Source organism: Ictidomys tridecemlineatus, chromosome 9, assembly GCF_052094955.1.
Source record: "Ictidomys tridecemlineatus isolate mIctTri1 chromosome 9, mIctTri1.hap1, whole genome shotgun sequence".
Classification (NCBI taxonomy): Eukaryota; Metazoa; Chordata; class Mammalia; order Rodentia; family Sciuridae; genus Ictidomys; species Ictidomys tridecemlineatus.
This window is the reverse complement of record NC_135485.1, coordinates 35,051,169-35,173,064: the sequence shown is the minus strand read 5'-3', so window position 1 is coordinate 35,173,064 and position 121,896 is coordinate 35,051,169. Positions and strand designations below refer to the sequence as shown.

At 32.9% G+C, this 121,896-nt stretch overlaps 1 protein-coding gene across 1 annotated transcript; it reads left to right on the top strand.

Annotated features, from left to right (window-relative positions):
* Positions 1-744: 744 nt before the first annotated feature.
* Gabrg1 (gamma-aminobutyric acid type A receptor subunit gamma1) lies at positions 745-84,187 on the top strand. Its single transcript, XM_005319963.4, has 9 exons — positions 745-1,176; positions 22,294-22,442; positions 36,987-37,054; positions 54,753-54,973; positions 55,970-56,052; positions 58,152-58,289; positions 58,416-58,568; positions 63,096-63,307; positions 81,655-84,187. Exons 1-9 carry the CDS (start codon positions 1,073-1,075, stop codon positions 81,922-81,924), a joined length of 1,398 nt encoding a protein of 465 aa, XP_005320020.1. The 5' UTR covers positions 745-1,072; the 3' UTR covers positions 81,925-84,187.
* Positions 84,188-121,896: the final 37,709 nt, after the last annotated feature.

Genomic DNA, 121,896 nt, shown 5'->3' with positions numbered 1-121,896 from the left:
ACCATCACCACCACCACCGTCTTCGCCTGTACAGTGGTTCCAGCTGCCAAAGGCTTTCTGGTTGCCGTGGCAACTCCGCGGCTCTGCTGGGAACTCAGAGCAGATCCTCTGAAGTTAGGTACCACACACCGGAGCTCAATAAACGCCCCGGCAACTGGGAGGGATGAGGAGAACAAGGACCACCCTCCTGAGGCTAAAGCTACCTTTCCACAATCAGAGTTTTGTTTTTGTTTTTGAAATGAGATCGTTTCTTGCCTGCCATTAGTGTCATCCTTTGGTGCCTGGCGGGAGGAGCTGACTGTAAATCCTGTGGCCGGGAGGGGAGAGGAAACGTTGTCACCGGGAATGTGACAAGCCCTCTCACTCATTCATTCAATTACAGATTCAGCATCTCCCGAGAGCTCTTTTGTGCAGAGCGCTGGGTCAGGTAGGAGGTGTGCAAAAAAAAAAAAAAAAGAAAAAAGAAAAAGAAAAAAAAAAGAGGCAACGCCCCACCTTCAAAATAAACAAATGATAATTAACCAAAATGAACAGAATTCTCCCTAGCCCGGGGGTGGGGGGTGGGAGGGACAGGCGCTGCCTGCTTCCCCCTGATCTCTCTTGGAAAACAGATTCCGAAGCCAAACCCAGGAGAGGGAAAGAGGCATTTTCTTTGAAACCCACAGGAGGGAAGGCTGGGGACTGGGCGGCGGGGGAGAGGGAGGCAGTCTTTCCTTAGGGAGGAGGTCTGTCAAGGCCACTCAAACGTTTCTCTGCGGCTGGGAGGAAGTAGAGGTTTATTTTCTTTTAGAAAAACGGAGCCCTTTTCCCTACTGGGCTCGGTTTCTAGTAGGGGAAGCTCCGCCCCTCTGGGCCACTGATTGGTCCAACTCTTTTTAAGATAATTTATGCCAGCATCCTCGGGATTTGATTGGCTTCCCGGCTGAGTTCCGCTGGGAGTCGCATCCTACCTGGTTAGGAGGTGTATGGCCATTCCACACTCTCCCAGCTCCTACTCACTGGGCTGCTGCTGAGGTGGGAGGCAAAGTCCTGGTTCGGAGATTGGGCAGTGTTAACAGAAAAAGAGATCCCGATGGGTTCTTGGAAAGCTTTTCTCTTCTCCCCTTTTCTTCTGTGGAGTCAAAGTAGAGGGGTGAGGTTGATGTTCTTATTATTGACCCTGCATTTGGGAAACTGGTAAGTAAATTCAAAACTTAAAACTATTTTTTTTTGACATCTAACTCTTTCCCTGTATTTCTCTTTCTTTAAAAGAAATCATTCTAAAGAAATTGCATTTCCTGGGGGAACATGTGTAATATTTACCATCATTTTATCTTCTGATTGTATCTGCTCACTCTCAGCATGAAATTAGCTTATTTCTGAAGCACTGAGATTAGTTCAGTTGCTGCTTTTTTTTACTTCAAGCACAGTACAAACTAGTAAAGGTTCAGTTACTGCGAAGGGGTGTGGAAGAGTAGAAATGACTTTGCTATTAAATTTAGTGAATGAATGCCATTGATGAACTTTCTGGATGATTCTGCATTTTAAAGACAGAGCTATCTCACAAACTTCTTAACAGCATGCATGGTTTGTTTGTTCATTTCTTTCCGGTATACTAATACTGATTTTCTTCCTTATTATTTAGTAACTTTCTGGAATAAACCAATGTTTTATAAGATTATAAATCTGGCTTAAATTTCTATCAAGGTTGAAAATGTGTAAATTTCAAGTCAGAAATGACCCTGTATATTTTATTGAAACCAGAGTTGAGTGGGTTTTATTTTATTTGGCTATCCACTAGCAATTACAAAATGTAAGGTGATATGAGTATCTTGGCTGTATGTGTGCATGACATTACCAATCACAAGGCTCCAGCCTAAGAGGAACAAGATTAGGCGGCAATAGCTTTCAATGAAACTTTGAAATTATTCTGGTAAGAAAATGAAATGCTCAGATGTCATATATGGATCATTTGAAAGAATAGAGGGTGAAAAGAATTAAAATGTATTCATTAAAAAATGTATAGGCACTATACATGTCTAGTCCACAACACTAAGATCATGCAACTTATTTTAAATAAGTGTATATATTTAAAGTTATATTATTGTATTATATAATTCCTCTTAGAACTTGACTAAGGAACTATGAAGATAGAAACATGTCTTTAAAACTGTAGCATCACTAAAATGAATTATTACTATAATTTTAGTGTATAGCTGGAGTATTTGCTTTTGCCATTACAAGCAGATAGAACAAATACATTTTCTTTCAGAAAATTGAGATTGGATTAAAGTATAAGAAATATCAGCTTTACCGGAAAATTTTTTTGTCATTTGGTATTTTCCTGATTTCACAGTTTCAGTTTATATATACATTTCCCTTAGACTGTCAAATGTTCTATATACCAAACATGTTCATCAATGAATCATTCCTTATATATGTTGCATCATGATGACTTATTTCTTTGACTATATTACAAAATTTTATAGAAGCTATTCAAATAGAACACACATCTTCATAGTATTACAAAAGTAAAGGCAAATTTACCTAGTGGTTTTCTGAAGTAACAACCTGTATACTCTTTCTGTTGTTGTAAGGACAACTTTCTCTTTCAATCTAACAGGCAAATCACTTAGGAAAAAAATCATGTTTTCCATTCAAGAAATCCTTTAAATAGTATACTTTGTTCTTAAGGATATTTATGTTAAAATAATTGCAACCGGCTCCTAAACTCCAGTTTCTCAGAGTTAAAGAACTCAGTGGTGTAGTGGACAAGGCACGGGCTTAGCAGTCTGAATACATAATGATGTGTGTCAAGCATCTATAACCTGTCTGGACTCAGTTGTTTAATCTAAGAAATGAGGGATAACAGTAGGCATTTATGTTTCCAGTGTTGGCATTCAATGCATGTAAGATTTGAACTGAAACATCAAATGACTCAAGGGCTGCTTCACTAGTTTATCTTAGTAGTTCTCAAAAGGGAAATTTGTAAATGTGAGTCCCATATACTTTTTTTTTACCATGTGCGTGAGTGGCTGTTATACAGTTTGATTGATAAACAATTCATTTTATCATAATACTAGAGATAAACTGCGTTATTCCATTCAATGAATATACATTAAAAAACAAATCTGTTGTTATAATTAGCTCTTAGAGACTCATGAAAGTTTATGCTTTCCATTTTTAAAGTAGATAAAGTTATGCTGAACTTTTCATGCTTTTAATACTTGGAGATACTTGATGTTAACATGCATTAACCACATACAATCATATTTATCTTTTTCTTTCTTGTTCTGAGGGATATTTTCAAAACTGACCACAGGTAGTTTTGTTTGTAAGTATTTTGATGTCATAGAAAAAATAAATGAGTCTTCACAATCATCTCAAATCATCTATTTTTGAATTTGCCAAATTGGAAGCTACTGTTTTCTAATTTGTGTGTGGTACTTGGGGGCTCTACCACTGAGGTCCATCCCCAACCCTTTTTGTTTGCTTTTTGAATTTTGAGACTGGATTTCACTAAGGTTCCCAGGCTAATCTTAAACTTTTGATCCTCTAGTCTCAGTCTCCCAAGTAGCTGAGATTACAGGGGAGCATCACTGTGCTTGGCTAATCTTTGTTGTTGTGTTTTGAGGGATCAAACCCATATTCTCCTGCATGTGCATGCAAGACAAGCACTCTATTACTAAACCACATTCCCAGTCCTTGTTTGTTTGTTTAATTTCAAGATGATATCTCACTAATTTGCCTTGGTTAACCTCAAACTTGGGATCCTCCTGCCTTAACCTCCCAAGTAGCTGTGATTATGGTCAGATACCACCATGCCTAGCTGACTTTTTTTTTTTTTCCTGCTTTCTTGTGTGGTGGTGCTGGAGGTAAAATCCAGAGCCTTCTCCCTGCTAGGCAAACATTCTACCACTGAACCATATCTCCAGTCCTTATTGTTTCTTATATCTAATCAGATGCAAAACCATCTCTCCTTAATAGTTTTCATTAACACCTTCATTAAAATGTTCCATTAATACTTTCTCTCTTTATTACTTTTCATTAAAAACATAAAGGAGAAACATTATATTGATTTTTATATTGGTAAACTGTGAACACTCATCCTTCTTTTATAGCTAAAACCTGTAGTCATGGATCCTGTGTTACATTCACCAGGAGACCCTATGGTTTCTGTTCAAGTTGGTTTAAATTTACTCAGCTTTCTTTGACTTCTTTGTAATGTTGAAAAAAAATCTAGCTATAAGCAGATTTTCAAAAAGAGTTTAAAAAGCGCCTTGAGGTTTTATGTGTTCGAAAATGTAAGCTATGATCAACTTTGATCAACAAGTTTTATTTTGAGACAATCTCAAGGAAAATACTTGTTCTTATATAAAAATTTTCCATGAATCAATAATCATACAGTGATACAGTGTAGCATTCAACCTCCCAGATGAAAATATTCAAATATAATTGCTTTTAAAATATACTTTAGCAATATTTCTGTGGGGGTGGTAGTGAATGAAAGATTTTTCTTTAGATGTCTAAATTTTTGGTTTAAATTTCTAATATACTAAAGATAACCAAGAAAACTTGAGAAGAAAACGCTGCTCCATGATAATTACATATTTAAAGAACTGTGAGACAACATAATTTTGAAAATAAAATACAAATGTCATAATTGACAAGTCCCTTGTTTGTAAAGTCTTTTAAATTATCCAAACAAGAAATACCTTTCTTCAAGTTCATTCCATTCTATACTATAAAATGTACATTTGACTAATTAATAAAAGGAAATGCTTGACATTTCATTCAAACACTAAATAGATTAATATAATATTTTATAGTTTCTTAAATGTGATTAAAATTGCCTTGGGATACAAGAATGAAGATGGAGGCCCAAAGAGGGTAGACAAGGATGGATACAAAGTTTAAAAGTGGCTTTTGAGATATTGAGAAAATGTGATTTTTCATAGTCAATGACTGCTAGGAGGCAAGCGGAGGAATGAACTCAAATGGAGTAGAGCAGGCCCCAAGTGGAAAGTCTGGATTTTACCATCAAATTTAAATTCTAGTTTCAGCTTTACCATTTCCTATTGGAATAATCTCAGACAAGTCTTGAGGCAGAGAATCATCTATATTTCCAGATTATTTCAAGACCAAATAGAAAATTTGTGCAAAGAGCCTATCAATGGGACTGGGGTTGTGGCTCAGCGGTAGAGCGCTCGCCTAGCTCGTGTGAGGCCCTGGGTTCGATCCTCAGCACCACATAAAAATAAAATAAAGATATTGTGTCCAACTACAACTAAAAAATAATAAATATTAAAAAAAAGAACCTATCACTTACTGCTTTGTCTGAAAAAGGCAGAATAGCATATATTGTGTAAACTCACAGTAGTATTGATCTTTGTTAAAGTAATTTTAAGTCCAGTAGAATGAAATCCTTAAATCCTTGTGTGCAATTTAATACCCTTAAGTTTGGGAGAGATCACTCATTCATGTATTCAACAAATGTTTATTGAATACCTGCTGTGTGTGGAACCTAGTGCAATATGCTAAGCTTACAGTGAAAAGAGTACACAGGAGCACTACCCATAGGGCGCCTATCTATCTGCTAAGATCTAGAAGTATGGTTTTAATCAAAAGAAAACAACTTTTAGTCAAAATATGTAGACATAGCTCGAGGATTTAAATTCTTGAGGCTAGAAGATGCTGAGAACAAATCATGGCTAAGAAAAGAGAATTGAAGAGCCATAAGATTTCTCATCAGCTGTACTAGAAGACTATTGGGAAAATGTCTCCCAAATTCTTATGACAAATATCCAGCCTAGATTATGACATTTAATCAAATTTCCAGTTAAACAGGAAGGGAGAATAAAGTCCAGATACTGTTACTTGCCCATTTTACACATGGAAAAACAGGCAGAGATTTTTTTGAAAACTTAATACTCATTTTGGTGATAAGTGTTGGATTCAAATCTCAAATACAAGTATTCGATGTCCAAAGCCTGAATTTTTAAAGGTCAAACCACTCAGATTACAAATACAATATAAATCAAAGCAAGTAGGCTGACTGTGGATGAAGGGGAAGGAAAAGGAAGAGAAGGAAAGAGAAAAGAAGAGACATAGGAGAGAAGGGTAAGGGAGAGGAGAACCATTCTGGGAAGGACTGGAAAAGGAAGGAAAGATAATGTAATTATCCTTTCATTGATAGAGGCAGAGTAGGTAGAAAAATCTACTCTACATATACATTTACTTTCTTGGATATCATGTACATTTCTAGAAAAATTATTTTAAGAAAAAAAAGTTGGATCAATAAAATAAGATTATAGTATAAAGAATTAAAAGCAAGAATTTTTTTATGTGTAAGTAAGTTTTGTTGAGGAATGGCTACTTTATTTTAAAGGATGTTACATAAAATCACAGTTGAATTTATTATGCATATTTGTACAGTCATACCATAACCAAGCAGTGAATGTTACTTGAAGGCAGATTTTCATGCCACATAGAGGTCCTTTAACAAGATAATGGATGCCTAATCACTAGGTTTATTCAAACAGAAGCCTGTTAGCGGTTTCTTGTACTCTGTAGGAGGCAGATAAATTTATGATTTTCTTTCTATTTTTAAACATCTGAGAATTGAATTGTCTCAGTATTAAAATAGTTTGGAAAATCAAGTCTTGTGTTTCAGAAAATAGTCTTAGCTGCTAATGAATTCTGTAAACATACATTTAAAATTTGCCATTTATTCAGCAACTATTTACCCAGCAGTTTTTATGTAATAAGGTTCTTAGGACCTGCAGATAAAATGTTAAGCAAGATAAAGTCCTCGCCCTTTGTGTTTCTGTAGTCCGAAGAGGATATATATACAACTTATGTGAGATGCACAGGACAGAGAAATCTGAGGCCTTGTTTCTGGTGAACTTAATTCTGGTAGTTTAGGTTGAGATGACTTATTAATAGAAATAAGAAAAGAGGTGAAATGTAAGTGCTACTGAGAATTCTAGATGAGGTGCCGTGAGAATACTAAGGAGGCTGCAATCAATGCAACTCTGAAAAAAGATTGTATGCTGTCAGTTGTCACATGCACAAGTTCAGGTCACTGTTAGTGAAGGGTGTAGAGAGACAGGTAATATAACTGTGACCCCTGGTCTGGTTTCAGAGTTTGATAGTTTTTTGAAAGCTTTGTTCTCTGGTCATCTATTCTGTGGCATTAAAATAGTGACATCTTACTAAAGGCTATATAATTTAGTGTAATCGTGAAATTCTGAACCATGGGAATCCTTTTCTCCCAGAAAACATTTAACTCTAAAATTTAACATTTCTCTTTATTTTTGGATAAGCATCAAATGACAAAGTAATGGAGACTATGCTAAGCCATAGAGATATGCAATTAAACTAGATAGTTCCTGCTCTTCAACCTATAGATAGAGTGGGAAGATTAGAAAATCTATTATTAGGATATATTTGGTTTAATACAAACATTTTAATGTTAGTGTGATTTGGTTCTCCAGATAACATTAAGACTGCTAGAATGGGATTTGTGCATGTAGCCCAGTGGTAAAGCACTTGCCTAGACCATGTAAGACCCTGTGTATGATACCCAGAATAGCAAAAACAAACAAACAATCAAACAAACTCTAGAATGGAAGATTCTGATCTCCAAGTTAATCTTTGAGTAGATTTCTAGGACTATCACTTATAATTATACAATATGTGAATTGCCTGAGTACAGAAACACATTCACCTCTCAGTCATCCTTGATGTATATGCTAGTATACAAATTATATATGTATATGCCAGTATAAAAATTATTTTCGAGCATATTTCACAATGTTTTGAGTAAGGAGTACCTATTACACAATTTGGCCTTCTGATTAGCAAAATAGTAGCCATATTGGCTGGATTGGATTTCAGTGCTACTCATATCTCTGTATTCTATAATCTATTTTTTTATTAGGTAAATGTGGCTTATGAATATATGTTTTCTTCTGGCATTTATTTACTAATTATTTTTTTAAAACCTTAAATTCATAACTCAAATAGATTAGAAGAAAAGGTTGGTTGTTTCTTTTGTCCTTATTTTTATTTTCTTGTTTTTAAAGTGGATGATTCAAGACTCTCTTATGTTTCAGTCTGATTTTAAGATTCTGAGAGAAGAAAAAATACATATGCTTCTATATTCAGAGGTATTAATTTCCATCTTTTTCACTTTTAAGGTTTTGTTATGTATTTTATAACTTAAAGTCTCAATATGATGATTTCATTTTGCAAAATTTTAGCAGATTTAAAACATTTATCCGATGAATAAATGCATCAGAGATTTACAAAATGTGAATATCATGAAAGGTTGAATCATTTCTTAATCTAATCTATGTGCTAGTAGGCTTTATGGATACAACCTAAAAAAAGAAAAGAAAAAAAAAGAAAAAAACCAGGAAACAGAGGATTTTAAAAATATACTATAATGATATTGTTTTCTTTCTCTTCTTTCAAAAAATATCCACATAGAAGTCATTCCAAAAGAACATTTATTATCTCTGGATATTTATCACATCTCTGAAGACTAGTCATGGAATATATGGTTTGTAGTTTTCTACACTCTATTTTAAATAGCACAGTTGACCTGCCAAACAAAGTAAATAAAACAAAAACAAAAGTTCAAAGGTTGGCAAAGAACATTGTTTTATTAGTAGTATTTGTTGTTATCCTAAGGATCAATCATTAAACTACAAAAGTTTCAACTGTATAACCAAAAACATTTAGAAAACATTTTAAAATTCTTTTTTACAATCTAAATATATGCTACTGTATCTACTAATTTAAAAACTACTTTGTTATTACACTCTCCCTTCTTATTAATGATTAGAATTTCATATTCTTGTGTGCAAATTGATAAACTATGTTCCATTAGGCTTAGGAATTGCCCCAAATCCTTTTGAAATTAATGAAACATTCTGTAATAAAATTATAGGTACCTATCTACCTTTCTAGATCAGTAAACCTATTTTATCTTGTTTTTAATGATAGTGCAGCATTCTGCATTTTAGAGGTATAATTTATGAAATCATTCCATAATAAATTATCTCACTTGCATTTTGTCTATTTTAAACATTTCATGTGTGTCTATCCATGCCTTTTATTTCAATATATGTATCAATATTGTCAAATTATTTATCATAATGCCAATCTCACATTCTGTTGATGGTTATAACATATGCCATTTATCCATATTATTATCACTACTTGATGTAATGAATTTATTAATAATTGTCCATATCGCTAAAATTTTACATTTTAAATTTACTTTCTCTTGCAGTGTTAGCAAATTTTAATATATTTTTTTGCTTTTTGCCCTCTGAATTATTGTATATTAGCTACATTGTAAATATATGTCAGCTGATGTTTTGTCTCTAGCATTGAATAAAGTGATCTATGCCATTCATGAATTCTTTTAATTTTTTATTCTGTTCCTAAGTTGGTTACCGATTACCACTAATGGTCCCCTCACCTCAAAGGTCAAAAAAGCATTTTCAATATCTTCTGTAATTGTTTTACACTTTATTATAGTTTGTTCTTAATTATACTATGTGAGTTAGGAACATTATTTTGATTTCTTCTGAATTAATCAGCATTTCCATACAACTTGATGAATAATTTAATTGTTTATTTATAAATCAACTAGTAACTTTGATCCTAAAATAGATTTCTATACATTAAAATGGATTAGTACTATTATCAGAAATTTAAAAAACATGTAAGATTAGCTATCATAATTCTCCTAATATGCCCAATAGATATAATTGAAAATGTTTTAAATTCACCTGAATTTTACCCTGAGTTCTCACATCCTTTCCATCCATTCACCTATACTGTAATTTTTAAAATAATTATTAGACCCTTAGAGTGTGTTGGACTTTGGGCCAGATGCCAGTGATGTCATATTGAATGCCCTAGGCCCTTTCTTATAGTTGCTTAGAGCTTATGGGGTTCATAAATAAATAAATAAATAAATAAATAGTTAACTAAGAGGCAATATGATCAATATTCTTAGTTTATACTACCTGTGCCAATGAACTAGAAGTAAGAATTTGGGCAAGTTACTTAAACCTCTCAGAAACTCAGTTATCTTCATTTATAAAATTTATAGGATACTTGTTTATTTACTCATTCATGCAACAAACAATTGTGTGCTCATTTTGCGCTAGACATTTTTCTAAGTACTGACATTGCATCAGAAAAAAAAAAAAGAAAGAGAAATTCCCATACTCATGGATCATGATGAGAACTAACACAATATGTTGAGAATGCTAGGAAAATGCTTACTTTTTAAGGTTATTGTGAAAGTGAATTTCTTTCATTTTAAACAAATTTTAGTATGAGCAAGGTCAGAAATTCCACATTTAGCTCCTACTTGATGAATGCATGCCTGGACCACATTAAGCAAGTTGAACTAGACAAAATTGTTTTCCAGTTCAATAGATTTAGCCAAACATCATCTTCACAGATGATTTAGTAATATATCTAAACTACTGAAATCTTACTGTACATTGACAGAGCGGAAAATTTTAAAAATTGACTTAACCCTGGTAGGATATATTATTTGTTTCTTTGTATAAGAAATTAATTTACAAATAGTTCATATTCTGAATAATCATTAAATTTAAAATATTGGCTATCCTGAGCTTAATTCAGTTGAACAAAGGAGGACCAACTTGGTTTTCTAGCTTAGGAGTCATATATGAAGAAACTATAAACTCATTTCTCCCTGTCAGCTACGTTTCCCCTGTATTATATAATTCTGACCATTTTTTTTCATTCCATGCTTATCATCATCTTCCACTAAGTATCTTCCCCAAGTATTTCAAATGGAATCAAAACAAAATTTTTCTAATGCTACTTCTGATAGATGTTTAAATATTTCATGAATGCTCAGAAGGCACTAGGAAACCTATTGGATTTCCATTATGTTGTTTAGAGTCTTATCTTTCCTACCATCAATATTTTTCTACCATACATCAATATTTTACCAAATATGGAATTAAATTTTCATTTTCTTTTTGGTATTTCTTATTAAAATTGAATTATATCACTACTTGTACAATAGATTCCAATGATAGTTCAATTAAGAAAATAATGATCATGATTACAAGTCATTTTGAAGGTCAAATCCTCTAGTAGAAATATTGCCCAATTGGAAAGTTTGTAAAACTTTTGTAGTTTTTAAAGTTATTTTTGTGGTTTTTGAAAACAAACTAATAAGATTACAGTATATCTAGACAACACAAAATAGGTTAGAGTTACTGATATTTAAAAAAAAATGCTAGTGAAACTGTCATTTCTACTCAATGGTCCCAAACTCTACAATTTGGGATCACAGTCATAATTGCTTATATGAGATACAGAGCAGAAGAGTCAAAGAGAGAATGAGAAGAAAGAAGGAAGTAGGGGAGGAAGAAGGAAAGATGGAAGAAAAGAATAGGAAGATAAGAAATAACTGACAATGAGAGGGTGTATGTGTGCATTTGTCTTTTTGTGTGTGTGAATGTGTGAAATTTAGAATCATTGCATTGAACTACTAAATAGTAACTTTTGCAATCGGTTTAAAACATTTCGCATTATACATATTGTTATGTATTATTAGGAGAACATCACAATCCTTTTATTCATACTACTTCGTAAAGAATATTTAAAATTTAGCTGAGAAATAATGAGCTATAATGAATTTATAATTAATGAAAAGTGAAAAGGCAACTATATTAAAGAATGCAAAGGGCAGCAGTAGATGGTTGCAAAATTATTCAAAATAATGACATCATGGTGGCTACACTGGAACTGAAAAGATGAACCAGGTGATCCTGTACCATCATTCTTCCTCTGTCATCATTTTCATATTCAGCCTCATCACAAACTTGGAAAATGATTGTTTAAAATAATGTCTAATTAATTTATTTGACTTACAAAATCTTAGTTAAAAATGTTTCCAAGTTCAGATAATAAGGAAAGGAGGTATGTGGTGTAATAAAATAAATTCAGATACCTAATAATTACTGCATTAAAAATATTGGCCATCCTGAGCTTAATTCAGTTGAGCATACTAAGACCAAGCATTCTTTCAGTGTTCAGCTATGACTTTATGAGCTTTTATGTAAATTGAAAATAGCAAAAGTGTTCTTGCTAGACTATATTTTCAGTTAATAAAACCTACTACTTTAAAATGTTGTTTGTTGGTAGACAAGGGTACTTTCTGCTAAGGAACACTGCATGTAATAAGCTTTACCTCTGGCTACCCCACCATATGTTAAATTTAGACAGTAAATGGAGAATAGGAGGCATACTCTTTCTCCTGGTCATCTTGCCTCTTCCCTATCAATATAAAACGAAGCAAAGAACATATATCTCCCTCTTTTTAAACTCTGTTTATCAAGATCTTTTGTAATAGAAGATTCTTTTTATCCTAAAATCAATTAAATATTTTTTTAAATGTGGTTTTATATATTAAAAAAAAACTGTGCTTAAGCAAGCTAACTAAACAAATACATGAATGACAGACTACAGGGTATCACCTGAGCTCCAGTGAAGAATTGATCAACCAAACATCAGAAAAATTGAGAACAGGAAAGTCCTGAGGTTCAGGTAGCAGAAATCCCTGCATTTTCCTTCTTGGGCTAAGCCTTTAACTGAACTGCACTACAAACTAGCAATTTCTGCAAACATTAGATAAAATTCCCCAAGGGCAGAAGTGAATGACTGCCTCACTTAGAGGGGTAATGTGTCTACCTTATTCTAAACAACTTAGCCTGAGATATAGATCCCTGGGCTACCAACAGGGCACATCCATGTGGGTTCTTTTTAGATGAATTCAAATTAAAGCAAAATAGGAAATTATACACACAAGTGTCTATAAAACTAGCCATTTGTGACAAGGGAACTGGAACCTGGAGAAGAAAATAATTTTGGCCCTTCTTTTGCTCAGAACATGATTTTATCTATTGGTTTCGTTTTAAATGATCATATAAGATTAACTTGGAGGTATTTTCAGCAATACTTTCTGAAACCAGAGATGTCTGTCTGAAGATAGACAATATGATACTGATCAAGCCATATTTGATGTTTACATTAATTATGGCTATATCCATATAGTCAGAGGTATAAGTTTGTGTAATGTAGGAAGTTAAGTTTTTAAATTTAAAATATTCTTTCAAGTTAACAATTGCCTTTTTAAAAAACATTTCACTTTGTTTATTAATTATCACACACTCACAAACTTTCCACATCACTATAATGTTCAGGCAGCCAAGATAGAGAGCCATAGGACTCTCTGAAATTGCAGAAACTCTATTCTCCTTCAATTTAAAAAAAACACATATATAGATGTATTATTCTGTGTTATTCCTCCTTCAGTCTCAGCAAATTGACCTAGGCTTTCATTTCACTTTGTTTTGTTTTTAGCAAGCCAGTTTTAGAAAAGGCCCACATCTGCAGAACATGCATCTTTTTTTTTTTAATTTGCTTTAAAAGTATGCCCCTAACTTCAGAAAGGACCATTCTTCTGGCCCCCTCAGATATCTAATAGCCATCTCTTTAATTTTACGATTTGGATTTTAGCATTTTTCTGGTTTATCATTAATGGTGGTTAAGACTTTATTTACTTCTCTCTTTGCTACTTTTGGTTGATTTCTGAGAAAGGAATGATAGCATGTCTACCATTTTCAGAATGAAGTCCTAAATTACCTGTTACAAAAGCTTTCTAATATTTGTTCACCATCTAAGGACTCACAAAGCTCTAACCTCTAAAAGTTGAATGATAAAACTGTCTCAAAGATATTTATAGAGTTATCACATGTTATCACACTATCATTAAATGATTATTATTAATACAAAATTTAAGCTTCCATCTTCTATCTATATGCTTTCTATCTTCTATCTATCTTCTATCTCTGGGGATTATTCACTTTTGTTTCCTCAATATCCAGGAAGATTCTTGGTACACAATAATCACCTACTAAATATTTTTCAAATGAAGTTGAATAAAATTTAATGAAATTTTTTTTTAAAACTAACTGGAATATAAATTTCACAAGGTCCAATGGCCAATACATACAAATTAGCATTATTCTACTGTACTCACAGATTATTATCTATATTCTATTTTACTAACAATCAAGAAAATATGATGAAATAAAAGTTAGGTACTATTTCACAGCCATTAAATAGGAAAAATGAATTATGTGACTATACTTTAATAATTTACTAGTTATTTGTATATTTGTGTCATTTAGGGATCCATATGTAAATAAAAAATATAGTAATTAGCTATTCATACTAATGATTAAATTTACTATAATACTATACTGCATTCATTACAACAGTTATAATCATTGGAAAGAGAGGTTTTACTCTTTGAACTGGGTGTTGGGTTCATAAATAGTTGATTATTGCATAATCTACTGTTTTGGAGTTCCTAAAATATTGCATAGTAACCTCTTTCTGCCACAACCTACCATCACATTTAACTAGAAGATATTCTTCTAAGTAACTAGTAAAGGACCTGATAAGTATGATCATTGATACACCTGAATTACTTAATTATACTCATTTTATATGTGATATGATAATTATTTGGAATTTATTTTGTCATTAAGTAGTTGTGAGATCTTAATGAAATCATTTATCTTTTCAGAATTCCAGTCTCCATTTTTTTCTTTTTTCATGTAAGCAGTAGTACACAACAGTTTCTAATCATGTGAGCACTTAGAACATTGTATGTTCCTAAAGATGCTTACTGGGAGGGTTAACAATTTAAAGCCTATAGAAAATATCAAATTTGAGATTGTATACATACTTTTTCCCCCAGTATAACCTCTTATGTGTGATTTTACTCAAGTGAGTAACAAACCCTAATGATGAAAACAAAGCATTCTAGTTAATTGTCTATTAATATTAAAGTGACAGTACAAGCAAAATGTCCTAGTTAACTAATTGTTTTCGATGGTATTAATATAAGAGTGATAGTGGTAATCATGATTTCTGTGTCTATATTTATTCATTTTCTAAGTGTAAAATGGCAAACCTCAGATTCCTTATTCAAGTGTATTTAGTTAGTATGCCAGTACTGAGTTAACTGATTAACTTGTTGTTAATATTTATTAATAGATTTTTTAGAGAATAAAACTAGGGTAACTTCAAAGAATAATAATGTTAAAAACAAATTTGATATTTTCTTTTTAATAGCATGGAAGAATTTTTCACCATGATGATTTAAGAATCAATTAATATAAAAATGTCAAAATGTGAGTAAAAATCACAAAGCCTTTATTATATTTTTCTCAATCCTTTTTAAAAACAATGTATCTACTTAGTAAAAGGAGCAGCAATTGTTTCTTTTTTCAAAGAAATATATAAATCATCCTCCAGTGCATTTAACTTGCAATTATAAGATGTTTGCTCAAACTTTGGAGGAAAAATTTTTATCAATATTCCTTCAGGCTTTAGTCATATTCCTTAGGCAATTCATTAAGCTACTCTTGGTTTCATCACTGCTTTATTACCAGATTAATGGAAGAGGCTCCCTCAAGTGTCAGAAACAGAATGTTTGCAGTTACTTTTATGTGAACTATATACAGGGTGACTGCATAATCTTTCATTCAAAGTAGGTCATTTTTGGTGAGAAGGTACTATTAAAAACTATTCCAGGACATCAGTTGTAAATTAGGACTGATTGGGCAAAACTTCAGTGAATATTTATCTTTTCATGAAAAATGGTCTATATGAATTGATTGACCTGCTTTAGACATATTTTCCCTCTAGTGGAAAAGATGGTTTCTATTCATGTATGTATGGCTTAGTCCTCTTCTTATTTTGTCTTTACTTAAATAGTCTCTTAGCTATTAATTAAAAAACTCTTATTTGTTACATAAAAGTTAAAACAGTCATTAAAGCACTTTTTATATCCCAGTGCCTCATCCCAGAGGCTGAGGCAGGAGGAGTGTAAGTTCAAGGTCAGCCTCAGCAACTTAGCAAGGGCCTAATAAATTTAGGGAGACCCTGTCTCAATAAACAAACAAACAAACAAATAAAAAGACAAAGGTTGTGGAAGTGGCTCAGTGGTTAAGCATCCCTGGTACCAACAACCCTCCCCCCCAAAAAAACAACTTTCACATGCAATAGTTTCTTATATCATCCGAATATATATATATACACACACACATATACATATATACAGTTTTAGAGTAAAATAAGTAAACAATTTATATGACTCAAAACTTTCTTTAATAAGTAGTTGCAAGTTATAATTGCAGAATGTACAAGCAGAGACCTTTAAGAAGCTGATGCCAATATGAAATTAGACATGCAAGAGAAATTTTTAAAAAATTGTCTAGGAATCATAGGAGGAAGAATTGTGAGTAGGCTTGAGAGAAGAGAAGTTTTGGTAATATGCATGTCTGACATCTATGAAAGTAGAGGGTGGAGAAGGAGTTTGAGTCAAAAGAGTCTCAGAGTGCAGCGAGCTTCTAAGAAAGTCTTGCCAGGCCAGTGGGGTTCCTCCAAGGCAAGTATCCTTTTAGAGTAACCCTTATTGAGGCAGGAATGGATCTGCCCTACTGCTCCCTCCACATTCAGTTATTGCCTGAAAGCAGCCTGGGGCAGCTTGGGTCTGCACAGACTGCCAATCCTGAGCCCTGGCAGCCAGGCTGGCAGGGCAGCTAATGTTCCCAGTCCAGAGAACTGAATGGCAAATTTTCAGGGCTGCCATGATAATTTTCTTGACAGAGAATAATGCCCTGCCTCTCTCCATTAAAGTCTCTATTTAATTATTTATTTTGTATGATTAGATATTTATTTCAGAGCACTTTCTGGTATACAAAAAGCAGCAATTCATTTTAAGGTAGGCATTCCTGACAAATTAACTCTTTTTTTGTGTATTTATATTACAAAATGTATCCAGGAAAATTGTTGGTTACTATTAACATACAGAAAAAAATAAATTTTTCATAATGCCACTCATGTAGAATATTAAGTGTGTACATTATAGTGTTTTCACATCAAGCATTTTAAATTATTTTACATAGATGAAGGAAAGAGATTATTTTTGTTATTTTCATGCAATATTGAATTATGAACATAATTTCATGTTTTTAGAGGCTTTTACCATCAATTGAGTGGATGGATGCATTCTATTATGTGAGTGTGTCATTTGTTGAAACCATACTCTTATTGTTTTAAAATTGTGCTATCACATTAAACTGTTATAAACATTATTGTATGTAATGTTTTCTCTATTATTTGAGTAATATTTTCCTTTAATAGAAAATATGATCATCTAAGTTAGGAATAAAGTGTTATTTGCCTTTGTATTCCCAGCACTTCATGCATTTTTAATACATGGTAATTCCTCCACAAGTGAATTAAAACACTGGGTCAGAGACTGAGCACATTAGAAAGTCATCTTCATCAGAAGTGTGATTCATTGAGAGGATTATTTAGCTTCCCAGAACACAACGGCTGAGAGACTAAGCATTCTAGCCACACACAATCCAAGTAATTCCCAATTACATACCATAACAATTTCTGTGTTCTTTTGAATTAGGAAATACAAAACCCAACCCCCTGTATTTTTCAATAAAGATAACATGAGATGATGCAGTGAAACTTCAAAGGGAAGAGAAACATGTCTTCAAATTAAAGCAATCTTGTTTTAAATCTTGATTGTATCATTAAATAACTGTGTGCCCTGAAGATTGTTATTTTTTTAATCTGTAAAATAAGTATAAGGGCCAGGGTTGTGGATCAGTGGTAGAGTGCTTGCCTGGCATGTGTGAGGCACTAGGTTCCATCCCGGGCATCAGATAAAAATAAACAAATGAAATAAAGGTATTAAAAAATAAGTACATAAATATTTATTTCATGAAATTATTGTGGATTAAATATCATAATGTGTGAAAAAATGTACACAGTTCTTAAAACATAATAGGTAACTAATGGTATATTATAGACACACAATTGCTCATAACAGTGAAGACATCAATCAATATAGGAAACAATTTTTAAATTTACATTACCAGGATTCTAAAAGTATTTCCATTTAAGTAGAAATAATACTAATTTATTTAAAATAAGTTGAAAATCATATTTATGAAACAAATAATTATCCAAATGAATAGTTATACAAAATTTGTAAAAGTTATAAAAACTTCCCAGCCCTGTAACAGAGATCAAGGTATCAGGTGTGCTATAACAACTGTTTTAAAATTTAAAAGTACTAGGCTGGGATTGTAGTTCAGTGGCAGAGCACTTGCCTAGCATGTGTGAGGCACTGGGTTCAATCTTCAGCATCACATAAAAATAAACAAATAAAATAAAGGCATCTATCCATCTATAACTTCAGAAAAAAATTAAAAGTACTATTTAACCACAATAATATCAATAATAATAATAATAATAAAGTAATTAAGAATTCTGAAGTTAATTTTGATAGCTTACAGGAAAATTGTGGACAAATTAATTGATAAAATTTTTTTCTGTTATTGGCAAAAATGAGAAAATGTGGCTTTGTGATATTATTAGTAATGGTTTTCATTACATCTGTGCTATCTGGGAAAGGAGAATATAAATCACTATGAACTTATGGTTTGTTATATTGCTACTGTACAAAATAGAAAAAAAATTTTCCCTTGAAATTTTCATTTTAATATAATGTTGTTTCAAGAAAAAAAAATCAACTTTTTATAAATTCCATGACCTCCCTATATCTATTAGATATTTCATTCTATAATATGATTCAGGGCTGAAGGGAAACCTAAAATTTGGGTTATTGCCAAAAAAGCTAACTAATTAAGAAAACACACCACCAGAGATTCTTAATAGTTCAGATTTTCACTGTTTTTGTTTAATATACTATAAATATATATGTATAAATATATGCATATATATAAATACATTTACTGCTTTATTTGTACATACATACATACATACATTGACTGTTTTTATGTAGGAAAAATAATGTGAAATTTTTGAAGAAGATATACTTCACCAAGCTAAATATATCAAAATAATTCCTGTAAGAGAAAACTTAAGAAAGTCTTAACTAAATATGAAATAAAAGTTGATCTTTATTCTGTTTGTAACAGTTAGTGCATCCTTAGAAGAGTGAGGTCAATGTCTTCAGGATCATTTATAAATATTCCTCATATTGAAATAGTAGCTGAATTCACAATAGCTACACTGTGGTACCAACTTAGATGCCTATCAACAGAGGAATGTATAAAGAAACTGTGGTATATATATATATACAATGGAATATTACTCAGCATTAAAAGAGAATAAAATTATGGCATTTGCAGATAAATGGATGGAATTGGAGACTATTATGCTAAGTGAAGCAAGACAATTCCCAAAAAAGTAAAGGCTGAATGTTTTCTCTGATTAGTGGATGCTGATTTATGATGGGAAGGGCATGGGAAAAATGGAGGAATTTTGGACTGGGCAAAGGGGAGAGTGGGGACGATTTTGGGGGGTAGAAAAGATGGTGGGATGAAATGGACACCATTACCCTAGTATATGCATGATTTTGTGAATCATGAGTCTCTATACTGTGTACAACCAGAGAATTGAAATATTGCCCTCCATCTGTGTACGATGAATTGAAATGCATTTTGCTGCCATGTACAACTGAGTAGAACCCACAACAACAAAAACAAAATAAATAGTATTCCATTGCCATTGTGTATGGCAGGTTTCAGAGTATTAGACCTGCTATATTAGCAAAGTTACTTTCTTTGTTCAAGTTGAATAATTTCTCATAGATTGTTTCCTTATCTGTAAAGCTATGAAATGTAATCATATGAAAGGCACATACCCTTGATAGTTAGCCTCAGGGGGTACCAGGGAGCTTTCCTGTGTTTGGATAATATGTACATCCTCTTTACTGGAATTATATCTTAGGAGAGGTTTTACAATTCATGTTCAATTCATGTAGCATTGGTCAGGGGAACTGATGAAATTTTGGTGTAGTTGAATAGAGGTATGTGTTAGTTAACATCTGTTGTTTGGTTTTCTCAATCACTAAATGAAAATACAAGGGACCATAAGAGAAGCTGTTAAGCTGTGGTAACAAACAAGTCTCAAGCCTCAGAGGCTTATAACCATCAATATTTATTTCTCATTCAGGCTATATGTCCACTGTGATTCACCTGTGGTCCTGTTCATGTCACCCTCACTCTAAAAGTAAAATAATTGAGTAAACTTTCAGCACTATTGGTCTTTTGGCAAAAAGACAAAAGAGACACCATCAACTGCAATAACACTAAACCTTCTGCTTGGTAGTGACATGTGTCACTTATTTTCCGGAAGCCAAAGTTTATCCCAGTAACAGCTGAATTCAACAGGTCAAGGATGTACAATCCTGCAGAAAAGAGCATTATAAGTATTATGACCAAGTTAGAATTTAGTGGTGTGAGAAGTGAGAAGTATAATTCCCGGACAGGAATGAGAGGACTGACATGGAGAAAAATTAGACATACCCTTATCTGTTGATAATAATTACAGAATTATTGCAAAGATGAAATGAGAGTAAATTCTTTAAAATTATGTTTTCATTATTTTGTTAATACCTGGGTTAGACAGCTTTTCAAACTTAACAAATATCTGAGATAATCAGCTTACACACAGAAAAGGTTGACTGGGCTCACAGTGTGGGAAGTTTCAGCCCAGGGTCAGCTGACCTCATTACTTTTGGACTAGTGGCACGGCAGCAAGCTACTTGCCCCGTGGCATCCTGGAAGCAAAGAGAGAGGAAGAAGGCAATGGAGTCCCACCATTCCCTTCAAGGGCATGTTTCCAGTATCCTAAATATTCTCCCACCAGGCCGTACCTTTTAAATTTTCCACCACCTGCCGCTAGTGCCACAGGCTGAGGACCAAACCTTAACACATAGACCTTTAGGGGACATTTAAGATCCAAACGATGGCAATACCTAGTAAGGATCAAAGGAGATGGGGCTGCATTTTCTAAGATGTGTAGGTCTAAATCAGAAGAGATCTGAATGGAGGGTGTAGAAGACCAACTAAACACATTAAGAAAAGGGTTGGATATCTACTCCTGGAATATTCTTGAATATATTTATGAAATATATGTAAACAACCTAGTGGAATACAGATTTATTTGATTCTCCCAATGTTCACATTTAGTCTTTTGGGCCCTTTTCACTGGAACACTAGAGATTTACTAAAAGAGGGTATATTCTAAGTCTAGGATAATATTTCTTAAATAAGGGCAAGGTTACTCCTGTGTAATAAAAAAAAATTGTTATATTTGATGACTCCTAGATAAATATCTACATGACTGCGTATTTGTACCACAAGTTGGAATAAGCTCAATCTTTACACTTGATAAGTACACAGGTGCGGCAGGGACTATTAGCTGGGGGATCAGTTTTTTTTTTTTTCTCAGTTTTAGATTTGTCCTTTCATCTTCAGTTTTCTCATATACAAAATAAAGGCAGGGGGTAATTGGATCTCTTGGTCCTTTCTTCTAATCTTATAATTTGATAAATATATTCTTCCTGTCCTTTAAAAGAATATGTGCAGAGGATGAGTCATTCACTCGTGATTTGATGATCATGTAATCTTTGACAAAATTCTTGGAATAAGATATTCTGTTTTTTTTCCCCATTTAAACTGAAAGAACAGGAACATGAGAGTGTATAATGCTTCTAGTTTTTTTTTTTCCTTCAAATATTTCTTCCTGTATCTTTCCTTAATATGTGTGTGTGTGTGTGTGTGTGTGTGTGTGTGTGTGTGTGTGTTTGTGTACCGGGGATTGAACTCAGAGGCATTCAACCAGTAAACCACATCCCAGTCCTATTTTATATTTTATTTGGAGACAGGATCTCACTGAGTTGCTTAGAACCTTACTTTTGCTGAGGCTGGCTTTGAACTCATGATCCTCCTGCCTCAGCCTCCTGAGTTGTTGGGATTACAGGCCACCGCACCCGGCCCCCTTATTCTTTTATATAAATGCATTTTTATATATTCTACTAGGCTATTATGACCTTTCCACTAATTTTTACTTTTTGTTTTAGGGTTTGGTAGTTTAAGGGTACTACACAAATCTAGGGGACACCATTCATATTTTTAGCCTGTAGTTTTTGTGACTTTTAATAGCAATGTGAGAGTAAAGATTCACTTTAACATTGAAATCAATATTGCACATTATATTTTTGGCACCAAATTCTTAATTTTCAAATATTATTATATCAGATACCTCATAAGATAAAGGCACTAGTTTTTTGATTAAAATTTCTATCACCTCAATTTTTTTTTAATTATTTAGTGTTGATAAAGCAGATGACGAAGATGATGAAGATTTAACAGTGAACAAAACATGGGTCTTGGCACCAAAAATTCATGAAGGAGATATCACACAGATTCTCAACTCATTGCTTCAGGGCTATGACAATAAACTTCGTCCAGACATAGGAGGTAAGTTTGAGTTTTCCTTCAGGGATTTTGATGAGTATGAAAAATATCTTCACTGATGCTATTTTAAATATTTATCTCATATTCTTTTGAGTATCTCCTGTATGTCAGAGGCCATGTTGAGTTTGAAGGTTATTGGTTGAAATAGTTACTGTTCAGAAGTTTACAGTCTGGGGTAAGACAAAAGACAAACAGTTACAACATAATTATTTTATAACTACTATCTTAAAAGTGCTACTTCACAGTTATGATAAAACTTTCTGAAATACTGAGCAGTATTTCATAAAAGAGTCAATGTTTGAAAATAATTGAGAATTCTGGTTTTATGCCAATTCTGTTTTTGTTGTGGGTTTGTTTGTTTGTTTGTTTTTGTTTTGTTGGTACTGACAATTGAACCCCAGAGTACTTTGCCACTGAGCTATTACCCCAAACCTTTTTAAGTTTTATGTTGACACAGGGCCTATTGAGTTCCTAGAATTACAAGAATGTGCCACCACACCCAGATTCCATGCCCTTTTGATTAACCTTGTCTTGAGGACACCTTAACTGGAAGTAGTCAACTAGTTATTCAAGAGACTAACTAGTTATTACTCTCATTTCATTGTGATTTTGTAAAAAATGTATAACATAATTAACTTGCAAGTTTTCCTCTATTATGGTTTAAGACAGACAAACATAAATGAACAAAGATTTTCTTGAATTGGATTAAATTTGTAGTCAACAAAATACAAATTGGAATCGTTGCCATATTGAACTTTTGCCATGCCAAATTCCTGAACATTCTATTTTTTTCTATTTATAGATTTTACTTTCTAAATTATTTTCTCATTAATAGTGTTAGCATTTTTGTTATATTTAATTGTATATAATTGGAGGTTGATGCAAGAATGAACAGGTTCTTTAAAAAAGGTCTATTCTAATTTTTAGTTTTTAGTATGTACCAACAGAGTAGACTATTTTCATATATACTCTGATCTCAAGCCTTGCTAAATTTATTAATTTTAATTACTTATTATTGGGTTCCTCTGGATTTTGTTTTTTCAATTGGGAATTGAACCTAGAAGTGTTCTTCTTCTGATTTACAACCCAGCTCTTTTTAAAATTTTATTTTGAGATAGGCTCTTGCTAAGTTTCCCAGGCTAGCCTTGAACTTGTGAACCTCTGCTTCAGGCTTCAGCCTCCAGGGTTCCTGAGATTATAGGCCTGTGCTACATTGCCTAGCGCATCCACTGAACTTTTTGTAAGGTAGAAAATAGTGGCTATTTTTGCAAGTAGTGAATGTTTTGCTTCTTTATTTCAAAAATCATACATTTTCATACCATACTGTTCTGAATAAGATTAAAGTACAAGGTTGAATATTTTTATTTCTTATATCAGAGAAAGCAATTCATATTTTACTAGTCAGTATGATGTTTGCTCTGGGCTTCTTTTTTAAACCATCCTCTGGTGATTACCTTCTGTTCTTATTTTGTTAGACATCCCCAACCCTCATGTTTCAAATACTTTCTGTGCAAGGATTGAAGTAATCATATTGGTCATATTTTGCTTTTTATTTCTATTTACTGTTCATGAAATAATTTTTCAATTTTTTAAAATTTTCATTCCTTTTGTAAATGACGTTTGATTCTGATATAGTAACTTTTAAAATTTATCAATAGGTTCAATTTGGTAATATTTTGCTTTGAAATTCTGTATGCTCCTGAGGAATATGATATTACTTTCTACAATGTATTTTTCCTTTTGGAAACAAATTGTACAAGCATCTACTAGTCTAGCTATGTGTTTCCTCCTTTTTTATCTCTGAGTTTATCTAAGATGGATGATATTTCTTCCTTAAATATTTAAAATAATTCTGGTTTTGTGCCAATTCTGGTTTTGTTGTGGGTTTCTTTGTTTGTTCTTGTTTTTTTGGTATTGAAAATTCTACTGAATTTGTCAGAGTCATGTTGGCTTAGAGGGATTTGGGGGGAAGATTTTTAACAGTTCATTATTTTAAATATATATAAAATGTGTGAGCTTAATATTTTTCTTTTCTCAGGTTCAACAAGTTAAACTTTATAAGGAATTTAACCTAAACTTTTCAAATTTACTAGTATTGAATTGAACATTATTTTGGGGACATATTTAATCTTATGATGAGTTTTTTCTTTTTTATTTGTTATTAGTAATCTGTTCCATCAATTGTGAATTAATCTTGATTTTTTTTTCTAATTTTATTAGTATTTTTCACAGAAACAAATTTAGACTTTTTCAATTTCCTGTGTTAAACAATTATCTTAAATTTCATTGTTTTATAATGTCTGGTTTATTATTCATTCGAATCTCTTTTCATTTAATTTTCTGTTCCACTAGATTGCTTAAATCATTTTATTTGAAAATAAATTTTACACTGAGTAATGTAGTATCTGTACATGAACTTTAATTTTCCTGGTTTTTTTTAATGACTATAATAATTTCAAAGAGTACTGGCCAGTTGAGTGGCTCTGAATTTGAGTTTTTCTGATGTTTTTATTATGAAGATGAGGTTAAAGCATTTTAACAAAAATACCACAGTGACATTTATTACTGTGTTGTTTGCCATCATTGTATTAATTGTACTTCTACCACAAGGAAGAGCTGTATTTTCTGTTCCATTTACTTATTTGCATCATTACAAACTCATGAACACTTGTTTTATTTTGTAATTTATACACCATTAATCTATTTATGTGGTTATATGTTATTAGAGATTTAGCCTCTGGAGCCTCCTACAATTTAGTTCCTAGGTCCTATTATTTGCTAAGCTCCTGCCGTCTTTCAGTACATCAGACCCTCCAGATTTATCTTGACCCATCAATATAGCTCACTATTTCTCCTAGAATACTTAGACTTCCCCTAACCCTGCCACCTTTTAAGAATGATATTTGGAATTCAAGATCTAAGAGTTTATTTCACTCATTAAAACTGATGTCATTGCTTTGTGACCCTCTCAGTGGACAGAATTGTGTGATAAAATGTGCTCTACACACTAAGAGGCATCTCTGTTTCTCTTTTCTTTGAATGTATACTATGAATCATGAATTTGAACTGGTAGCTCTGATTCCATTTCACACCACAGGATTCAGTCCAGCCTTTATCATTTCCATATTTGTAACTCCCCTTTTCAGCATGAGAACTTGACTCTCATGTATCCTATTTGCTCAATTCTAGTAAATACATAATGTTTTTTAGAACTTAATATATCCCTGCATATCATACATATTTATGAAAACAAGTTAACTAATGAATAAAATATTTATGTACAATTGTTTTATCTTTTGTTTTATAGAATATAGTCAGTATACTGTTCCCCAAATTTAATCAGGTTAGTCTTCCTTCAACCTTCCTTCCAGTGTTATTATGTTCTTCATTTTTAACACAGTTTGATCCGAGTGTTACTGGTGATATTTAATTTTCAGCTCATCCCACATTGTGGTTATTTTAAATTATTTTTGTATGCATGGGGAATTATCATGGTTTTTATAGTCAGAATCATAAGTGAATATATAATTTGTGCAATGTCTCTGTCCTAACTTACCTTCTACCTTGTTTCTATTTCTATAATGAGCTAACTAAGGTCATTAGTTTGCACTCTCTGTATTCATTTGCACAAACAAGTAAATACAGTTATATTTTCTTATATACCCTTTAGCTTACATGAAAGTCACTCTATTATTTTGAGCTCTGCTGGTTTTTACTTAGATCTTTATTTTCTTAGTATATGCATTGTAATCCCATGTGGAATTATGACTTATTCAAACATTCTTCTGTGAATGATTGTGTCCAATAGCTTGCAAATACCAAGAATGTGTGTATATAAGTTTTAATATTGTTGGACACTTAATTCATGGTGAATTCTAGACACTGGATGCGTGAAAATATATATTCATATTTAGATTTTCTCATAAGTTGACAAATTATTTTCCCAAAGACATATGCCATTTTTAATTTCTATCTGTAATATATGAGGATGCCTGTTTCCTAGCAGTCCCAACATCAGGACATATTATCTTAACCTTCAGTTTGGGCAATCCTAAGAGCTGAGAAGTGGTTTCTCATTGCTGTTTTAATTTGTGCTTTCTCTAATTGTAAGTGAGAGAGAATGCTCTATGTTTGAATTCCAATTTAATATCACTGTTGGAAATTTAATGTTCACTTTTATTTCCTATTTTTCAATGGATATTTGAGTTTTTATTCACACACACACACACACACACACACACACACACACACAAATGGAATGCAGTGTGTTCCATAAAAGATGTTCATGTCCTAATCCCCAAAACCTGTGCATGTAACTTTAGTTGGAAGGATGATCTTTGCAGATAAAATGGAATTAAAGACTTTGAGATTAGGAAATCTTTTGGAATTACCTAGAGGGTCCTAAATCCAACTACAAGAATCTTTATAGGATAGAATACATAAAGGGAGGAAACACATGCACAAAGACAGACATGTAGAGGAGGAAAAAGAGACATAAAAGTAGTCTGCAGAGAAATGAGGATTACTACAACTACCAGAAATTGGAATAGATTCTCCCCAAAAGTTTCCAGAGGGATTCCAAACCTTGATTTTTGGTTTGGTGTCCAGAACTATGAAATAACAAATCAGTGTAGTTTTAAGCTACCAATTTTTGATAATTCTCAACCATAGCCCTAGAAAACTAATTCAGTATTGCTTGCCCTTATTTTGTGATATATTATGCAAATATTTTCCATCAGTTTTTCAGTTGTCCTTTGGTTTTGTTTATAGAAGATTTTTGTTTATTTCTTCTTATTATATATTCAGACTTGTCAATCTTTTCTATACTATACTGAAGTAAAAGAGGAATTCATCCATTTCCTTTCTAGTGTTTGCATGCTTCTATTTTTTGTTCCATCAACTATTTGGAGTCTATAACTGTGCTCAGTGTGAAATCTAAATCTAATTTTATCCTTTCTAAATGACTGTTCTATTGACTCAGCATCATTTATTAAAAAGTCAATCTTAGCCTGTATTATTTGATATTTACTGAGTTATTTGTGCTACCATACTTTGTGAATGATAGAAATTCAATGGTTTATTTACTTTTTCAGTTTTATTCTGGCTATCCTTTTATATTTTTATAAATCAACTTTATTGCCAACAAGCTTAATTCCTCATAATAAAGTGGTATCTTTATTTGGATTGTATTATATTTTGAAAAATTGACTTTGGAATGACAGAAATCTTTATGGCATTCAGTGGTCTAATATAAGAACCAAGACTATCTCCATCTCCTCATATTTACTTTGTGTTTTACAGCCATGTTTAAAAGATTTTTTCACACAGATTCTTACATTTCTTAAACTTATTCCTAAGTATTAAATTTTATTTTTTTTCACTACAAGTAATGTTTTCTTGTCCATATATCAAGGACTATTGATTGATCAATGTTCATTTTATATTCTAGTGCTTACTTTTTATTGTTAATTATTAATTCCCTAAGTATTCAAAATATATTATTATACTCTGTTCCTTTTGTTGCTGTGACCAAAACACCTGACAAAAGCAACTTAAAGGAAGACATGTTTATTTTGGTTCTTTCAGAAATTGCAGTTCGTGGTCAGCTGGTTCCATTACTTTGCCTGAGATGAGGCAGAACATGGTGGAAGGGTGTGGTAGAAAGCTTCTTAAATCATGGTAACTGGGAAGAAAAAGACAAAGAAAAGAGATGGAGACAAATGATACCCTTCCAGAGAGTACCCCCAGTGACCTATTTCCTCAACTCTGCCCACCTTCTGAAGGTTTCAACACTTACCAAAAATGACATAAAATTACTAATCTATCAGTGGATTGATCTACTGATATGGTCATAGCCTTCATGATCGAATCACTTCCCCAAAGCCCCACCTTTGAAGATTGCTGCATTGGTGATCAAGTGTTCAACACTTCAGTCTTTGAGAGGACATCCCAGATTCAATCCATAATAATAGCATATATATACAAATGGATATTTTTAGTGCCAACTGGTAATATTTATTACAGTGTGTTCTATTGCATAATTTTTTATTCTCTCTCATAATACATATTTGCAAATTAGATTTACATCATTGTGCTATTCTTTTAGTCTTTAATCTGCATCAAACAAGTTAAAAATTTTCATCAATAGTCTTTTTTTCCTGAAGTTTTTTCAGTCATTTCTTCCTTGAGTAGATTTTTCATGTTTTTATATGTTGAAAATTATTTTTCTGTGAACTTGATCCTTGAAGGACAGATTGGCAGGATACAAAACCCTTGATTCATGATTTTTATCACTGAGTTTCTTTTTAATATGTTAGTTCACTGGTGACTTACTTTGTTGAGTTAGTTTTGAGAAGTCTCATATCCATCCAGTTGCTTAGTCCTGTTACCTTTGGCATTTTTCTTTTTATTTCAACTGAGTAGTTTTATAGTTATATGTCTCAAGTTGTTTAACTTGGGTAATCTTTTTTTCCAAATTTCTAATTCTTTTCAAAATGTAATTTCAGGATTTCTTTCTAGTCTAGGAAATATTTACTTATTGACATTGATTTATTTTGCATTTCATGGTTTAATATTAGTTGCAAGCTATTATATTGGTTTTCTTCATGGATTTAACTAAAAACTATTCATCACACTCTGATTTACTTGTGTTTACACCACATGTTCTCTGGTCTTCTGACTTATATTTTTCACATCTATGTGCTCTAGTTTTTTCCTGCCTATTACTACATCTTTTGTGTGTGTATTGATTGTCAGTCATCTTGTAATTTTATCTTTTTCTTCCATTTCTTTCTTTCCTACATTTAATCAATTCTTTATTCATTTCTGCATTTTTGTTTAAGGGGTCAGGAAAGTGTATTCTTCTTTGTTGCTTTCTAAAATTGATTTGAAGTCATTTTTTTTCTGTCCCTAAGTGCATGTTTAAATGCATTTAACCATTTAGAGCAGTTTTCTATAAGATGCTGACAAGAAAAGTGTTTGGGGGATTTTTTTCCATGCTTGATTTGTATTGAATCTTGTTTTCTTACTTTGCAATAATAGTTTTATCATTTATTTTGTGATTCATAGATGTTTTGTCAGATTATTAGTTGATTCATGCTCTTATGCCATAATAAGAAAGCCTGGATCCTTTAAATGGATATGTTGGTATGGTGGTGTGTGTTCTCTGATAGGTGCATATTATGTTTTTGCAGAGCATAAAATCCACCTCTATTTCTTTTTCCCATTACCATACCATTTCTAAAGTGGATTTTTTTTATATTTCTCTTTGCTCAGAAAAAAAATTTGTTATAAATACTAATGTATCAATTGTATATAATAGTGGGATTTGCTGTAATATTTTCATATGTGAATACATGTGCATTGATCATGTCCATCACTCTTTCTGTCTCTGCTGCCACTTTCATCTCTTCCCCCTTCTGCTGGCCCTCTGAAACCTAGGATTAGACTCTAGTAATCTCTTTTCTACTTTTACATAGTGGTTTGTGCTTAACATGATACTTTCCAGTTTCATCAATTTTCTGCATACCAAAACCTGTAGGATACACAAAAAACAACACCAAGAGGGAAATTTAGAGCAAGTAGTGCCAGCATCAAATAATAGAAGATTTCAAATAAATAACCTAATGAATATAGCTCAATACCTTAGAAAAGCAAGAATAAGTGAACCCTCCCCCAAAATAGAAGAAATAATAAAGAGCAAAGCAGAAATAAATGAAATCGAGACTAAAAGATCAATAAAAAGCATCAATGAAATAATAAGTTAGTTCTTTAAAAAGATAAACAAGTTGGGTGTGAAGATATGGCTCATTGGTAGAGCATTTTCCAGCCATGTCCAAGGTCCTGAGTTTGATGCCCAGCACTGGAAAAAAAAAATAAGATGAATTATTATCTAGACCAACCAAAAATAGAGAGAAGACTCAAATAAATAAAATTAGAGATGAAAAATGAGACATCATTACAACAAGAAGAATTTGAGAAATCATTAGAGATTATTTGGAAAAATTATATGCCCTAATTTGGAAAATCTAGAAGAAATGGACAAATTCCTGGATGAATAGGACCTACTAAAATTGAATGAATTAGATATAAACATACCCTAATAGATTAATAACAATCAAAGAAAATGAATAAGTAATAAAAGTCTCCTAACAACAACAAAAAACTCAGACTAGATGTCTTTACCACTGATTTTTTTCAAACTTTTAATGAAAAACTAATATAATTCTCTCCAAATAATTCATAGAAGTGAAAGGGAGGAAACTCTTACAAACCCACCCTACAAGGCCAACATTAACTGGTACCAAACCCTGAAAAGGACAAAACATTAAAAAAAAATATCTGTAGATCGATATCCCTAATCAGCACAGATACAAAAATCACCAACAAAATGTTGCATATTCAACAACACATTGAAAAGATCACACATCATCATCAAGTTGGTTTCATTCCAGGGATGTGAGGATAATCAGATACATGCAAAATCAATAAAAGTAGTATGTAACACAAATAAGATCAAGACTGAAAAGTCACATGATCGTCTCCATAGATACAGAAAAAGCATTCCATATAATTCAACATCCCTTCATGATAAAACTTCTGAACAAATTAGGTATAGAAGGACATACCTCAATATAATAACAGGTGTATGTAGCAAACTCAAAGTCAACATCATATTGAAACATTTTGTTTTGAAGACTATTCTTTCATAGCACACACATTTATATACTTCTTTTCTGTTAGTTCTTGTTCTGGTCTTGGAACACATTTTTAAATGTTTCCAAATTGACAATATGCTTCTTCTCTTTAGTGATCCTTTTAGATCTATCACAGGCCTATTGCTGACTCCTTTTTTCTCTCTTCTGCACACTTTATTCCAGTCTGCAGTGTTGATGAAAAAATTGTAATGTAGAGAGAGTTCTTATCAGAATTTGATTTTCTTTTTTTCACTTTTTCTTTTTTTATTTTTGGTAGTGCTGGGGATTGAATCCCAGGCCTTGTGCATGCAAGGCAAGCACTTTACTAACTGTGCTATATCTCCAGCACCTTTTTACATTTTTATAGATAGTCTTTTGGAAATTTGTATCTTCTGTCTTCAAGTCATGTTCAGGATATAACTTTTGTGCACTTTTATTTTTCCATTTTTTTGTTGTTCTGAGTGGTTTTGGAAGAATATTTGGAGATGAGGTTTAAGAAACTTATATGAATTTCCTTAAGTACTGCTTTAACCATTAATATTTTACTCCTTTGTAATGTCTTCTTGGGGACATGGATTAGTCAAATAAATATTCCTTAGCTTTGATAACTGGGATTTTATTTAGTTTTCTTTTATCAATGATACTTAATTTAATTCCATTGTGACTGGAGAACATACTCTTTTTATTTCTCTTTTTCCTAAGGAATAGTCATTTGAGTTGTCTCAACTGGGAGTTTAAGGTTGGTACCAGAAACCTCACACCTTGATTGTCCAGTTATCCCTGAAACAGTTGAATTTCCTCCACATTATTGTAAATGCTTAGACACCGTTTATATTTGGTTTGTCAGCATCACATCATACACATGAATACTGCAGGAATTAGCAAATATCCTCAGGGGAAGTTACATGTTGAATGTTGAACTAAATTCCTTATTGTTTCCTTCCAGCTCTTATCCAGTTTTTCTCTCATTCCAGTGAGATGATTGTAAACTGTGATGTTGGTCTGGATTTTCTTTGTTGGAAGATGTTTGGTTATAAATTCAATCTCCTTAATAAACACAGGTTTTTCTTTAAGCAAATAAAGATTTATTTTAATGTTTTTGAATTTTTTGGTCAATTTCACTAACTCATAAATTGGCTTTCATTCTTTCATATTTTGTGAAAAAAAATTCCTTAAATTTCTTTCTGTTTCATGGATTATTTTAAAATATTGCTTGATTTATAAATATTTGGGGGAATTTTCAAGATAGATTTTATTGTTATTGATTTCTATTTTAAATTTGTTTATTTTAACCTCATATAAGTGTGGTACAACCATCAAAACCAGAAAGATGATATTGATATATTTACTACCATTGAATACTCATGTTCAATTTTCACTTGTCCCAATAATGTATTTCAAGGCTAAGGATCCAGGTCAGAAATAGTCATTTTTTTTCTCTCCAGTAGTGAATTTTATCAGATATGTAAGAAAGAAGTAATATAAATCTTAATAAAATAACTTTTAGTAAATGGAAAAATAGAGATTCCCAACTAATTTTACTAAGCCAGTATAATTCACTCAATATAATTCTGATAACTAAATCAGACTGAGACGTTTTAAGAACTGAAAGATATTAATTAATCTCTGTCAATATATCAGTTAAATGAAATAACATACATTGAAGGAGTAACTATAATATCTATAATATCTAGATTAGTGGAGCTATTTATTTACTTATTTTTAATGACTATTCTTGGATGATAAGAAATAAAAACTGTAAAAGTGTTCCTTATGATTAGAAATTTTAATTGATCTTACTTATTTTAATAAGTAAACATTACCAAAAAGCTATATAACTGGCTGGAAATTTCTTAAAAAGGTCGTAGTAGGGTGACTAAGAAAACTTGCTTAAATTGATTCAGGAAAAAAAATAAAATATTGTATTTTTGTTTATATTTTCTTATTGATAAACCAATTATCCGCATGAAGGATTGGTTGTCCTCAGTTGTGCCTTAGTTACGGACTAACCAAATATGGAAATTTTATTGGTCTCACTGTTTTCTTCTTTAATATGTTAAAGTTTTTCTCTCTCTTCCTATTCTGTGGATGCTCAAGTTACTGTGACTCTATTCTTTCTATCTACTCACTCCCTCTGGGAGTTTATCTACTTACATTCTGCTGGTGTTCTTAAAGCAAAGTACTTAAATCACAGCACAGAAAGAGGTTTTGCAAAAATGATCTAATGTCATCTCTATCTGCCTTCTATATATTAAAAAAATGTAATTTGCTGTAGCAGTACATGGGTTTCTGACTCATTGTTACACTACTGCAAAGAAAGATCTTTGATCTTATTGTGTATTGATGAATTAAACATAGTCTGTGTCTACTTTCAAGACATCATTTAATAGTCCTAAAATCACAATTCCTTTTCAGTTGCGTTTTTCAAGTTTTGAATTAAAATATTGTGTTTTTTTCCTTTTTGAACATCATGAAGATCCTGCAGTTGAACAAACTTTATACTAAAAAAAAATCATAGCACTGAGAAAAGTTATCTTCTCACCTTTAAAGAAGCTTTAATTTTAGTTTTACCCACAGTATTATTCATACCCTTAGTTAATCAAAGTGAAAAGGACTCATTATTAAGGAGCAGTTACAAATTTCTTTTGGTTTTCTCTTAATTATATATTTTGTTGCATAAAATCACCAGCAATAGTTTCAAAATTAATCTGGGATATTTTGTTTTTCTTTCAACTTTATCCTTCCTCAACTTTTGGGCATGCAGATTAAAATATAGATCAAAGGCCAGCAGCATAAAATTATAAAATAGGTTACAAAATAACAACATAATTCATACTTTGCAAACATATATTTATTTAATGATTGCTAATTGAGTATCTTCTTTATTGATATCAGTGTTCGACCTTGAACTTACTGTCCCAGCCCAGGTGCAGTTTCTTCATGTTGATTATATCCCCATTGCTAAGTAGCTCATATATTAAGGCCAGAATTAAGGATTTTCTGATATATGTAGCTTCATCCTATAGTTGGCTGGGAGATTTTGATATCCAGAAAGTAGAGTAACTCTCCTATCAAACTTTCTGCACTATAAATATGACAAATATGTCCTTTAACTAAAAATTTCCTCAAGAATCATTTATTTCTCAATGTAAACAGTATTCAGCCCTGAGTATTGAGCAATAAAATCAGGAACTTAATATTGTTGATTCATCAGTATACTTGAAAAAAAATCTATGTAAGAATGGTATGCGCTTACATCAGTTATAATTGCTTTATGTAAGCGAAATTAAAATACCTATTTTAGTATTTTTAATTGGTTTTTAGAAAAACAAGTAGCTGAAATTAGCTTAATTACAGATATTAATTGGCCACAATGTATAACTTGTCAGAAAAAAAGTGGCAAACAATTAAAACAACTCATCTCAGAAAATATCATCAACCTAAGTTAAATTATAAAATCCTTTTATTTACATCATCTAAGGGTTGACTAACAGGGTGAGTTACCTTTTCATTTAGTGTAAAAGTATGAAAGCTTAGTTTCATATACTGAAACTGTTTTTAAAAAGATTTTTAAAAACATATTTCTAGTTAATAAAATATGTATAACATGTAAGTTTTTTTTGTCTGAGGAAAAAAAGTCATTATGTAATGTATGTTTTCCTAAAAGAAGTGGTTTTTTTTTTATTGCAAGGGGTAAAAATAAATATTGTTTTAAAGCCATGTAAGTACTATTTTGCAAAATGTCTCTTTACCATGGAGCTTTGGTAGCTTAGAAACTGTGCCAGATTAGAAAATAATCAATAGAGAGAATATGGCTGCAGAAACATTCAGACAGGCAGATTGGGCCATGTATTAAAGGTGGAGATATATCCTGACAGGTCATTCGCAACCTCTGAATTATGAGTGATAAATACTAGACCAAAAAGGGAATACAGACAATTCAGCAAGGGGAATTGAACAAATGTAATTAAAAATCTGCTGTAATACCAGAAAATTTGAACCTGCAAGGTAATTTTTTTTTGCTTTATCTCATTTACCTTTCTCTTTATAAAATTCTTTGTGAAATATGTGACAAATTATCTTCTTGAAATGCTTGTCTTCTTGTGGTTCACCTTGTAAATGCTTTATATCCTTCCTTAACAAGCATTTTCTGAATTAGAAAATGAATCCTTGGTATCTTATTGGGTGGTGATCCTCAAGGGAGTAATAGAAATTATGTGAAAATGTTTTTCATAGCAAATAGAAAAATATATGTATATAAATCACTATTACTCAGGTAAATTTCATTAAAGCAATCTGTTTTAGTCAGCTTTTTCAGTACTGTGAATAAAAGACCTAAAAAGAGCAATGTAAAGGAAGAAATGTTTATTTGGGGCTCATGGTTTCAGAGGTCTCAGTCGGTAGATGGTTAACTGCATTGCTCTGTGCTCAAGGTGGGGCAGAACATCAAGATCAAAGGGCATGGCAGAGGAAGATAGTTCTAGACGTGGCAACAAGAAAGGAGAGAGAGAGAGAGAGAGAGAGAGAGAGAGAGAGAGAGAGAGAGAGAGAGAGAGAGAGCACTCTGCTCACCAGAGACAAGACATATACCCCAAATGCAGGCCCCCAGTGACTTACTTCTTCCAACCACATTCTACCTATTATTACCACTCAGTTAATCCATTTCAATGGATTAATGCACTGATTAGGTTTAGAGTTTCATAACTCAATCATTTCATCTCTGAACTTTCTTGCATTGTCTCACATATGAATCTTTGGAGGACACCTCACGTGTAAACCAAAATAGAACCCAAAAATCTCATTGAAGGAAATCCCAAAAGGGATCAAGAAGTCTAGAGCACCATCAAATAAGGCACTGCTATGGATATTTGTTAATTATATCATTTGGTAAGTGTTCACAAAGCTGAAGAGTTGCACACATTTTGATATAATATAAACGTACTGAATGTACCTTTTAAAGACTAAGTGGAAAAATACTAATGGTTACATACAATGCACAATAGATAAGGTCAATAGGAATGCCTGTACAATAACTGAGAATTAAGTAAATAGGTGCCTTACATTGGAACCTTGGAATTTGCTATCACCAATCTAAAAGAATGTTGCTAATAAGGGAGGGAGGAAGGGGGTATGCATAAATATTTATTAAGATCATATGAGTTAGACCTGGAGGTGATTTTTTTACAGACATTATGTCCTTTAATTCTAATAGCTATATTACAAATTCCAGTGTGTGCTAGAACTGGTTCTTGCTGGTTCACAATAGACATGTAAGCATATATTATTCTAGCTCTGAATTCCATGATTTCATATTGATATCTTTAATCAGGCATTGATGGAGTATTTGCAACTTTGAAATCAGCAAAAACTACAAATTAGTGCTTTTTTTCACCTCTCTGTGAGCAAGTTTGTTAAACATTTAGCAGAATATTATAGGTAGGCAATAAGGAGAGTTATATACTATTTAGGTTCTAGCATACCTCCTAATTCAAAATTCTCCAAGTTAATTATCTAGCAAATATTTTAGTGAATTAGCTTTCTTATCTTAGGTAGCTCTAAATATATAATTATGTTTTACACTAGAAACTTTATCTTAGGTTATTGGTTTAGATATTTTATATTTAAATATTTTCATAGGGGAAATTTTTAGTTAAAACATACTTTTTTAGATAAATCATTAATTTTTCAACTGAAAAAATTTATGTTTTTGAAATAGAGAATGTGTCTACATTTCATCATGAGGAATATTTTATGATTGAAATAATAAAAACATGAGTTATTAAGATTGATTTAAAACTATGATTTCTTTAAGATAATTTCTGATAATATTCTCTTTATTGATGTTTTGCAGTGAGGCCCACAGTAATAGAAACTGATGTTTATGTAAACAGCATTGGACCAGTTGACCCCATAAACATGGTAAGTAATTTTAAAATATAGAAATCCAAAATATATGCCTTCATAATATAATGAATACATAATTTCTGATAACTGATACAGAATGAATTCAGATTGCCATGTACAAATACTTCATGGTCGGTATAGAGAATTTGAAATAAAATACCCCTTATCTAAAAACTAGCATGTTATTCCAATATACTGAATTTGGTAAGACTATTCTATGGCACATATGAATGTCACCTGATCCATCAAGAATGTGTCTCTGAAGAAATCTGGAAAAAGAAAATCAAAAGCCCTTATAGGAAAGCAGTTAGTCTCAGATGGACAAGGACTTCATGACAGAGAAAGCAGAGTGCCCAAAGTCAGAGAAATGAAACAGCCTCAAAAGATCAGGAGAACTTCCACACATTTAGTGTTAACTCAGGCTGAAGAAATATTTAAGGTCCTTCTTTAGTATGATCTTTTAAGCCATTATAATAGGAAGTGCATGCATTGTGTTATGTTTGTATGTGCTTGTATCTTTTGGGGTAAGAATGTCCAGAAGCTTTCAACAGAGGTATGTCGTGGTCATATTGATATTTTCATTATCTTACTCATAACAGTACAGAAGATGAATGTAAAAGACCAAGATAAGAATTAGAGAAACCAGTTAAGGGGTTGTTGCATTAGTCTGGGCAATAGATCTCCAAGACTTTCAAGAGTAGCAATTGAGCAAAAGCAAACAATACCACATTTAAGAATATTAGATGAATTTTTCAGGTTTTATGACTCAGTGGTTGTACGTGGGCTGACTGCAAGGTATTAAGCTGAATAATTTTGCAGATGGTAGTGGCTTCATTTAAGATACATGTATTAAAAGATACATGCCTATGTGCCCCAAATGCAACAGGCACATTCAGGAGGAGTTGTCCAGCAGAGATTTGTATTATAAGCCTGCTTTTCTGGGAAGATGGTAGAACTGTATATTGGCATAGATCAGGAAGGAAAAGGGGGCAAGCGGCATATGTTTATCTTAAAACTACAAGAATATGTTGGAAAATCCAAGGGGATAGTTAGATTAAGAAAAACACTGGTTTGAGGATCAGACTGTATGATAAGATCAATGTGTGTAAAATACAGGTGGAAGAAAATTCAGAAAGGGGGCATAATCGGGTAAGTCAGAGGGGTAGAAGAACCAAGAAAAGAAGACATATTATTCTCTAAGGGGTTGAAAAGAACAGCAAATGGAGGAATAGTAATGAATTGCCCATGTACCTTAAATTAAATGAGAAATAGATTAAATGAGGCCTACTGGCATTAACAATTAGGTGGTGTTTATCTCTGTTAGATGAAACTTGTTAAAATGGTGTATTAGTCATGGTTCTCTAGAGGAACAGAATCAACAGGAAGTATGATAATAAAAAGGGAATTTATTAGATTGGCTCACACAACCAGAAGCTGGTAGTCCGCAATGGCCATCTGTAGGCTGGAGAGCTGGAGGAAACAGTAGCAGCACAGTCCAAGATGCTGAAGCCTCAGAACCAGAGGGATCAATGTTGCTATCCTAGTCCAAGACTGAAGGCTTCTGGAGATTCCCTGGAGAATCACTGGCAGAGTCCACTTTGGAAGAGTGAAGGAGTGAGAGTCTGACATCCTCAGGCGATTGCAGCAACAATCCGGACCCCATTCAAGAAGCATCTAGCTTGCATCTGCTGCAGCTTCCCTGTTCTTTCAACTTTCATTTTCATCCAAGCCTCCAAGGTTATTGGATGGTGCTTCCCCCACTTAGGGAGGGTCTTCACTTCAATTCACTCTCCCACATGCCAATCATTCCTAGACACACTCTCACTGACACACCCAGAAGCCTCTTCAGCATCTCTTTATCCAATCAAGTTGACCATTTAAATCAACCATGACATATGGTGAAGGTAGGGAAAAGAAACCAGTTGAATTGAACATCATCCTCCATCCTCAGAACTGGTCCCATTATTGAATCTTAGTGCCCTGAGCACTGAAGATACAGATGGGTCCTGCTAGGACTGTTATGTAATCAGAAACTGGTTTGAGGGTGCTGAGGAGGGAGTAGGATTGTGGATTTAATTTTATGAACAAATTATTCAAGAAACTTGGCCTAGAAGAGGATCAGATAAGAGTACAGGGGTAGACAGGAGGAATAAGTTCTAGTGCTTTGCAGCATGGGATGACTAGAGTTTACAACAATTTATTATGTTTCATGAGGAACTAGGAGAGTTTAAATGTTCCCAGTACAAGAGAATTATAAATGTTTCAGGAGATGGAATTCCTAAGCATCTTGATTTGATCATTATAAATTATATATAAGTATCAAATCATCACACTGTAGCTCATAACTATGTAAAATTATCATGTATTATGTTAAAACTTAGAAAAACACTCTTAAGAATATGGGGCATGAGAGAATAAGAAAATATAGAGAGGGACATTTAAGAAGGAAACAATGAAGTGTGCTATTTATTTTTTATACATAGAGTTTCATTATTATTCGTGATACTATTTGAAGGACTAATTTAATATAAACAACAGAAATTATTAAAAATAGACTGCAGTGTTCTGCTTTAATTCCCATTACGCCCTTTCTGTGATTTAAACTACAGGGTCCTATGTAATGGACTCAATGTGTTGTACTGTTCATCTCCTTTGATTTTTCTATGGGTATTACTAGTCTGCTAGGGTTGCCTTAATAAAGTAGCAAAAAATGTGACATTGAAGCAACAGCTCAGAGTGATGGCTGGCCTGGTTTCTTCTTAGGCCTTTCTCTCTATTTGTAAATGGTCATTTTATTGCATCCTCACATGGCTTATCTTCTGGGATTGTTCATCCCTGGTATCTCTTTGTATCAAATTTTCAGTTCTTATTACAAGTCAAATTGGATTAGGACCCACCCTAAGGGCCTCATTTTAAAATAATCATTTCTTAAAAGGCTCTATCTCCAATTATAGTTGCATTTGGAGATACTAGATATGAGGGTTTCAGCATGTGAATTTTGGGGGTAACTCAGTTCAGCTCAAAGAAAATGATCTGACATCAAAGATAATTCTCTGACATTTTGCTGATGTTCTTCCTCACTTAATTTATTCACTTATTACTAGAGCCAAAATTATCTTTTTATTGCAGGCCTTAATCACTTTATACCTGGGGAACCATCCTAATATGCTAAACTCTGCCTGTGTTCCCTTATTCCTCTAGTATGATAGCCACACTCCGTTTTTTTCTCCTCGTAAATATGATGCTCACGTCCGTAACTGGCATTCACTTTCACAGCTGTTTGCGCTGATTTCTGTAGTGACAGCATGCGAGCCATGGCGTAACTGACATCTTTGTCACCATAATGTAAATGAATAAGAACTGGCTGTGGATAGATTGATTCTGAGAGGATGGAGGGATGTCCTGATAGTCTGGCCCAGAAGTTGCTCTTAAATTAGGAGCTCACACCATGGAAATATGCGGCTGAAGCCAATCTTTGTAAGAAATTTGCTAAACTTCTGCAAGAAAGGGGAAAGAAACTTAACAAAAAGGAAAGAGGACAAAAAAAAAAAAAAGGCAAGGGGGATGAATAGCAGACTTTAGGGACCCATCCTTTTAAGCTGAGGTAGTAAATGAAACAACAGATTTGGCAAGAAAATGAAGGTACAATAGTGCCAACAAGAAAGAAAGGGAATAGAAAGTTTCAATGAGATTTTAATGTGAGCTTTGCCTCAAATTCCTATACAATCTGTTGATTTTTATAAAGAGAAAACATGTTATGTACCTGTGTGTAATAATGTTAAATTTTTAACATCATGCAAAGAAGAGTTTCCTAAGGTAATACATTATTTAAATGTTAATTTTTCTTTTGAATCCTAAAATATTCCGTTTCTAGGTAACCAATACCTGGAGAAGATAAGCCTATTGAGCACATGATAAACTCTGCATTTTCCTGAATTAGGTATTTTTTTTGTTGTTGTGAGGTTTTGTTTTCAACTTTCCAAAATTCATTAAATAACAGCTGTAGTCATTAAAATAAAGAGACATAAGATTCAAAGCTCTATCAGTAATCTGGAAACTCTTTGACATGAATGGGTACCCAGAGGCTTCTATGATAATCTTCCTCTATAAAAGATTCATGCTAGTATAGGTTTTGTTTTTCCAGTAGGGCAAATTACACACTTGTAACCTTGGACAGTGATACTTTTTTAAAAAGCTAATTAAATGAAATTGCTATTGAAAATAGTGATAATAAAACAAGTTAGCAAAAACTCTATGGAACAGTTATAGTGTTTATTAAAGAAAAGCATTGTCATAGAAGGAATTAATAAGAAGCTCACATAGTAGACTATTTTAACTAAACAATGCAGGAAAATTAGAATTCACTTTTCATAAAATGAACAAAATTGTTTTGAATGTGAGTGTAATCAAGCAAGGAAACTTGAGCATAATTAAACAAGCAGAAAAGTAGTAATTTTTTTTTTTTTTAGTTTCTCTTCTTAACTACTCATACAATTTGAGTGGCTGGAAGGAACAAAATTAATATATTGGCTTAACTGTTTTCTTTCTTTTAAGTTAGCCACAATTTCCTTTGTTGCAAGGTGGATGTTTCTTTTGAAGCTTGGCTACATAAAATAACATTTCTTTAAATTACTGATAAACCTAAAACATCATTCTACAATAAGATTTTTTCTTTTCTGTTTCCAGGGTTACATTGATATTTTCAATCTTGCTGTCTCTGTCAAAAATATATTCAATAATTACATCTTAAATGATGAATGAATCGTCAATGAGTTGATCATTTCTTTAATTCTCTTTTTAAGAATTCACAGTCAAAAAGAAAAAAGCATTTACTGAAACAATGGAGTGACTCAGGGAGTTCAACTTTATGTTCCAATTAAATATATCTTACACACAAGTAGAAAAAAATAATCAAGTAGAACTGAAGGTGAGAGAGAGTTAATAGTATTAAATTAGACTAGAATTAAAGCATGTTTTAATCTCTTAGCTTTACAAGTTTAGAGGTATGTTCTAGTATTTTGAGTACATGTCTTAGCAACTTAACTTCTTATTAGCAAGTACTACATTCAAGGTTATAATGATTCTTCAAGACAAGTCAAGAAGAATGAGAGCTCTAGGAAGTTCTAGATGATATTACAGTTATCTAAAATAGTTTACAGCACAAGATTAGTAAGTACAAACATAGCTATAATGGAAAAGTAGAGATATGATTTGGACATGGGTTTACTCGTAGGGACTGGTAACCCTTATAACTATATTGGACTACCAGTTTGAAGAGGTGACTAACACAGGAACTTTGAAAATGAGAAACAAGAGAGAAACAGATTACAAAAATTGGTGAAAAATGATAACTCAGTTCATATATGAAGAGCTTAATACTTGCCATTCTAATTATAAAAGTGACATGTCATATAGTCCTAGAATTTGCTTCTGAAGCTGGATAGACTCTTCCTGCTAGAAATTCTAATTGGTCTTTGTAAGAGAGACAAATAGGACTGAGGAACAAAGGGACACCAGCTATGAAGAGGATAATTTAAAAAGATATGGGGTACCAGCTGGGCTCTACTCTAAAATAACTCCCTACCAAAAAGAGTGACAAAGGACCAGGAGTACAAAAACAATTGAGTAAATTTAGTAAATAAATGAAGTAAATTTATACTGGCCACAATATAAATATCTAACAAAAAAACCCCTTTCAGACCTCTTTTAAAGGAAATACAATTGCTCCCTGTAAAAGGCAAAAATAAGTATATGTAGAGCTACAAAACTCATAAACATTATTCATTATTGAATGGTAATAAAGGATTTTTCTCAATAATAATTTTTTTTTGTTTTGCATTCATTTAAATAGAATGGCCAAACAGCAAAAATTAATTTGTGTTGTGTGGGGGGTAAAGTTAAAGAAGCTATACTAACATTCAAGTATTTGTATTTTGTTGTTCTTTACCTGTCTCATTTTGATAATAAACCCAGACATGCAACTTTTGTTTAAACATTCTAAATATATTGAGAAAGATACGGTGCAGAGGGAAATTTTTCTTTATATTATTTTTCATTGCAAGTGCCACATTTCTCCATCGTGGTTCAGACAACTGGCTCTAATATTTCATAGGTTGATCTATCACTGTCTCTCTCTACTCTTTCACTCTAGGTTCTTTCTTCATTCCCTACCTCTCTTCCTCCAGAGCTCTCTCTGTTTTGCTTCTAGATTTAAGGAGACAAAGCCTTAGGCATAGCTTTTCTATATCAAAGAAAAAATTTTATTCCTTTTACTGTATTAATAAGCAATAGTCACTCCCTGCCAAGTACATTAACTTGAGGAATTAAGAACAGCAAGAGCTCCACGGAAACAAGATTTTTTTTATATATATATCTAAATAATTGACCTACATCTTCAGCAAAAGAGAAAGATTTAAGCCTTCTTGGAAGTGATGAATTGCAAAAATTGAAGAAATGCACTTATACTTTACCATTTTATGTTTATTTTCTTAGTTTGTATATTTTAATAATTTTAATTTCTTATTTCTAAGTGTTAATTCTTCTTTTGTCACTTGATGATGTAAAATCTATTGCTTGTGACAGTTCTTATTTTAAAACAACATGAAATTTGAGTCAACAGTAACAGAGATAAAATTTTAAAAAATAAGGAACATTAAAAAATTAAATTAAGCCAGGCATGGTGGTACATGCCTGTAATTCTAGTGACTGGGGAGGCTGAGGCAGGAGGATAGAGAGTTCAAAGCCAGTCTCAGCAAAAGTGAGACACTAAGGAACTCAGTGAGTCTCAGTCTCTAAATAAAATACAAAACAGGACTGGGAATGTGGCTCAGTGGTCAATACCACCAAGTTCAATCCCTGGTAACCCCCCCCCCCAAAAAAAAATACAAGAAAATAGGTATACCCTGTAAATATATAAATTGACCTCTATATATTCAAAAATTAAAAAAAATAATTTTATCTCTTGTTTTAAATTACATTTGTTTAAATTACATTCAAACATTTATTTTTATTTCATGGTGTTGTCATATTTATTTACCCTTCATATGTGGCAATTGGTGTGTTGGTTTTAAGTTAAAAAAGATAAGGCCTCCTTCTTTGAGATAAGCATGAAGTCTACCAAGGAAGATGAGAAAAAAAATTAGAGTATATAAAAGGGAAAGGCCAAGACAGTGTCTGTGTGTAATTCAATATAGATTTTAAATTATAAATGATGACTTAATGCTGTATTTTCTTTTTAGTTAATTAATTAATTAATTTAGGTACTGGGGTTTGAACCCAAAGGCATGTGACCATTTAGCTACATTCCCAACTCTTTTTATTTTGCATTTTGAGAGAGGGTCCCACTAGGTTGCTTAGGGTCTCACTAAATGGCTGAGATTGTCCTCAAATTTGCAATCCTCCTTTCATCAGGCTTCTGATTCACTGGGATTACAGACGTGTGCTATGATACCCTGAAATGCTGTATTTTCTAAAACAGAATTTCAGGGAAAAAAAAAAGGGTTTTCTTGAATCCAATGAAAATAGAAGAGAGGATCTATGGAGTAGAGAAAGGAAAGTGAGAGGGAAGGAGAAGGGATAGGAAAAGGGAAGAATGGTGGAATGAATCTGATCAAACATGTATGGATATACCTTGTGAATTCATCTTTATGTATACTTGTAATACACTAATTAAAAGAAAACTATAAATAAATAGAAGAAAACACCAGGAGAGATGTGAGGAGGAAAAGGGGAAGTACTGGGAACCAAATTGGAGTAAATTATATTCCCTGCTTGTAAAATTATGTCTAAATAAACCCAATAATAAAACAATTATGAAACAATTAAAAATTTAAAAAAACACATGCAATATAAGAAAATAGAAATTACATTTAGGTAAAGAAAAAAGTTAACTTATCCTAGAGTATCTAGTGGCTACTATTGTTACTACAGTTTTAACTAATTTATGTATATAGCTTTACCAAATGTTTCAATAACATACATATGGTTTTAAAACATTGCATCTTTCTATTTATTGTACTATGGGTATCATTTCACTTAATTACTTTTTGAGTTAAGCATATATCTTACATAATATTAGAGGTTGTATTTGTACCATAATGTATTTAATAATCTATTACTTAACATTTGGTGGTTTTTAATTTGTTTTGATTATGAGTGTTGTTTATTAAATTCTTTTGGCCACCCATAATTATTTCCTTAGGATAAAGTACACACTCCTGAAACCTAGAATGATGTTTGTCTATTTTGAATTATTTTCTAGTAACATTTTTCAAGATGGAGTCCCAATATAGTTACAATCTAAAGTCCTATGTCTTAGTACATGTACATATAGAATAGTTCTGCACAGCATGATAATTCTGGCCTCTGGCTACATTTCAGGGGGAAAGTGCTGGCATAATACGAGCCTTATTTATTTCAGTTTATGATTTTTTCATACAGGTAAATTAAAGCCTGCTTTTAGCCTTGCTTTCAACTTTACTCCGCCAAGCCCCTACTTCATGTCAAGTGTTATAGTTGATTGAAATATATACTATGATTCCTTATTTTTTAACCCTTGTGATTAAAATTGAATTACTTAAACTATTTGATAATTATCAAGGACTTTCAATGCTGAACTCAGTTATTATATAATCTGTTTTTTTCTTTTCTTAATATAAAATTTATTTATAGGAGGAGAGTGACAAGTTATCACTTTGTTAATAATATAAAGCACAGCAAAAATAATACACTTCTGGGAAAAAGGAGTAGTGGCATGGCCTTAGATACCTTCAGGCAGCTAATATTTTGCCCTAGAAGATTATAATCTGAAATTACTTACAGGTTCATATATTAGTTGAATATTGGAAACCAAATGTACTCTTAATTGTATGTACACAAACATTCTCATATAGCAGTTAATATGGAGAGCTGGTATATAAAAAAAGAAGGTAGCCCTCATGATTCAACTTGAAAAATAGTGACCATTTATGAATATTAACTATAAAATTAATTTAAAGTCTGAAAATTATGCAACTAGATTTCAGTTACTTAGAATTGAATTTTAATTGACTCAATTTCTTTTTTTACTATTCTTTCCTTCTTTCTCCACTTCCTCCTCCTCCTTTTCTATTTCTCACTTTTTATTAATTTATTTCTTCTTTGTCAGGAATCTAGTACATATAAAATCATTGAGAAATTGATGGAAACTTAAGACAAAGTTTCAAATCTTAATAATCCCAAATTATAGATAAGAAAAAGGTAAGTTGTTCTTTAAAAGAAAAATTCAAATTCTCAGACAGCTCTACTGTAGATTTTGGTTAAGTAATCTGGGGGCAAGTTAATGAATCTGCCTATGAAGAAATTTAATTAATTAAGCTTGTCAGCTGCTATTTTTTTTCTTGTTTTTTTTTTTTTTTTTGAGGCATGGTCTTGCTATATTGCTTAGGACCTAAATTGCTGAGATTGGCCTCCAACTTCTGATCCTCCTTCCTCTGCTTTCCAAATTGGAATTATAGGCATGTGCCACTGTGCCATGCCTGGCAGCCACTATTTTAAACCATCTTTCACTCCAAGCTAGAAGGGAATTAGGCAGGATTAATTGAATGTGACACTGATACATACAGATGGGAACTATTTTAGTGAGGAAGCATCACTGGGAAACACTAAATTCATCTTGGCTTTAAACCCCACTTATAGTTAGAACATTTTTAGCAAAATAATTTCCAACATTTTATAATGTTTCCATAATGAATCAGACTGGGAAAGAACATAGTGGTGATTTTCCCTGGTTCCCACATTCTACCAGGGTGACTGACATGGTCGGCAATATATTTTAGCAAATGGCTAAATGACTAACTCAGAACAGGGATGTGGTTTGCTCATTCCATTTAACCCCTAATCTTTGCACTGCACACAACTTCTCACTACTGCACACACATTTGATACACTCAGCCATTGTCTCATTGCTTATCTAAAAGTTATTTAAAAGTATGTACATAATTAAAAGGCAATGCCTAATCCTTAATTCAATGTGTTTTTTTTAAATCTATAACAACAAAGATTTTAAATAACTTGCCTAAGTTTTAAATCTTAGATTGGCAATGAATTTGAGACAACATTGGTTGTTCCACAGTTTAATTAAAATAGGAGAGATAGCTCATTTGAATATCTTGACTTTGGACATTATAATGGAAGTTGTGAAAAAATAGTTATAGAAATACATCATGTATTATTTATTATGTAATGTATAAATTATGAAAAGCCTGGGCATTTTTAGTGGAAACACGCAGCATTGTGGTATGCATAATGGGATCCAAACTATAAGACTTAGGTAAACAAAGGAAGGGAAGCCTTCTAACACCCATGCCAACAGTCCCTCCTGATGGCAACCTACTAGAAGTGTTGGAAAATTCTTCATTTTCTGCCTTGAGAATATGGAGAGTGGTAAGAAATCCATAAACTGGAAATAACATAAATAATTGATAACATGAGCTATGTTGGCTACTTCTAAATGTATCATTTCAAATATAGGGTTCTCTTTTGCTTAGAAAGTCGATTTCAGACAGCAGTGAATGTATGTTGACTAAGTACAATTATGGGAACATTTTCTATAGAATATAGAGCAATTGATGCAGTTATCTACCACTGAATCAAACTACCACAGATGTTGCACATGTGGATGCAAATCACAATTTCCAACTGGTGATGTGGCTTTTTCAGGAAGAAGAGTCTTAACCAAAATATCAAGTATCCACTGCAGAAAATCCTTTACTGTGCTTTTAATTGGTGGCAATCTAGTAAGCAAGGTAGTTTCTATTCATGTATGTATTTGCTGTCTGTTTTAGTCAGTTTTGTGTCACTGTGTCAAAATACCTGAAAAAACAACTTAGAGGAGGAAAGTTTATTTGGGGTTCAGGCTTTCAAAGGTCTCAATTCACAGACAACCAACTCATTATTCTGGGCCCAAGGTGAGGCAAAATGTCATGGAAGTGGGGTTGAGTGGCAGAGAAAGACAACTGAAGTTGCTCCCCTTGTATCAGCCAGGAAGCAGAGAGAGAGGAGAGGGGTAAGTGAGTGCAGGAAGAATGAGTCTTTCCAGGGCACACCCCCAGTGACCCACCTTTTTCAACCATTCCCCACCTTCCTACAGTTACCACTCAGTTAGTCCATTCCAACTGGGAGGACAGGATGGATTAGGTGGCATCTCACACAATCTGATTATTTCACCTCTGAATAGTCCTGCATCAACACAGGAGCTTTGGGGGGACAATTCATAGCCAAACAAGAATACTGTTATACTATATTTTGTACTTAGGAAGTTTGCTACGAGCAGATTAAGCATATTCATTCATTCAGATATTCCACAATGATAATAGGGATATAAATATCATTATAATAAAAATATGATAAAAGAGAGGACAGTATGAAGTAAGTAACCAGAACTAGTAACTGGGAAAATATGAATTTTATCTCTCTAGATTACAAATTTATGTATCATGTGGATAATGTGCGTTATAGTGAAGAGGTTAAAGTTGTGGGATATGTGATCAAAATTTCTTACTTGCTGTATGACCTTGGAAAGTTATTTCCTTATATCAGAGTGGGAAAATTCAGAATAGCATGAGAAGATAGAACTTGAAAATGTAATCATTTTGCAAACACAATTTGATCGACTCTAGAAAGCAAATGAGAATGCTGTGAGGAAAATTACTTTTAGCTTTATCTGCTTAAATGAAAGATTACCAAATGTACATTTGAATTTAATTAAAGTCTTATGAAAACATTTCTAATTTAGTAAAAGTAGTAGACTCAAAGTGAATTTCATGCTTTTGCTTAATTGTTTTATTTTTTTTATAGAAATGAAACACAGGGTAGTTTTTATTAAGGCCTTATGAATCCATGAATGTCCATTACTGCTGTTTTAGATCTGTGATGGTTAATTTTTAAGTGTTACCTTGGTGACTCTGGTACTCAGATATTTGGTCAAACACCAACCTAGATTTTTCTGTTAAGGTATTTTTTTATATGTGATTAACATTTTTCATTCAATCAGATGAAGGCTTAAAATACTGACATCCTAAGAGGAAGAAAGATATTTGGACTTGCCAGCCTCCGTCCTGTTATGTGAGCCAATTCTTTAAAATAGACCTAGCTACTCTCTCTTCCATCTGTCCCTCTATCTTATTGGTGAAGTTTCTCTGGAGAAGGTTGGCTAATATAAATTTCTAAAGGTAGTTCCCACTGCAGATTGCAGAGTACTTATTTTATATATCAGGAAGCGAAGCTTCTCCATTATGTTGTAAATTTCTTATTGATGTGAAGTTCATTTATTATTTCCCTCTATTTTTTGTAGAGCTTACTTGTTCTGTGATTATACTGTTTGATGTGTTCCCTTTGAAATTATACATGGAATATTGTAGGATATATATCCTGTAAAAAAATTATGACAAAATATGATGAAGGAAAGTAACACATAAGGTTTTAGAACTTTCAGTTTATAATCCTCATTTCAGTAGTACACGGGTTCAAACAATATCTAGTTTTCAGGTCAATTACTAGAAATTGGTAATTGTAAATAAAGTGGACAAAAACTCTTCCAGATGTTGAATATCCTGTATATTTGTGGAATGCACATTTCTTGACATACAAAAAAGGATGAACTACGTTTTTCATATGGTTTGCATTCTTCAGTTTCCCCATTATGCCTTGCATTTTTTGTTCTTTTTGTTCTTTCTGTTTTTCATTCTTTTTTTCCCCTTTGGTACCAGGGATTGAACATAGGGGTCCTTAACCACTGAGGCACATCCCCTTGTTTTTTTTTTTAATTGTTTATTTTGAAACAGGGTTTCACTAGTTGCTCACAGTTTGCTAAATTGCTGAGACTAGGTTTGAGCCTATGAAATTCCTGCCTCAGCCTCCCCAGCCGCTGGAAATATAGATATGCACTATCACTCAGCTATGCCCTGTATTGTGCTGTTTGTCCCTCTCCGTTTATTAATTAATCCTAGTATGCATTTGAATGTTCCTATGTCCTTCAAGGTTCTGGTCAAATACAATTTTCTTTTTTAATATTTATTTTTTAGCTCTAGTTGGACACAATACCTTTATTTTATATATTTATTTTTTTGTCGTGCTGAGGATCAAACTCAGGTCCTTGCACATGCTAGGCAAGTGCTCTACCATTGAGCCACATCCCCAGCCTAAATATAATTTGTATCATGAAATCTGTCTTAATTTCCCATAACTAAAGATAATCTCTACTTTGATTTCATTTTATATATACCTTTCTTAAGTTTTATGGATCCCCAATTTTTAATGTATAAATTCATATCAAGAGGTCCTATTGTTATCCATGCAAGACAAGTACAATGTAGAAGTAATTGGAACACCAGAAACAAAAACACAACACTTTATTAGCTGAATTCAGGGTTCATGGCTTTTTTTTTAACTTGAGAAAAATAGAGATGATATTTATAGACATTTGTAAAATTCCTTGTGCTGTGGATTAGCTGCATTCTCTCTACATGTCTCTAGCTTTAATATCTCATTTCCTGCTAACCATAATTTAGCCTACCATTCTGACTTTACCATGTGATTAGACAGTTTAGGGAGAGATTAATGCAAAGTGGAAAAATCAGATCAGGGTCCATCAAACTTTATGATGAAAGTATGCATCTATGTTAGTTGGCTAAGCAAATCTTGTATTTTGTATGAAGTTTCTCCCATTACTAAAAAGACTATAATATTGAGTTAACTAATATTTTAAAAATGTGAGATGTAGTGCATAGTTGCAAAGCTGACAATGTATTAATAAAATGACACCATACATTGTTCAATGCTTATAGTTTAAACTGGATAACTTAGAGATCAGGATGACCCACTTCTCACATTTTTTTCACTAATGCTATTTTGTCAGTTAACTTGCAAGGAGATAAGCAAATCATATAAAGTGCATTGGATCTCAAGTTTCAAATGCACTATTCCTTATTTCAAAACATTTAACCTGGGAGATATTGTACTTGTTCTGAGTGAATAAAAGTCCCATTTCATATTTCCTCTTCTTATTTGTTATGTAGATGATTATAACCTCAAAATAGGAAAATAACACACGAGAACATAGTTTGATCATTTTCTGAAAATTCCCCTTAACACAAATGATTAAATGAAGTTGGATTTTTTGATTACTTACAAAAAAGTTCAGACTTGATTGACCTTCTTATCTCAATAAGGCATTTATTCAGGATTAGCAAGTTAAAAGGGCTTGGGTATATTAGCCTCTGTGAGGCTTTAGGAAAGATGGATTATCAAGACATATGCTCTGCATCTTTCACTCTTTAATCTTACATTGAAGAAATTACTGTGGGCTGAAAACTTTACTTTTCTTCAAGATGCATTGCTAAGGAAAACTTGACTCCTTGGAAGTTATAACCTTTCCAACAGTGATGACTACTTTTAGAAGTCGGTGTTCTGAAGAAAGTCCTGGGATGGAAAAATAACCAAGTGAAAGAATGCTTACCTAGTATGTGCAGGCCCCAGGAGAGATTCCCAGCACAATATACATACATAAAAACAAATACATAAATTTAATAGCTTCTAAGCAGTATCCACAACTGCTAGTGAAAGTTCTACCTCTAGACAAATCAGTTTTCAGAAACCACATTAAATGTCCTGTTAGTCAGTTAAATATATTTAACTGCAGTTAAATATACCTACCAAGTAAAATGAGGTTCTCTCTATCACCCAATGTTGGGTAGTGGCCAAATCATAATCCTGACAGGTGTCTCAAGTGGTTTCTGCTGTTTCATCCCATCCAAAAATATGACACAATTCTGCCAAATACCATTAACTAATTGTTCTTTCCAGGATATTCAATAGAATGAATATTTTAGTCAGCTTTTTCTCTGCTGTGATTAAAAGACCTGACAAGCACAGTTTTAGGAGAGGAAACATTTCTTTGGGGTTCACAGTTCCAGAGGTCTATGTCTGCAGATGGCTGGCTCTCTTGCTGTGGCTGGAAGTAAGGCAGAATACCATAGCTCAACAGTGTGACAGAGAAAAACAGCTCAGGACATGACAATCAAGAATCAGAGAGAGCTGGGTGTGTGCAAGTCTGTAATCCCAGAGGCTTGGGGGACTGAGGCAGGAGGGTCAGCCTCAGCAATGGTGAGGCACTTGGCAACTCAGCAAGACTCTGTCTCTAAATACAATACAAAATAGGTCTGAGGATGTGGCTCAGTGGTTGAGGGCCCCTGAGTTCAATCCCTGGTACCTGCCCCCCCCCCAAAAAAAAAAGAATCAGAGAGAACTCCCCTCACCATGGAAAACATATAAACTCCAAAAACACATCCCCAGAAACCCACTTCTTCCAACCATACCCTACCTGTATAAAGTCACTGCCCAGTTAATACCTATTAGAGAATTAATGCACTGATAAGGTTAAGGCTCTCAAAACCAGATCATCTCACCTCTACATTTCATTGCATGGTCTCACACATGAGCTCTGGGGGGACACCTCATATCTAAACCATAACAATGAGGCTTCTTTCTATTCACATTTACAATTAAAACAAAAGTCATGTCATTAGCATGGTTTTGCTGTTAGACTCTGAAGAGTTAATCATTTCTTTCAGATGAAGTGGCTACCTGAATAAATCATGATTGACTAAAAAAATTTTAAATGACATCAAGCCTGAGAAGGGGGCCACAATAGGAATTATTGATAACATTAGTTACACCAGTGATACTGTATATAGTAATCCATTAGCCATACCGAATGACTGCACACATTATATACTGCTACATTAATATTACTCAGTAAGATAATTAAGCATCTCCTGGATAAATATGCTTCATTAGCATGTATTATGTCACATGTTTATGTCTCCACTCAAGTTATAAACAGTATATTAGCAAAATTTTGGCAATGGAAATCACAAAGCTTATCTGGTTACAAAAATACTTTCAACACAGTTGGATTCTGTGCCACACTGACATTAAAAAAAGTCAAAGTTTTAATTATCACATGACAACCAATAAAATGTGATGAGAGGGTCACAATGAAAATTTAATTTTGTGCACAGACTTCATGTCTTTACAGCCACACAAAACAATAATCAGCATGCAATAGATGCTAAATATATTGAATAATTGTACATTACATCATTATATAAAAAAATCATACATAATAGTTCATATACTTATAATACAGTTACTTATATTATACATATAAATTATTACATATTAATACATATAATACCATAATAAATAACATATCGCATTTAATTACGTAATATGTGGGCTGTTGTTCGATTTCAATATATATTTGCTTTCCAAATTGCAACATTGCTCATTTAAAATAGATGAAATACAGTTTCCCTCTCAATTTATCTCTATATTTCAGTTAAGCAAATTCCAAGTTCCATATTCATAAGTTGAGTCTTAGCCCTCACATATTAGTCTTCCTGACACTTTTAAAAAATGTTTTCATTCCTTAATCAAACTCCCAATTATACTTCCATTTGTTATATTAAATATTTCACAAATTGGCCACTGTTTGCAAATATCTTGTCAAGGGCAGGTAACTAGGCTCTCCCACAAGTAACTCATGTAATAGCTTATATTCTTCAGTTTATTTTTTGTTCTCTTAATTTCTAAGTTATGAACACACAGACACATACACATCTTTTTAATTCCCTATCTTCATAGCACTATTACTGCATACTTATTCATTAATTATTTTGAGTAACTTTTAGTGCTTATAATATAGCAGACATTTAGGATACAAAGGTAAATAATACCTAGTTACCTCCTCCTGTTCTCTAATAACTGAGTGACTTTTTATTTATAGTTACTTGCTGATTATGCCCAGTCTGTCTAGTCTTGGAATCATCAACCTCACTTTCGAAGCACCATAGCGTGTATGTGGTATGGAGTTTAACTTGGAATTCAGTCTTGCAATGGCTCAGTTTCAGTCTTGCAATGGCTCAGTTTCTCTATCAGCCAATTATTAACCCTGTGATGTGGGTAGAATTAATCTGCCTTTATTTTAATCAGCAAATGTTACTGAAAAATAAAGATGATAGTAGTGCAAATTTTCTAGGTATTGAGAAAGATTTAGTGACATGCATGAGACAAGGAAAACTCTTAACATAGTGTTTCATGTGTTATAATTGCTCAAAGACTTATATGTGGTAACTTGAAAACATTTGAAACCAGTGGGCCTAAATAATTGGAGTTAATTTTTCAGACTAAAAACTTAATTAGTAAATTAGCTTTTTAGAATAAGCCTTCTAGATAATTTAGTAGCCATTTTCCTCTTAAATTTGTACTTAATTGTGATTTTTTTGTGATGTAATCATTTATAAATACCACAAATTAGTAACATTGCTGAAAAGATAAATTTATTTTTTAAAGCAAATTTGTGAGTTTACTTTTAACTTTAATGGCTACATCATACATATGACAAAACTTTGAATAACAGGTATAAAATAGAAGGAAATAAAACAATACCAGGCAGTAGAAATTGCCAGAAGTCTTGACTTTTAGTTTATATAATCCACATACACAATTAAAGGAAAAGTTAAGAAAATGGCTATTTTTTTCCTCTAAAAATATTGAGCTTCAGTGCTATTAATTAGCAGGAACTTTATAATCTGAAATTTTAAACTTTTGAAAAAAAAAACACCTAAAATGGTGGCTTTACTAATATGTTATTATTATTCTTTTTATCCCTTAGGAGTACACAATTGACATAATTTTTGCCCAAACCTGGTTTGACAGCCGTTTGAAGTTCAACAGTACCATGAAAGTGCTCATGCTTAACAGTAATATGGTTGGAAAAATTTGGATTCCTGACACTTTTTTCAGAAATTCAAGAAAATCAGATGCACACTGGATAACAACTCCGAATCGCCTGCTGCGGATTTGGAATGATGGACGAGTTCTATATACTCTCAGGTAATATTGTTTGAAAAATTTGTAGTTGCTCTAATTTATTTTCAAAACTAATATTTAATTAGTGTCTGCATTTTCTCCTTCTTCCAACTTACAAATTTAGAAAATGTGTAGCTCTTTTTCTTCTGCTAAAATCTAAAATGGCGAAATGTTTTGGCAGTATTTAATCTCAGGGTTACTATTATGTGAAAAGTAACCTGTAGTGCAAATCACTGAGATTTTTCTCTAGCATCCTATCTTGCTATAAAATTGTATAATCTGAATTTCAAACAACCTCAATTAATAAAACATTCTTAAGAAAGTGCTAGAAATTCCTCAAGAAATGATTGACATATAAGTTCGCTGTGCAAAGTTCAAATATATTTAGTTCATTTCCTTGAAGATATCTACTTACTAAAAATCATTCTTGGGGTTGAGAATATAACTCAGTTGGTAGAGTGCTTGGCTTGAATAGCACAAGGCCCTGGATTCAGTCCCCAGCACCACAAACAAAACAAAACAAAACAAAAAAACATTCTTAATGGGAAAATATTCCTGATATATTAAGATGAAAAACATCAAAACACTTAACTATGTACAATTTGTTAATCTGGTGTATGTATGCCTGTATATGTGCATGTGTATTGGTGAAGATCCTGAACTATAAATTTTTTAGCCATTATTATTTTTGTATTGGTTCTTTTTGGTAATATGTGAAGTTGAATCTATTTTAATATAACTATACAAGTATGGTGAAGTATGACTTTTTAAGTACCAAGATTTTATTAAAATACATACAGAAGTGATCTGATTGGCTGGAAAAGAGAATGTTAGAATTTTCATTTTTAACTAGGAATGTTATAATATCCTTTTAAGACTTTGAGATTTTAAAATGATTATTACATTCTAATCCTACATACTTCATTATTGTGGTCTAAAATCATGTTTTAAAATTAGACAAGAGAGTTTAATGATGGAAAATTGTCTTCATTTAATATTTATCTTTTCATCTAAATATAGATTGACAATTAATGCAGAATGTTACCTTCAGCTTCATAACTTTCCTATGGATGAACATTCTTGTCCACTGGAATTTTCAAGCTGTAAGTCAGAAAATACTTGATAATTTCATACAGTTTAGTCTCAAATCTCATTTCTTTAAAAAATGTAAAGCAAAATGAGAAAAAAAGACAGTTTTTAGAAGAGTGGATTATATTCAACTCTCTTAGATAAAATAATTACGAATAGTACATGAATTCCTTGCTTTTAAACTAAAAAACAATAAATAGGTAGTGAATGTATATACGTTTTATTAAATCATTTATTAAATCATCTTTACAACTTTCAGTGTTTTCAAGTCTATTTTTCTTAGCTTGAATAAATAAGGGAATACTTAAGATAGGTTTGTTTTCACATATTTTTACAGAGTAAAGAAAAATTGATTCAAAGTATATTCATTTTGCTGGAGGCAGCATCTAAATTTATTGCCTTGGATTTTAAAATGTTTCAAAAATTACTTGGGTGAAGAGTATTTACTACATAAAAGTAAATATTTGAAAAGACTTTAATGAGTTGGAGATGAGCTTTTTTAATTAAAGGTAAAAAATGAACACAAGAGTGGTTAGAACTAACTAAATTGAACCTAAAATTTTATTCCAAAAAACAGTTATAATATTTTTATTGCAATATTAATTTTATTTTATGTTTACAAAAATATTTGTATTCTCATATATTCTTAGGAAAATTCTGATCTAAAAAATAATTAGACAATATATATGACTTTTAAAAATGCTATTGCCTATATCCACAAATCATTTAATGCTATTTTCCTTCCTTCACAGTTGGATTTTTTTTTCATGGTTCCGAATGTATTCTAGAACCTATTCTTAGTATATTGTGATACAGGTATTTACTCATAAGTATTTCCCCACCTCTTCACTTAGTAAATTCTAAATATCTCTGTTGCCCTTTATTAAAGATTTTATTGGATTATCTTCATAAATTTTATTTTATTATGTTAATGATCTTATATCTCACTCAATGTATAAAGACAGCTAAATCAGGGCAAAAGACTTGATAAATAGGAATTATCAAGGAAGAGTTGACATGTAAATATTGGATGACGTAACATTTAGTGCACTTTTCCCTATTTGACATTCTTAACATCTTGTGATTTGCTTTGACTTTACTTGCCATTACTAGAAATGAATAATCCATCCCTGTAAATGCAATTGGGTGTCAATGACACAATACCATCATCCTAACTTCCTTTGTCAGGTATTCTGTACAGGCTCACTAGAAAATTTAGCCTCTACCTCTAATATTTCACAACAAAGATTTGTAAAAGATTTTACTCTAGCCCCAATTTAAAGTCAATGTCTTAAGAGAGAGGTTAAGTATCTACACAACCATGTTTATTTGTACCCACATTCCTATATGTTATCACTTTTCACTCAACTACCTCTGTGATTATAATGAATAGGAACTATGGAAAAGCACTGTAACCACAGCCCTGGAGAGCAAAAAGGAAAACATTCTTAAATAGGTCAGCAGAGATGAAAGCAAATTTATTGTATTACCAATAGGAGATCCTGCAAAATAATATACTATTTTGGAAATATTAGAATATTTGTGAATTCTGATTTTGAAATATGGTACAGCACTCCTTGTGCTGAAACAATTAGAAACTTCATAGTATTACAATATTTCCAAACACAGATGAGCAATCAAAAATAGGAAGTAATGTTTGTCCACCAAAAAAAAAATCACATAAAAAATTGAAGTCAGAAGGATAAGTTTGCAGGCAATTGTGACCTAGAGACATTTCAAAACATGGGAATTCCATGCTTTGGTTTTGACAGTCTTGTGGGGTGAATTCTAATATAACAAAATCTTTACATAAATCTGAGATATAAAATGTTATATACTTTAGATCACTGAAGAAGTGTCCCCACTCCCAAATTCCAAGGACTAAAATATAAGTTGGCTGTGATATTAATATATAGGGTGAAATAACTTTTAAATATGATTATGCTTTAAACATGCATATTTCATTCAGTTTTTTCCTATATTTGGTATATCTTATAATAACACACAAGGGAAGAATCTCCAAGAGTTAGTTTTTGGATAATGTTGGTATTGCAATGTTAGCAGCTTTGGAACTTGCTTATCTATATATTTTTTATTTCAATTTTCCTTCCAGATGGGTATCCTAAAAATGAAATTGAATATAAGTGGAAAAAGCCCTCTGTGGAAGTGGCTGATCCTAAATACTGGAGATTATATCAGTTTGCATTTGTAGGGTTACGGAACACAACTGAAATCTCTCACACAATCTCTGGTAAGGAGAAAACACAAATTGGTGAATGATACTAGTAGAGAATGGCATTGGCATTTAACTATATGAATTGAAATATATATTTTTATGCATTTTCTAGCCAAAGTAAAACATGTATTTTTCTTCCAGGCGATTATATTATCATGACAATTTTTTTTGACCTGAGCAGACGAATGGGATATTTCACTATCCAGACCTACATCCCATGCATTCTTACAGTTGTTCTTTCTTGGGTGTCTTTTTGGATCAATAAAGATGCAGTACCTGCAAGAACATCACTGGGTATGGTATATAATATTATGCTATGTTATCAGAGGGTTTTAAAAAATATTCTAATAAAAGTCTACAGGAGAAAATACTAGAAATATTCCTCTAGACCATAATCAAGGGGAAAATGTACTGAAATTCTATTGGAATACCATTTGAAAGAACTGAATAAAGGACAAGTAGAAAACAAAGTAAATAACTTGAACTTTAGAAAATTCCTTATTTTTCATGCTGAAGGAAGTCAAAGGAAATATAGTTCACAATAAGAATTAATAAATGAAAATCTCTAAATAAATATCTAAACCTCATTTTGGTAAATATTTTCAATGACTTTGATCAGTTTTATTTTACCACTAATAATCAGCATGTATATAAAACTCCTTCCTCAAATGTTTCAAATGAATAGTCTGATGTTCCACAGGGCAGGTACCTGGAAGGATCAAGAAACTCCCTAGCTTATGCAATATATAAAATGTGCAATTAATCTGTGAATATTTGAAGGTTGCTGTTTAAAGAGTAATTTGTAATTCATACTGGATAAAATGGATTTTTTTCTCTTTTTATAGTAATCTATTGCAGCAACAAATCACTTGAGGAAATCAGGGTCTAACTACCATATATTTTTTAAATGAAAGTGATGATCTATATTCATGTATTCCTACACAAAGAAAATTTATTGATTTATTTTCAAGATCAGTCTAAAATATGAATCTTAACTGTGTGTGAATAATTATCCACTGATAATTATGTATTAAAAACATAAAGACATTTGAGACAATTGGTATTTTAATGGTAAAGAGTTTTCATGTGAATTCTCTGATAACTGGCAAATAACTCCATTTAATAAATAGTGAACTGCAATTCACATAAAAGTGGCAGCAATAAAACCTGAAACATGTAGCTCTAGAATTGCCTTTTCTTTGAGACTCTAAGTACTTATTCATAAGTGTTATTTCTTTCTATTATTTCAAATTATTTTGTTTTAAAGCACTTTCATTATTATAGTTTCTTTATATACTATTACAATTATAAGTTAACATAGTATATTTGCTTTTATTTTCATTTTGTTTTTCCAAAGAGAATTTGAGTGGATTGTTTCTACTATTGAATTTATATTTTAAAAAATCATATGCTATGGTGTCATAAAACAGCAGATCCAATTTTATGATTTTACATGAATTCATATATTTTTAATACTAGCATTTGTCAAGATAGGCATAGCTAGATCAAATTAAAGTATACTTCCTATAATTCTGAGCCCTATGAAGTTGTAATTAATTTTATAAGCATTCATACGTATGTTTACATCTTGTTGAGGGACAATTTATTGAAGTAATTTTTTCAACATTGCATTTTAACATTTATGAAATGTTTTCTGTGAAAATTACAAGACATGTGGGTGGACATGTTTGCTATACCATGATGTGGTGTCCAGAGAGTCCTCTGTGGAGGTGGCATTTGAGTAGTAACCTAATGGTGAAGTACTTGATCGATATTTGGTAGAAGAATAATCAAGGCAGGAAGAACCTGTCAGGGTAAGCTTGATTTCAGAAAGATGACAGGTGTGGCTAGAACTGACTGAATAGTGTCAGAAGATGAGATTGGAGAGTGGATAGTGCTTGGATCGTTAAAGTCTTTGTGAGCCACTTTTGGAACTTGGATTTTTTTCCACACTTGATGGGAGATTATCATAGGCTCTTGACCAGAGGAATCCATGGAGAAAATAACAATGATATCTGAATTGGTTTCTTCTTGTCCTGTTAATATTCCAAACATTTTTTATTAGCATAAATTCAGAGGTACTTTAATAGGAAATCCATCATGGTCTTCTCAGTTTAATCACTGTGATATTAATTGCTAAATTAGAGAAACACATTTCTGAAAGCTAAGCTGTACTGTGGTTTTCCTTGCTTTATTAAACAGAAATGTAATCGTGTTTTATTAAAGTAAAATTTAATATAATCATTGATAATAAAATACATGCACACATCGACTCTGTGACTTTTAAATAGAGATGGGACAGAGAAATCTTCTTTTGTTTGATTATGGGATCTTTGTAATTTACTACTCACCACCCCCAGCAAAAGGAAGTGTGGAAGTTGAAGAAAAAAGGATACTTGCATTCATTGAAAGTGTTTAGCATTACCATATACAAATCCTTTAGAATACAGTTTTGGTTTCAAAATAATTGAAGTAAAAATTCTCAGGAATAATGAGAGAAATGGACAACTTTGCAATTGTAATTGGACTACAGTCCCCTTCTCAATTAGTGAAGAAAAAAAAATCATTCAAGATGTAGAAGATCTTAATGAGATCACCAACTGCATGAACTGATTTATATTTACTAAACACAGCAACTAACTTCAGTACATAATGTATTTTCCAATGCATATGGAACATTAACCAAGATTTCAACACAATTCAAAAGATTCAAGTTTTCCTGAGCATATTTTCGAACAAAAATGGAAGTAAATTAAAAGTTAATAAACATAATGTAACTAACAATGTCCTCAAAGTTTTAAAATTTTAAAAAGAATGAACTTTTAGGTGACCTTTGGGTCCAGTAAGGAACAAAAGGAAGTTAGACAATATTTCAAACTGAATTTTAATAGAACATAGCATAAATTCAGGTGGGATATAGGTGGACATAATGTTTGCTATCATGCAGTGTGGTGTCTATATAAATCTATAAAAGTGGCATTAGAACCGTGATTAATGAAGTATGAGGCTGACACACTACTTAGATTAGAAATTATAGTTTTAAATATTAATATTAGAAATGAATAAAGATTTAAAATCAGTAACCTAAGTATCCATTTTAAGAATAAGTAAATTAATTACTTTTTATATATTGATTATTGGTATCAAGCAAGGTACTACTGTGCTAATGTTTTTGGGTGAGAGGCATAGGAGTAAGAAAATTTCCTTAAGATTACAAAGATAATAGGTGGGTCCGGGATTAATTCTGTATTTGCTTCCAACGCACTTTTGACATTTTCTGTTCCAATACTAAGAACTGTTAAAACTAGAAAGATGAACATGTCACAGGAATTCTTACACAGCAACATGATGGAAAATGATAGTTACTGCCTTCACCATAACAAAGAGGCTGTTGCTACAGCTTTATTGTTTTATTATGACAAATGTTGTCATTCTATAAATATTGGCCAAATTAAGAAGCATTTAGCATTATATGTAGTACTTTGAAGGGTAAACAGTGCCAACTATAGAGCCATATATAGTGTGCTAAAGAAGGGAAATTGTAGCAGTTTAGGCAAAGAGAGACCTAGCAAGTGCATCTGTGATTTAGGTGACCAAGGTGAGGCAGGACATGATGGTGGAAGGACCTGGTGGGGCAGCATTCATAGCATCCAGGAAGCAAAGAGAAAGAAGGGGCCATAGGGAATATGTACCCTCTGAGGGCTTCCTCCTAGTGACCAGCCTCCTCCAGTCATAAACCATCTGCCTACAATTCCCACTCAGCCCATTCAAACTAGGATGAGCTGATCAGGCTGCAGTTCCCACAATCCAGTGATTTTACCTCCAGACATTCAGTGATTAGCACAGGAGCTTTTGGAAGACACTTCATATGTAAACCATAACAGGACCTAAGATTAATGGCAGGAACCACAAGAAAGCCAATGGGTAAAGAGATGCAGTTATGTCCAAAGACAACACCCTGGGACACTGGGGTAGGGCTCTTGCACTTATTCCTATTCCACATGTTGAGTGCCTAAAAATGTAAATCTTTACCTCGTCCTTCTGAAGTATTCACTTTATATAATTATGCCTGGATACTTAAACTCTGAGGTTAAAAAGTAGGTTGAAGTCAATTTATCAAATAAGAAGGCTCTATGTTCATTTGGATTCATTTAACCACATATAGCAGGTAATAGCTGTTCTCCAATTAGGTAGAATGGTATTTGTTTCTCTTGTGCAAGTCCAGTCATAGGCAGTGCAAGGTGATATGGCACACTGCAGTAGGAGGAATTCAGGCTGTTAGCTTTCTTCTAAGTTATGGGGTGACCTGAATTCCAAGGATCATTTGCTGGTCTAAGATGACAACAGGCTCTCCATCCATTGCATTCTGGCAGAGCAGTTCCAGAGGGAGAGAGAAAGAAAGGCCTTTCCCAGTTCATTAAAACCGTTTTTTAGACTGTTTCCATTGACTCAGGTCTCCTTGGCTAGGTATTAGCCTGTGGTTACACCCTGTTGCTGAGAAGGTGGCAAATAAAGTTGTTCTTCCAGGCAACAACATCCTAGTTTAAAAATTGGTATTTTATTACTATGGAGAAAGAGAAGGATGGGTATCAGGCATTAATTTGCAGCCCACAGTAATTTAAATGACTAAAATTCACAGACACAAAAAGCGCATTGAACATAGCGTAGCCATGGTTACCAGTAATTCTTTCTGTAAATCCCTGGTAATCATATTCTTTTGTTTCCATTGTTTATTTAAGCTCAAAATATTGCCAGATCAGATGGAAAAGTAAAGTGGTGTGTTAAATTATTTTTAATCTATTTTTCCCCCTCTCTCTATAGGTATCACTACCGTTTTGACTATGACAACCCTGAGTACAATTGCCAGGAAGTCTTTACCTAAGGTTTCTTACGTGACTGCGATGGATCTCTTTGTTTCTGTGTGTTTCATTTTTGTTTTTGCAGCCTTGATGGAATATGGAACCTTGCACTATTTTACTAGCAACAAAAAAGGAAAGACTACTAGAGACAGGAAGCTAAAAAGCAAGGCCTCGGTATGTCACAAAAGATTTTTTCATAAAAGCCAGCTGACATGGAGATGCTGTTTCAAATACTTATGTGGTATTTATGGTGCTAGGGAGTATTTGAGGCACTGTGACAAAAGATAACGTAGAAAGATAAAAATGGAGAGCCCAACATTACCTGCCAATTTTTGTATCTATATTTCCTCAGTATTCCTATTGGATCTCCCATGCAGAGTAATTTCTAATACTGTAAAATCTTCCACAAGTGGTATGCTTTTTGCACCTAAAACAATTCTTAAGATTTGTCTTCGATTCTATTTTTGTGTTAGAATTTGGAATTCTAAAAAATTCAAATTGTTACATGTTTATACTCCGTTAGTCCCCCTTTCTTAGCATATCTACCTTAACTTATATTGTATCAGTTTATATATTAAAATTTATTTTACTGATCCTAATATACTTAAGTTTTGGATAATTGACCATAATTTCCTTTTATAATGACAATTATTGATCTGACATTTATATCTAACACTGAGTGTTTCCGGCACTCTTCAGAGCATTCTATATGCATGATTTCATTTATTCTCAGAGCAAGAATTAAAGAATAAGTTCATTGATTTGCAGAAGGACAGCATAGTAAATGAGAGATCAAAGACTCAAACACAGGTCTGTTTTGGTATGAGAGCTCAAACTTGTAACTCTTTCTTTGTATTTCCCTATTGTTAGGGAACTCAAAAAGGTAGACATTTATTTCTCCAGAATGAACAACAAAGATAATCATTGTTAATTTTAGTAAATATTTTTAAAACAGACTTGTTCCAAAATACTCAAATAAATTATAACTGTATACACCAGTTATGATAGATGTGAGCTTAAAAGCCTGCCATGTTATATATAGTGTGAGGCATGGAGTTAGTTTCAGGATTCAGTGATTTTTTTCTCCTTCTCATTTTTCACTCATTTTTTAAATGAATTTTTGCCCTACATTTAAATTTTTAAATATCTAATTTTTTTAGTTGTTGTTGAACACAATACCTTTATTTCACTTATTTATTCTTATGTGGTGCTGAGGATCGAACCCAGGGTCTCGCACATGCGATGCAAGTACTCTACTGCTGAGCCACAACTCTAGTCCCTTAAATTATAATTTACTTTTCAATTTATATTCCAATAAGCAAGCCCTGTTATATTTTGTTTTCTGACTCCCACAACATAAAAGCAAAGCATGTTGTTGGCAGTACAGATTTGAATATTTATGTTGTACAATGATCCTGTGACTCTCTCATGTTACATGACTTTAGCTTATACATGGGACATAGTGATGTTCCTGAATGAATACATCAGAGAACAAGAATGTCAGCTTTAATATTCAGTGCTATTTTTTATTCATCCTAATTAGTTCTACATGACATAGAATGCATTTTTAAAAATTTGTTCTAATTAGTTATACATGACAAATAGAATGCATTTATGCACTTTGTTGTACCATACATAAATGGGATATAATTTTTCATTTTTCTAATTTTACATGTTATGTAGGTTCGCATCAGTCATGTGGTCATATGTGTTCATAAGGGAATAATGTCTGTTTCATTCTACTGTCCTTTCTATCCCTATATCCCCTCCCTCCATTCACTCCCCTTTACCTAATCTAAAGTAACTCTATTCTTTCCTAGCACTGCCCCACTTATTGTGAATTAGCATCCATATATTAGAGAAAACATTCGGCCTTAGTTTTTCTGGGAGTGGCTTATTTCGCTTAGCATGATGGTCTCAAACTCCATCCACTTACCAGCAAATGTCATAATTTTATTCTTATTTAAAGCTGAATAATATTCCATTGAATATGAATATACACACACACACACACACCACATTTTCTTTATCCATTCCTCTATTGAAGGACACCTAGGATGGTCCCATAGTTTAGCTATTGTGAAGTGAGCTGCTATAAACATTGACCTGGTTGCAACACTGTACTCTGCTGATTTTAAGTCCTTCGGGTATAAACCAAAGAGTGGGTTAGCTAGGTCAAAGGTGATTGCATTCCAAGTTTTCTGAGAAATCTTTATACTGCTTTCCATAGTGGTTGCTCCAACTTCCAGTCTCACAGCAATGTATGATTCACAAGAGTCTCGAAATAAATAAATGGAATACTTGGGAATCAATCTAACAAAAGAGGTGAAAGACCTCTACAATGAAAATTACAAATCAATAAAAAAAAAAGTAATTTAAGAAGACCTTAGAAGATAGAATGCATTTTGAATACATCATACATACTTGGAGTATAACTTTTCATTCTTCGGGTCAAACATGATGTAAAGTTACACTTATCATGTAATCATACATGTACATAGGGTAATAAGGTCTGATCCATTCTACAATCATTCCTACTCCCATATCTCCTCTCCTCCCTTCACTCCCCTCTGTCTAATCCAGAGTACCTCTATTCTTCCCTAGCACCTCCCCTTATTGTGAATTAGCATCTACATATCAGAGAAACCAGAAAATTCGGTTCTTTGGGATTGGGTTATTTCACTTATTTTTAGATAAATAAAAATGAATGTTTTCTACTACATTCCTTTAATTAAAGCCAAACATCTTTGCTAGATTTTTTTAAAGTATGTTTGCTACTTTCAAAATTTTAGTTCTGGAAATTTTGATTGAAAATGTTTAGAATAAAAATAACTAATGTTAAAAGACAGATGATGTATAATTTTGAATGTATTTTCTAATATCACTCTAAGAATATATATAACAAGTTCTATTATTCTATTACCTAATGACATAAAACTGAGAAGTGGGTATTGTAGGGGAACAGTTGATCAGTTTGACTGCAGATCATGTACTCAACCACAGTTCTAGGTGGCACAAATACTCAAAAGAGCTGAAATATTGGAAGAAAAATATTAAAGTTATGGTGTTATTCAAACATAAGCTCACAAAATATGTATTAAAGTCTACCAGATCCTCTTCTACTCTAGTAATTTAAAGAAAAAAGTCTATCAAGTATTTAAAATTTAATCCAGGATGCAAAAATAGTAAAGGTGGAAAAACCACAAATAATAATTAAATGACAGCTCTGAACCACTAAATGATGACAGATGGCAACATTTCAATTGACATAATTGATTACCTGTGTGACAATATTTTTTTTCAGTCATCCAAACTTAAATTCTTTAGTCGTTCTTTCTTTGTTCAGTTATGTGCTTAATGAGCTCTTTCAGTTCTAAATTGTGCTTTGAAAGGCCAGGATCAGTAATCAAATTTGTTTTCCTGCCTGGTCCAGTGTTTAGCCATATGGTCTTCCTAATCAGGTAAATTAAAATGCACTTTATAAAGAATAGACTGCCTTTGATTCTTTGGAATTGGCTTATTTCAGTTAGCATGATAGTCTCTAGTCCCATTTCGTTTACCTGCAAATGTCATAATTTCATTCTTTATGTCTGAATAACATCCCTTTGTTTATATGTACAACATTTTCAGTATTAGTCCTTATGTTGAAGGGCACCCAGGTTGGTTCCATAGCTTAGCTATTGTGAATTCAGCTGCTATAGACATTGATGTGGCTGTGTTTGGTATCATGTATATCTCAAAAGAACAAATAAAAATATATTTACATTAAAACAAATAATAGACAGCTCTGTTTGCTTTTGTCTTAAATATCCTATTTAAGGGTTTTGTGGAAGCCACATGTTTCTTCTCTTTGAAGTAGGAAAATTAAATGTGCCCTGGACTCAGAGGTCCTATAGCGTCTTGTCCTTACACCCATTTGTGCTTTGGCCACCCCTTTTTACCTGCCTCTTTCTCTTTCATTTTATTTAATAGAATCAAAATTCTGAATAGTTTGAAATCCAGAACTTCCCCTTGTTCTTTTCTCCAATATTTGAAGCAATGGTCAGTCCACTAACGTCATGTGCCTGAGTCACTCTAAGGTCAACTTGTGGGTTGTTAAGTGGAACTGAAATCCCCTTCTTGACATCTCTTCAACTGCTTAACTAAGCATCCTAGAAAGCCCTGATTTATTTTCTTTAGGTAGAGATTATAGTTGAATACATAAAAATTTTAGATCTAGTGAAACCTTTAAGAAAAACATGAATTAATAAAGATGTTTTCTATTTTATTCTCAATATTAATGTTCTTTCTTTCTCTCTTCCTTCCTTTTTCTTTTGTCATTCTCGTTTTCATTTATTTTTTAATCTTTCTTTAATTTGTCCTTCTTTGCTTCCTTTTCTCTTATTTCTCTGTATTTTTCATCTTCCTTTTGTATTGTGCATATTAATGACATTTGATTTGGTTCCCATTACCATTCAATATATGTTTATTTTTTCTTTATTGCCACTCATTAAAAATGTGATTTAGGTATATTGTTATATCTCTGCCAGGAACTTAATATGCCCATTTGAGAGTAAAAAAAAAATATCTTTAGGGTCTCAACTTTATTAAGATGTAAAATGATAGAAATTTATTTCCTCAGGCATGGACAGAGCAATTTGTAGACAAAAAGAATGTGTTCTCTGAAGCTAGATGTGGTGGCACACAATTGTAATCTTAGCAACTTGCTAGACTGAGGCAGGAAGATTGCAAGTATGAGGCCAGTCTCAGCAACTCAGTGAGACTCTCAGGAACTTAGTGAGACCTTGTCTAAAAATATGAATTAAAAATAGGGAGGTAGCCTAGTAGTAAAGTGTGCCTGGGTCCAATCTAAAGTATTTACATTATTAAATAAATAAATTTAAAAAAAATATGTTCTCTGCGTTTGGGCATCTTTAAATCTTGTTGTGGAAAAATAGACTAGAAATTCAAAATAAGATGATAAAGTGAAATATATAGAATGGCATAACATAAAAATCCAAAATAAAGAAACAAGCTGTTAGAGAGTTAATGATGAGATGGGTAGTTTCTCATACGTTTTCAGAAGCAGAATTGTTTTCTCACAATGAGTATAAATAAGATATAGGGAATTATATATATATATTTTGAGGAGCTGTTTGTTGAAACAGATGCTGAAAGCTTGGCCTATGTAGCCAACACCTAACATCCAGGGCAGTCTTGAGATACCGTGTAATATGGTCTGTGAATCATTGATTTACCCGGCACACAGCGTTGAAAAGAGGCTTATGTCAATGTGGGTCACAGTGGAGTAGGAAGGCTTCCTTTAATTTCAAGTGTCAATAATTCATTCCCAAAGCATGCAAACCAATTCTTTCAAAGGATATTTGGTAGAGAAAATTTCAGAGAACATATGACATCACTGAAGCAATTATTTGAAAAATAAGAGTTTTCAGAAGAACCAATTAGGGATAACATTGAAGACAGAAGCATATGAACTGAGTGTAACTTACAAATGTGAATAAAAGGTAGACATTTATGTTCTAAGCTGTGATGGCTCATAGAGTACTTACTAGCTATATATGGCTAGGTTGATTCAAGTTAATTAAAGTAAAATTTTAATATTCAGTATCTTAGTGGCACTAGGCATGTTTCAAGTTCTCAGTAGTCACATATGTGGTGACTGCTGTCTTGGTCAAAGTAGATATGGGATTTTTCTATCATAGGACAGTGCTGGTGTAGAAAATGGAAAACGGAACATAAACAGAACATAAATTAACCCATGCTAAAGTTAATAAAAAATAGTTTATGGCCAGATTGTTTAGTCCCCAGTTCAATACTAAGCAGGTAGATTTTGTTTTATCACCACTGGTAAGTCATACACAATTTTTTTTAGCAGGATGGTATGTTTACATATGTTTTTGAAAAAAAAGTTCGAAGTAACATAGTATATTCTTGTATGGCAAATGAGTCAGGGAAATAGATTTGGAGACCATTACAATAGTAATATACGATTGAGAGCCAGAATAGAATTAGGATGGAGATGAAGAGAGATTTTCCTCTCCAACCCCACCTCACAAACTCTTCTCTGCAAAGAAGAGATATTCTTCTTTAGTTGATGCATATCTCTATGAACAAACATTTATCTACCTTTCAGAGTATGCATTGGAATCGCAAAAAAATACATCAATCGATAATTTTACAAATTTCATAGATTTTTTTTCCTGAAATGGCATTCGGCAAAGCTCCCAGGAGAGATTATGTGATATTGGTAAAATGTGAAATACAGCAAAATTATTGTGGATGGTGGAATGTTTTCAACAGACAGAATCACCATTTCATGTCAGTTGTGACAGTGGTCTTGTGAAGCTCCTCTGCAGGTGTCTAGATACAACCAATGGTTTTTTTTTTCCATTTGGCTTTCACATAAGATCCTTTCATGTTTTCCTTCCTACTTAAAGCACCATAGACTATTACAGCTGAAGGAAATCAGAATAATCATTGAGGGAAATTTATTGAAAAAAACAACAATTTTGAAACTAATACTAATATGAGTACATGGTTGAAGCAGATGGATAAATGGAACAATAATATAAAGTTAGGAATAAAATCCTTTATCTAGTAACCTTGGTCTGAACTCAGAATGGACCCTGTTTCCACATTCTTCTGATGATTACTTTCCTTGTGCTTTTAATACTTGGTATACCAAAACTCAAGGTATCAAACATAGAAAAACTATCAAAGAGTAATTAGCTCTTCTACTGTTTCCTTATTCTCTCTCTCAGTATTTTATGATTTATAGTTACTATATTAATTTTTAATTTTAAGCTTTAAATTGATGTTTGTGACTAAGTCTACTGCCAATCTGATTATTATTTGTAAGTAAAACTTTTTCTTAGCATTTCTCGTTATGTTTGTCATAGTGTAAAATATTTTTTATTTATTTTTTATTTTTTTATTTTTTTTATTGGTTGTTCACAACATTACAAAGTTCTTGACATATCATATTTTATACATTAGATTCAAGTGGGTTATGAATTCCCATTTTTACCCCAATTACAGATTGCAGAATCACATTGGTTACACATCCACAGTTTTACATGATACCATATTAGTGACTGTTGTATTCTGTTACCTTTCCTATCCTCTATTATCCCCCCTCCCCTCCCCTCCCATCTTCTCTCTCTACCCCATCTACTACAATTCATTTCTCTCCTTGTTTTTTTCCCCATTCCCCTCACAACCTCTTATATGTAATTTTGTGTAACAATGAGGGTCTCCTTCCATTTCCATGCAATTTCCCTTTTCTCTCCCTTTCCCTCCCACCTCATGTCTCTGTTTAATGTTAGTCTTTTCCTCCTGCTCTTCCTCCCTGCTCTGTTCTTAGTTGCTCTTATTATATCAAAGAAGACATTTGGCATTTGTTTTTTAGGGATCAGCTAGCTTCACTTAGCATAATCTGCTTTAATGCCATCCATTTCCCTGCAAATTCCATGATTTTGTCATTTTTTAGTGCTGCGTAATACTCCATTGTGTATAAATGCCACATTATTTTTATCCATTCATCTATTGAAGGGCATCTGGGTTGGTTCCACAGTCTAGCTATTGTGAATTGTGCTGCTATGAACATCCATGTGGCAGTATCCCTATAGTACGCTCTTTTAAGGTCTTCAGGGAATAGTCTGAGAAGGGCAATAGCTGGGTCAAATGGTGGTTCCATTCCCAGCTTTCTCAGGAATCTCCATACTGCTTTCCAAATTGGCGCACCAATTTCCACCAGCAGTGTATAAGAGTACCCTTTTCTCCACATCCTCACCAGCACTTGTTGTTGTTTGACTTCATAATGGCTGCCAATCTTACTGGAGTGAGATGGTATCTTAGGGTGGTTTTGATTTGCATTTCTCTGACTGCTAGAGATGGTGAGCATTTTTTCATGTACTTGTTGATTGATTGTATGTCCTCCTCTGAGAAGTGTCTGTTCAGGTCCTTGGCCCATTTGTTGATTGGGTTATTTGTTATCTTACTGTTTAATTTTTTGAGTTCTTTGTATACTCTGGATATTAGGGCTCTATCTGAAGTGTGAGGAGTAAAAATTTGTTCCCAGGATGTAGGCTCCCTATTTACCTCTCTTATTGTTTCTCTTGCTGAGAAAAAAACTTTTTAGTTTGATTAAGTCCCACTTGTTGATTCTAGTTATTAACTCTTGTGCTATGGGTGTCCTATTAAGGAATTTGGAGCCCGACCCCACAATCTGTAGGTTGGAGCCAACTTTTTCTTCTATGAGGTTCAGACTCTCTGATTTGATATCAAGCTCTTTGATCCATTTTGAGTTAACTTTTGTGCATGGCAAGAGAAAGGGATTCAGTTTCATTTTGTTGCATACGGATTTCCAGTTTTCCCAGCCCCACTTCTTGAAGATACTATCCTTCCTCCATTGCATGCTTTTAGCCCCTTTATCAAATATAAGAAAATTGTAATTTTGTGGATTGGTCTCTATGTCCTCTATTCTGTACCATTCTGTACAAAACAGGTCCACCTGCCTGTTTTGGTACCAGTACCATGCTGTCTTTGTTACTATTGCTCTGTAATATAGTTTGAAATCTGGTATCGCTATACCGCCTGATCACACTTCCTGCTTAGAATTTCTTTTGCTATTCTGGGTCTTTTATTTTTCCATATGAATTTCATAATTGCTTTATCTATTTCTACAAGAAATGCCTTTAGGATTTTGATTGGCATTGCATTAAACCTATAGAGAACTTTGGGTAATATCGCCATTTTGATGATGTTAGTTCTTCCTATCCATGAACAGGGTATATTTTTCCATCTTCTAAGGTCTTCTTCTATTTCTCTCTTTAGGGTTCTTTAGTTTTCATTGTATAAGTCTTTCACCTCTTTTGTTAGGTTGATTCCCAAGTATTTTTTTTTTTTGAGGATATTGTGAATGGGGTGGTTGTCCTCATTTCCATTTCAGAAGATTTGTCGCTGATATACAGGAATGCCTTTGATTTATGTGTGTTTATTTTATATCCTGCCACTTTGCTGAATTCATTTATTAACTCTAGTAGTTTCTTTGTAGACCCTTTTGGGTCTGTTAGATATAGGATCATATCATCCGCAAATAGTGATAATTTAAGTTCTTCTTTTCCTATTTTTATGCCTTTAATTTCTTTCATCTGTCTAATTGCTCTGGCCAGTGTTTCGAGAACTATATTGAATAGAAGTGGTGATAGAGGGCATCCCTGTCTTGTTCCAGATTTTAGAGGGAATGCCTTCAGTTTTTTTCCATTCAGAATAATGCTAGCCTAAGGCTTAGCATATATAGCTTTTAAGATGTTGAGATAAGATCCTGTTATCTCCAGTTTTTCTAGTATTTTGAACATAAAGGGATGTTGTACTTTGTCGAATGCTTTTTCTGCATCTATCGAGATGATCATGTGGTTCTTATCTTTACGTCTATTGATGTGGTGAATAACATTTATTGATTTCTGTATATTGAACCAGCCTTGCATCCCAGGGATGAATCCTACTTGATCGTGGTGCACTATTTTTTTGATATGCTTTTGTATTTGATTCGCCAGGATTTTATTGCTGTATATCCATTTGGTCCAGGACTTTTCTTGGTCTTTTGATGGCTTCTTCTATTTCCTCCTTTGTTATTGGTCTGTTTAAATTGTGCGTATTTTCCTGACTCAATCTGGGCAAATCATATGACTTAAGAAATTTATCAATATCTTCACTATCTTCTATTTTATTGGAATATAGGGTTTCAAAATAATTTCTAATTATCTTCTGTATTTCTGTAGTGTCCGTCCTGATATTGCCTTTTTCATCCCATATGTTGGTAATTTGAGTTCTCTCTCTTCTCTTTGTTAGCATAGCTAAGGGTCTGTCGATCTTAAATATTTTTTCAAAGAACCAACTTTTAGTTTTATCAATTTTTTCAATGTTTTTTTTTTTAATTTCAATTTCATTGATTTCCGCTCTGATTTTAATTATTTCTTGCCTTCTACTACATTTGCTGTTGTTTTGCTCTTTTTTTTCTAGGGTTTTGAGATGAAGTGTGAGTTCATTTATTTGTTGGTTTTTTCTTTTATTGAGGAATGAACTCCAGGCAATGAATTTCCCTAGTAAAACTGCTTTCATTGTGTCCCATAGATTCCGATATGTTGTGTCTGTATTTTCATTTATCTCTTAAGAATTTTTTGATTTCCTCCTTTATGTTTTCTGTAACCCATTGATCATTCTGTAATATATTATTCATTTTCCAGGTGATGCAGGATTTTTCCTTCCTTCTTTTATCATTGATTTCCAGTTTCATTCCATTATGATCAGATAAGATGCATGGTATTATCTCCACACCTTTATATTTACTAAGAGTTGCCCTATGGCATAATATATGGTCTATCTTTGAGAAGGATCCATGTGCTGCTAAGAAGAATGTGTATCCACTTGATGATGGTTGATATATTCTATATATGTCAGTTAAGTCTAGATTATTAATTGTGTTATTGAGTTCTATAGTTTCTTTATTCAGTTTTTGTCTGGTGGATCTGTCCATTGGAGAGAGCGATGTGTTGAAGTCACTGATAATTATTGTGTTGTGGTCTATTTGACTCTTGAACTTGAGGAGAGTTTGTTTTATGAACGTTGCAGCACCATTGTTTGGTGCATACATATTGATAATTGTTATGTCTTGTTGGTGGATGGTTCCTTTTAACAGTATATGGTGTCCTTCTTTATCCCTTTTGATTAACTTAGGTTTGAAGTTGATTTTATTCGATATGAGTATGGCCACTCCTGCTTGCTTCCGAGGACCGTGTGAGTGGTATGATTTTTCCCAGCTTTTCACTTTCCACCTGTGTATGTCTTTTCCTATCATATGAGTCTCCTGAAGGCAGCATATTGTTGGGTTTGTTTTTTTAATCCAGGTTACTAGCCTTTGTCTCTTGATTGGTGAATTTAAGCCATTAACGTTGTTTAAGTTTACTATTGATATATTGTTTGTACTTCCAGTCATGCTTATTTATTTATTTATTTTAATATGGCTTGTTTTTCCTTTTTGGTTATATTTTTTTGTTCTTCCCTTTACTGAGTTACCTCCTAATGTTAGTTTTGGGTGCTGTTTTTCAATTCGTCTTCTTGTAGTGTTTTGCTCAAAATGCCTTGCAGTGCTGGTTTTCTGGCTGCGAATTCTTTTAACTTTTGTTTATCGTGAAATATTTTAATTTCATTGTCAAATCTGAAGCTTAATTTGGTAGATACAGTATTCTTGGTTAGAATCCATTATTTTTCAGTGTTTGAAATACGTTTTTCCAGGATCTTCTTGCTTTCAACGTCTGTGATGAAAAATCAGCCCTTAACCTAATTGGTTTACCCCTGAATGTAATCTGCCTTCTTTCTCTCGTAGCTTTTAATATTCTTTCCTTGTTCTGTATGTTGGATATCTTCATCATTATGTGTCTTGGAGTTGGTCTATTATGGTTTTGTATGTTTGGGGTCCTGTAGACTTCCAGTATTTGGCAATCCATTCCATCTTTCATATCTGGGAAGTTTTCTAGGAATATTTCATTCAATAGATTGTTCATTCCTTTGGTTTGAACCTCTATACCTTCTTCTATCCCAATGACTCTCAGGTTTGGTTTTTTAATAACATCCCATATCTCTTGGATAGATTGCTGGTGATTTCTTAGTATCCTTTCTGTGTTGACTATATTCTTTTCAAGTTGATACACTTTGTCTTCATTATCTGATAGTCTTACTTCTATTTGATCTAGTCTATTTGTAATACTCTCATTTGAGTTTTTAATTTGGTTTATAGTTTCCTGCATTTCTAGGATTACTGTTTGATTTTTTTTTAATCTCTATTTCCTGGTATATCTTGTTCTTTGCCATTTGAATTTGCCTATTTAATTCGTTTTCAAAGTATACTTTCATTGTTTGGACTTGCTGTCTAATGTCTTCTCTAAGATTCTGTTCCATCTGAGTTATGTATGCCTTGAGTTCTTTCTCTGTCCATTTTTCTGAAGCCTCTACGTTCTCCTGTGAATTTAAGGTGTCCTGCATTCTTTGTAATCCTTCTTCCCTTGTTTTTTTCATAGTGTTCACCATTGCTTTTCAACTCTGTTTGACTGCTGTGTTTCTGTTTTCTTCTTTACATTTGTTTTGGTTTTTATAGTTCCAATATCTCTCCTTTGTGTTGGGAGACAATGTTTAGAGATGTTGGATTTAATTGTGAATTAAGGTAAATTCATTAGTTTCATTAGAGGCCTACAGAATTTGATGGCATGTATAGAATTGAGGTTTGAACTTAGGATTTTATGTTGAGGTCGGGCGCTTTGACGGTATGGAGGTTAGTATATGTTAGCTTCTTTGGGGGGTTGCTCAAATGCAGGTGGATATTAACAAGAGAATAGACAGGAGTACTTGGGGGTAGTTAAGGGCTTAGGCAAACTATGGACTGATTTGTAGTATTCATCTATTTGCATTTAGTAAGTTGTATGTAATCTGGGTGGTCATGCTTAAGAAGAAAGATGGGGAAAAGGTAAGAAAGCAAACCAAGAAAGAGAGGGAGAGAGGAAAGAAAGAGAAAAGAATAGAAAAGAAAAGGAAATGATAATAAAAAATAATAATAAAATGCAGTGAAATTAAACGTACATTTTAAAAAATTATAGTATAATTGTAGAAAAGGAAAAAAATTAAAATTAAAAATTTTATAAAAAATTAAAAGAAAAAAGGGACACTGTTAGGCTTCTATTTTCTTTGCTTCCAGTAGGTGGTGCTGTGCCTTCTGGGCCAAGATTTTGCCCTCCGGCTATAGGAAACAATCCGTGTGTGGCCACTCCCTCCTCCCCCCCATCCCCCCCTCGTCCCCTCCCCCCCCCCAGTGTCTCTCAAAACCTGTTAGCTTAGGTTTATTCCTGGTTTCTAGTCCCTGGCTTCTCCTGTCATCCAGGCCTTTCCCAGTCTGATACCTCTTGGCAGTTCAAACTACACTCTGTGCCTGCAGTTTCCTGGATGTGGAGCACGGCTTTTGGGAATCAGCACCTTATTGTTTTGACTCCTTCCGCTAGCCCCTCCTCTTAGAGCTGGGAAATAAGTTTCGTTTTCGCCGCTAGTGGGAGGAAGAAGTTGGGGTTCAGGTGCCTTTACCTTTCCCCCACACCTCTACTCATGCTCACTCTGTTAATCATGCCCCCAGAAAGTTGGAAGAGATTTTATGTGATTTCCCTGCTGTATGGGAGACGGTCTAAATGTCACAGACCTGTTCTATCCCTGAATGAGCTGTGATCAGTCAAAAACTGGCCATGGTGACATCAGCTCTCCAAGATGGCGGCCGCTGGCTTCCTTGGTGGTCTGACTGGTGTGGAGGACAGAACTGGAAGGCTTCCTTCCCCTGTCCTAAACCCAGAATTCAGCACTGAGCACAGTGAGGGCACAGCCAACAGGAGCCCGCAAAATCAGCAGCGCTGTTTCTCTGCATTGCTAGCTCGCCGTTTCTATGGACGCCGTTTCCCGGCGTGCACTGCAGTCTCTAGCAGTGGGGCAAGCTGCAGAATAAGCAGCTTGAATCTCTGGGCGGACAAATCACTCCCAGTTGAGCCCCAGTAACCGATCCATGGGCGATGGAAATCCTTCTTCTAGGTTTCAGTGCACCCCAATTTTGCTGGAAATTCCTAACAAGATAGCTTTTGGCCCTTCTAACTCATCATTCACCCACACAGTGTCGCAGTACATGGGGGTGATGCACTCCATTCGCCACCATCTTCCGAGTCCTAAAACATTTTTTAAATATCAGTATTTTTGTTTACTTCAATACTTAATAGAACCTCTACTATTTTTGTGAATTTTTTTTGAGTCTTTGTTCCTATAAAAATAGAATAAAAATAATAATAAAAATAGAATTTGTTCTATATAAATAGAGGTTTCTATTTTCTCCTCAAAAAACTATTGTTAGATATTTTTAAGTTTCCTGGATTAACCGTGCATTCCAGATTTTTTTAATCCCCTTTTTCAGTGAGGTATTTTTTTTTTTTATATATAGGATGAGAAATTTTCTCAAGATTTTATTTTGATTTTTTTTTTAATGTTTTTAAAACTTACCCAAGCATGTTGAATTTCTTAGATGTCTTATTTTCTAGCTGTTCTCCCTTTGCTTCTTCTTAAATGGATTTATCAGCTCAATTACTTCTGAGTGAACTAATTACAAGAATTATTCTTCTTCTTTAGTGAATTATTAGTCAGTACTTCTAACTGTTCCACGGCACTTTTTTCCTTTTGCATTGTTGGTTTATCTCAAAAGTCCTTGATAATTATTCTCCAATAGACCCTGCAAATGCATTATCTAAGTGTCAAGTTCTTAGTTGTCAGATTTTATTTTCTTGTGTGTTTGGGAGCATACCATCTCTTTGCTTCCAAATATACACCCATACTCTCTAAATGATAAATATTAGGACAATGAGGGCATTACTAGAACATTCCAACACTTCCACAGGAGTTCTAAATTCCTCGAGCTGGTGGAAGGTTATTATTTTATACTCTAAGAAGTTATGGAGTGCCCATAATGAGCAAACCACCACCTGTTAGCATCTGACTTCTGGGCATGCACAGTACAAGGGCTATGGTTCAAAACACTGTGACTGATCAGGAAATGGAGGCATTTAGCTAATAAGATGTTTTCATCTTATTTAGCATCCCATTTTTTTCTCCCTTATGGGGAGCATCTCTAGTGTTTTGATGGGAAAGAACATCTTCCACATGCACACTTCCATTTCCTTGACATTTCTGAGATGCCTTTTCTTTAGATATACTTTTTGATTTCTTTTCACCAAAATCCACCTCCTGTTTTGAGTATTGATGTGGATTTCATAATTTTTTTAACATTCTGGCAGATACTTAAATAAAATTTATAAAAGAGAGGTAGAGAAAACCAGTGCTTAGGTTGACATTCTCATGCATAGTGCTTTAGAAAGGGAATTAATGAGAAATATTAGTATTTCATAACATTAACAAATTCATCTAATAATATTTGCTATTTATATTACTAATTGAATAGCATGCATGTTGTTAGCATATGGTATAAATACTAATTAAATAAATACATAACTTTATGTTTTAGTTAACTTTTGCATCACTGTTACCAAAATACCTGACAAGAACAATTTAGAGGAGGAAAACAATTTATTGTGGTTTACTGTTTCCACATTTCATTCCCTGGTGGGTCTGCTCCATAGCTGAGCCTGAGGTGAGGCAGAACATAGTAGTAGAAGTGTATAGGATAGGAAGCAGCCGAGGGCTTGACAGCTAGGAAGCAGAGGGAGAGAGCTCTGCTCCCCAGGAATAATAATATAAACCCCCAAGTCACACCCCCAATAACCTTCTTGCTGTGTCCATATTCTACCTGCTATAGTTATTGTTCAGTTCATTCATCAGGGAATTAATCCACTGGTTAGTTTTCTCCTCTCATAATGAAACCATTTCACCCCTGTAAGTCACCTCATGTCTCACACATGAGCTTTTGGGGGAATACCTCATATCTAAACCAGAACACCAAGCAAATGTAACTTATACTTTAAATGATTTATCTAGTTATTAATATTTCACATTAGTACGTCTTGGTGCTTAAAATGTTATTTTACATATTTCAGTATATTATTAGATATAATATATTATTAAAATAGCACTTGATGTATGTATTTTTGGTAGTGGGAATGGGATGAATTTCTAAAAATTATGTTTGACTCAAATCTTAGGGACGTTGTGAAAATAATAAAACACGGGATATCCTTTGAGCTATCATCATAGTAAAAGAATATCTTGTTCCAGTATGTTGTTTATTTTTATATCACTTTGGCTGATTTACTTTTATTTTTACTTTTATTTTTATGTTGTTTTGGAGGGCAGCCATGGTAGTGTAATTGTCCTTCAGAAGATGTGGTTGGGAATGTATATATTCTTCCCATTAATCTTTCAGTGGTTTCCAAGCCAGAAGTCTGTGTGTCAGCAGTATTTTATTTTATTGATACCGTGTCAGATCTTTGGTATTTTTTTCACCTAGATAGAGTCTACTTCTGTTCACTTTCATCATCCATTGAACTTCAGTCTCTTTCAATTTATCAATTTGGTTTTCTAGAGGGAGGGAAGGAGGGAACAGCAAGAAACAAGAAAATTGTCCAAGTGTCATTACAAGAGAATCTCCATGACAGTGACCACCAAAGATTAGTTCATTCTTAAACTAAATTGTTTGCAGTTTTTCTCCATTTTTGTGCACTTTCATCCTTGATCATCCCTCCCATACACTACTGATATCTTCTGACACCATATTTCTATATATGACAATGCTGAGTGACATAGGTATATGTGAAATGTGCCTTCAATCATATAAACCTTAAAAGTGTCAGCTTAAAAAATGTATTTTAATCAGTTTTCACTAATTAACATATGAAAATATGCTACTTAATATTAAGTGACAAAGAAATGAATATCAGTTAGTCTCACTGTTTATATAATTTTAGTGCTCCACAAAGAGTCTACTCAAGTACACCAAGTGCCACCCTCAAAAGAGCTGTCATTAACATTACATAAAAACCACCTCTGTTTTTTACAATGTGTCTAGCCAGGTGTAGTCATGAATTTATTTGTGTTTAGGCCCTTGATTCTTATCCCTAAGCTGAATATTTTGATTCAAATATGGATATTGTGATGTATGTTTTTAAATTTTTTAAGTATCACTAAATGCAATAGTTTGCTTTATTCTGCATATAGTGAACTTTTAATATTTACTGGCTTGAATTCTGTTTCTTTTTCAAAGTAGAATGGCTTTGAATATAGGTCCACATTTAAGGAATTCTTTTTTGTTTTGTTTAATTTGTAAATCCTTTTCTATAAAGTATTTAATTTGTCTTACTTTAGGAGTTATCTTTTTCAAAGATCAAACTGAAAATAATTTGTGGGTTTTTTCTTTTTGGAATCTGGATTGAACTCAGGGGCACTTGAACACTGAGCCACATTCCCAGCTCTATTTTGTATTTTATTTAGAGAAGGGGTCTCACTGAGTTGCTTAGCACTTCACCTTCTTCCTGTGTCCATATTCTACCTCCTATAGTTATGGCTATAGTTATAGTTGCTGAGGTTGGCTTTGAACTCGCAATCCTCCCGTCTCAACCTCCTGAGCTGCTGAGATTATAGGTGTGCATCACCATACCAAAATAAACTGAAAATAATTTTGATAAACATTTACATTAGAAAGAATTAAGATCAAGTTAAAAATTATAAAATGACATTGTGTTGAAATAATAAAACCACCGATTTTAATAATTTGTTAGATTCACAAATTAGATTACCCTTGAAACAGGCAGAAGTTCTGAAGGATGAATAACTGAAACCACTGTCTTCACGTATATTTTCCATGCCTTTTTATTGATAGCTTATTAATTTGTTTTTTCTAGGAACTCTTTTGATTAAGTTTAGGAGTTTTGTTATTATTGCTTATTACTTTTCTGTTTTATCATGTATTCTGTATTTGATTGTAATATATCCTTGTCAGGGGTCAATGGTGAAAAGAACAGTAACAGAAACAATAATTATTATCTACTTGAACACTTGCTATGTTTCACATATTTTGTTGGGTGCTGAGGCTAGAGAGAAATTCAAGTTTATACAAATCTGTCAACCAGGCTAGAATTTTAGTCTATGTCTGACTCTAAAGGGCTTGCCTTAATGCTCTATAGTATTCTGACATTTCCTGATTTATGACACTTTAAAAACACTTCTAAGTATTATTTGGATACTGGCAATCATAAAATGTTAATTTGATATGTCTCCCAAGTAATCCTGATAATAGTGGTCACTATTATTACCAGGCAAGATGGAGCACTGATCATTCTACAATAAGTTATGAAATTTACTTACCACAGCTATCATAAAAATTAGGTGCAAATAATTCCAACTATTATGATAAGTAGAGTGGTGGAATGAGCAGGTTTTGAACACCATTTTTTCCCCCAAATCTACGTTTTTAGCTTGTGTTCATCACTTCAAAATATGATGCTTTGCACTTGTTCACTACAATTTCTCAATTTTTTTTCTGCTATTCACAACTTCTTATGCCTTTTGCATTTTTGGAAGACCTTCTTTGTTATTTACTTTTATTATTATAAAAATAAATAACACATGATATGACAAAGAAAAATTGCATTGAAAATGTTTTAGTCTAATGTACAATAGAAATATAGGATTCATTCTAATTTTAGTATTCAATTCATGTTGACAGTATTTTGGTGGACCAACTTTCTAAAATTTTAAAATATACTTTTAGGGTTATTTGTATTGTACATAATCTCTGGAAAGTAAGGAAATTTACATGTTGTGATGTAAATTGTTATCTAAAACTACATTAAAATTGAAAATATTTAATTTTTGAAAATCATAATTACTTCTATTGCTTATCAGTCTCCCAGAGTTTTTCTTGAGGCACAAATTGATCCTTCTTTATTCTGTTTTTTTTTTTTTTTTTTGTCTCAAAAACTAATTTATTATTTTGTCAGCTATCCCCTGGTCTCCATGCTGGATCCACTCTGATTCCAATGAATAGCATTTCTCTGCCTCAAGGAGAAGATGATTATGGGTATCAGTGTTTGGAGGGTAAAGATTGTGCCAGCTTCTTCTGCTGCTTTGAAGACTGCAGAACAGGATCTTGGAGGGAAGGAAGGATCCACATACGCATTGCGAAAATTGACTCCTACTCTCGAATATTTTTCCCAACAGCTTTCGCACTATTCAATCTGGTTTACTGGGTTGGTTATCTTTACTTATAAATTCCATTTCTAAACAAAAAATCATAAGACATCTGGCTAAATCTGATGTAATCTGTTGTACTTCAGTAATAAGAGGGTCAAACTTAAAATGGGGAGAATCCAACGGTTAAAATCTGAATAGTATTATAACTATTTTAAGGCCTTCATAGGTAAATAAAATAACTACTTTTAAATTCATTTACATAAATTTACAGAAAACTCATTAGTTGTCAGATCCAGTATGTTAAAATATTATTATGTATATTATTAATTTATTAGTATTAAATCTTGTTAGGATTTTGAAAGCTTCATAAGTTATGTGATACATATTTTAAAGATGAAATAAATTTAGTATGTATTTTGTTTAAATATAACTATCATTGTATTGGGAGACTAATGCCTAATGTTTAATAACTATTTTGTCTAGAAACATTGCTTACTTGATTTTTTTTCTTGATTTTTATTTATCTGCACTGTTTGGGATGCAGTTTGTTAAAACAAATTTATAATTTCTTTGAATTTATTTCCAAGATTTTTCATTCCCCAGAAGACACTGTTTTATTTATTTTTAAAAGTTATTTGTTGTGAATTGACAACTTGTAGTTGCATAAATTTTTGGAGTGAAAAATGTTATCATTATCTATGAATACAATCTGAAATAGTTAAATCAAAAGCTAGTTGGCAATTACAGGTGACTTATGAAATAGCCAGTATGTATCTGTCATTTAATCCAGTCCATTTCCTGATTCAATATTAAACAAAACTCTGGCTACATTTAGTCTGAGGATCTGTAAAATTAGATGGACATAGTCACATCAATTTTTTCATAAGCAAGATGAAAAAAATTCAGGAAAAATGTTACACTTATCCATTTTATTTTCTGTCTAATAATATTTATGAAGGATGAAGATGTTAACACTGAAATGCTAAAATCTGCTCACATTACAATTCAATGCAAAAGGAAAAGATAATTGTTTTCTTTAGGTGCTAGAAGAGTGTTACAGTCCCTGAGTTAACAAGCATTAGGGAAGAGAGGTTACATGTATTCTTAATGGTTAAAAGTTATTTAGAAAATTAGATTTCAAGTCATATTGAGGGTATGATCTTAAATACGTAGTATTAACATTTATTAGACCATACGTATCTGGGAAACAGTTTAAGGCCTGTGTCACATATTGCCTCTTCCACCTCCCGGATTCTGGTCCAGTTTCACAACTACATTATAAATGGTTCTGTTCTCTTTTCTAGAAAATGGGGCAAGCCTCAAAATCATGTTAAAAGTGGAGCTTTTCAGAGGCATCCTGAATGAACTTGAGTGTGGGAGCTCTTTAAATTTCTTCAGAAAACAGTAGGAAAAGTGCCGATAAAGTCTCACTATATTTAAAGACTATCAATACTTGCCAACTGTCTCTAGTTAAGAAGGGAATTAAAGTTAGGCTTCAATGATTATATCCCACTAAGTCATTTAGCATATCAATTTCTTATACAAGCTCCATATTCATTCACCAAAACCAGATTCTGGAGAAACACCACAGTCAGCCAGAAGATAGACTTTAAAAAGTGTTCCCATTGCCAAGAGCAAGATTAGAGTGAAGAGTTTTATGATTGAGTCCTTAAAAGAGTAGAAAATCAAAGGGAATATTTTCCCCAGAAGTCTCATTAAATATAAAGTTTTGATGTCACCTTCATATTTGACAGTTGAGATTTTAATGTGAGTTTCCTCTCCTACTTGGTCAGTGAGTGGGGTTCTGGCATGGTTATACTTGTTTTGGGAACATATAGGATTTTTAACCTGGCTAAAACTGATTTTTTTTTCACTTTGCTTACAAACCCCTGAGAAAAGAAGAAGGAATTGAACAGTAATGACAAATATCCACTGAGACTGCCTTTTTTTAAAAAATGGAAAGCCAATTAAACTTTGACTGTGTATATATTCATTTGTAGATTATTCATGCATTCAGGTTTATAACATCGAGTACTGGTGGATATTCTAACTTGCACATTCATTTCTGGATAAATGAAAAATAAAGTATCCATGAAGAAATAAAGTAATTCATTAAATTTTTTTATGGCTAGTTCACATGTTTTAAGCTATAGCCTGCTCATTATCATGGGGCAGTTTTGACTTTGGGGCTCTTTCAATTGTATCTGAGCATGACTACATTTTAAAATACATAAAATGCTTGATATAAACAGCCTGGATTTTCTCATTGGTGTTTTATTAACTAGACTTCAAATGTTGACAGTATTTAAAAGTGAAAATAAAACTGATGAAAATATAAAAGATGATTTTCTATTTATATTTCTTGTATATACCATAAAAATAAGCCCATTGTTTTCAAAGCTGCTATTATTTTGAGCAGTTTTTATTTAAATATTCAGATGAGAAAGAGAGGTGTACAAACTGATTATTTCTAAAAATTAGCATGAAAAGGTCAAAGTACATTTAGACACTTTTTACAAGAAATCAAAAAAAACTTTTTTTCAAATGGGAGGCAATGTAATCCTTCTTCCTTTCTTCTTTAAAGTATTAATTTTACCATTTTGGGAAATATGTTTTAAAAAGCTTCCTCTTTTTCTAGGTGAGTTATGTCTAAATTTACTGGGACTTGTGTATCCTGGATGGAAAAAAAAAAAGTTTTTAACACTCATACCAAAACAGTGGATATAACAGATGAGAAAGATAACTGAAGCAGAAGGATTTAGTAGAATCATTTTTTTAAAAAATGTTAATTCATGTAGATGTATCCTCTAAATATATGTCCAGGATGCAAAACTTCTGAAAGAGAAATGAGATTAGCACATTGTTTTTCCATTTAGATTTACAATAACATGGTAACATTTTATGTATCCTTGAACTGCATGGACAAAATTAGGCTCACTTGCAATCAACTACTACAATGTTGAGTTGTTGTTGTTGTTGTTTTAATAGATAATTATATTTCTGAGAATTCAGTAGGGAAAGGGAATATTTTCCCCAGAAGTCTCACTAAATATAAAGTTTTGATGTAAGCAAAAAAAATCAGACAATTCTTTGAATGCATTTTATTTTAAGGTAAAGGTAGATTTCATTATAATGTTTTTAAAGCTGATCAATTCTGAATTAAAGCCCAGTAAATATGTGTAAATAAAGAGGTGACCATCTGGGCTTTTCACCTTTAGTGTGTTCCCATATTCAGATATCTATGTAGTCATAAAACAAGCCACATCTTTCCTTAAGAACAAGGACAAAATTGAGGACTGCTTTTTATTTTTATTTTTTTAGTTATTGATGGACAGTTATTTTTTATTTATTCATTTATATAGGGTGCTGAGAATCAAACCCAGTGCCTCACATGTTCTAAGCAAGAGCTCTACCACTGAGCCACAACCCCAACCTGAGGACTGCTTTCTTGACAATGTCTCAAGATCAAAAAGAATGGCTGAGAGTATTCTCACACCATGGAGCCCATAAATAAAAAGGTGAAATTGTGTATCAAGTCAATATATTAAGACTAAATACATTCTATACTTCGACTCTATAATAGAAAAGCATATGATTCGTTTGAGTAAAATTGAAACTAACACCTAGTATTTGAATAAACACAGCGAAAGAATAAATATAGGCATTACAATGATCCAAATTCTATATGAGTGCTTATTCTCAGTCTTGTAAACTTTGTTGGAGAAAGAAGCCACATCCACAACCATTTCATTGGTCTCAGCACCAGGATCAAAGAGACCCAATTGATGCTTTAATAATTTAGAATTTGTCCCATTACACATATTATAAATATTATCTCTGACCAAGTATTTTTTAATCATTAAATTTATTCAGCTACTTAGTATCTTATTGTATGAAGGTCAGCTCTAATTGGTATTGTCTGTTAGCCATTCTTTGCCTTTTACTGCTAGGGAGGCCTTATCGTGCCACAAAGAAGCTGCAAAAACCATTAACAAGTCTTTATTAAAGACATTCCAAATGGACTTTTCAAACACCATTGACTACATTGCTCTTGTAAACATAAGGTTGTCTCTGCTTTTTTTGTGTTTGTATTTTGGAAGTGAAGTTACCTAATTTAAATATTTATGCAGCACTTTCTATATGCAAAGTAATATTCTTTTTAATAGAAAATGTAAAAGATGCACTCTCAAGAAACAGACAATCAAATAGATAAGAGGATTACTTACACAATTCAAGAAAAGGAGAATAATATTGGGAAGATTTCATGGATATATGTTTATAGATGGAAACAGGTGAGGAAAACAGAGATCACAACTTCCAGGTGAGAATACAGCTTGCATAAAGAAGCAAAATCATAGAAACAAACGAAAATTTCACCTTAATTATCTAATATAGAGACACTTGAAGGTAAGGCTGGAAATACAGGCCTTTTTCTATGGTGGAGAAGCAAGAATACAAACTTCAGGAGACCAGACATTAAACATTCATCAAGAGTGCACAGAGATACTTGAATACGAAAAAAACCCATTATTAAATTGGAGAACTTTCATCTTATTGGTGCATGATCTTGAGAATAAGAAAAATAAGGAAGCTAATAGATTTTAGAAGTATAGAAGCTGAGGGATGAAGACCAGTTCTCAATTACAGAAGTTTTCAGTGGATGGGGGAGAGATCACCTTGATTAAGAAAGAAAAGTGGCAGACTTTAAGCATTGATTCATAAGCAACATTAACTATAAGACCTGGCATGTGTTTGGGGGATCCTTTCTTTAATACTTGTCTGTGTGTAAATAGACACTAAAACACTACAAAGAAATTCTGCTTGTGTTACAATCTTGTTTGCTGTTAATCCCGTGATTAATTTTTTAAGGATCTGTGTTTTTTCCTGAAGTGTAAATCATAGGTGATCTGTCCAGATTACTATTTTAATTAAATCTGACCCTTATTGAAAGGATTTTCTCTTCAAGTAGACTATTCTGTCTTTCTAGCTGAGACACACACACACACACACACACACACACACACACACACACACACACATATATATATATATATATATATATATATATATATATATAGGCAAAGAAAGGAAGAGATGAGAAGCATAAATAGAAATAAGCCACTCTAGTGCCATACAAATCCAGGAAGTTGATTTCTGATCTTCAAACAATTTCTGAAACATTTGACTTAATAAACAAATGAATATTTATTGTTGGACAATGAAATGTCCCTGGACCTTTTGACTCTGAGTAGTAAATACTGTGATATCTGGAATGTAGTCAAGCAGAAAGGGATAATGGACAGACTTTTAGGACACTATTGACCTAAATGAAAATTTTTTCAGTCTCAATAAATTGCTGTAATAATGGCTATTTGCATCCATTAAGTGTATGTAGTCACTTCATATAATAAAGTTTTACAGCTTGTGATGAAAACTGCTTTTGCTTTATTTCTGCTTCATGATTTTGAGAAGCATTTGTAAGTGTGTGGCAAAAATATTTCGATTTTTCCAAGTGTTCTGTACATTCATGATCCTAGACTTAGTAACTTGCTGTGAAATAAAAAGTTACATGTTACCTTCTCTTAAAAAATGTGTCCTGTTTTCATATAGATATCTCCCTGAATTGTTTCAGAGTGTGTGACCATGACTTTAGCACTGAAGTTAATTTCTGATCAATGTTATTTCACAGTTTTTGAATTAATGAATTAATTAAAATTTTTCCTTGATAGAGAGTTTTAAAAAGAAATTGAACCATAAGATGCTAGCCAAATATAACTAATACTTACGTTTTCACTGCTCAAACCATAAATTTCTAGATTATTCCAGCAATTTGTGACTTCCTCCTAATCTGAACTGTCCAGTAATCTTACTCAGGTAAATTGATGAGAATAATATATATTAGGAAAAGCACTCAGAACATTGCAAATAACTCATGATATGAGAATGTCTGTTTTCACTTAAGAAAAAAGTTACTGAAGGAAAATTGAAAGCCAGAAAATCAGGAAAATAATTTATCTTTTTAAATTTGTTTTAAAATATTTTTTTAATCTTCCCACTTCTCTCTTCCCTGACTCCAAAGTATAGTATTAAAGATAAAGTTGGTGGTCCTTTGTTAAGGTCCAAAGTAGCAGATATACTATTTGCATAAAACGCTGTAGAATGAGGGAAATGACTTACTATTTCTTGAGTACCTGCTTGTTTCTGCAACCTTAAATGAATTAGATGTTAATTATTTAGTCTTCAAAGAAAGGAACTCTACTTAGCAAATAGGAAAATTGAGGTTCAGTATAACATGTACATTCTCCAAGCTCATATATCTGTAAGCTAAAATCAAATTTAGGTGTGTCTAGCTATAACGAGCCTTATCTTTCAGTTAAAAAAAAATTACTTGAATGGCAAAGTGATTGCTCATATTCATTTCAACAGTAGATATGCAATTCTTTCACAAATGGGAAGTAGGGAACCGAAAAACCACACACTCCATTCCATTTAAAGCAAAAATTTACTATAATATAAGATTTATTAATAGCCTTTACTTATTCTTTCCAAAGTGAATTTTTATTTCAGCTTTAACATAGTCTAAAAGCCCTTTTAAAAGGACTCCTAATGGGCTGGATTGTGACTCAATGAGGCACTGTGTTTGATTTGTAGGACCACATCAAAATAAATAAATAAAAACTAGTGTCCATCTATAAATTAAAAAATACCTTTTTTAAAAAAAGGTCACCTAATATCCAATCAAAATATAAAGTATTGGGTTTTTAAAAAAGGAATCGACAAACTATGGTCACATCAATGGTTATTGGGACATGGACACACCCAGCATTAACATATTGACTATGGCTGCTTTTATGCTGTGACATAGCTCAGTATATGCAACAGAATCACATGAACTGTAATGCCTTAATACTGACTCTCTGACACATTACAGGAAGAATTTGGAGAATGTCTGTTTCAGAAAAACTTTACTATGCTAACTAAAAGGACCATATTTAAAAATATGCATTTTCTTATATATTTTAACTTTGAAAGAAAAAGGTCTTGCTTGAAGAGTTTCATGTGACATAACAGAATTAATTGCTCTCTACTGAACTTCATACTCTTAATTTCTTTCAAAAATATAGTAATCAAAACTGTGTCTTCTTTTTAAAAATGTATGAAAAATTGTAAATCTGTCCTGTTAAGAAAATACTGGTTTTTTTAGTATTATTTCAATGTTATTTAAAGTAGATAAAGTAGGTCAGTCTAAAGATAAACACAAGATTATTTACCACTAAAATTCTTTTAAAGATAAGTGGTAAATGTAAATATTCAAATAATTTAAAAAATTTTCTCCCTTGTGATAGCAGATTTCCTCATTAAAATTGTTTGTGTCTATAATCTTGCATTTAACAACATTTTTCAGAACGCTATAACCCAAGCAGCCTTTTATGAATAATTCCATTGGAATAAATATTTAATTTACCTTGCCCATTACTCATGTGCTTTCTTTCTCCATTTCAGTATGTGCATTTCAATTATTAAAATTTACATTTCAAATAATCACAAAGAATAATTTGTTAAAAATTGCACACATGGAATAAAGTATGCAACCTTCTTTGAGTTAACATTATACAATAGATTATTTCAGTCATGATATACCCTTTATCCACTGTAAATCAAATATCTGAATATAAATTTAAGGCACTACTAAAATTTTCTTACATTAATACTCAGATTTGAATTTTTAATTTTTAAATTCCAATCATTGTGCTCAAATTTCATTTTTTACTTTGTCTTTTAAAAACATGTCTATCATAACAAAAATGTAAAATTTGAAATCCTCTCCTTACATTAATATTAATGACTAACATTAGCGTATTGTTCTTAAATATAAGCTTTTCTATATTAATGATTTCAGGTGAACATTTGCAAAGTCTCTGGAATGCGAAGGAACAAAATCAGGCATATTCCACTTAACAAAAAAAACTGTGAACCAGAGAGCTAGGTGACCTACACATTGTGACATATATTAAGATCAAAATTTTGCTCATACCTTGTGTTTATAATGTAAACCCAGGCTTAGGATATATTATAAAGGAATTAGAACCATCTTCATATTATGCCTGTGGCATAATCCTTCCTGTCCTCCCTTCCTTTGTCTCCTTGAGCATGAATGAGGAACACAGGAACACAGGAAAAGTCTAACCCAAAGGAGTTTTTGATGTGATTTTCATTCATAGCCCCACAAGAAGAACAATAGAACATTTAAATTGTGTAATTTGCATTTCTATAATTGCTAGAGATAATTTGCATTTCTGTAATTGCTAGAGATGTTGAACGTTTTTTCATATATTTGTTAGCCATTTGTATGTGTTCTACTGTGAAGTGCCTTTTCAGTTCCTTTTCCCATTAATTGGCTGAGCTATTGTTTTTTTAGTATTAAGTTTTTTGAGTTCTTCATATATCTTGGAGATTAATACTCTGAGGTGCAGGTGGCAAAGATTTTTCTCTCATCCTGTAGGCTGTCTCTTCAGTTTTTGATTGTTTCTTTTGCTGTAAAGGAGCTTTTTAGTTTCACACCATTCACTTATTGAGTCTTGATTTTACTTCTTGTGCTTTTCAGAGTCTTGTTGAGGAATTTGGTTCCTAAGCTATCACAATGGAGAGTTGGGCCAACTTTTTCTTCTGGTATTCACGTTTCAAAAATGAAATGACAGTATTCTCAGGTCCTGAAAATAAGTATCTTTAATACTACACGAGTAAACCATGGTTTGATTTTTAATTCAGACCGCTTTTGACAGATAATGTAAAGAAGAATTTGAAGATGACACATGAAACAAATTATACTGGGGAAAACACATGCTTTTCTAAAAGAACTTATGAGAGGTAATGGATTCTGAGAAGAAAGAAATGAACAGGGAATACAAAATATGATGATAAGAAAAAGTAGTGATAATGTGTACTATTTACTGGGTATTGTCATGAGAACTTCAATTATAATAACTAATTTAATCCTTACAATATCCCTAAGAAATTGCTACCATTATCATCCTCAGTTTACACAGAAGGAACTGGGGCACAGAGTGGTTGATATACTTGTCCAAAGTCCAGAAGAAGTGAGTCTTACAAGTGGGATTAATCCCAGGCATGTCCATCTGAAAACCTGCCCTGGTGAGCGCTCTACAAAAATTGCCTCTCCATAGATCCAGGCTCTGCTTTCCCAGCATAAGTCCAAAAGCATTACTATGAATATATCTTGATGTAGTCACTAACATTAGAGGAGAGGGGCAGCAAAACGTGCTCATCCAGCGTGGGATTGAAAACAGAAGACTCAAATCAGGGTTGGCAAACCAGAGAAACAAGATTATCTACCTTAATTCACAAGGCTGAAAAACCAAAAGTCACAGGCTAATGATCACAAGAATGAAGGGGAAAGAAAAAAAAAAAAACAGGAAACCTCCAAATGATGTCCACAGACTTAATGTTTTAAATTATAATATTAATTAAAGTTACTTATACAATGATTCAATCGAAAGCAGAATGTGTGTGGTGGGGGGGGGGCAGAATTTCCAAAAGATATTTGAATACTTGACCCCCAATTTCATCACAGAATTATTCACAGTATCTAATTGGGAGCAACCCAAGTGTTCAGTAAGGAATGAATGAATAAGTAAAATATGATAGATACATACAATTTACCATTATTCCACTTTAAAAAAGAAAGAAATCCTGGCACATGCTATGGATATGTTATGGATGCACTTTGAGGGCAACATACTAAGTAAAACAAGTCAGTCCCCAAAATAATAATTCCACTTTTATGATGAATCTAAAGTAGTCAAACTCATAAAAACAGAAAGTAGAATGGTGGTTTCCAGGAGCTCGAAAGAGTAGAAAATGATGAGTTGTTCAGTGGGTATAGAAATTATGTTTTTCTCGATGAAAAAGTTATGGATCTGTGCTTACAGCCAATATTTAAGATGATAAAGGCACGTTACCTGTTTTACTACAGTTCATAGGGGTATGTACATGTGTGTGCAATAGGAATAGTCACTATAGTTATATAAATCACAATCCTTGTTGTAAAGCAAAAAAGAAAGGAACTTAGAAATTAAGAAGAATCAAAACAATAACTCTCCATTATATATGGCCATGAACACATTATTTAAATTTCTAAGTCTTGTTTTTTTTTCCCCTGTAAATATTGAAACTAATATTTCCTTCAGATTACTTAATAAAAATAACTTTTTGGAAACGTTTAGCATATCACAGGTGTCCTGGTTGGAAGCATCTTCTCCTAAAGTCTTTGTGATACCAGGCTTAAGAAAGGGAGATTTCTTGAAATAATGACCTGGGATAGTAGTACAAAGCAGCATTTGTAGCAATTGAAAAATGTGTCTCTGAAGCTCAGCTTCCACCCCAGCTCTTTTAGCAACTGTGCATGTAGCTCTAGAAAAATGATTTAGTTGTCCACGTTGCACTCATATCAACTGTAAAGCATAGATGACAATAGGGCACTGTTTACACAGGATGTGCAGCAGACACTGCCAAGTATTGTCATCATGGGCCTTCACAGCCCTCTAGTCTTTCTTTGCTATGGAAGTAAAGGCAAAAAGAATAGTTGTCTCCTAAACTTTTGAATAATTTAGAGGTGGCCATAAGATCCGCTCTCATTAAAAACATGTAAGAAAGTAGCTGAGAGATGTTTTCATCAAGATTTGTTATTTTTCTTAAGGAATAAACTAGGATGATATATAAAATCATTTCTGAGATCTGTCAGCTTTTGGCCTTCTCTTTCTTCATTGCTGGAATTCAGACAAAAGTCCTGGAGGTACAAAAGTAGATGCATAAAATGAATATGAATCATTTACACTACTGCTGATTTGCCATATAAGCCTTAGAGGGTTTATCCCAGGATTTCTTGCCTCTATCAATTAAAAAAAAAATACAACGAAAAAATCTTATTTGCTTAAAACACTGTACGGATTTATTGCAAGATTAAAGTAAGTAAACAGTGGGGATACTTAGCACAGAGACTTGCCTGCCACAAATTATTATTAACAGAGAGGCATGCCTACTTGAATATACCTCTCATGACCTTTCTCTTTCATATTCTATCATGCTGAGCACATGTTAGAAAAATGCATTGGCAATGATCTACATGTAGGCCATAATCCAATATTTTTATCACCCCGTTGAACTTTGTCAATAAATATATGATCATGAAGAGCTCTTTGCACTACATGTTTCCTTTGTTTCTCAGAGCCAATTTCAGTAAATTCTGATAAATTTATTGAACTGTTAGGAAAGCAAGCATTCAAGAATGTGTGCAAATAAATTGTGAGAACTTCCTGAGGAACTGGAAAAAAATCATTTCTGCTACTGATTTCCCTGTTGTGTCAAAAACTTGGATACGCATTTGCTTTGAACTATTTTGATGAAGCTTAAAATATCTTGTGGGGAGTAGAATGCTTACCATATGCTCAAGGCTTAGTTCATTGATTAGTTTATTGAGCAATGCTGACTTCCTAGTGTAAAGCTGGCTCATTTTGTGATTAATCATAGGCAAAGCTAATAAGAAGCTAAAATGCTTTTTCTGGTATTCTAAAATATCCATGTTTCTTAATGGTTTTTAAATGGCATAGTTTTCAACCATGACCTGAATAAACTATCAAGAAGAGAATTAAAATAGCATTTAAACTAAAATGTTACACATGTAAAATGAAGATACTTCTATAATATTTTCAGAGTTCATTGTTTTAAAATATTTTTTTTAGTTGTAGATGGACACAATATCTTTATTTATTTATTTTTATGTGGTGTTGAGGATCCAACGCAGTGCTTTACATGGGAAAGGCAGGCACTCTACTACTGAGCTACAGCCCCAGCCCTCAGACTTCATTATATACTGAAGTGGATATGAGGCAGATTGCAATGTCCAGAAATGATTGTAAGGATATTTCCCAAAGCATATGTTCTTATAATATGACTTGACCTTCCTCCCATTAACAGAGCAGACCTAAATTATTTCTTGATAATCCAAATATGATTGTGACTTTGTTGGAAGCTATGTACCAAGTGTTCAAAGTGAAGTCATCAAATACAACACAGCCTTTGCATGCTTTTGTTATGTTAGTGGTCTTACATCTAGCCAACGTGCTACAAGGAAGCCCAAAACAGTCCATGCAGAGAGACCACATGGAGAGATAATGTGTAGTTATTTTAGACATTAGGTCTTCGAAGGTCCCACTTGATAGACACGCTAAATACTAAACTTGTGATCAAAGATATGCCCAGAAAATGCCTGCCTCCAACACTGAGCTTCCCCTTGCCTTCTAATCATCTCCACCAATATTCTAGATGTGGTGAAATCAAGACCCACTATCCCACTGTGCCACCTCTGAATTCTTGATCTACAAACATTGAGCTTCTTCCTGTAGATGTTTAATGCAATAAGTTTGGGGTTCTTTATTAGGCAATACAGCTTCTCTGCTTTAGAAGTTAAGGCACCCTAAGTGATGGTGCCCAGGATTCTTTAGTAATAGTAATGATATTATAGTCTACATTTATATTATACTGTTCCTCCCATTATGCTCAATAAGTTCAGGCTCAATTAAGGGATGAATATACATTGATCTCTTAATTTAAATAATCATTAGGCCAATATACTACCTAAATATATAAGTTCTGGAGCTTCCTAGCTCACATTGGTGGTTTGATGGATCTGGCAGCATACTGAAAATTAAGGATCCCAAATATAGACATTTAAAGAAATATTTATTTCAAGATCTTGAAAAAAATACACACCGGCATGCCTGCCCCCTGATGATGTGTTTGTTTCTATTGTCCCATTTCATTTCTCTCTAGATCTATTGCTCCAAACTAGGGAATACCATCTGCATTGTTTCTCCTGAACTGCTCAACAATAAATTTTTCCCCTTTCATTCTTCTCCTTGCCATCATTTATTCACAAAGCAGTTTGAAATATTTTTTGCTTTTGTTTTTAATATCAGTTAAATCAATTGCTTACTTCCTAGAAATTCCTGTAATATTTGGCCCTGCTAACATCTTCTAGAAGTTGATCTACTGCCAATTCAAAGACCTAAGGTATTCACAGCTAAGAATGTTGGCATAAGCTGTTATTTATGCTTAGAATTATCTTTATCCTGAACAGACAGTAGACAACTTAGAATAGTTGAACTGAATATTTATTTTTAAAAATAAATTTTTAAAAAATTAAAATAAATTTTAAAATATTTATCATTATTTAAAAATGATACCTTCACAACATTTGCACATTACAATGTTATGAAGGTTTTTATTTTAAAATAAAAATAAATATTTTTAGATAAAAAGTGACCATTTAATTTTTTTTTCAGGATGGTATTCAATAAATTATTCTAGGTGTTTAATCTTTTAATATAAATTTGGCTTTGTGCGCGAGATGATTTTATCCACTTGTAGGCTAACATAAGTGTTGTCCAGTATAGTTAAAGCAGGTCTGTGTACCTCCTTATCTGGTTTATCTTTATCCTTTTATATTCTATATTAATAAATTAATAATCATAAAGGAAAGTATTTTTCTGAGTTCCACAATGTATTCTAGCAAATTATTGGGATCTTAATAAGGGGTTGTCAGATCCCTGATTTATAACCAGTAGGCCAGCAGAATAGCTTATAACTTACTATTCACAATGGGTATCCAAAAAGCAGGCAGTTTGTTGGGACTGAACCATTTATCTGTGAGATCTGGCACTATCTCCAGGTAGATAGTATCAGAATTGAAAGTGCAGGATACCAGCAGGTGTGCTCTGTTGTCACTTATGATGTCACCAGTAGAATGTTGAGTGACTGTGTAAGAAAGTGGGATAGCATTTGCATGTTTTAATCTCTATTGACAGGCAAGTCTTAAGAGTGAAACGGAAAAGTTACCAGCAAAACAATAAAAAGTTTAAAAAGTACATCTAATTCAAGCAAAGTTGGAAACGTAAAAAAGATAAAACATCAAATAAAAACTTGAGACATCAGAGAATGCTTTTACAATTACACAGTACTTTTAACAAGGCAATGTGGAATATTTGAGATTGATATGAGCATGCATGGTGGTGTGTGACATTTGTACTGGGTCCTCACTGAGTGGCAGATGAGTGCTGCCCATACTTTCCTGACAGCAGGATCTTGGGGACTGTGTTTTATCCACGTGATGGTGACAGGGCATGCATCCTCTACTCAAGTTGCTGTACATGAATCCTATCAATCCCCTAATTCCACCTTAAGAAATCTATTAAAAAGCAATAAGAGATGTTAAAATAAACCAAAAACATTAGTTATAATGACAATGTGAATCAAGGAACAAAGATACTAGAGAAAAGAGAAATTTAATAGTCAATTATTTCAATATTTCAAGGAGTAAAACTGACATAAACTTTTAAAAAAATCATTCAATGTGCCTCTCATAGAAAATTTCTTTAAAATATGAAAAAAGGAGAACTAAGAAAAATATAGCCTTGTTGCATTAATGTGTATAGACAATATGTTCTTATATGAAATTCTAGCAAATAAAATTCAGCAAAGATGCTTTCATGGCTGACAGAGAATATCACTGGCTACGTATTACTATGAGCTTCTAAAATGACATTAGAAGAGTTTTGTGATTAGCAGTGCCTCACAGAAATCACAAAGATATAGCTTCACAGAGCATTTTTCGTGGGGCTAGATTTTCATTGGCACAGGCTGCATATTTAATAAGACATCTCATACATATGACGATTTAAAATAATATTGTTAGCTCAAGGACTTAGAGGAAATGTTACAGTAATAAATGTGCTCATATATAAATATACTTTTAATATTTCACTTCAATAATAATTCAAAAACAATTTATTAATTATTTCTTTCAGGCAATTTTACCATTATTGAAAAAGTTTCAAATCAGGTAAAGTAATGAAAGAACATGTTTTAACAAATATTATTTTCTGTAACTTATAAAAAACAATTCCAAGTGGGAGTTTTAACAATTTTTTTTCCTGTAATTTATAAAAATTAATTCCAAGTTGAGTATCTAAACTTATACCATCTCCCTCTTTAATTTTCTTTCTCACAAGAAAATTTCATGCAACACATTTTTTTTCACAGCCAGTTTTAAAGCTTATGAACTGTTTTTATGGGAGCTTTAATTCTACTATTTGAAAAATTCCTGAATGGCAATGGGGCAAAGATGGAAAATGGAGCCAGGTCAGGGAAGAATATCTTTGTCAACATAGGCTTAAAGAGTGTGGATTCTTGTTACATTATTTCATTACATTATTGCATTAATTCCGTAAGTTCTCCTGTGAAATAGTTGTTCTAAAATTAGGTACTGAAAGTTCTGGTACTAGAGATATCTGCTCAGGTCATGATGTTGTTAAATGTTAGAGTAAGAATTGAAGTTGGATTGGCCTAGTGGCAAAATCCATGTTCTTTGCTCTATACTATTTACTTTCATTGAATAATCACCCTAAATTAAATACAGTGTGTGTGAGAGTCCATGCATATGTTTTAGTATATGTGTGTAAGCTTTCTTCTTACATAACTTCATATGGAAATTATAAGGAAAATGTGACTAACTCTATTAAAAGCCAAAGAAAGTAGCAAACATTAACAGACACATTAGAAATATCTCAATGTCAAATAGTAATATAAACATAATGGATTAATTTATAAATCATATTGTTTTAGAACCATATTTTATTTCCAAATTACAAAATACCCCAAAACTCAAACAAACTATCATTTCAAAGTTACATTAAGATAGTAACAAACTGAAACCACATTTCTCTCAGAATTAATGAGAACAGCATTTAATGAAATAATGTCTTAAAAAGTCATAAAAGTAACAAGCAATTTTAACAAACTCCAAATTTTCTATTAAGCAGCAAAAATGGAAATAACACTTCTGTAATAATCACAAAGTACTTGAAGAATCTCACCATGGTTTCAATTCCTATTCCAAATGATTGGAGTCTAAATATGATTTCTTAGGCAATGTCTATTAATTATTATAAGCCACTGTAAACAAACAAAAAATTTCAACTCAGATTTTCCCTTTTTATCTCCATGACTTTTACAGTGATTATTTCAAATATTCAATTATTTTGAATATGAACTATCTCCACTAAAAGTTCTACTGAATTCCATGATTGTTTACCCAAGGATACACTATTTTCATGTTTTATCATGTTTTCTGCTTGTCTGTTTCATGAAACCCTGACTACTAACAACAATATTCATACTTTCACTAATAGTAATCATTTCACATATATCACCCCTAGTATTTTCATAGAAACCCAATAAATAAGTTTAGTTAGAGACAAACAGAGCTCTCTATTCTATTCAATCACATTAAATATGCCATTCAGTTCTCATTTACCAGTTTCTGCACAATTGGATACACTACAAGTACTTGAACCTCATTTTGAAAATCTGAATCAAGAATCTTTCTAATACCTGAAAAAACATCTGTTACTCATTTCTGTTTCAGGGACTTCTTCCACACACACAGCATGACATCCATTAGTATCAAGAATTAGTGTAGAAATGCTTGAAGATAATGAGATTCAACTTTCAGAATTAAGAATGTTCAAACAATTTCAGATACAATTGATGTTTTTGAGAGTAGCAAGATAAACTCATCAAAGAGAGGCTGATATTTTTCATTTCTATTACTGCACTCCAAACTGTAGGAATATTATATCCATATTTTTTTAAAATTTATTTTGTAGTTGTAGATGGACAAAGTTCCTTTATTTGATTTGATTTTTATGTGGAACTGAAGATTGAACCCAGAGCTTCACACATGTGAGACAAGCGCTCTGCCACTGAGCTACAGTCCCAGCCCTATTATATTCATTTTTAAGTGTGACTTATTTGAAGTAAATACTGAAAGTTCATCTTTAAAGAAACTCATTTCTTGGTGCGTATTCCAGGTGCAGGAGAAAACATATGGTGTGATACTTGGGTTCTTCAGGAAGTAGAAGCCAACATGGGAATAGGCAGGGGAGAGATGTATTGGGGGTACTGCCAGAGAAGGATGAAGGGAACAGAGCCAGAGAAGACAGACCATGATGAGTGTCTAATATCTGTGAAGAAAATGGAGAAGGAAGAATCAGGTAGGAAGATTCTTAGACTGCAGCACAGTTCCAAGAATGATTTAATAAGGTCAGTGAACCATCCTTACATCACCTGTTAAAGTAGTCTGGAGCCTCTCAATAATAGTGCTGTACTAGGATCCTACCATGCTCTACTCTTGAGGTGTGCATTACCAAGACCTCCACACACGGAATTCAGCCAGGTTCACGAACTAAATGCTAACAGCTCATACCATTTGCTCATCACTTCTCAAATCCTGTAGCATTGATTTTTGCCTTCTCCTTACTTTCAGTGATAGACCATTCAAGTCCCTTCTTTGACTATACAGTATGTAAATAGCACAAATTGTTGTTTATTGGTAGTACCTCTCTGCCTTTAGACAAGACTGGATAAGAATGTTTTGGAGTACATTTTTCTTTTTTGTTTGTTTGTTTGTTTTGTTTTTCTTAAAAATATTTTTATTTTCATAAAGTTCACATAAAATAAAATTTATGATCTTACACATTTTTACATGACAGAAAAATGCAGTTCAATTTATATTACACATATATAGCACAATTTTTTATATCTCTGGTTGTACATAATGTAGAGTCACATTATTCATTTGGAGTATATTTTTCTATTATATAGTTGGTAAAAAAGAATGCAGAAATCCCCTATACTATAATTAACATTAAAGGTGTCAAGAATAACTCTTGTCACTCCTTGGACTTCGCCAAATGCAACTGGGTAGGAACTAAAATGATTTTCTGATTCATTCTATCACAGGATTTACAATCTAGGGAAATATTTCTTGTGTGTAAAAAAAATATCTTGGCAGTCTAATTCTCAATTTCAAGACTGTGAATTAAAGAAAACACATAAAATTATCTATTTTTCAATAGGTATGGAGAATTACAAGAGATATTCCATATATATTTTTAAAAGGCCCCAGAAAAATTAAGCTCCAATCACTCATGGCAGTAAAAGTGTTTGCTTTTTATTTTGAAAATTATTTTTATTTATTTATGTATTGAGACAGATCTTACTAAGTTGTCTGGGCTGAACTAAAACTTGCTGTGCTCCTTCCGCAGACTTCCTAGTTGCTGGGATGAGAGGCGTGTGCCACCATGACTTGGCAGTTCTTAATTTTTAAAATAATTCTCTTTGTCATTAAAAGTCCTGACATGGGGAATCATCTCCCACAGTCTTTAGTTTTGAGAAGAACTCAGGTTAGTAAAATTGAGAACTTTTACTTTTCATCTAAGCTTCACAATTTCCCCAGGAAAAAAAAAATGTCTTAATCTATTATTTGAAACTTAAACTAGATTTTTCCCACTAGAGTCCTTCACCTGTTACACTATAACAGTTATCTTACATTTAAATGGGACATTATTTTAGAGTACCTGTTGGATTGTGATATCCATAATGACAGAGACCATGCAATTTATCCATTGTATCCCTAGCACTTACAATATCAGACGTGCATATAGGACTCCATAAATGTCCTGTAAAAAAAAAATAATCTATATACACACATAAAATAAGACTGAGTAGAAACTACAGCCAAAGTTATTTATTCATTTAAGGTACATACAAGATGAGAAGGAGAGAGAAGCTGGCAGAAGAGAAGCTGAACCTTTCAATAATGGAGCACTGAAGACCAATGTCATCTACTAAGAATTCCTCTCCATCCAATTAGGTTTCCCTAAAGTTGCAAATCTTCATGTAAATCATTCTTTTGTCCAACTTAGTTTTTTTTTTTCCTTTTCTGATTTCTAAACAGCTACCTTTTAACACACAGGCATGGACTATAAGGTATGAACTGTACAGTTTATACAGTGTCTGGAACAGGTGTCTGGAAAAATATATGCCGTGAACTTGAATCTCAGATCTTAACGGCCATGTATAAATTAGTTAATGGAATCTTCCTCATATTCTTAATCTGTAATATATTCTGCAAAGTGAATCTATAACCTATGTAACATGAAACACATTGATAGAATGTCGGAAAGTTTGTTAGGAGACTAGAAAAAGAAAGAGGGGACTATCACAACCATTGGAAATAGAGTTGAAATGAAAGTGGAAATGAAAAAGAGGTGGGCATGAATTTCTATCATATGTAATTTAATAGATGGAAGAAGCAGGACAGAGAAAGTAAATAAAAATAATCCGTATTTAAATTCAAGTTATCTGGAGGATGTTTATGCACAACTTTAGAGATACCTTGATGAGCTTTGTTGGTTTCATTTTAATTTTTGAAGCACTAATACATACAGGTTATGATATTCCAAACCCAGGTAAAAAATGTGGAAAAGAAGTCAGAGTTAAAGTCTGCTAATATAGTAAACACAATTTTATAAGATTCTGCATAGAAATGTATACCTAAAAAGTAATTATTCATAATTTGTTATAGGTGAACTCAGTTAGTATTTAATTCATTATGTCATCATAATCTAGATGTTTATTTTTAAATATCCCTTAATATATTAAGATGTAAATATAAGGTTCCAAACACTAATAAAGTTTTTATTTTAAAATAGCTGATATTTTTAGATATTTGCAGCAAGAATTCAGTGTGGTTTATCATGAATTAGCGTCTATGATGAACAATGGGCCCCCTAGAGAAATAAGTCATAAAGTTTTACTCTTATAAATATTTCATGACAAAAAATACTGTTTAAATGCATAGTGAAAAAAAAGATAATAACATGAATAGTTAAAAGTGAGTCAAACCAAATAATTTTAATTACCTTGGTCAGTAGTATTCCATGCTTTCTGCTTTATAACTCCTGTGCTGCTATATAATTTTCTTGTTAAAATTATCAGTTTTCCAGACAGAAAACTAACATATACTAGTATTTTCCTCATAACAACTTTCTCCTAAGATTTTAACATGGCACATAATATATATTTAATTCATCTTATTTCATTCTTTTCCTTCTACTTATTTTCTTTCTTCCCCATTCATGCTATTATTATCTTCTCTTACAGATATCTTCACAACAGACATACCTTTATTTTTAAAGTATTATTGTGTTATGCACGGATGCCGTTTTAGGATTTATGAAATATCCCCATACATATTTTATTAATTTGGAATCCTGTCAAGTCCTAAGGGCAGGAACCATGTGTGAGCTTCTTATCATAATTTTCCACAGAAGAGTTTCTGGAATATGTCAGTATTCATTACTGCATAAATTAGTGAATTTGGATCTTGCAAAAAGCGAGAACTGGCTAATGTTTATTAGTTTCATTTAACAGACTAATAAATAGTTACTTTTTCAAATCTGTTTTTCCTTCTCTTTATCCTAGTTTATCTCTTCACTGTCAGCTTTTCTGGGAAATGTTCTTGCCCTTGTCAGAAGCTCTCTCTGAGTAAGTTCCTACATGAAGAGGATGTTAAATTAGCCATCAGATATTGATGGAGGCTGGTCACACTGAGTTAATTACAGTTAGCTAAGTACAAAGCAGCTATTTATTACATAAAAGCTACATGCCCATTATCAGGTAACCCATTTTATCTGATATTCTCATTTATAAAATAGTATAAACATTGTATTAACATGGATAGACTAAGCTATGCAATGCCAACAAGCAGCCCCCAAACTTGGGACAGCAGGAGTTTATTTCTCACTTTCATTGCCTGGGATCCATGTGCATTATAGCTACTAAGGAACTCAGGTTCATGGAAGGGCCAAAATTCTATCGTTTATTTTCACTACACCAATGGTGGAAAGATTAACTTTAGAGATTTGAACATACCTAATAAACAAAATTAATGACTACTACTACCATCTCTGCTTTGAATGTATTTTTAATTTTTTTGTAATTTAATAGTATATTTTTCCAATTGACTGTCACAATAGTTCAGTAAATTATAATGATGTAGCTCCTCCCCAACTAAAGATGTCTTCTACCCCTTCCTGTTCTCTATGCCATTCCTTTGGACTCAGCAATGGAGATGAGATTTCATTTTTGGAAAGAGTCTAGTAAACACTCAGATATCTCCTAATAAGGACAGGAGGTTTGCAGGGAGTCTTCATTTCCTTCTTTGGGCTAACATGCAAGAGTTTATCTGAAGTATAATATCCACTTGGGTTTTCTATATGTCTTAATGTTTGCTAGGCACTTCAGGGAAACATTTCATTTGATCTTCATAATGCTAAGAGATAGTCAAAAAGTATCAATAGTTGTCGTCCATAGGCTGGAGAGCTGGAGGGACTAACTGCACAGTCCAAGATGCTGAAGCCTCAGAACAAAAGGAGTCAATAATGCTACCCCTGTCCAAGACCAAAGACTTCTGGAAACTCTCTGGAGAATCACTGTCAGAGTCTGCTTTGGAGGAGTGAAGAAGTGAAAGTCTGATGTCCTCAGATACCACAGCAACAATCAAGAACCCATACAAGAAGACTGAGCTTGCATCTGTTGCTGCTTCCTTGTTCTTCCAACTTTCATTCTATCCGAGTCTCTAACCTATTGAATGGTGTTGCCCACATTTAAGGATGTTCTCCACTTCAGTTCACTATCTCATGTGCCAATTATTCCTTGACACAACCTTATTGATCCACTTAGAACCATCAATCTTTGAAATCTCTTAAGCCAATCAAGTTGAGAATTCCAACTTAACCATTACTCACAGTTAATAAAACAACAGTTAATTATACTCTGAAAGTTAAAGAAGCAGTATATTAAGACCAAACATTTATTTGATCCCATGTTCTTGCCACAGTAGCATTCTTCTTGGGTTGGTGAGCTCTCACTTTGACCATTGCAGATAATCTAGGCCTGTGGGATATGAGGAAGGAGGAAGTGGTTTCGAGGGAGAGAGTTCTTGTGAGAGGATGGACTTGAATCACAAGAACAAATGCTCTTTAGATAAAAGAATATCTATGGTGGTGAAACTAGGTAAGAATTTTACAAAGGGGCAAAGACAATGAAGGTACTGCATGGTGGGAAGGCATTAGACTCCCCAGGCACCATCTACTTCATCTACTTCCTGTCACACGGTAAAATGGAAATATTCAAATGATTTATTAACAAATTTGACATTGTAATGAAGCTAATACTGCAAGATTGGACAGTAGTAAACAATATATAGTCAGTTACCTGGGCTGGGGACAAAGCTCAGTGGTGGAGTGCTTGCCTGACATAAATGATGATGTGGGTTTGATCCTCAACATTGCAAAAAGAGAGAGAAAAGGTGAGAAAGGAGAAGAGGGAGAAGGAGAGAGAGAGAGAGAGAGAGAGAGAGAGAGAGAGAGAGAGAGAGAGAGAGAGAGAGAGAGAGAGAGAGAGAGAGAGAGAGAAGAGAAATCATAATCCTAATACCTATCAAATGTAGGACAATTCTTCAATATAAATTAAAATTATACAAGGTTTGTATAAAACATAATGAATTTGTTCTGATAAAATATGTAAAAGGACAATTTACATTGTCAGTTCAACTGAGCTGCCAGGTGTTGGAATAGGTGATTAATGTAATAAGCCAAAAAAGGAAAGAGTCAAGGCTTTTAATATTTACCATGGTAGTAAAAACAATAGTCTTAAATGGAAAAGACATCATCTACTCCCTTTTCCATTTTAGCACATGGAATGACACATTGGTGTATGACCATAAATGTGGAGATCTTCTTATCGCTGAAGGAACCTGGAACAAAAGGCTTCAGAAATTTTACAAACTGAGGGGTTAGAGGGGAGGGACAATGGTTAGGGGTCAGGAGTAGAAAAGCAATGCCATCTGAGTAAGAGTAGAAGAAAGTGCCTTTAAGGATTGTGCTTTCTTGACTCCTAAGGAGACTACCATGGTTTGAATGTGTCCCCAGTAGGCCATGTGTTAGAAACTCAATCCCAAAATTTGTATGTTGGTGGCATTTGCAGGTGGGGCCTTTGGAAATAATTAGTGTTTGATGAGTTCATAGGGTATGGAGCCCATGATGGGATTAGTTACTTTATCAGAAGAAAAGGCAAGAGCAGCCTAGTTTTACAGCTTGTTCTTGCTACGTGAGGCCTCCCATCATGCCATGACATGGCAGGCAGGCCCTCACGAGATGCTGGCACCTTGCTATTCAATCTCTCAACCTCCAGAACTATATGAAGCAAATTACTCAATCTTAGATATTCTGTTATAATAGCAGAAAATGGACTAAGACAGAGGTCTAAGCACAGGCACCTGACTTCTTCTCACTTAGTAAGATTTATTTATGAAGGCTTTGGGACTAGGTCTGCAGATATTAGAAAGAACGTGACCAGTGAGAATGGCTTGAGTTTTTCAACTCCCTGCAGAGGCTGAGTGTATCAGCTGGATCCAGGTCCAAGTCTGATGGGGACGTCTGCTTTCTTATGCAAGGCCTTCCAGACAAAGGCTTTGCTACTGCTTGAAGTCAGGCAATAAAAAAATAAAAAAAAAAAAATCCAACATAAATTTTAACTAGTAGCCAGATTAATTTTATAAGTTATTTTCTTTCTGTGCATCCAAAATGTATTGTATTTTCCTTAAAAAACAAAATGAATGGCATTTCATAACAACTGCAAATACCCAGCTGTATGGAAACTGATAGGTCTGGTGAATAAAATAAAAACTTTTATTACATTTCTAGAGCATAGGGTTTGGTATTTGGATCTCAGTCCTTAGATTCTTTTCTCTGCTAATTCACTCTTGTCTTAGGTGATTTCATCTGGTAAATGCTATATAAATGCCAAAGACGCCCATCTCCTTTGTGAACTCTATATCTAGTCTCCAACTTAACATCATTAATTGGTTAGCCAATGGGTATCATGAATTTTCACCAGCCAGGCACTGCAGTGGCCCACACCTGTAATCCCTGCTATGAGGGAGGCTGAGGCAGGAGTATTGCAAGTTTAAGGCCAGCCTAGGCATCTTAGAGAGATCCTGTCTCAAAATAAAATAAAAAGGGATTGGATGTATCTCAGTGTTTACCTAGCATGCATGAGGCCCAGGGTTTAGCATTCAGCACTGAAAAACTAAATTTAATTAATTAAAAAATATACCTTCACCAAACTTTTGATTTTCTTCTCCTCAGATATGTTCCTCCTTTTGCCTTCTCCATATGAATGGAAGACAACTTTATTCTTCAAGTTAATTGTTCAGGATAAACAACTCAGAGTTGTCCTTGAATTCTACTTTTGAGGGAAACTTCATAATCAATCAGGAAGTCTTGTTGAATCTACGTAAATATGTATCAAGTTTATATCTTCTTAGCACATCCCAAACTCTCTCCATGGTAACAGGCTTCTATGTCTTTTTGGTATTAAGTGGACTCTTAAATTTCCCTTCTATTCTAATCTCCAGGTCACATTCAGAGAGATCCTTCTGGAATACATATAAATCACATCACTCCAGTCCTCTGATTGAAACATTTTAATGGCTTCCTAATCTCTTTCAGGTAAAAATCCAAAATTCTTAAAATGTCCTACAAAATTGCAGGAACTGGTCTCCCCCTGCCTCCAGTCCTCATCCACTTCCACTCCTATCCTTATTCTTCTTATCTTGGTTGCACTGGTTTTGGGGAATTTGCTCAAACATACCACATATAAATAGGCCAGGCCTTGTACTTAGCATTCTCTGTTTTTGAAAACATTCAAATATCACTTTACGATAAAGTATAATATTCTTATCAAGTCAATATATGGAACAAATAAAAATATTGTGTGAAAGTAATTATTATAGAGACAAAACTAATTTATGAGATGTTTTGTTAAAGTGAAATAAACTCCTTAAACATCTTTATTCATTCAACCATTCATCTATTCATGAATATATGTAGAAAACTTTCATTTTATTCCTTTTATAACAGGATCTAGGTTTATCAAAAGTAAATTAAAGAAAAAATCCTTGATTTACCCTTTTCAGGACTTGATTTATCTAGTCTTAATTGTGATTAAGCAATAATGCAATCTCAGGTAAACTATCCTTATATGACAGTATTATTTAAAGTTAATCCATATTTTATGTTCCGTATAGAAAAAGATGATTGTTTGGAAATGAGTTTCCTGTGATTGTGAGTTTTAAATTCAGAAAGCAGTTTCTGATTATACAATAGTTATGTTTGATAATATGATTTCTATTTCTTCCTTTCAAAAAATTGCTTTGAGGTAATGTAGAAGATTTATTTGTTTTTACAATACCTTACCAAGATAACTGGCAAAATTTTCTTACATTTGCGTTGTCTATAAGGTGAATGTACTCAAATTTCAAGGAATTAAACATACAATATTTGCTATAATTGTTTTATCATGAATAACAGAACTGCTTGCACTGTTTTTTAAAGAAGGACTAAATTCATATTCAGTTGACTCTGGAGATATATAGATATATCAGAAAATGTTAGCAATTCCTTCACTAATCAGTTTTTCTGTTCTTCTCCAACACAAGACTTTTTAAAGCAGGGACAAGTTCTGACAACTACATCACATAATGCTTGTTACTATAATCTACAAGAAGAAAATGAAGTTCTCTAGGTAGATGTTTCCTAAAGTACATGTTCTAGTTACAGAGAATCAATTTTAAATGCACTGATGTTTGACATTCTTATTTCAGAGAAGAAAAGTGAGTTTGATAAATCAAGGAATGATTTAGCAATTATAATTTGATTCAGTTAAATCCATGAAGAATATTCTTTTTTATTCTTTGAAATGTGTCAGTTTGTATCTGCAGCATTGAGAGTTATCTCAGATTAGATCTTTAAGTATTGATGAAATAATTGCTTGTTATGACAGGAAACCTGACTACACTAAGGTTTTAATAACATCATTCAAAATTTATATATAAAAGTATAAGATATATACATATAATATAAATGTATATATGTGAGATATACATTTCAAAAAATTGCAAATGAATTTGGCTTTTTCCATTACAATATTTAGTTTTTAAATCTCAAATCAAAATTTTCTTGTGGGCTTATAATGCATACTTATATCTTCTGAGAAATTAAAAAAAGAACAGATATTAAAAAATAAACCTCTTAATTGTGGAATTATAATGTCATTTGTTCTTATGAAGAAGAATTCTGCTAAAATATTATGATGACCTTACAATGAAAAAAATTGCATGATCCTATTAGTCAGCATTATAAAACATGTTCAACTTGAAGAATATTGATAAATTCAGAAAAGTGCTGGTAGGCAATTAAGATTCCTATTGTTTTTTATAGATTTCCAAATTGATTTTTACCCACTTATCATATATAATTATTTTTAAATAATTAAAATGATTATAATATCACTATATATAACACTATATATAAGGTGGTTAAACATGATATATCTAAACATTAAAGAAATGTTAGAAATCACGGAATGTGTAGATCAATAGTCACTTTTATACTTTGATCCTAGCACAGTTGGTGGAAATGATACAAAAGGGAAAATTGGAATAGAACATTGGTATATTAGAATTCATCAAAAAAAAAGAGTTAATGACTCTGAAGATTAGAGACAGTGGTGGAGAATAAGACATCTAATTTAAATATTTGGTTAAAAGTCACATTATGAAATCCTGAATATTTTTAGTAGAAAAAAATCAGCATTGTTACCAGATATTCTACAGAATTCTTCTATAAAAATATGTTTTAATTGGGTCTTTTCAGTTACACATGATAATATGGTTCATTTTGAGATAATTGTAAAATATAATTATTCTAATTCAGTCCCCAGGATATCCCCTTCCCTTCCCCTCCTTCCTCCCACTGTTCTCTTCCCTCTTCTCTATTGATCTTTCTATTATTTACTTAGAGTTTTGTTTTTAATTAGTGCCTTGTGTATATACAAAAGATAAGATTCACTATGGTATATTCATAAATGCACATAAGATAGTTAGATCACATTCTTGTTCTTTATATTTGTGTGAGCTCTGTAATGCTATTATCATTCACAGTTTCCCATTCAATGAATTAAGGTATCATATTGTTAATATAAAAAAAAACACAACTCTGTAGTATTCTTGATTGAATTTATTCTTACTACAATGGTGGTAGAATGGTAATTTTTCTGATTCTATCATTTTCTCTCTCTTTTTTTGTAATTATTAGTTGAAATTCTACTGTGAGTAAAAATTTTCCTTTATTTCCTTATTTGCTTGATTTTTATTGCTGACATGAATTATTTCAGAGTTCTAAGTCCTGAGAACCAGGAAAGCCAATATTATGAATACCAATCCAAATGTAAACTGGCCTAACACCCAAGAAGAACAAAACTTGAAGACCAGGAAAAAAAGAAAAAAAGAAAAAGAAAAATTGAGTTCAAGTGGTCAGAGGAGAGCAGGTCCCTCTTATTTGTGGGAGGTTCCACTCTTTGTTCCATTCAGATCGTCAGGTGCTTGGCTAAAGCTTACCTACATTAGGGAGAGCAATCAGATTTACTCAATCTATAGATTCAAATGTATCTCATCAAGAAACAATCACATCCACTTCCCAACCCACTCCAAATTGTGTTTGACCCTGGGAACTCTGTGGTCATGTCTAGTTGACATATAAAATTCATCTTCACAATATAAGACTCATGAACTTTTTTACCTTCAATGTGTTATAGATCATAAATATTCTTATTTATTGTAAGATTTAGTTTCTCAGGTTGGAGATTAAGATATTTATCAAAACGGTTCTTGTGCCATTTAGATACGGCTACTTATTTTTGAGTGATTATATAATTTTTGAAACAGTAAAATATTCTACAATTATATTGTGTTTCCCCTTTAATCACCTTTTTTTTTCAAGTATTCCTGTTGTGCTTTTAATGGGTAACTGGGTTTGAAACCCAACTTATAAACCAGGTCCTCTAATGCCAGAAACATGGGAGGCTGAGGCAGGAGGATCACAAGTTAGTGAGACCCTGTCTTTCAAAAAAAAAATTTAATGAATAATAAACAGGATGAGGGATGTAGCTCAGTGGTAAAGTGCCCCTGTGTTCAATACAATACCACAAAATTATAATAAAAATAGAATCCAACACAGTTGTGAGGTGTGGTCATTTATGACTGGTTTTGCTTTGCTTCTACATCTTTTTAAAGTACTGAAGTAGAAATTTTTGCTGTGTGCATTATAGGACTGAGGAGATTATTGAATCAGTCATGTTAATAGAAGTAAGGGTTTTCAACAAGGGAGAATAGGTAGATAAATATACAGAATGGAGAAAGGGAGAATAGGTAGATAAATATACAGAATGGAGAAAGGACAAATCTTAAAACACGGAGATGCATTCAATTTATCAGTGTAAAGTAGTAATTGTACCATTGGAAATTTTTCTGTAAAAGAGAAACTTTAACTTTTGAACTCATAATTTTCTCAACTAATAAATAACTTGTCATTTTTTTGCTTCCATTCCCATTGGCATAGATCAGATTGTTCTAAGTGATTTTTAACAGAACACTATTCCTAAGAGATGTTTTATTGTTGAGAAAGATTTTCTAGTCAGTGAATTTGGAAAATGTTGCATTCTGTATCTCTCCTTTAAAGATAGACAATGTCGAGTAGCATTTTTAAATTAGAAAGAGATTTAACAGGAAAGAAGTTGTTTACCCAGATCCTCTAAAATATTTGGTCTCTAAACTATTTCTCCTGTACAAAGGGGAAAACCTAGTGTTCCACAGAATGCATTCTGAGAAATGATTTTTAGATAATGTTTGCAGAGATATGCTCTGGAAGTATAAAACTTAAGGGAACATCAATTTTTCACATTGCAAACTGGACAAAAGGATTTCATGCTGCTTTGACAAAAAGAAACATCCAAGGAACAGTTTTTTCTGGAAAGATCCAAAGGAGGATAGTGTGCTAATAAGGCTCTTTTCTGACTCTAGTTTACAGAATGTAGATTGTATTCATATTAGTATTAGGCATTCTTAGTCATTGACTGAATAATTGTTTTTATAAGGCCTTTCATTTTAAAACCAAATCCAGGAAACAAATTGTTGCCTCCTGAGTCTCAAAGCATTTCTTTTGCTTTATGTAACAACAATGATTTGGTGTATAAGGTCTTGGAATTACAATGTGACAAACCTAGGAAGATACCTAGACTTGCTTCCACTGTACCTCTTTCTGATGTGTGAAAATTTTATTTCAAATTTTAATGAATATGAAGTAGTTGAAGACGTAGAGATTGAAGTTAGTATAGATAATTGTTGTTAAAGGCCATGTTCATTATGTCTTACACAAATGAAAACTCACACAAATTCTTTGTATAACCTAGACAGATATATTATTTCTCTTGTTGGGTATGAGAGATGAATTCTAGCTAATGTTGTTAAGACTATTCTATCATTAAATAAGACTATTCTATCATTAAATAACCTTATTTAATGATAGAATAGTCTTAACAACATTAAGACTTTAATTATTTAGCCCCTTCTGCTGCTTTATCTATCTGTTGCTTTTATATAATGAAATTTGGAATACTTTGAAAGTTGCATAAATCATTCTAATTTTTCTCAACCTTCATTAAGCAACAAAATTTCTACAATTAAAATATCTTAAAGGCAATTTATTTGATATAGCATACCAATGCATGCTTATTTAAATTTGTCTTTAATAGAGGTGACACTATCTCTTTAGTTTAAAAACAAAGTATGTCAGGCTGGGGCTGTTGCTCAGTGGCAGAGCACTTGTCAAGCATGCATGAGGCACTAGGTTTGATCCTCAGCACCATACAAAAATAAACAAATAAAATAAAGGCATTCTGTCCATCTCTAACTACAAAAAAATTAAAAATAAACAAACAAAAACCAAAGTATGTATTCAACCTGCAGTTATACACACAGCCTTTATTTGTTTGTTTCTTTTGCAAAATATAGTGTTAGATATTTGCAATACAAAAATGAAATCTAGATCTCTGGCATCAAGATGAGTTATTGTATCAAATGAAGTTTGGAATGAAATGACATAGGAGTGGTAATGTTAGAGGAGCCACAGAAAAATAAATAATAAAGAATTATAGGGACACAAATAATGACAATACTTATAAAAATGATAATTTTATCAATAATTTCACCTTAACTACACAGGTTAAAATTCTGTGATGATGAGACCAGAGCGTATTCTAAATTTCAGGAAAAGTCCAATACCTAAATTAGAAAATTTCCACAGAAATAGTATACAACTTTTGTGCATGGACTTCAGAATGGTGGCAAAGGTGATGCATTCACAGTAATAGAGAGGTAAATATAATAAAAGAGACTCTTTCAATATGATGGTTATTGGTATTGGCATCCCTTTTCTATTTTCAAGTTCAGGAAGAGAAGGCAGGGAAAGCAACATAAAGATGTTGGATTATTTGGTTTCCCAAAAGCCTTCAAGGGTATGATTCCTACATATCTAATCATAACTATATTGTGTATAAGGGCAGAAGGCAAATTGGTGTGCCCAAGTCAGGGGTTGTCTGGCCCCAAGGATCACTAGAATGAAGAAATTTTAACCTTGTAAAAACAAAGTGTAGTGATGACCACTGGGGAGGAAAGAAAACAAATATAAGCAGATAGATTTGAGGGAATAGAATACCACAATTGTTGTGAGTCATGTAGCTCAGAAATCACTCCAAGTCCCAGTTTTGCCCAAATTGAAGAGTCATTATTACGACCGGCTGGGAATGCTTCATACAGGACCAATTGTCTCTGAAGAAAACAGCCTGGAGCTTCAAAATTTTAGGGTACTTAAAAGCAAAAACTACATTTGGGTTGACATAGTTGCAAGCACACAAGGGTATATACAGAAGCTGAATGGGACAGTTAGTGAAACAATGCAATGGGTACATTGGTATTTCCCTCAGGACTTTCCAGGTTGGCATAGCAGTAAGCAAGCAGAAGGGAAATGGTTCAAAATGACCCTAGTTGAGTACAAGTTAGAATATGGTTACTAACATCTAGACAATCAATCTCTGACAGGGTACATTGCCCGAGAAAAATGGGAACAAAATAGAGAACAATTCTACATTGTATAAGAATTTCCATTTTGTATTGCCAAGTATGCTATGCTAGGTAACTATGAATGGGTACAGAGGTGGGGCTTTCCCATGGGAGAAGCAATTCTTACATGTTATGGAGCCTAAGGGTAAAATGGAGTCTGTATGGTCATTGCCCATATAGCCTGGCCCATAACAATAATAAGAAGGCTAGATGGGGAGTTTTATCAAATTAGTTCTCCATTACCACTAAAAATTGAATGACCCTGGATGTGATGGTTTCGATATGAGGTGTCCCCTAAAAGCTCGGGTGAAACAATGGAAGGAAGTTCAGAGGTTTGGAGTTCAGAGGTAAAATGATAGGGTTATGAGAACCTTGATGTAATAAGTGCATTTATTAACTGATATGGATGAAATGGGCATAATTGTAGGCAGGAAGGATGTGGCCAAGAAGTAGGTCACTCAGGTATGATTTGGGGGCTTATATTTTCTCCTTGGTGAACAGAGACCTCTCTGCTTCCTGGTGTCTATGCCCTGAGCTGATTTCCTCTGCCATGCCCTTCCACCATGATGTTCTGCTGCAAGCCCAGAACAATGGAGTTGGTCATCTATGAACTGAGACCTATGAAACTGGGAAACCCAAATCAATTTTTCCTCCTCTACATTGTTCTTGTGAAGACATTTTGGTCATAGCAACAAGAAAGCTGAGTAAAACACTGGATATTCTTTCATTTGCTATTTTAAAAAAATCTTTGCTCTAATTTTCATGCATCAACACTAGAGAGTCAAACAACTACACATATATCTTCACTCCTTGTTAAACTGTACACACCAGAGCAAAGTAACTGAAAAATTGACCTTGAGGAAAGAATCCTCTAGACATGTAATAGGTCTCCCTTTTGGCTTTGATGAAAGGTTACTAGGCAAAGGGGAAAGCATTGCACAAATATGAATGAAATCCCTTTGGTATGAAATTTGTGCATAAACTTAGAAGGAGGCAGTTTTCATGTGGTTTGGAGCTTTCTGATGAAAATTTCACACTCTTCTAGTTTCTTCCCTTCCCCTAGGAATCCTCAGAAATGAGCCTGTGTGAAGCAGTTCCCAGCAGACAGACGTTTCAGTTTATTAGCTTTCCTTTCTTTCTCTTGTGGCTGCTTTTTATCTTTCTCTTTCAAATTCATGCATCCTGGACTCTCTTGCTATGTGTTAAATCAAATTTTTATTGCATTGCTCTTTGAAATTTCTTCCTAAGGATGGGATGCTCTTTACAGTGTACTCTACCAACTAAACACTCTGGGGTCAATTTTTTTCCATCAGAAAGGTAGCTTGAGTTCATCTAGTCAACATCTTTATTTGCCTGAAGACCAAAGGGAAGCTCAGAGAGTTAACTGAAATTGATTTCTCTATTGCAAATGACCCTAGTGACTTGATGGTTCCACATCTCTTTCCTTGTTTACTACAACACCTAGCAAATTGGTATCATTGCCTTTGGACTTGTCTACTTTAATCCACTCTCCATGCTGATAAATGAGGAATCAGGCTGAAATCCAGTCTTCATGGTATAAAATCTTTATGTGACTTCCTTTCCCCTTAAAATAACTCTTATTCTCCCCTACAAGGCTGAGTTATCTGGTTACTTCTGATTGTCCAGCTTGAACTCCCTTATCTCTCCTATTTTTCTACCTATATGGATTCCCTACCACCTTGTTCATGTGTGCCTCTGGGCCTTAAAACTGCAGATATCCCTTGCTCCACATGGGCTATCACCTTCACCTTAAATCTAACTACTGAAAACTATAGGTCAGAACTCAAATGTCACTCATACCTCCTGCATAGTGCTTTAGTTCACTGCAATCTCCACAAAATATTCTTTAGCCATTAAAATTATGTATTATACTTTTTTAAAAAATTTCTGTTTACCCACTTGACTTTGAGCCCTATTGCTATGAGGTTTTTATCTGTTCTTTCTATTTGCTGGAAACTGTAACTAGCACAGAATTCAGCACACAATGAGCTAACAATATTAGCCGATCAACTGTAATGAAAACTGGAAACTGATTTCCCCCTTTTTTGTTTGATGGTCTTTTCCTCTACTCCATATATTTTAATCTTATTTGAATCGTCTAAAATATTTCAAATTCATTTCCCAGCCGCATTTACTCTGTATTGAGCACACTGTGGTTCCAGTTTATAGGATTATCTGCTGCTCCTCTAAAGTGCAACCTGATCTGTGACATTCTTCCTCTACCTTCTTAATTCATTAAAATGGTATTCCTAGGTTACCCCCTCCATGAAGCCTTCCCCTGGCTCCCTAGGTTGAGTTTCTTGTGCTTTGGCTACCTTTTGATTGTAACTCTGCACATACTTTCTAGATGTAAACACTTTATTACATGTGTTTAGCACATACCTTCCAAATATATTTTCTTAGTTTGTTCATATAGTGACTTCAAACTTTCATCCTAATAACTTCAAACTTCATGAATTCATTGTTGTATATTAGTCAACTTTCTGTAATTGTGACAGAATTTCTTGAAGGATCAACCTAAAGGAGAAAAATGTATTTTGGTTCATGGTTTCGGCCTATGATTATTTGGATCTATTACTTTTAGGCATGTGGAGAGATAGAACATCATGTTGGGGAGCCTGTGGTGGAGCAAAGCTGCTCAACTTATGTTAGCCAAGAAGCTGAGAGAGTGAGGAAGGGAAGATGAGGCCAAGGTCCCATATCCCCTTCAAGGACAAGCCACCAATAATATAACTTCTTTCCAGTAGGGGTCGTACATCCTAAAGGTTCCACTATCTCCCAAAAGGGCCATTAGTAGAAGTTTAAGATTTTAACACATGAACATCTGGGGGACATTTCTGAACCATAACAATTTGCATCTGCCTTCCAAAGTCTCACTTCTCATAATGTAAAATGTATGTAGTTTATTCTCTGAGAGCCCCAAATTCTGAACTGTTCCAGCATTGTTCGAAAATCCAAGTCCAAGTCCAAAGTTTCCTCTGAGACTCAAGGCAAACTCTGTTGTGAATCTCTGTAAAAAAAAAAAAAAAAAAAAAAAAATCGAAGAACAAGTTGTATACTTTCAAGACAGTATTATTCCTCAGGTTAAACATTCCCATTCCAAAAGGAAGAACTAGCAAGCCAGAAAGGAGGGATCAGACTAAGACAAGACTAAATCCCTGAAATTCCTACAGCTTTATGTCCAGCATCCAGGACACAAGGTGGCATAATATAAATTCCAAAATGCTAGACAACCCACCCCTAAGGCCTTGCTGGCTGTAACACACATGGCCACTCATTTCCACTGACTGTTCACTTTCTATAGCTTTCTGGGGCATCTCTAACTTCCTGGAGTGTCCACTGTAATGTTAGCTTCACTTGCACAGTTTCATGCATCACTGTATGGGGCTGCTTGCTGATGCTTTGATCCTGTCATATTCTACCTGGCCTCCAAGGACCTCCTATGAAGCCTCAATGGAAGCCTGTTTGAACCGTAAATCTTGCATTCTGTATGACTACAAAACCAGCATCATGGGGAATATATCAAAGTCCTGCTGCTGCAGTGGCTTTACCAAGGCCCTGGTCAGGCCATGGCTCCAACAACCTTGAAAGCATTGACTGGGAAACAAGGGAAATGAATCACAGGGAAACAATTCATTAGGATACACAGTCGTCCAGTCGTCAGGGTGCCCTGAAGTTCCTTTTTCAAAGGAAAATATATGAAAAGAATTTGTATTTCTATACCTGGATGGGTTTTTTTTTTTTTTTTTTTTGGATTCCTGAGATGTTCTCAAGGTATTTTTTCCTATTGTCTGTATAAAGCACTTGGCTACTTTTGAATTTTTGTTTGTTTGTTTTCTCTGCACCCTCTTTGACAGCAACTTTAAATACTACTCACTTTCTGGCCAAACTGCAAGTTTTTCAAATCTTTTTTTTTTTGCTTCGAATTATGTTCCTGATCCTCACAGTAAATTTGGCTAAGAGCAGCCACTAATACTCGTCTTGAAATTTCTTCCTCCTGATGAGCTAGTCATAACCTTTAAATTCATACTAAACAAAGTCCCAGGATATGGACAAAATATTGATGAGTTCTTTGCCAAAATGTAACATGAGTGGTCTCTATTCCAGTTCATTATTTCCTTCTGAAACCTCATGGGGCTGGCCTTTACTTTCTGTGTTTCTATCAGCATTCTGGACTCTGAGCCCCCAACAGAATAACCCATTAAACCTCTACTTGTATATTCCAGGCTTTTTTCCAACCTGCCTATTCAAACTTTTCCAAGCTCTTCCAGGAAACCGATTTCAAAGATTTTGAATCACATCATTAGATGTAGTCATGGCAACAACCCCACTTCTATTTTTTTTTTAATGTAGTTCAAGTTTCTTTTTCTGTAACAAAATACCTGAAAAAATGAACTTAATAGGAAGAAAGGTTTATTTTGGCTGATGGTTTGGATCTGTTGCTTTGGGCCTATGGTGAGACAAACACATCAAGGTGTGGAACCCCTGTGGTGGAACAAATCTGCTCACCTCATGGTGGCCAGGAAGCCAAGAAGAGGGAAAAGGGATTGGGGAGAGAGAATGGGACTGGGGTCTAGTATCCCTCTCTGGGACAATTTCCCAGTGACATAGCTTCATCCTACTAGGCCCCAATCCTTAAAGTTTCACCATCTTTCAAGAGTGCCATCAGGTGAGTAAGTCTTTAACACTGAGCCTGGGGCACTTTCAAACCATACCAAGTTGTGTCATTTCCATTTTCAAGTCAGTATTTATTCTACAGCCTGATCTTGATGTATGTTAAAAGTTTAATTAATGCCTATTGGGTAAATAACAAAATTGGGATGGCTGTTTTTTCTTTAAGCTATGAATATTCCTCCGATTGCTGCAAAAAAAAAAAAAAAAAAAAAGGAGAGAGAGAAGTTATTTTGCATATACAAAGCAAGAAATGTATGTTTAACATCAGAATACCAGTGTTCCAGTTCTATCATATATGAGCTGAATTATCTGGAGCTAATTATACTTTCATTCTGAATTTCAACTTCCAACTCAATAAAATGGGTTGAATAATAAACAAGTGAGTAACATTTAAATTAAAATGTTTAATTTTAATTAAGTAAAAGTCCATTATCATCATATGAAAATGATTACATGTATTTTTAAAACTGTGGCATGATATATTATTAGAAGGGTAGGCAGAGTTAAAATGAGAACTGGATTTTTCCTAAAGCATTTAATTAATTTTATTTTAAATACTCTTTTCAGTAAGGTTTACTACTTATTTTTTCTGAACTAGTTTTACTTCAAATTTTATAAATAATCTGCTCAATATTTAGATTATGAAACATTTAGAAAGATATAAATAATATAATTTTTTATCTGCAAAGAACATTTAATTATAATTACATCTCAGTTTATTTCTCTCAGCCATTTGTTTAGATGCATTTTTACTTGTTTGTTTTACATTGTTATGATAATATTACATAGTCTGTACTGTATTCTTTTTTAGATTAATAACTTGATTATATCTATAGTTCACGTTATAATGTTTTTCACAAGTGTTTTAATAACTGACATTAAAAATACAAAAGTTGCTGTTAGATATATTAGTATAGTTTCTAAAAATATAATGCTATAGATTATGCATACTATTCTTTTGCCTAAAACATTTTTTGACCTAAAAACAAATTTATACAATTCTGTTTTTATGTCAAGTAATAAAAATATTTTTCCTCTCATGATACATATTTTCAAATTATTTCTATAATGGCTATTATAAATTTACATTATTAATTATAAAAGAATATTATTTTAATTGTAAACTCTCTGTATACGCGTTTTTATATTTTCCCATATCTTAACTACTTTGAAAAAATAAAACATTTTTTCACTTTTTGCAGTACACTTTGCTTATGTTACCAAGTTAGTTTACTATTGTCCATAAATAGTGTATTTCTCTCCTTTTTGAATTAATTATTTATATATTTTTCATAGATCCATTTTAAGTATTTCAAATAGATTTATGAAAAATTATTTATAACCAAATAACATAATATTTATTCTAAATATTTATCCTACTTTGTTCTTCATACTGATTTTTGATATTTAGAATTATTTTGGATGCTTATTTCATATTATAACTCTTCCAGGTACCTTGTGTCAGAGCCATATTCTTTGGCTGTATATCATGCTCTTCCTTAATATCTAAATTAAACATTAAATGTGATTAGCTGAAAAAATTACTGGGTTTTACAATATGTAACCTACTATTCTTAAAATTGTTCAGAACACTGTTAATTGTTTTTTAAGAAGTAAACTATGTGGTTCCAACAATTCAGATTTTTTAAGGTAACGATATAAGGCAAAATATATTTAAGCTCCCATTCTGATTTGTCCCTGTTGGTCCCAGATGCCTTATATGATTGATAAAAATTCAGATGTCTGATATATTTTAGATGACAATAGAAAGGCAAGGATCTTTCATCATATGTTGGGGATACAAATAAACAATTTCTTCTAAATTTACTATGTATTCCAATTCGATATACAGATCTGGCTTCAGTAATAGAAAACTAGTTGTTGACCTGTTGAAATTGCATTTGACTTTTATTCTTTCAAAAATGGAATTCACAAATGTCAACTATGTATTTTTTGAAATGTCATTATTCACAAATATTTGGTATACTATTTCATAGAGATTCTCTGACTTCCTCTGAGTTCCCTTAGAAATTATTTGCAATCTTTAGATAACATATACTATGCAAACTTCAAACAATATGATTTATTAGATAACATGAAAAAATAATTTATACACACAATAAGCAAGTAGGTACATAAAAATAAGCCTTTGTCCTGAATTTTTTTTACATGAAACAAAGGCTCTAGGAAAAATGTTGCATGAAAGATATTACTTCTAGCTACCAATTAAGAAGGAAAAAAAGACAAAAAATTTATATTTATTAGAGAAAATCTGACCTTGGTTTTGAATACGAAGGTAAATGGCATGAAACAACTCAACAAGAAAAAAAAAAGTGTGTCATTTCATTTATTTTCTTTTGCAGGATGATGTGATGGTCATTAAGATTTTTGAACAGTGATAATGTTTACCCTAGGAGGTATCAGGAGAAGATCTTGTACTGAAATGTCAATCCCAAAGCTCCAATTAATGCTTTTGCATACCTAGAGAACAGTCAACTGCTAACATCAAGAAAAACCACCAAGAAGCTGCAAACATTCTCCTCCATTTCTTAAGGAAAACAAAACAACAAAAAGTAATCCTTTTGAATACAATTACCATCAAATTAAACTTTCATTGTCATATTTTAATATAGAGCTATGCTTAATATTTTGTCTTATATATGATTTGGCACCTTAGTAAGTATTAAGTAATCTGTAACACATGTTGAGCACTTAAACTCCAGAGTAGTTCTCCAAGTGGCCTTTGTCTCACCCAGTTTTCTCATCTTTCTCATTTAAAGTTCTCAGAATATTTGTAGAAAGTGTAGGGAATGTAGCATCTTGAGATAAGGGGGAACTAGCCAGAACCGCCTGTGCTCTGTTCCTAGCCACCCTTAGAAGCATAATGTCCTTCATCACATTGCCCTGGGGTATAAAACCTAGGATGGTCTGCTTTTCATCGTCCCTCAATTGGAGTGTAGTGGGACACACAGAAATGAGATTCCATTCACCCTGAGCAGCTTTTCTGGGCTTTGGAGGACTGGCTTATAATGAATCCCTTGCTGCCTATCTGCAGGTAATAAATGTATTTCATGTAACTTGTTGAGTGCTTGTCTATTCTCTCACCCAGTGAAGTTAATAACCAGTGCACAGAGAACCTGGTACACATTAGCATGTACCCAATTTAAATCTCATAGTAATACTTAATGGCAAGTTTACTCTCCCTTATGAAAAAAATTGAGATGTGCCCAGAGCAGTTTCGATGGATCCTAAAGTTTAATATTTCAACAGATATTATTACAACTTCTTTATAGATGTACTCTACCTTACAACACTCAACTTGTAATTTTAACTTCATTATGATGCAAAAATTGCATGCATTGAATACAAATTGTAGTTTGAATTTCAAAATTTGATCTTTTCTTAGGCAGTAGAATATTTTTTGGAGATGCTGGACCACATGCCACAGTTTCCAGTTGCTATGTAATCATGAGGATGAACAGCTGATGCTCTATAGCATTCTGTGTTGGTAAACTATGTTGTTCTTTAGGTTGGGTGTGCTAGATCCAGTTTTGACTTATGGTATTTCAAATTTATGATAGATTTATCAGGAAGTAGCCCCACCATAAGTCTGGGAACATCCATAGTTATTTGCATGATTGCTGTTAGTATATACCTGTTATTTGAACCATATAATTACATATTAAAATTGACACATTATAAGAGGTAAACCTAATTACTAAGTTACATTTATGCAGTGAAGAAATTGATAAAATATTTTTTGAAATTTCAACAAATATACTAAAAGATCAAAGATAAAAAGAGGCTATTAATATTGACTACTTTTACACAGTACAAAATAGCAGTTTACTGTTATGGCATTGTTGAACTATTTTTTACTGGGACAAATCTGCAAGTATTATCTTGTATGGATACTGGGGACAATGAACATGATTGTTTGAATAAAAAGGTCACAAATTATATATTTATACATTCAGACTTAAAATTGTTCATTGGAATGTGTGCTATTTTAATAACAAGCATAATGCTGTTGGGATTGCTAATATTTTATAATTCCAAAAAAATCTTGAGGAAACATGTTTGCAAGGACAGTCTATCATCTTCACATACAGATACCCAATCAGAAATTAGTATGGGTATTAGATGAATGGGAAGCAGAGAGTGGTTTGAGAATCCAATTCATTTGATGGTTTTAATATCATCATCAGTGTTTAGAAGTCTTCTTTCTTAGATTATATTTTATTTCATTTAGTCTTGTGCTTAATTTATACTTATACCCATCCCACCTTCATTAGTGTCACTTTCATATGTCATTAGGGAACTATCTGCATCTTTTAAAAAGTACACAGTATTG

What these genes read in the sequence shown, in the direction of transcription:
- Gabrg1 (XM_005319963.4), top strand. Translation starts at nt 1,073, where the DNA reads ATGGGTTCTTGGAAAGCTTTTCTCTTCTCCCCTTTTCTTCTGTGGAGT. An exon ending in TCCACTGGAATTTTCAAGCT is followed by an intron (nt 56,053 to 58,151) that starts GTAAGTCAGAAA and finishes TTTTCCTTCCAG; the next exon opens with ATGGGTATCCTAAAAATGAA. An exon ending in ACCTGCAAGAACATCACTGG is followed by an intron (nt 58,569 to 63,095) that starts GTATGGTATATA and finishes CTCTCTCTATAG; the next exon opens with GTATCACTACCGTTTTGACT.